The sequence below is a fragment of the Ailuropoda melanoleuca genome, chromosome 3, assembly GCF_002007445.2.
Source record: "Ailuropoda melanoleuca isolate Jingjing chromosome 3, ASM200744v2, whole genome shotgun sequence".
Lineage (NCBI taxonomy): Eukaryota > Metazoa > Chordata > Mammalia > Carnivora > Ursidae > Ailuropoda > Ailuropoda melanoleuca.
The window spans coordinates 139130210-139274055 of record NC_048220.1 but is presented as its reverse complement, the minus strand read 5'-3'; the positions used below and the strand labels follow the sequence as shown (position 1 = coordinate 139274055).

General features: G+C 48.5%; 2 protein-coding genes and 1 pseudogene across 3 annotated transcripts in view; 2 read left to right on the top strand and 1 right to left on the bottom strand.

Moving 5' to 3' along the window:
• ANKRD33B (ankyrin repeat domain 33B) overlaps positions 1–31363 on the top strand; it is an 89683-nt gene extending 58320 nt beyond the window's left edge. The window contains exons 3-5 of one of the 2 annotated variants that reach the window (XR_004624349.1): positions 14154–14294; positions 22817–28719; positions 30622–31362. Coding sequence is in view for 1 of the 2 variants with exons in the window: in XM_034657086.1 (XP_034512977.1) it covers positions 14154–14294; positions 22817–23649 (974 nt within the window). In the remaining variant the exon portion in view is untranslated. Of the gene's footprint in view, positions 1–14153; positions 14295–22816 lie in introns of both variants that reach the window. The other variant, XM_034657086.1, reaches the window with a different exon arrangement.
• On the top strand, positions 9140–9238 carry LOC117801639 (annotated as a pseudogene).
• Positions 31364–45956: 14593 nt separating the features above from the next.
• On the bottom strand, positions 45957–104946 carry DAP (death associated protein). Its single transcript, XM_034655673.1, has 4 exons — positions 104938–104946; positions 102954–103081; positions 49500–49542; positions 45957–47888 (listed from the first exon to the last, which is right to left on the bottom strand). The coding sequence occupies exons 1-4, from the start codon at positions 104944–104946 to the stop codon at positions 47775–47777; spliced, it is 294 nt and encodes a 97-aa protein (XP_034511564.1). The 3' UTR covers positions 45957–47774.
• Between the last annotated feature and the right edge of the window lie 38900 nt (positions 104947–143846).

Here is a 143846-nt window from a genome sequence, read left to right as displayed (position 1 = left end):
CACCCCCCCGGCCTGCTGGTTGAAGACAGGGGATGTGAAGAGGGGGTTTGGGAAAGAGGGGGATGTGAACCGAGTACTGAAGGAGTCAGAGGGAGGCCGTTGCAGCCGAGGCATCCGAGTGCACGGGGCGAAGAGGGAGCCTGGCTGTCCTAGGTGGTATGGTGGGACGGTTGCAGGTGACTAGGAGAGATGAAAGGTGGCCCCCTGAGGAGGAAGGGAATGGATCATTAGGGTCTAGATGCAGCGTGAGGGAATGCATTTGAGTGCCATGAGGCTGGGCTTGTGGTGACGGGGGCTGGCTAATCCTCATGGGCCCAGAAGTGGTTTCCGAGGCAAGAGGGAGCAAGATCTGCCTGGCAGGAGGTGCTGTGGTGTGGGTGGTGGAGGAGAGGCGGCCTCTGGGGTGGCTTCTGGTGTCTGGGCAGGGGATGACGAACTGCCAGGGGGCATATGTGCAGTAACAGGTGGAGAAGCATTGGCTCCATTTGGTGCTCAGGTCTTTGAGTTGTGACACATCTAAGTCAGAGGCCTCTGTGGCAGGTGGAGGGTGGGGAGCTCCAGATTCCAGTGTCCGCTGGGGCACGGAGTGGAGGGTTCGGGGGTAGCTGGAGAGAGGGGCCCGTGGCACAGGCTGGACATGAACACCAGGAGAGCATGCAGTAAGAAGAGCTTTCCTTTCCTATTGATTTGTGAGAACTCTTTGTGTGTTAAGGGTATTGGCGGTGGTTTAATACCCATGAGGTGCCTTCTGAATTCTTGCCCATTTGAAATAATAGGAATAAGGTCTTGTCCTATGCCTTTTTTCCCCCTTCCATCGAGTGTTTCAGGGGAAAAGTCTGAGTCCAGCCTGCTTTTGTGTTTTTTCTTGAGACCCTGACATTGCTGAGACTTGGATATATCTCCCACCTCATCGTTGACATTGAAAACACCCCCCAACCCTGCCCCTATCATATATCTCAGATCCTTTTCTCTGCATTTGTTTTGACTTACATTAGGTATATTTTTAGGAAATCTCTATTAATTTCTTTGAGACACTGTCTGCCTTGTTTCGTTCGTTCTTCCTGACAGTCCCTCTTACACATAGAGTAAGTCACCTGGTCCTTACGCCACAACTTTCTCTCTCATTTTTCCCCCTATCCTTTTACTCTAAGATCTGGGCAAATTCTGCACATTATCTCATTAATTTGTTTCTGTGCCATTCATCGGATTACATTTACTTTATTCTTCTCAAGCATCCTGGGGTCAGTGTGTTCGGGCTTCTGTAACAGAAATCCCACAAACTGTGTTAGCGGACAGTGAGCCCCACCCTCACCTGGCAGCTCTGATACCCAGCACAAGCCGGCAGTGGGGGTGCCAGGGACTCGCTGTGTGGCTTCGTGTGCTGGGGATGGGAAATGGCATCAGTGGGTCTCAGTGCGGCCCCTCAGCCCACCTTTTTTCCTGGCCCTGCCCTGCTCATTTGGGCCACCGCTGAACTTTCCCAAGATCAGATGTCCTGCCTGTGTCCCCCTGCAACCTGCCCCCCATCTCCACCGCCAGCAGGCCTTCTGTGGTTTCGAGCAGCGTGACTGTCTTCTCTCTGCTCCTTTGGTCACCCGTGGGAAGCAGGGAAGGGAAAAGACTCCTGTGTTCATGGCCCCCCCATGCTGACCTCAGTTGAGCTGGTGGTCCCGGCGGAGCGTCTCCTGCAGTGGAAGGGAGACTGTAGCGTGGTTAGACCATTAGGATTGCCGTGGCTGGCACGTATGTCATTCTCTGGGCCCCACAAGGCCTCTGGGGTGTCGTAGGGAAGTGTCTGGGCTGTGACCCAGACGGGGTGGTGCGGGAGGGTGGCTCTCCCAGGCGCTTTCTCTACTTGGCACCACTGATGGTCTCCTAAGTTGATTATAAACTATAATACACAATGTTCCGAGGAAAACCACATAAGCAACCAAAATTAAACACAGAAAGCCAGTCAAGTTCAGGGTGAAAATCACTCAGCTCCTCGCCCCCAGGGCCCTCCAGTTCTACTGTCTGAAGGTAACCATTGTTAATTTGATGGGTTCATGGGTTTTCTTCCATCTTCTTAAAAAAATATGTATGTCATTATAATGTATTCTCCTCTCTTGTTTTTAAGTTTTCTTTTTCTGCTGGGGTCCAGACCCTTAGCTTGCTTACTGATTTGCTCAAGCTGTGTCTGTGGCCCACCCTCTTCTCTGCCTGGCGCCCACTCCCTGCACCTTGGCTCTGACCCCTGGGAGATCCACCCCAGACCTGCTGTAGAACGGAATCGTTTGGGGGAGGAGATGGGTGGAGAGGGGTAAGGGTTTTTTTTGCTACCCTAAAAAAATTTGATTGTAAAGCATTTCCTTGTTTGTCTTAATTGCCTCAACCAGTGGAAGTGTTTTTTCCCTAATTTGTTTTCTGGCGGTGGTGGTGGTGACAGGACCTCCCAGGGCTGCCCCCCTCCCTGTGAGCACCATGACCTTAGAGCAGGGCTCACTTCTCAGCCTGGAGCCCTGTCATCATCAGCGGNGAGTTTCAGATTGAAAAGGTCTGGGGAGGGGCCTGAGAATGTGCGTGCTTCTTTGCAAGTTCCCAGCCGAGCCCGTGCTGCTGCTCTGGGCATCCTGCTTTGAGAACCGGGGCCTCGAAGGCTGTCATACCAAGGGGGGGAGGCTGGGGACGGCTCTCAGTGGGCATTCAAGGCTGGGGAAGTCACGCAGCCCCGTGAGATGTCAGTGGACACAGAGCCCTCAGTAAAGCGAGAATGAAGGAGAGCAGTTGAAGGTCTGTTCGAGCCTCTCCCTACTGTGTGAGGAAGGGGGCTGTTTGGGCTTTTAGCCGAGAGATGGTCGTGTCTCATTTTCATCCAATTCCATAACCAGTTTTAGTTATTGGATGCCTTCTTAATTCCTAAAAGATGTCTAGTGATATGTGCTTACAGTAAGAAAAATCACCGCAGAAATATTCTTTTAACAAAAAGGTCATGGTCCACTCTTCCACGTTCTCCATCTGGCAAATCGTCTGCTGTCCAGCCACTGACACTCCCAGACCTCTCTCCCTTTCAGACACACACGTGTGTACCTGTGCTTTTTATTTTGACCTTAATTATTTTGACCTTAATTTTTTTTCACTTAATAGGTCTAGGAGATTTCTTCGCATCCACCTCTGGATATGAGACTTACTTTGTTCTTCCCGCAGCGCATTCCAGAGTGTGATTGTGTGTTCGTGGCTGTGTCCCGTGTCCAGTAATGGTGGGGCAGTTCAGTGAACTGTGACTCATCCATTCTGTACAAAATCCTCTTTGAAAACAAGTATTTACTTCGCAATAACTTCATGTCCGAGGGCTACCACCGTGAGCCAAAGCACACAGACCCCAGCCTCCCCAGTTTAGAGGGGGTGCACGCAGGGTTTCTGAATGAGCCCGTTCCAGAGAGTGCTGTCGTGAAGTCATTTGCGTCTGGGGGTGCATTTCCGAGGAGGGTGTTTTGAGTGGCAGGTGTTCTCGGAGGGCTGAAGTGAGGAATTGTAAGAGGATTGTCTGTGGAGGCTGGGGCAGAGTGAGGGGCGGGACCCTGAGAGAGTGACCCAGGCCAGAGGGCTGCCCCTCAGTTCACCTGACACTCATAAGCCAGCAACCTGTGGGGCCGGAGGCAGAGAAGGGGAGGGGGCAGAAGGCAGGGGTCAGTACCCCCGTCTCTCCTTCTGCCCCAGCCCCTACTGAGCCACACCAGAGACCTGAGGGCCGAGAATGGGCAGGCGCTGCGTGTCGAGGCCAGCCTCGGGGCCTGAAAGCAAGGGCAGGGAAGGAAGAGGAAGCCGTACATGGAGAGATTCTTAGAACTCAGTTGCTTTGTCAAAGGACACGCATGTTGTCGTAGCTGCTGCCAAGGGGCCTTTAGGAAAAAACATACCCATTTATACTTTCCACCAACTTCCCAAGGGTATTCTTGCCAACCCTGGAAAAGATCAATTTTTAGTGTTTGCCAATCCCTGAATGACGGTTTGCAATTGTGTTTCCGTGATTCTCATTGGAGCCCAGGATCTGTTATGATGTTTCTGGGCGCAGTTTACTGAATACCCAACGAAACAGGGCTTCGACAATGAGGGAACTGCCTTCTTCTGCAACAACGTGTCTGAAGGCCCCCGTTAGGGGGTTGCTTCATTGAGCGGCCCTATGAGGCCAGGACTAAGGGCCAGCTTCTCAGAAGTGCTGCTGACCTTTCCCTCATGATGCCAAGACTGTAGCCCAGGCTCCAGGAGGGAGGAGCAGATCCCTGTCTGTGTGTCCTGTTCTCTAGGGCAGGAAAACATTTCCAGAAGCCTCCAACAGAGTTTCGTTTATATCTCACTGCCAGGGCTGTGTCACATGCCCCATGCCAAAACACATCTCTGGCAAGGGTGATAGAATGACCCCGAATGACTTAGTCTAGTCAACGCTGGCCCCAGCAGGATCCGTGTGGTTAAGGAAAACTGAAAGCAACCATATGTTTATATTATTCAATATTGCAAATGCACTGACCTTCTGCAAGTTAGGGGTCCTGGCTTTCTATGGCACTCACTCAACATTTGTGAGTATACATTAGGGCACAAATGCCTTGCTCTGCCTGTCGGTATTCTCTAAAAAGTCTAACCTCTTCAGATACTTAATGCATAATAGACATTCAGTCGAATCTGTATTAGGTCTTTACAATGGAGAGAATGTATGAAAATAATTCTTCAAGTAATCCCTAGGTCTCATTTAGCCAGCAATTTCAACTTCTGTCCTACCTCCCCCAACTAAAGTAAAATATGAAGTAAGATAACCAAGGAAATAAGTAAGTCTCAGGGATGGAGTTGTGTGTTTACTTCTCAATGTGTCTTTCCTCTTTGACAGGAGGGCAGGAGTGAGGCAAGGTGAGGGAATAGCAAAGTGAGGGAATTTTAAACTGGTGATAAGATAGGGTTGGTTGGGTATCCTTGAAAGTTGTTATTCCTTGAACTTATTTTTACAGTTCTGAAGGAAATGCATGGAGAGGAGCCTGGCATTAGGCATGCTGCTTGCTGCAGGGGACAGAGTGGCAGTGAGGCTGGGGGTGGGGGTGGGGGGGTGCACCTCAGGCTGCCCGTGCATGGCCTGGCTCATGAACCAGATTAGGGAGGGCCGCCTTCAGAGGAGAATGTACCACTTGGCCCGAAGCCTGGAATAAATGTCTTTTTTTTTTTTTTTAAGATTTCATTCATTTATTTATTTGTTTAGGGAACACAGATGGGGGGGCAGAGGGAGAGAGAGAGAAAGAGAGAGAGCGTGAGAATCTCAAACAGACTCCCTCACTGAGTGAGGAGCTGGACATGGGGCTCTGTCTCACCACCTTGAGATCATGACCTGAGCTGAAATCAGGAGTTGGAGGCTTAACCAACTGAGCTACCCAGGCTCCCCTAAATGCCTCTTTATTTTTATTAATTTTGTTACCACCTCACATGATCATGATGTTAGTCTGACTTGGTTCTGATTTTTCTTTTTAGCTTTTTGAAGTGTTTTCCTTTTTCTTGGTTTCTAGTGTTTTCATTAAGAAATTAGAGCTTGGCAAGTCTCTGCGGTTTCCTAGCATTGCCTTGCCTTTTCCTATAAACTCCAGTTTTCCGAGCCCTTCTCACTGGCCACTGCAACACCCCTCCCCGCAGCAGCTCACCCTGCTGTTCAGTCTCACACCTCCCTGCCCCACAGACCAAGAGGAAGTCCGTCTGTACCGCCCTCCCATGCTCCCCTATCCATATCTCCCCCTCCCTACCTCCACCCTTGAGGAGCATCTATTCACTCCTGCCGCTTTGGTCGGATGTGACATTTCCAAAGTCAATGGTTCCCTCTACTGGCCTGGTTTGGAAAAGTACATTTCAAGTACCCAGAGTCAAACCAGTCAGATCTTTAGGCAACTCGAATTCTGTAGCATATTCCCATTTTTAGAGGAACACGGGTTTATTGTCTGATTGCTTCCCTTGAATAAAGGAGTAAATAAGATTCTTAACCCAAGACTGGTATTCAATAAAATGTTGAGTGAGTTAACAATTAATACTTGTAAAAAAAACCCCAATTAATACTTGTTATGTCCATGTAATTCTTAGGTAATGTGGGTGATAGCTTGATAATTAACAACCCTTTTGATAAATGATTTTTTTCCCCCAGGGAATAGTAATCCTTGAATCTTATCATTTACCAAATATGTATTTATTGAGTTTTCAGTCAGCTGGAAGTTTTGGATGTACGAGCATGGTCATAAGGGTTGTAGTGGTGGTGGGAATCCACAGCCACTTGGAAATGTGGACCTGGAATATCATGGTTCAAGTGCCTAATCCAGGCTTGGGGGACCAGGGAAGAGCTTCCATTGGAAGAGATGGCTCACTGAATAGCTGGGTAACAAAAGAAAAACAAGTTTATAGACCTGTATACTTCATGTATACACGGGAGATACCCAGGGAAAAGTTAGTAACTCAAAGAAGTGACTTAGAACTCCAGCTTATGTGGGGATCTTCAACAAAGAGCAAGAAATGGGGAGAAATGACAGGACAGACGAAAGTAGTTTTAGGCTTCCAGAGATGGCATTCTGTGGGAAGGTTAACTAATGGTAGATAAAGACTGGAAGGTTTGTTATGTAGATTTCTCTGGTGCCATCTCCAGGCTGATAAGATCTGCAGTTGCTTTAGTGATTAACTTCTGTCCTTTCTGGTACAGAGGGAAGGAAGTACTCCTTGGAGATTTATGTCTTGCTTTTAGGCAAATGGGGGAGGGCAGGGAGCTTTTCTTGCGTGTGTCTTCAGTTCAAAATAATCCTGTATCAAAGTAGCATATTTTGGGGTGTCATCTTCTGCTACTTTTCAGGAAGTAGGGCCAGATTAAAAGGAGCTAGCTTGGGGCGCCTGAGTGTCTCAATCATTAAGTGTCTGCCTTCAGCTCAGGTCATGATCCCAGCGTTCTGGGATCGAGCCCCACATTGGGCTCCCTGCTTGGTGGGAAGCCTGCTTCTCCCTCTCACACTCCCCCTGCTTGTGTTCCCTGTCTTGCTGCCTCTCTGTCAAATAAATAAACAAAATCTTTAAAAAAAAAAAAAAGGAGCTAGCTTGTTAAAGAGTTGGGACTTCATCTAAGAAGTAGAAACTATTAAATGTTTTAAGTAGTAGTTGTCTTAGTCAGAAGCATTTTTTCTTGGAGTTATCATGTTGGTATTGTGGAGAAGTGATGGGAGGGCAGACATGGGACCAGGGAGGACAGTTAGGAGAGGAGCTGTAGCCCAGTGGGGGTGTGGTGGCCCAGATCAGGGAGTAGATATGGGGATGGAGAAACAAGGAGAGACTTGCAAGACGTTTAAGAGATGGGGGTTGGTAGAATTTCATGATGGTTAGAGTGGGAAAAAGTGAGGGAGGGCTGAAGACGAAGCCTAGATTTCTGGCATGGACACCTATGCCATTTGTGGTATTCATCACTGAATAAGGAACGTGAGAGAGAGGAGCAGGTTTAGAAGAAATATGTTTTGGTTTGATTTGTTTGTGGGACACTCAAGGTGAAATATCCATTAGACAGATATTTAGATAAGAGAGTCAGGAAGAGAGACAGAGCTAAAGAGTTCTAGGATGATAACTGGATCCAGGAGAGCGGATAGGTCACCAAGGAAGAGTGTATGGATAAGAGGAGGGTCAGTCATGCGTCTGAGGCACAGCAGCATTTCAGGAAGGAGAGAACAGAGAAACCCATAAAGGAAATTGAGAAGAAGTGGCCAGAGAGATAGGAGGAAAATCAGAATGGTGAACTATCAGGATATCCATGAAAAGAGAGTGTTTCAAAAAGGATGGAACAGACAAGGGGTAAACACTGGAGAGGTCAAATTAGAGGAAAATTGACTCATAGCTTTTGGGTTTTCTTACAGTATGGTCATTGGGGACAGATGGAAGGGAGTTTCAGGAGGATTTGGGGAGTGTAAGTAGCCAAAGTGAGAGCGGATGACTCTGGAAGTTGAACTGAGAAGTCGGATGACTGAGGGTTGGGGCTAGATTGGGGAGACAAGGTCCACATGATTATTGTTGGTCATTGCAGTGGACTGGACGTTCATGTTCCTTCCAAACTTGTGTTAAATCCTGACCCTCAAGATAATGGTATTAGGATGTGGGCTTTTGGAAGGTGATTAGGTCGTGATGGTGGAGCCCTGATGAACAGAATTAGTGCTCTTACAAAAGAGAGACTCCAGGAAGTTCCCTCCCCCCTTCTGCCATATGGGGACACAGCAAGAAGAACAGCAGCCTGTGAGTCAGGAAGCAGATCTCATCAGACCCTGGCTCTGCTGGCATCTTGATCTTGGACTCCCCAGCCTCCAGAACTGTGAGAAGTAAATATTGTTGGTTAAGCCCCCTGGCCTATGTAGCTTATTAGAGCAGCCTAATTATACATAATTATTTTTTTAAGATGGGAGACCCTTGCACGTGCATATCCAGTTAGGTATTGCTGCATAACAAGCGATGCCAAACTCTAGTTTAAAATATATTTATTGTTCATGCATCACTGAATGGGCTGGGGATCGGATAATCCAGACTGCTTTTGCTCACATATGTGTGAGTGAGCTGGCCCCTGTTCTAGGGTGTGCTGTTCCTCACACTTCTCGTCCTCTTCCTGGGAACATCAGGCTAGTCTGGGCATGTTCTTCTCATGAAGATAGCTAGACTTCCTCTCACACTTCTTATGAGGTCTAGCCAAGCAAGTGCATTTCAAGCTTCTGCTTGCATCATGCCTTTAAGTGTCCCATGGGCCAGCGTGACAAAGGGCAAGGTGAAAAATTGGGCCATCGCTGCAGTCTGATGGGAATGGATTTGCAAGGAGGGAGAGGTCGAAGAGAACGAGGAGGTCATCGGTAGCACAAGTATTCCACGGAAGTGGGCTGAGAGTGTTTTTAAAGCACTGGAAGGGGAAGAGAGATTGGCATCGTTAAAATAGAAGAATCACCCTTCCTTTTTCCTAAGGAGGGAAGGGGGAGAGAGGCTACTTGTGAATGTGGGGAAGTTTGTGGGGTGCTGAGGGAAAGTTGAGGGGGTTCCCTTCTCGTGGTTTCTGTTCCCTCTGTGAGGGAGAAGGTGCATCACCTCCTGAGCGTGGGGTTGGCCGTGAGATAGCTGATGTAAGAGCGGGAAAGTTTGTGCTGGCTTCGGCAGTCATCCACTAAGATTGGGACAATACAGAGATTAGCATGGCCTCTGTGCAAGGATGACATGCAGATTCATGAAGTTCCATATTTAAAAAAGGAAAAAAAAGCAATGGGAAAGTTAAAAATTTCCTGCGTGGGGCTTGGGGGATAGTCATCTGGGAAACAGAAGCATGGGTGGGCCATGTGGAGGAGACAGACAAGCTTGTCCATCCATGGGCACCATGGGTATCATGGATTCCCACCCTCATATAGTCACTCAGAGAACATGCCTTTGGCCAACCATAGTGGAGCCGGAAACTTGGCGGTCGGGGGATACCAGAAGTCATCTTGGGCTTTTTAGTTTCTGCTACTGGCCCAGCCAAACAATCACCAAGTCCTGTCCATTCACTTCTTTAGGAGCCCTCAATGTCTACCACACCTCTCCACCCACCTGCCTTCCTTCCTGGGGTTCATTGCATGCCCAGCACTGAGGCAGGCTTGGGCGCAGCAAGGAGAGGATCTGCGCCCAGCTGCCCACCCAGAATCATTGTCCCTACCTTGTATTCTTGTCGAGTGGCCCCAGGCTAGATCCCCCTTTTTGGTTTTTTTTTTACTTTTAAAATTTTTTAAATTTTATTTTTAAAAAGGATTTTCTTCACTTATTTGAGAGAGAGATAGAGTGAGCACAAGTGGAGGCAAAGGAGCAGAGGGAGAGGGAGAAGCAGACTCCCCAATGAGCAGGGAGCCGACGCAGGGCTCGATCCCAGGACCTTGGGATCATGATCTGAGCCGAAGGCAGACACTTACCGGACTGAACCACCCAGGCACCCCATAGATCCCCCTTTTTAAATAAACACTTTGATTTTAGAATAGTTAGACTCACAGAAGAGCTGCAGAGAGGGTACAGAGTCTCATGCCCGTACCCAGTGTCCCCTGTTGTTGGGATCTTACCGTAGCGGGATACGTTTGACACAATGAATGAACCAGGATTGAAGCTTTATTATTGTTCATTGAAGTCCACTCTTTACTCAGACTTCCTCAGCTTTTCTCTAATGCCCTTCTTCTGTTCCAGGATCCCATGTGGGGGCCTGTATTACATTTAGCTGTCATGTCAGGCTCCTCTTGGCTGTGACAGTTTCTCATGCTTTCTTTGCTTTTATGACCTTGACAGTGAGGGGAGTACTGGTCAGGGAGTTTGTGGAATGTGCATCAATTTAGGTGTGCCTCATGTTTGCTCATAATTAGTCTAGAGTTATAAGTCGGGGGAGGCGGGGAGGACCACGGAGCAGAGTTCCATTCCCATCACATCTTTCAAGAGTACTGTTAAAAAAATGCAGTGATGCTTGCTAAAGATGGTAAGTCAGACTTCATTCAGGACCACTGGGATGGGGGGACCACCACAATGGGATTTTGCAGTGGGGGAGAGATGTTGGCTCAACTCCGAATACGGCATGGGCAAGTGGGAATTTATAGTCAAGGAGCAGGGTGGGAGTCAGAGGGTGGAAAATGACTCAGAGAGGTAAGGGGAGTTGTGGGTACACTGAGCTTATGGGGTTCTTGCTGAAGGCAGGCCAGGGTGATCAGTCATCCCCCGGGGGGTACAGAGTATGAGGACTGTGATCAGATATGGAGGGTGGGGTGCTGGTCAAACTGAGCAGAGTTCTTGCTAAAACTACATTTTCCAAAGAAGTACACAGATGGGCCTGGAAGATTCAGGAGCGTGACTAAAGTTTGGTCAAGCAAAGAGTCTTTGTCAGTATAGCCGTTGACACGACTCATCACTACTGATGTTCACCTTGGTCACCTGGTTGAGATCCTGTTTTGTCAGGTGTCTCCACTGTCCCCTCCCTGCTAGCCATAGTCCCTCTTTGGAAGGAAGCCACAGTGCACAGCCCACGAATTAAGGAGTGGGTTGTTACATTCCACTTCCTTGAGAGTGTGGTACCTGCATGAATTATTTAGAATTTCTCTGCAAGGCACTTTTTACACACCTGTCTTCTGTAAGTTTCACAGTGGTGATTTTTTTTTTAAAGATTTTATTTATTTATTTGACAGAGACAGCCAGTGAGAGAAGGAACACAAGCAGGGGGAGTGGGAGAGGAAGAAGCAGGCTCATAGCGGAGGAGCCTGATGTGGGGCTCGATCCCATAACGCCGGGATCATGCCCGGAGCCGAAGGCAGACGCTTAACCGCTGTGCCACCCAGGCGCCCCACACAATGGTGATGTTGATATTATCTCGCATTTTCCAGAATTAGAAACAGACTCAGTGAAGTTGACTCATCTTCCCAGGGCTATGCAGATTTTCAGTGGCAGGCTGGGACTTGAACTTGGGTGTCCTCACAGTCACCTCTTCTAAGTCCTAAGTTCTCTGTCTACACTGGCATTAAATCATGCCACTGAAGCTTATTTATCTAGAATTCACTTAACCCCTGGGTCACTTGTGCTCTTCCCTTAGGCAGGCTCATGGGGGGCGCTTTGAGGGGTCTCTGGTGAACCCACCCTTTGAAAGCGCTTTGTCAGAGGACTTTAGGAACCAAATCCTATCCCAGAAGATTGGACTGGGCTCAAACTAGATTTCAATATGATGCATGTTCTGGTTCTGTTATGTAAGGAAGTCTGCGTGTGTTAGCCTGTCTATCTACTTTATCTATCTATCTATCTATCTATCTATCTATCTATCTATCTATCACCTGTCTATCTATCTATCTATCTATCTATCTATCTATCATCTATCTATCTATCTATCTATCTCTCTATCTATCTATCTTACTAAAGAAAAGGAAAGCTCTTCTTGGTTGATTGTCATGGTTTTAAAGAAGTGTTAAAAGAGAAACTGTGTCAAATTAAAAGTGTTGAGTTTGAGCAGAGGTTGATTGAAATCGGGCAGCATCCCATCTAACAGAGAGAAAGGTACTCCAAGGAGTTGTACAAAGTAAGAGGTTTTTATAGTCAGAGGAGGAAGGAAGGGGAAGGCAGGAGGAAGGGAGGGAGGAAGAATAAGGAAGCCATACGGGGCCAAAAAGTGGGCGGGCTACTGCAGGGTCCCTTTCCTCTGTCGGGCACATGAGGATCACTAGTGCTGATCAGGCAATTCCGGATTGATTGGTTTAAGGTTCGATCTCTGGGCGAACCTAGACTGTAATTAAGTCTTGGTTTGGTGACTGGGGGCTTAGCATAAGCAACTCCATTTTGGACCTGTTGTCTTGTTTTTAACAGAAGAGGGGTTAATATCTGTATATACATAGAAGCATCTTGTCCACCCTTGATTTCATTGAGCGAGACCGTCTGTGTGATAAGAGCTATTACTCTGCTGTCCTGAGAAGCCAGTGGGGAGGCGGGGTGGATTTCATGGATCTTTGAAAGCTCACGCCTATAGTCAGAACAAGTTAGCCACATGTTGGTTTTTCAGAGCTCAACGTAATAAGCAGAACAGCTCTGTATAATGGGCTGTTTGCTTTGTGGATTTTGAGTATTTCCTCTCCCCACCTGTTCAAAGTGTTCAGGATATAACGGTGCAAAGGACATCCTGCTGCAAATTACGACAGACACGCTTTCACGTTTTAAAAGAAATGGCTCTAAACGAATTGCAATTCATTCCCTCTCAATCTGACTGACAGGTGCTGCCAAGCGTTAGCTGGGGGACGAACCTAACTGAGATCAAAGGACCCTCCTCCCCGCCTCAGTTAAGAGCAATTAGGCTGCTCTGGGCACCTGACAGCTAGCATCATCCCCACCCCGGCATCTTCGATGACAGTGGAGGGCCGAGCGAGTAAATGAGTCAAAAGCACCGGCTGCTGGTTGGAACCCGTGAGTCAGGGCGCTCATGGGCCGCACCCACTGTTGGCAGCTTGTTTCCAGCAAGGTCATGGTAGTCAGTGTTTCTCTCACGGAAAGCTTCATGGCACCTTTTAAATTTTGCCATGAGTTCAGGAGATGGGCTGAGGTCCATGGTAAGCGGGCAACAATGGTTCTAGAAGAATCCGCACCCCAATTTCTGTTGACAGCGGGCAGCCATAAGGCCTCGCCTCCTTGGCCACATCCCAGATCTCATGCGCTGACTGTCCTGGAGTAGCTGGGGAAGGGACTCGTGGCTCTGGCATCTCCATGGCGCAGAGGACTCCCCCCGGGGGAGGGAGGGAGGAGACGATACCCAGTTAACGGCAGAGAACACTGTAGTGTCCCATGCCTGCAGCCTGACAGTGGGGGTTCCCCAGGAACATGTGTGCACTGGGAAGAGTGGGGGGATTTCAAGAGGGCTGGCTCCCAGCATGTAAGGAAGGAGACTGGGCACCCAGCCCCTCCACCGGGGCCCAGGAGAGGGTCTCCTGCGACTGCTTGCACTCTCTGGGCCTGTCAGCCAAGGTCAGTGGGGGCGAGGTTGGGGATGGCTCCTCAGAGAAGGGCCTGGGGGTGCTGGCGCCTGGTGGGTCTGGGTAGCAACATTTCCCACGTTCCCTGCCTCCTGCTCGTGTGTGTGTGTGTGTATGTGTGTGTGTGTGTGTGAGTGACAGAGAGACGGACAGACACATCTGAGTGGTGACAGCGGGTGACAGCATGAATTGGCATAGCCCTTGGTGTGATGATGACCTTCTCCTAGGGAGCACTGAGAATGGCTCTGAGGTTCATTTTGAGTTTTGCATCTGTTTGTGTTGGCGTCTCCTGCGGGGAGCAGCCAGCATCCAGGACCTTACCCCCTGATCAGCCAGTGCCGGGGGAGGCTAGCTCAGCTCAGTTTCCACATGCCACCCCCACCGTGTGCTGGCTCCCCACGTTCCCTCCTCACCAGACAGCTGAGCTCCCCCGTGGGTGGGCTGCAGAGAACCGGAATGAACTGGGGTGGCGCCCCGTGTCTTGCTGTTTCCTGGACGCCCTGAGAATTATTTCTTGTGTCTGAGGGGCAGCCCTACCCACCTGCACAATGGGCTGGTCCTGGAGGCCGACCCTGTGACTTTCTTGCTCTGGGAAGTCTTCCGGGCATGCACACCCTTGGTAGAATGGGCTCCATAAACGTGTGATTCTCTTTGCAGGGCATGCCACCATCACCAACTACTTGCTGAACTATTTTCCTGGCCTTGACCTTGAAAGGAGGAACGTGTTTGGGTTCACAGCCCTGATGAAAGCCGCCATGCAGGGCCGAACAGAGTGCGTCCGAGCCCTGATGCTAGCAGGTTTGTCTCCGCCTGTCCTGGGGGGCGGTCCCAAGGGTCTCGGGAATGCCGGTCTTGGTCCTTTGGAGAACGTGTACTGAGATGAATCGGTTCCGTAGAGACGAAGCCTAGTGGGTGCAATGAATAATCGTTTCTTTGAGGGGTGTGGCTGTCATCAACTGAGCTGCAACAGACAAAAAGGAAAGCAGACCCTTAGGGGTGGGGTGGGAGGTGACCATGCTGGTCCGCCTGTAGGAAAGCTGTCCTTGCTCCCTGTAAGCTCTTCCCTCAGCCATAGGTCCCTTCTGCCCAGATTTGTTCTTCTTTAGAAATGTGTGTTCTAGCCTTGGCTCTGAGCAGCAAGCCTCTCCTACCTACGAGGGGTGGGCACAGAGATGGGGGTGTCTGGGGGGTCTCGGCTCTGAGTGCAAGCCTGTCCCCCTGAGGGTGGGCACAGGGATGGCGGGGTGAGCCTGGCAGCCATCCTAGATCCCTACTTGCTGGTGGTTGGAGTCACATGCTAATGATATGGTTTCCTTTGTCAGTGACATGTCGCGGAATGGAAAGTTCTTAGATGGGAGCTTTGGATCAGAAGGCACCCCCGCCTTGCCCTTTATGACCTGGTCATGTTGGAGGGAGCACTTCCTTCTCTGAGCCTCCCGTTCCCCATCTGTGCCGTGGGAGTCGTGACTTCCTTCCCACCCCCCAGCATGAAACATGACCCTGCTTTGTAAGCTCCCCAGGGCTGTGCAGATTTAAGGAACTGCTGGGCTACATTCAGTCAGCCCCCGAGCCTCTCCTCCCTCTAGAATGCAGTCCTTGATCATCTGGACACAGCCTCGTCGGGTTATTTTGGGAATTAGACGGGAAAATGTGTGTACTGTACACACAAAGGATCAGGTGCACAGTTAGCACCTAATGCTTCGGTCAGTGTGAGATGCTGCTGCCCCCATGACTTCCTTTCGTTATTCGGTTCATTTTGTCTTTGTTCTTGGCACTGGGTTCAGCCCATCCCGCCTGGCCCCAGGAGTTCCAGAGAGGTGGCGTTTGCCCTCCTGCTGCGGTTCTCTGAGGGCACAACAGCGTTCTGCTGGGTGTCAGCCTCGGCGTGTAGTTCTCTTTGGACAACTTGCTGTTGCTTTTCTTAAAGTAAACTTTTATTTTGGAATAATTTAGAAGGGTGGAAAGTGACGGCAATAGTACAGAGAGTCCTGCACGACCCTCGCTGGTCTCCTGCCTGTTACCACCGTACGGAGTGGCCAGCGCTGGTCCATTACTATTAACCGAACTCCAGACTTTATTCGGGTCTCGCCTGTGTATCCATCACTGTCCCCTTGCCGTTCCAGGATCTCATCCAGGCTCACACATGTAATTGTCCTGTGTCCCCAGTGTCCTGTGGCCAGGGACAGTTTCTCAGTCTCGCCTCCTGGTTCATGACCTGACAGCCTCCATACTGGCCCTTATCCAGTGTCCCCAGCCTGTCTGGCATTTTCCTTGTGATTACACTGGGGTTCTAGGGTTCACAGCTTGCTTGGATTTCTTTTCTCCCACTTTAGTCTGAGTGTTTTAGGGGATGCTGGAAGAAAAATAAATTCAGTAAGTGATGACAGGCTTCAAAGATGAAAACTTTCATGGAAATAAAAAAGAGCATAATTAGATGTGATCCCACTGATTGTGCTTTTGTCTCTGACAGTTTCATTTTTAAAAGGCGAGATAACAGTTTCAACGGAGTTTAGGCCTTGCCTGTCCTGTAGCAACAAGAGGTGATTCCCCCTAATTAAACAGTGTTTATGATGCTTTTGTGTTGGGGGAGCTCCATCTGCTCTTATTACTTCTGGAGCTAGCTGTAATTGAGTGTGGGTTGTTAGTAATTTACTCCCCCCCAACCACGATTGATTGAACAATTGATTTTTAATGTTTCAAGTTTTTATTTAAATTCTAGGTAGTTAACATGTAGTGTAATATTAGTCTCAGGAGTAGAATTTAGTGATTCATCACTTCCATACAACACCCAGCGCTCATCACAAGTGCCCTCCTTGATGCCCATCCCCCAGCTAGCCCGTCCTCTGCCCACCTCCCTCCATCAGCACTCATATTGTTCTCTTTGGTTAAGTCTCTCTTACAGTTTACCTTCCTCTCGTTTTTCTTTTTCTAGTAATTTACTTAAAAAAAAAAGATTTTATTTATTTATTTATTTGAGAGAGAGAGAGCACAAGCAGGGGGAGCGGCAGAGGGAGAAGCAGACTCCCCACTGAGCAGGGAGCCCAGGACCCCGGGATCATGACCAGAGCCGAAGCCGGACGCTAACCAGGTGCCCCCAAATTTACTGGTTTAACCAAGAATTTATGGTGTCCATCACATCACTGCATTTTCCCTGATGAGTTCATTTGCATGACAAACCCTTTTGTTTTTAGGTAGGTTGCCTTCCCCTCACTCTGGAAAATGCACAGGTTTGCTGTCATTCTGCTTCTTTCCTGGGTTGGGTGGAGGCATTTGCTAAGCATTTGCAGGATGACTGAAGCATAGTCGGGGTCTCTTGAGAGATAGGCCTGGGTCAGAGCAGTGTGCCCAGTGCCAGCATTGCTTTCTTCCCCCTCAGGTATGGATAATGAATTTGGCATTAGGTTTTATATACTACTCTCCCTTTCCTGTTCCCTCCTCCCAATCCCTGGCGCATCAGAGTCTAGAACAGTCCACATGCGTGCAGACCTCTAGTGCATCCATCCTTGAACTGTTCATTGTCAGAGCAGAATGGTCAATGGAACTAACTTGGAAGCCAGGACCCCTGGGTTCAGAGTCCAGCCCCTTTCGTCTCTCCCCTCTATACCGGGGCCAGTCACCTAATGCTCAGGGCCTCAGTTTCCTCTTCTGTGAAGTGAGGTGACTGCCGGGGGCTGCTGTGGGAGGGCTCGATGGGGACTGAAGGAACTCCCATGTGGGCAGCGCTTGGGAGCACGCCTGGCACGCGGGAGGCCTTTGGTCAGTGCCGGTTGTCATTATTATTATTGGTGAATTTGTGTGCTCGGTAATTATTTGTTACATGAATGAAAAGCAGTGGTATAGTTTTTCCCCTTGACAAATATCCTTGTGATGAAACGCTTCAACTTTCCTGCTGAGGGTGATATGCGTGTAGCTTGTCGTTTCTGAATCTCGGCACCAGTGACATCTGGTGCTGAGTAATTCTTGGTGGTGGGCTGTCCTGGGAATTGTGAGATGTTGAACAGTCCCTGGGCTCTCTCCGCTAGATGACTGCAGCCCTCCCAGTCGTGACAACCAAAAACGTCTCCAGACATTACCAAGTGTCCCCTGAGGTGGTAGTGGGGGATAAAATCCCCTCCTGTTGAGAACCACTGATGTGACTAATTGGGAAAGGATTAAAAAAAATGAAAAGAAAATCTTTTCCCTCTTATATGCATTCCCCCTTCCAGTTTTTTCTATATTCCTCTTAAAGTAAAAATCCGACACCTTTTTTGGGGAGTTTTTGAGCTGCCCTCTAAGATTTTGGTTGTTTAACTTCTAGAGATTTAAATTTTCTGCTGCTTCTAAGGTAGCTCGCGCTTCCCTGTGTTTTCCTTTTACAGTAGGTGTGTGTGTGTGTGTGTGTGTGTGTGTGTGTGTGTGTGTGTGTGTCTCAAAAGAAAAAAAATCCTGTGTGACTGAAGTCCCTCCTGGCTTGGGTGGATAGCAATAAGGATACCTGTTGGGATATTTTAAAAATTTGCACAATTATTTTTATTTTTTTAAAGATTGTATTTATTTATTTGACAGAGATAGAGACAGCCAGCGAGAGAGGGAACACAAGCAGGGGGAGTGGGAGAGGAAGAAGCAGGCTCATAGCAGAAGAGCCTGATATGGGGCTCGATCCCATAACGCCGGGATCACGCCCTGAGCCGAAGGCAGACGCTTAACCGCCATGCCACCCAGGCGCCCCTGCACATTTATTTTTAAGTCTTGTTATTTACGTTTAATATATCAATATTTAGAAAAACGAAAGCCTTTAGATACCAAGGCCTGAGTATTTCTTCGGACTGGCATTTCAACAGAGTGCATCTGTGTGTGGCTGGGGAAGGTTCTTTGAGAACTAACCACGGAATGGCCATCCTGTGATCATTTCAAAAGCAAAAGGCACGGGCACATTATGTGCGAATGGTTGGGGTAGAGATGTGTAGCTCGTCCTCATTCTTTCAGGCACAAGCTTCCTTCTGCACCTGAGTTGAATTTCCGAGTCGCAACTTTGTTATATTCAATAGGAACCATTCCCTCTCAGACATGATGGATCATTGAATTGGATGCCCCCCTAAACTGTTTAGATTTTCCACTAGTTCATAACGTACAGACACATATTAGCTTATCTTACCTTACCTTGTCGGGCAGAACGAAATGACGTTAGAATTATCAAAACTTTGGATTTTCATAAAAATGTAACCAGGTTCTGAAAAGCTGATTTATTGGCTCTTTGGTTTTTGGCTTCCCAAGGAATAATGTCAGCTCTGCTGATAAGCATTGCAAGCGGGGCTGTGGGTTCTTGTTAATTCAATGGAATATTAAAGCCCAGAAGTGACAGGTCTATTTAAATAAGTGGCTCTGAGAAGCCATAACAAGGATGTGATTTTCTCTGAAGAGAAGCAGAGCTCAGTGGAGGTTGGGAGGCTCCAGACTCGCTTAAGGGAGCCGGCTTTATCCCTGAAGTGTGGTGTGATCGCTGCGGCACTGGGAAGCAGACACAGGCAGACAAGGTGCTCGCCCTGTCCCGGGCCACAAAACAGACCTCCAGGGAGGGGCAGGAGGCTTGTTTAATGAGGGAGAGCCACTCCCATGGTTGGGCCTGTTGTCATTCTTGTCCCAGGCAAGCCCTGACTGTATGTATGCTTCTGGAAAGCCAAGTGATATGATATCACTACAGAGGTTTCTTCTGTTTATAGGGAAAACATGGATTTCCTGTGACCTGAGAATTTGCCAAGTTGGAATAGTCTCAAATGATTATGCAGAGAAAGGGCTAGAAGTCAGGCGTTCCATGTCACGAAGGGCAGTGTCTTAGCTTGGGCATTTCACTTGGCACAAATGCAAGCATTGTGACAAGGACTTGGGGGCAACTAGTTTTTCTGGAAGGTGAGCCAAGAAGCCACGTGAAGGATAGGGAGGGGGGACCCTTGGGCAACCAGGCATCAGCTCTGCTGAGACCCCCCGAAAGACCGAGTACAAGATAGCTCCGAAATGCCTTCAGGGGTAGGGCAGGCTGGAAGCAGGTGTTCATCCTTCCCACCCCCCCAGATCAGGTCTCTTTCCTGAGAACCTGCATCCTGATTCATCGTATCGATTATACCCCAAGTACCCAAGGCACAGGCCAGGATGGTACAGGAGGAGACCTGCAGGAACTGGTCTGCAGGGGTCCCGTGTGACCAGAAAGGCCTCTTGGTGGGAGGGACACCACAGCTGGGCTTAGAAGGGTAGATAACGTGGGGGGCTGGCAGAGAAACAGGGACGCACCTTGGGCTCTGCCTGCCTACTGCTAGTCCCATGACCTGGCCCCGATTCTTGAGGAAATCTTCTGCGGATGAATGATGGAAGGTAGCTTGTTTTCCTTTAGCGCCTGTTGAGAACACTTTCTGCTTCCGTCACAGACATCCTGACTTGACATTGAGTGAAGAAAACAAGCATCTAGAAGTCTTCAGGTAGCCAGTCACAGTGCAGAGCTTGCCCGGAACTCCATGAGGACATCACAGAACTAGGTTCTTTTGCTGTTCCCCCCAACACCCTCCCANCCCCCCCACCCCCCCCCCCCCACTGCAACTTGGTCACCAGAACTCTAGGCTTGAGACAGGAAACAGCAGCATCAACGACATAGTCACTTTCATCGGAGCAGAAGCCTGCTTTTTGGGGCTCATTGACCAGCTGTAAGGGAGGCTAAGATAAAGGGGAACAGGATTGCAGTTACTGGGTTAGACCAGTAATTCTCAACTGGGGGTGGGTGTTGGCCTCCCAGGGAACACGTGGTAGTGTCTGGGGACATTTTGGGGTGCCACAACTGTGGAATGCTACTGACATCTACTGGGTAGGGGTGGCGGCTGCTGTTAGGAGTCTTAGTGCACAGGAGAGCCCCCACACCACATAGAGATTTGGCCCAAAACATCAGTAGTCCCGAGGTGGCAAAACCCTGGTTTACACCAGTCATGATGCATTGCCTGGAACTGAGTATGCTGCTGCCTTGAGTAAAATAGAGGACTCTGTGTAGACAGCTCACAGCATTCAACATGGCGGCAAACGGATGCATGGGCAGGAGCCCAACTTTTTTCTGTGTGGCGGGAACTCTGGGCGAAGCAAGCTTGGGTAGGGGGTGAGGGTGGCAGTAGGTCATGGGCAGAAGTTGCAAACACTGGCCTGTCAGAGTTCTCTGTGTTCTCTGAAAGGTTTCTGTGTAGTGTGCTGATCATTGGTCTGGGCTTCCATGATCTAATCACGCCGTCCAGGCCGCTAATACTGCCTTGATTGTTGAAGGAAGTGGATCCCCAGGTTATAGCATGACTCACATCCTTAGGCTGCATTCCTGTCAGCGTGGCCTTGTTCTTCAGAATGTGTGTAGTTTCCCAGATCTTGAAAAGGCACGAGGAAGGCACAGGAAGGAGTGTGCTGCACTTTGGACAGCTGTTCCTTTAGTTTTCCATTAGCTTTTGAAAAATGTCTCTCTCCAGCCATGTTCATTAAGATTTTAATTTTGCAGTTTGTACCTTTTTAAGTGACATGCAATTAATTAAGGTTTAATGTGTCATCTATTTTTTGCGGTGACATTTTTACTGCCCCCTTTTCATTTTTGTCAGTTTATAAATTGTACTCTGGCTAATGAGTTCCATCCCAATTTCCAGTTCCAAATAATTACCACTCTTCTAATATGCCTATTTTTTAAATGTGCCCCAGGATGAAGAACGTTATGAGGCGATGTCAGGTGAGCTGGGCCTGCCCAGGCCGGGGGCCACTGGAGGGGTGCCAGGGCAGGGAGGGCGCTGAGCCTCCTTGCCTCCATTTGGCAGCTCCGTTCAGCCGCTGCCGCGTGTCAGACACCTGGGTCTGCGTGGGATATAAATGCAGGAGCCTCTGCCAGTCCTGGTCCCTGGGGAGCTCACAGACTAGATAATTGCCCTAGTTCTCTGCATTGCTTTGCCAGTGAAAGTATGACTAATGGGACCTGAAATCCTGAATGATTTTTAACTGTGTATGGGGCTGAGATTGGACCAAGATTAATTGAACAGCAATTCCTTATTAATTTCTCTTATAGTACCACGCTGAAATTTATGAACAGTTCATCAAGTTGACTTGAAGTTTAAATTTGCAGTATTAGGAGGGGGCAGTGGGTGGTATGGGGGAGATTTATTAAGGAAGTGACTAGTGTAAGGGAGCCTGAGGATGTAGGAGTCAGGGTTCTCTAGAGACATAGAACCACTAAGAGATATACATTTAAAAATTTCTTTTAAAGAATTGGATCTTGTGATTTTGGGGCTTGGGAGAGCCCAAAATTAGTGGGGGTAGGCCATCGGGCTGGAAACTTGGGACAGGAATTAATGCTACAGTCTTGAGGCTGAATTCTTTTTTCTCCTGAAAACTTTAGCTTTTGTTCTTAAGGCCTTCGACTGATTGTATGAGGCCCACCTGCATTATTGAGGGTAATCTCCCTGACCCAGTCAACTGATTGTGCATGCTAACTGCATCTACAAAATACCTTCACAGTACACCTAGATTGGTGTTTGTTTAAATCCCTGGGTACTATAGTCTGGCCATATTGACACAGACAACTGTCAGAGAGGAAGCTCAGCCCTCCCTGTGGGGTGGCGGGAAGTGTACAGGGCTGAGACCTTCTCTGTTAACCTTTGGCCACTGTGCCTACCATTCGTTCTGTAACAAACCTTTGTTCAATGTATGCCTCCTACCAGCCAGGATGAAAAGTGTTGAGGAAACAAAAACGAGTAAGATGTGGGCTCTCTCCTGGAGAAGCCCACAGTCTGGTAAAGAGGGTAGACCCAGGACCTACTAACCACTCAGGACAAGAAGTGAAGGACCACACATTTCCTGGAAAATAGGGACCCTCATATTCCTCACAAGAGATCCATGAGGAAAACGTGAGATGATAAGTAAATGGGACACCAAATGCTTTGCAAGCGATTATTCCTTTTAGTATTCTAGAACATTCTAGTAACACCACTGCAGTGTTCGCAGAGCACCTTTGCTGTCTAGTCATCTCTCCATTGCTGGAAAGCCATGAAATCTTATTTCTTTAATAATTCCATGATGTAGGTGCTGAGTTCAGGTGGTTGTATTTAGGAAAGGTAAGCCATTAAATGAAGCACTTAAAGGTAGGTTGTGTTGTGATAATAATACACACAGTAGTTCATAGCCAGATTCAGGTTTATCCAGGTGGCACAGCTCCAGGGGGGTCTGACACTAGGTTTGGGAAGTTTTGCCTTTGATCCATTTCACTCTTTCCTTTCCTGCCATTGGCTGGGAAGGTTCTTGTCGCATTGGCCCATGACTGTTTGTGTTTGCGTTTTTTTCAGGAGCAGATGTCCATGCCAGGGACCCCCACCGTGGGATGTCGCCCCAGGAGTGGGCGGCTTACACAGGACGGTTGGAGGCTGTCCGCCTCATCCAGAGGCTGCTGGAGCGACCCTGCCCAGACCAGTTTGGAGAAAAGTACAAACCAGAGCTGCCGCTGCCTCCGGAGGCCATTCTGAAGCCCTCGGGCTCCAAAAACTGCTTGCAGAAGTTCACCGAGCTTGTGCGGTCCACGCTGACCTCCCGCTCACGCCAGGGCCTGGAGGATGGGGGCGTCCTGGACCACATGGTCAGGATGACCACGAGCCTCTACAGCCCTGCCGTGGCCATCGTCTGCCAGACCGTGTGCCCCGAGAACCCCCCCTGTGTGGGGAAAAGGCGGCTGGCCGTGCAGGAAATCCTGGAGGCTCAGGAGAACCGGGACAAGCACGCCCAGGAGAGTGGCAAGATAGAGGGCTCTGAGCAGCCATTCCGGACCTCCCAGGCCGTGGGGGTCTCAAGGGAGGGGGCCCCGAGAGCCAGCCTCCCGTCTCCGCAGCTGCCAGGTGCCCCGCGGAGGGCCAGCCTCCTGCCCCTGCAGCTGCTGAGAAGAAGCAGCGTGCGGCCCGGCGTGGTCATCCCCAGGGTGCGCGTCAGCAAGGCGCCCGCGCCCACCTTCCAGCCCGAGCGGGCGGCCGCCAAGGGCAGCACCAAGGACAGCGCCCACCTGCAGCTCCCCAAGTGGCGGTACAAGGAGGCCAAGGAGGAAAAGAGGAAGGCGGAAGAGGCGGAGAAGCAGAGGGCGGCAGCGGCGCAGAAGGAAAAGCGGGCTCCGTCCTGGAGGAAAAGGACGTGAGGGGTCAGCTGCCTGGAAGCGTGTGCGGTGGGAGAGGAGGCAGCGGGACCCCGCGCGGCGAAGGATGCGGATGCGCCTCCCTCCTGCCCCCGCCCCTCCCGCAGCGCTGCACATCCCCGCGCATCCCCAGCAGGCAGGCTGGAACGGGGCCCCAGAACGCGCTCCGTGTTTGTTCAGGCTGCACCCTTGAGTGAATTGGGTCGGGCACAAATCGATTAGCCTAAAACCAGTTCCCCTAGCGATCAGTACACCTATGGGCAAATTTGCCCCAAAGCCTACCTTTAGAACCTCACTTGAGAAATTTCTAAGACCAGTTAATCAAAGGGTCTGAATAATTTTGTATTTTTAATCATGATCAAATTTGCAGCATTTTACTGGTGGTGGGGCTGTTTGTATTTAAGACGGTTTTAATACATTTGCCCCAAGATCCTTTGTTTAACATACTGTTTCTGGCAATAATTATTGGTGATATCTCAGTGATTTCATACAGAATTTGTGGAAGTCTCCCCTTTCTTGCTGATTGTCTTTCCTTCTCATTTTAGGCATGCATGAACATTGTATGTTCTTATTGATTTGATTAAGTGATTCCGAATATTTGTTTCTTTTTGATGGAGGCATTTCCTTTTCCAGCAAAATGATGATGTGAAACGGGAATCAGATTTCCTTGTATCTTATTTTAAAGCTCTCTTAGGTAGACGGTAATAATAATGAAGAGAAACCTGTTGCTAAAGTAAGAAACCGTGCATAGAGAAGCATGTATTTATTGCTAGAACTAAATATTTTAAGCAAGGGACTTTAGATAAACTGGATGCAAAGCCTTTAACGTATTCAAAAATAGATATGAGAAAAATCTATTATTTAATGAACTGGGAGCAAATGTAATAAATTTTTACTAGAAATACAAAATTAAGTCCTCTGTGCTCTTAGATAAATTGACTTCAGATATCCTTAAAATGTAAAAAAGATGTAAAAGAATAAGGCACCAGGGTGATAGAAAGTGCTGGAAAGGGGGAGAGGGGCTAGAGCAACAGTGATTAGAACTGAATATTAAACAAACTTGTTTTAGGCAAATTCTCCTGGAGTGGGCTGGACGGCTCCCCGCTTCAGATTCAATTTCAAAGAGTCCCTGGTGTGGAATTACTTTTATTTTTCCTCTGATGACTGCCCATGACGTTCCGTTTATCCTCACGCGGACTTTGTAGAATTTCCAAAATGCGGGGACTTGGGCAGAGCATGTCCATGATTTGCCCCGGGCTCTGAGCTTTCAGTGGGAGTTTCTGTCCATACTTTTTTATTGCCGAAGCACTGAGACATTTTAATGAATCTCTGGCCATCTGGGTTGCGGAGTATCTGTCACATATGCACTACTGACAGCACTTTATTTAAAAATTATTGTACTTGGAAGCCATAGATTTAAAATAGTAGGGACCGATTTGGAAGCCCTTTCTTATAACCCTGGATTCGCATGTCCAGTCGTGCTCCCTGGCTGTGTCGTGATGAGCTCCTGTCTCACGATGTGGGCAGGGATGGCACTGGCCTCTCCCTCATCCTTCCCACTTGGCACCCTGAGGCATTGAGCTATCCGGGCTCTCACACTCACCTCTCCAGAAGCCTCTGTCAACAAGGTATTGGGCAACACCACCCTGACGGGTGTGTGTGATGATAATGCAGCTCTTAAAGTCAGATTTTAGGGAGCTCCGCCCTCTTTCCAGAATGGCCTGGAGGTCTGGACCTGCTTTTAGCATCACTGATGCTGGGTGGCTGCAGGTCACCCTAGTGTCCAAGAGTTGAGGTTGGCCCAGTTCCCCTAGATGAGACAAGGGCTGGTCCCCAAGGTGAAGGGAAACACCCCTAGTCTCCCTGCTGGTCTGATCCAGCATCTTTGAGCTCGTTGTCTGGTTTACGTATTTTCATTGCTTTGAATGGCTGGCTGCATTTTCTCACTGAGGGGTCACCTTTTGCCACCTTGCTTCCAGCGTTGGTCAGGGGCAGGGGCGACGAGGGGCAGTGGCCGCCTCCTGCTCTCCGCGTGTCCCCTCTGCTGTGACGCCACCCTGCCTTCCCCTTTGCCGTCTCTCTTCCTTGCTTGCCTCTTCGTCCTTTGCCTGTTTTCTTCTGCAGCTTTGGCTAACTGTCCCGATCCTCACTGGCACCACCACTCTGAGGTCTAAAAAGGGCAGAAGAGCAAGGCGATCATGCGGGGCAGTGTGGTGTCCCTGTAGATTGTGTAGTGACCTCCACCGACCCAGTGAAGGAAGGACAGATTTCCCAGCTTCTGTGCAAATGGTTTAGGATTTCGGCACAGGCCCCATGCCTCTTTTTTTTTTTTTTTTTTAAAGATTGATTTATTTATTTTGAGAGAGAGAGAAGAGGAGGGACAGGGAGAGAATCTTTCAAGCAGACTCCCCGCTGAGCAAGGAGCCCGCCCGCTGGCCGGGCTCAGTCCCACAACCCATGAGATCATGACCTGAGCCCAAACCAAGAATCGGATGCTCAACCGACTGAGCCGCCCAGCCCCCCTTATGCCCATTTAAGGGAGGGAGGCCCCACTCTGCTGTACGGAGGGAGTGGGGGAGCCGGGTTCTGCTTGCACCCTTGATGTTTATTAACTGTAAATAGTGAAATTTAAGTTGACAGGTACCTTCTCAGGGATTTATATATAAATGTAGTTAGAAGAAAAGATGAAGTATATTTTAATACTTACATTAAAATGTTTGAGTGAATTATGATTACACTAGACAAGAAATATTTCCAAGACGATGTCAATGCTGCTGTCTTCCAGGGAGAGGTCTGCCGTCTCCCTCGGTTGAGATTTTCTGGTTATTGGAGACCTGGGACCTCGGCAGCTGAAACGGCTCTGGGGTGGACGCGAGGTCACCTCAGCCCCTCTCAGTTACCTCTTGTGGATGGGAACCCTTGTAGTTAAGAAAATTCAGCCTGTATGTTAAGTAGCGGTGGCTGTGATAACACAGATGGCTATTCACCTGTTTTACCTCTAGAACTGCCCCCCCCCTCGTCTGATACCAGGGTGCGTGGAGTGACAATGACAGTTTCTTGTCCTGGCTTATGTGACTCCAGTGTTCGTAGTCAGCCCGGCACCGGGCTCCCCTCTGGGAAGGAGGAGGGAAAAGCTGGGAGAGATTCGTCTGGAATGACCTCAGCCTTCAGGGCATCAACTCTCCGTGTCTTTGGCCACCTTAGAGAAACATAGCCCGGAGCATCATGGACCTTCCTTACCCTCTCTGAGGCCCCTCCCGGCAGGCTCCTGGCAGCAGCGGGTCCCTTAGCGACGTGAAGGTCAGGAATCGCAGTTCCTTGTCTCAACTTCGGGCCCTCCCGGGACCCCAGTCTCGTTCTGCGGAGAAGGACAGCGAGATTCGTGGAGTCGGCGGGAACACGGGGCTTGTGCGTGCAGGTGGCCCATGCAGACCGGCTCTGCCCACTTCCTGCAGAGTGTGAGCCGGGCCCTGGGGGTCCAGCATGAGTGGGGGCCAGGCGGTTGTGCGGGAAACGGAATCCCGTGAGGTGGGGCCAGCCCCCAGTCTGGAAACGGATGCAAAGCCTGTCATCCTTAGGGAAGAATCCAGGAACCAAGTCATGAAGCAAGGCCTCCCCAAGAGCTCAGTGAAGGAACCAGGACTAAGAAGTGGGCTCGGTTTGTCTCTTGCAGCGTCAGTTCCCACGACAGTCAGAGAGTAGACCGTCTTTTCCTGATCTCCCGCGTTGCTCTGCACGAGGAGTTCCAGGCCTGATGTAAGTCAGCTGTCCCTCTACCCCCGGTTCGCCTGGAGGTCCCTGCTCGCTTGTTTCCCATTCTCGCACCACGCATGGACGCCCCGGGCCCTGGAGAGCCATCATCAATCCCTGTAAAGCTTCTGGTCACAGGCTTTTATGTGGCGAAGTGCTCACACTTGTTCTTTTTTATAGCATTCGGGAACATTCGAACACGCTACCCCGGTATTTGCTCGGGACCCTTTCCGGCCTGTGTGGATAATGAGTCTGCACTGGCCATGGGTTCTCCGCGCACCGAGTCCCCTCAGGGCCGAGTTCCCCGTGTGCGGGGTCGTCGGTTCCCAGACCACCGTCTGGTAGCGGAGGGAAGGTGGGGGTCCAGCACAACTGGCCCTTAGAGAACAATGAGGTCACATGTGTGGCAGCAACTGGAGTTGGGTAGATAATCGTCACAGTGGGGGTGCTGTCACCCCACAAAGAACGTACAGCAAAACAGATCTTCTGGAAAGGCTGATGGCTGTGTTCCCCGTTTTCACACCTCGATGCGTTTAGAACTTGTTTCGTTCGTCTGGATAACTGGAGTCAGCTGCTCCTTTCTGGGACCTTGAATTCACATGTTTCTTCATTAACATTTAAAAGAAGAGGCTAAAAAAATTCCTTCTGGAGGTTGTTTTTGGGAAAAAAAAAGGCAAAAACACAAACCCACCACTACCTGAACTGATCTAGCTAATGTTCGAGAGACCCCGTTGAATGCCAGTGCCATGCACGCCATCTCCTCACTGTGACCCCGCCTGACACAAGACTTCTGTGACAGGCACAGCCCCTGCAGGGCTCCGACGGCCCCTGGCTGCCAGCCGTGCCAAAGTGGACAGTGTGTGCTAAGGCGTGAGTGGGCACACCACGCGGGTGTGCACACTCACATGAACTGAAGGGAGATTGGGCTTTGTGCTCGCAAAGGTGACCTCTGCTGTGGCTCCCAGGGAAGGTCAAGGGTGACCTGCTTCAGTGAGTGTGTTCAGGGGGGTGGGGCAGCCCAGGACTCACGGGAAGCACTCTGTCCGATGGGACACGTAACACAGCCAGTGTGTCATGACCCTACGGGAGCTCCTGGGCAAGGTCCAGTAGCCAAATCTGGGACATCTCTCTGCCTTTGACATTCAACCTTCGCATCGGGAGGCGGAAGCCGGAGACGACTCTGCATGGGGAGCTCCACCAGCCATTCCGTGGTGGCCACGGGGTGGGGACTGAATTTCTTGGAATTTGGTGCCAGGTTAGCCGTAGAATCAATGCCATCTTTCCCTGAGGAAGCACTAGGATTTTCCCAAGTCGGCCTGAATAGTAAGTAGTCTAATGAAAGCTAACCCAGTTGGGGTTTTGAGAGACATGGGTTCATCCTAGTGTTACACCTTTGTCTTTTTTTAAAAGGAATGGTAGGCGAGAAACAATGAAGCTGGTCATTCCAGGGAGAGCAGGGACCTGTCTTGACCTGACGCTTTATCATGTTTTGGGAAGTTGCGTCGAAGCACTTTAATGCCGTTTTTTGAGCAGATGTTCTAGAAGCTGGTTGGAATTGTACAACTCTGGAGAGCCTGTAAACCCTGTGAGCCTTGGGGACATCCTGAGGGATGGGAATGAGATCCCCTGGTCAGATGAACAGAAAAAGCTCTCCTTGGAATTCTCTTCGTTCAGATCATTGTCCTGCCTGGCTTTTTGGGGGGCGTCTGAGGGGGTGTGTTTTTAATCATAAGAGAGTCGAGCAGACCTCAGCACGGGGTGCCAGGTTGCTAGTTAGGCCATCTTGGTAGATAGGCTCTGTTTTCTGAATGTAAAGCTATTTTCATTGTCATTTCTGAAAATGGATATTATAACAATATTGACTCTGGATGGAACTGTATACATTTCATAGGTTTTTATTTTGAGGTGAGTTTTGTTACAGTTTATAAGAGATATTTTCCTATTTAGACCTCAGGGTTACTTCGGGACCTTCAAATCCATGTGACTCCCAGCAGCTTCAAATTCTTTCTCTCCAAAAGGTTAATAATAAGCTTTAAGTTAAATATGGTACCTTACTCAGCAGAAAGAATGTGTCTGTCCCTTTTAACTTCTGACAAATTCTGTATCTCATATTTAAAATGTATAGAAAAAATAATGTAAAAATACGGGGGGATTGTGGCTACAGGATTAAAAATCACTTGTGAAATAAACATTCTCATGGTACAGTGGTGTGGTATTGGAATAAACCAAAGTGTGTATAAATTAGAAAATGAGACAATTAAATATGTCGGTATTTTTAATGTCACTTACTTTGCTCGAAATAGATGGGCACTTGCTTCTTCTGACACACTTTTACTTCACTCTTCAGTGGTGAGGTTTTTAAGTTAACGATTTATCCAGGAATATTTTCACTGATGTTAAAATAATCCCGTGCAGTCCTCCTCTTCTCAGGGGGGCATCTGGTTTTGTTTTTGTGTGTATTCTTTTTTTTTTTTTTTAAGATTTTATTTATTTGACAGAGAGAGAGCACAAGCAGGGGGAGGGGGGAGAGGGAGAAGCAGACTCTTCGGGATTCGGGACTTCATCCCAGGACCCTGCGATCATGACCTGGCCTGAAGGCAGACACTTAACCTACTGAGCCACCCAGGCAGCTCTGTGTATATTCTTATCTAACTGGTACAATGTAAATGTTGTTCTGGACTTATTTATTTAAAACATGTCCTGGAAAAGCTTATCAAAGAACTCTAAAATTAGTTTTATTTTCTCTTAACGGCTAAAAAGTAATGCGCACACTCAGAAAAATAAACCAAACTCTGTAAAAGGGTCTCAGATGAAAAGCGACTGACCTCCCCTTGTGCGGTCCCTCCGACTAATTATTTATGCATCCTTCTAGAAATAGTTTTAGATGTTTTCTTCCCTTTGTGTGTTACACAAATGAGATCACGTTGTACGCACGGTTTGCGTCACTCCTGTTTTGGGGAGAGCGCGTTTGGTCCCATCGTTCATGCGGGTTCCATCCGGTATTCCTCAGTAGAGATGTGCCCCGGTTCACTGAACCAGTTCCTGGTCTCGGGTTATCGCAGTATTTTCAGTTCCTACCACTTACGAGTAACCAAGAGCCTTGCCCTGACCTGCTGGTCTGCACAGGGAATGTTTGTCTAGGATTGGCGTGTAGAGGGGATTGGCCAGGGTGAAGGGAAGGCAGATTTTAATTTCAATGGTCACAGCGGAGTTATTCTTTCCCAGGGCTCCTGAGTGAGTCTTCACCCACCTGCCCGTGAACAAAACAGGCCTCGTCCCGCCCGCGGCAACACCTGCTGTTCGTCTGACTGTCTGACGGTCGCTGGTCTGATGGTTCAAAAGCCGTGTCTCGTTTTAATTTTCAGTTCTGCAACTATCGGTGCGGTAGAGCGTGGTTTCGTGTGTCTTTCGACCATTTTTATCTCCTGTTTGACAGATTCCTTATTTGTATCTGTTTCTCCTTTGTTCTTTATTGTACTTTTTGGTGTCCGTTTTACCGATTTGTCGGATTTGCTATAAATTTCAGATCATAGTCTTTGACATATTGTGGGGTTTTCTCTCTCATTTTATCACATATCTTCAAGGTGTCTTGTATAAAACTGTGAAATTAGGATTTAGTCAAATGTAATTTTTTAAATATTGGCATTTGTGTTTCTTTTCTTTCTTTTTTAAAGATTTTTACTATTTTTTAAAAAAATAATCTCTGCCCCTAGCATGGGGCTGGAACTCATGTCTCAGAGATCGGGAGTCGCGTGCTGCACTGACTGAGCCAGCCAGATGCCCCTAGGTGATTTTTGATGAGACTAAAAACAGCTCCTATTTATTTGGGAAATTCCACTCTGCTAGGAAATCTTGAAGTCTGACCCATTAAAAGATCGTCATTCTACTCCCCGAAAATCATAATTATTAAGGAAGGACCTAAATAGGGAGTCTAATTTTAAATAAAATTTTCTAGGCCATGATTGTGATTGGAGATTTATTTGTATTTGTTGTTTCTGAAAAACGGGTGTATGTGTTGGGTAGACATATTAGTAAATAGGAACACGTACAAGGGATAGTCCTTAAAGCGAAAACTGGGATGTGAAAAGGGAGGGGCCAAGGTGGGGCGCGCAGTCTCGTCCCCTTTATTTCCCTGACTGAGTCTGCTTGGGGCACGGTGAAGCTCCAGGCTCCCACCCACGGCAGCCAAGGGCATGGTGGGATAGGCCTCCGGCAGGTGCGTTTCCTCACTGCCCACCCTGTCCCCCAGCCTCGGGAGCAGTGTCTCCACACCGGGGCGGTCAGGTGGTCGGGTGGTTGAGAACGTCAGCTCCGGAGGACCTCAGGACTCCTGCCTGCATGCAGCCCTGCTTGCTGGCTCCCCACAGTCATGCCTGCCATCTCCCTTGATGACGTCCTTGCCTGTTTGCAGGCGGGGACAAGAAAGGTGGCCCGGGCAGCCCAGGTGGCCTGAAAGCCTCCGGCCTGCTGACGAAACAAAGTCTGATGTGCACCCCAGGGCTCCCCAACCCGGCCGCAGCCCAGCCTGCATCGTTCTGCCATCATCGCGCTCACTTAAACAAAAACCTAACAAAATGTTAGTACATCTTCCTGGCTAAAAATCTATCAATCAATCAATCAGTTAATCAATCAAATAAATGTATAACTCAAACTCTAATTGACCTTGGTATTTCAAAAGCATTATTTAAACAAAATCAAGAAATTAGTTGCGAGGGTAGGATTTCAACTTTTCTTTAGCTCTTATTGAAAAAAGAAGCTTTATTAATAGTGCCATGAGCCTACATGAGAAGCCGGACCGGGCTGCCTCCCTCCGGGCCACCAGGAACAGGAGAGTTCGGGGGTATGGTGGGAGAGTTATCTCGTAGTGGACAAGGTTGCAAAGTGTCATCACTGCCTGGGCAAAGGAGTCCCTTGGCTGGGAGCCCTTAGGTGTCCCACTGCCCCATCACCCCCTGTCCTTGGGCTGCCTCCTGGGGAAGGGGAGACCGGCTTTTACCTATTAACTGTTCTGAGTGGTCATTGCCGGGGGCAGGCTTGGGGTCCTTCCTCACCAAACCCCACTGGGATGGCCCTCCCAGGTGCATGACTTGTTTTCCTCCCTTGGTTGGAGTACATGGTGCCGTCTGTGGGGTTGGATGGGGAAGGTCATGGGTTGGACAGGAACAGCATTTCCTGGCCTTCTTCCTTCCCACTGCTGTGCAGGGCTGGGCACAAGTCCCACCCCATGCTGAACACCCACCTGTGTCTTTTGAACTCTACCCACTCGTGCCGGTCCCCCACTCAGGCCAGGGTGCCTGGGCCCAGCAGAAGCAGCATCACTTGGAAAATTGTCGGAAATACCTCCTCCCAGCTGTATTCGTTTCCTGTGATCTCTGTGACAGTCGGAACTAACTTGGATGGCTTCAAAACCCGGACGTCCGCGATCACAGCGTCAGCATGGCTGTGCCCCCCAGAGGCTGGAGCGGGGACCCCTCCTTACCTCTTCCAGCTTCTGTGGGTTGCCAGCAGCCCTTGGTGTCTCTGGCTTGTGGAGACGCCACCACCACACAGCCGTCTTCCTTTTGCGTGTGTCTGTGTCCACACAGTCCTCTCTTATGAGTCCACGAGTCATTGGATTAGCCCCCACCCTACCCAGTATGACCTCGTCTTCATTGTATGTGCAGTGATCTTATTTCCAGATGAGGTCACATTCACGGGCATCTGAGGCTAGGACTTCAACAAGTCTTGCTGGGGGCCACAATTCAACCCACACCACCCCAGATGATGGAGTCAGAGACGCTGGGAGCCTGGGAATGCTGCCCCCCTAAACTCTGCACGCCCGCGGGACCCCTTCCCAGCACTCACTGTCCAGCGCCCCTGCCTTGCTGGCCTCCGGTGTCACCAGCCCTTTCTCGCTCCACCCCTGAAGGCCACCAGTGTAGAGGCCATGTCTCTGTGGTTCAGCACCGTCTTCCAGCATCTGGAACAGGGTTTGGCTCCAGGCAGTTCCAGTTGTATCTGCGGACTGGTGAGCTGGGCGCTGGCTTCCTGACTTGGGACTGAGGCCCTTGGGTAATAGGCCACGGGCAGAGTCCCGCTCCATCCTCTGGCGGGCGGCAAAGAGGAGCCAGGAAAGCCTGGACCCTGCATCCGCTCTGCCCTCTTCTGGCTGCAGGGCTCTGGGCAAGTACCCTTAACCTCATGCTTCAGTGCCCTTGTTTTTAAAGTGGGGTCACCTGGGTGGCTCAGTTGGTTAAGTGCCTGACTCTTGATTTTGGCTCAGGTCATGATCTCAGGGTTGTGAGATCTAATGCCCCATGCAAAGCCTGCTTGAGTTTCTCTTTCTCCTTCTCCCTCTGTCCCCCCAACCCACTCACTCTTTCTCTCTCTAAAAAAATAAATTAAATTAAATTAAATTAAATTAAATTAAATTAAATTAAATTAAATTAAATTAAAAAGTGGGGATTTTCCTGGTTTGTAGGGCTTTCAGGAAGATTTAATTAAATGGCACAGAAACTGTACCGAGATCTTTAACAAGGTTGACACAGAGTTGGCAGTCACTAAGAAGCTTCCTCCCTTTCTCTGCTGTACTCCAGACTAAAACCTAGGGACAGTCACAGGGACATCTGCTGTCTAACTTTAGACCAGACTCCCAGGTGGGGAGTGGAGGTCTAAACGCTGCTCTCCCCCACACCATCTCCCACTCACACCTCTCTTCCCATTGGCTCTGAAAGCTCCTCGACCGTCCAGAGGCCACATCCATGGCGCCGGACCTTTTTATCCTGACGCCAAAAGAGTGGTCACAGCCAACACCCATACCAAATGCACTCGACTTCCCTCAGACAAAAGTCCCTCCATCCCATGGAAACAAGGAGAAAAGCGAGTCACTTCCTTCTCTGTTCCTGGTCCTGGGACAGCCTCGAAAGCTGAGCTTGAGCCTCCGTCCATGGGTCATTCGGGGTCTGCGGCTCCCCTCCCATCTCAGCTGCCCTCTGTGGGCATCTCCGGGTCATGCATGGGTCTGGGCTGTGCCTGGGGCATCAGCAGGAGCCGGAGGAGGCCCCAAGCACACCTGGGGCAGCCACCAACCTCCTCCCTTCATCTGCCCAGGAGGAGGAGAAGAACGGACTTGCCCCGGCCTCTTGCCCCTGGCCGGGGGGAAGTGGTGGCTGTCCTGCTACCAAATGCCTCTCGGGATACTGCTGATCAGGCCATGTTGATCAGGGGACTGGTGTTCGACAAGGACAATATTAAATGACAGTGGAAACTAGCTAAATCAGCTCAGTAGGAACAGCAATGTGGAAAATACCCTGCTTTATTAGATTCAGCCTGGCTTTTCTCCCAGAAAAGCGTACGGGAAGGAGATGCTTGGCGTGATTAATTAAACAAAATGACGATATACATGTCCTAGGCTGTGTGGGGAAGGGTCTGCGGGGACAGATAGACTGGGGTCCAGTCCTGGCTTTGCTACATGTTTTCCTTGTGACCCTGGCAGTGTTCATCATTTCCTTAAAGAAAGAGTCTCTGAATGAACGCTGCACACCCTGCCTGTTGCCAGTCTGGACAGAGTGCTGGGGGCCACTCTGAACATAGACTCTTTGCTGGTTACTTTGGTTGGCAGTCCTCAGGGGTTCTCCATCTCTTCTCTGCCTCTGTGACCTCCAAGTGATCAGGAACGTCTCTCAAGAACCCTTGTGATTCCCAGTGGAAGGTAGGTCAGCATAATAACGGCTCTCAGTGGGGAGGAGGACAGACATGTTTTAAAGGCCCATTAGGAAGTCTTCTCCCAGACAGAATCCAGCCAGAGCTCTTCAGCCCCAGGCCATGTGTAAGCCCCTGCTCTGGTGAACTGCCTTGGATCGTGCATGGTCTCCGAGCAGGTGGAGACGTGTCCCAGCTTCTCGCTGTTAGGGCTGTGCTGAGATCTTGGCGTAGTAGACTATAACCTGTGCCGGGTTTAGCAGCTGTGGTGGCCTCAGTGCCATGAGCAGTGTCCCAGGCCATCTGGGTCAAGATCTTTCCAACCACAATGTAAAGGAAGAAGGGTGGCCCCCGGAGAAGTGCATCATTTCTCCCCAGAGCCCGCAGTGGAGCCTGGCAAAGAGGCCCATCCTCAGGCCTTCTGGGAGGAGGGGGACCCCTGGGCTAGACGGTTGCTGCTAACCTGTGCTCTCACCATCCAGCCACCTGGAACTGAGAAAAGCAGCCCCGGAGGGAAGTAGGCTTTCCACAAGGCGGTGAGAGCCTTTACTTTGAGCCTTGTCACACTGAGAGCGCCGTCCCTCCACCAGCACCCAGTGGTCCTGACTCTGGCCCGTGCCAGTGTCCTCAGGGTTGGAACACAGGACAGTGGAGCCTGGCGCTGTCCCAAGAGATTGAACAATACAGCCAACAAAGTGTCAAATTACTGTGAGCTTCTCTGTTCTCTACTACTAATAGAGAGAAAACTACGCTGCTTTCTTAAAGAAATTATGCGCACAGGATGCTTCGGAATGGGAAGGCGCGTGGGGAGCCTAGGGGTCTCACTGTAGGGTTCGGGGGGGGGTCAGGCGCATGGAGCATCATCCTGACAACCTTACCAACTCTCCCCGGTTAGGCATCTGCTCCCTCGGGGACCTCATCCTTACCCCGTGGTCTCTGGATGGTCTCTCCTCCCTCCTTCCCTTACACAACCTTGACATCCTTTCTATGCCTAAAACTCGTCTGCCAACTTAGCAAAACTGAACCTGGTAGTTGGCTGAACAAGTCATTTACCGGGGTTCCCAGGGCTGCTTCAGGTGCTCCTTCCTGGAAACTGGCCTGTGGTTTCCTGACCTCATGGCTTCCTGGAGCAGCTGCTGAAGGAGGTGAAGGAACAATGTCTCCTCCTTTGTTCCAGGGAAAACCCACACCTGCTTGGCCACTGCGAGTATTTGTGTCAAATAGGATTCAGTTGAGCTGCATATGAACGAAAACTCAATAACGGTCATTGTCATTGCTGTCATTATAACCATCACCCTCATTATGATTTACATCACTCTAAAAGCTTATCATGCTACCATGTGCCAGGGACATAACAGCCCTGTCACATAGAAACTATTATTCACCTCATTTTACATGTGGGGAAACTGAGATACAGAGAGGTCAAGAAACCTCTGAAAGGTCTCAGTGCTAGTGAGTGGAGGCACTGAGATATAATCAAGGTCCAGCTTCAAAGTCTGTGCTCTAAACTTTTCTGTTATGGCCAAAAAAGAGTGGTTAAAATATGTCAGGGTTTGTTCTTCTCTAGGCAAAGTCTAGAGAGGCAGGCTGGGGCTGGCACAGTGGTGCCACTGTCATCATGGACCCAGCCTCTTTCTGTCCTTCTGTCATCTGTGGCAGGAGCACCCATTCCCACGGTTGCCTCATAATCCAAGATGGCTTCTGGAGTACAAGCCATCACACCTGTTTTCCACGTAAGAGAAAGGGGTCAAGGGCAACAAGAGGCCAATCTTCTGGATGATTCACCTCCCTTTAAGACACCACCCACTTGTATGGCATTCACCAGAACTTTGTCTTGCAGCCACATATACCCATGAGGTTGAAAAATGGAGCCGTGGAACTGGGGACATTGCCTATACATCGAAAACGGGGCTCTATTCCAAGGAGGAAGGGGGAGTGGGCATAGAGGAGAAACTGGCATCCCTGCATCAAAGCTGAAGAAAGTCAATGATTTATTCCTATTTTCTGCTCTCAATCATCTCCTGGGGTGCAAGCAGAAGGAGGCCCTGTCCGCTTCTCCATCTGATTTTGGGGGCTTCTCACCAGCGTAGACCGGCTCTCCTCATAGAACTTTCCCTTCTAGTTTGCTGCTCCAGCCCCACTGGAGGTGAGCACTGGCAGCGTGTGCCTAGGAGGGTCCCATTTACTGCTGGAGAAGACAATGTCTAGAACTTAGACTTGGATTTCCAGACAGTGAAGCAGGACTTAAATCTAGTCTTTCATGATTTCCTCCCTTTAGTGATCTGGCCCAACAAAGACCTTTAAGAGGAACGGAGTTCACATTTCTCCTAGGGCTACTCATCCTGGGAGCGGGACCTAGGCATCTCTCAGGCTTCAATTGAGATGTTTGGCAACTAGAGGACCTTGCTGTTCCTCCAACTTTTGGGACCTACTGCTCCCTGGGATGACTTCCATTGGTTGGCAGGGGAACATCAGAGCTCTCTTCCGTAGGGGACCCCAGAGATGGTCTGGGTTGTCAGTGGGTGGGCGATGGCTCGAGTGTGGAAATGATAGTGGAGTGTTCTGTTCTTTCAAGGTTGGTGGCAGAAAGCCTAGAGCTTGGTGTCAGATCAGTCTCAGCCTTGCTGCTAGCTACATGAACAAGAAAGTTGCTTACCACACTAGGGCTTCAGTTGTCTTGTCTATATAACAGTGACAGTAACGTGTACTGGGTGGAGTTGCTATGAGCCCTGGCGCGTGGTAAGTGCTCAATAAAGGTAAGGAGGAGGAGGAAGATGGCGGCAGTGATGATGAAAATGCTGGTGGTGAGGGTGGGGGTGGGAAATATATCTACTTGGGTGACCTTGGGATTTATGGAAAACAGTGTAACTCTGGGTAAGTTTATATAGTTGAAACAAAGCATTGATTCATAAGTGCCCATTTATCCTTTCCTTATATGTTCAGTTCCCTAATTGTCCTCGAAGAAAATACTTGTGTATCACGCTGATGCAGATTCTTTGGACGTCGCAGTGCTTCGTGGCTGCAAAGTAATTATCTTTTGGTTTTGTTGTTGTTTCCTAGGATAACTTTTTGGGGGGGTCCTTTTAATATACTAAGATCCTCTATGAAGATAGTAAAATAACTTATTAAGTTGAAGACAACCTTCGTTTTAAGGCAGAAAAAAAAGCTTTAGCTATGAAAGCCAAACCATAAATCTATGAAGGAATTCATCAGTTATCTTAGCTGGCAGGATGAGCTTAGCGCCATCCTAGGGCTGGGAAATGTATATGATGTGACATTATACGTCTTTGTGGGGGTTTCCTGATTATGCTCGAAGGACTGACTTATGGTGACTCCGAACCCTGTTGCTTAGGTTGGTTTGTTCTGGTTGTAATTTTTGTTCAGAGGTCCTTTCTACTAAAAAATCTCCTTTCCTCAGGCCCAGCCTACACTAGTCGGAGAGGTGGCACATGCCAGGATGTGGGTTTCTTGCCCTGGTCCCACAAGCGAGGACGGGGACTCATCCGCAGTGCTCTGTTGTTGTGGGCAAGGACATCTGGGGACCGCTTTCCTGGCTCTGGCCTGACATCGCCTCTGCTGTTTGGTAAGTCTGGTGACCAGAACCAGGAGGAGTCTTAACCTCACTGAAAGTGCTACTCCTTTGTACCCAGTGAATCTGCGGTCAATCAGGGCTTCCCTGGTTAGGGGTGACACCCTGACAGTGTTTCTAGAAGTGACTGAACCTGCAAGTTTCTAGCCAACTGACACACAGAGGCCAAGGCATCATTGGCATCGAGGGTGGAGAATTTTGTGATGAAGTACGTGACTTTTGCAAACTTCTGTTCCGTCTTGTGCTCTGAAATGTGGTTTCTATGTACCTTGGAATGTGGTCTAGTTGTACATGCTGCTGCTAAACGGAGAGCCAGCTCATTGGACGTCCTCATCTCGGAGGGGTATAGAGGATGTCACCTTCCCAGTGTGTCACCCTGGTAGGACGGAGTTGTAAGAAGCGACCACCTCCCCCAGGAGGTCACACCTGGCCTTAGTCCTTTGGTGGCCAAAACAAGGGTTTGCGGAGGGGCTGCTGGTGGGTGGCTGGGGACTCTGCCAGGACACGGGGGTACAAGGTGCGGCCAAATCCCTGCCAGAAGGAGATCTGTACCCACACAGCTTTCTCATCCCTCCACATCGTGCTCGGCTGCTCGCTCTGCAGAGGTGCCCATTTTCCAATTTTGCTCTTCACCCCTCTGCCGCGTGCACTAACTCGGAGATTAATCAGCTTGAGATACACACGGTCCCTTTTGGAAAACAGGATGCTGTCATTTGGAAAGAAGTTTCTAGACCTTCTTAGGAGAAGATGCAGTAGCTGAGTCAAAAGCCTGGGTGTCTGTCCTGTCTGTCCTAGTGAGTGTGCTGGGGAGGCCACGGGGGACATTTGTCTCCTCTCTTCCGTGTATCGATGACTGGGGAAGGCCCCCTCATGCTGGAGAAGACTGCATGCTCTCCCTGAAGGGAAGCCTTGCTTTATCTAAAACTTTCCATTGCAACCACACCAGGGCCATTTGCTATTTGCTGCTCCAGGGACTGAAAAGCGTACACAAGCTCAAGCTATTTTATTTTTTTTTAATTTAATTTAATTTAATTTTATTTTTTTAAAGATTTTATTTATTTATGTGACAGAGAGACAGCCAGCGAGAGAGGGAACACAGCAGGGGAGTGGGAGAGGAAAGAAGCAGGCTCATAGCGGAGGAGCCTGATGTGGGGCTCGATCCCATAACGCCGGGATCATGCCCTGAGCCGAAGGCAGACGCTTAACGACTGCGCTACCCAGGCGCCCCTCAAGCTATTTTAGCCGCTTGCACCAAACGTGCGCTTGTCACTGAAACACATACATCATTTTTTTCAAGATTCCAGGATGAGGGAAATTTGCCTCTAACTATGTAATTGCATTGTTAGAAGTCCATTAGGGCTTCTCAACCCTGGTTGTTGACATTTTGGTCTGGGTAATTCTTTGTTGTCGGAGCTGTCCTGTGCATTGTAAGATTTTTGGTTTCATCCCTGGCCTCTACTCACCAGATGCTACCACCAGCACCTCTCTCTTCCTCCCCAATCCCCAGCTGGGACAACTAAAAATGTCTCCACACATTGCCAAAGGTTTTCTGGGGGTAAAATCACCCCCAGGTGAAAACCACTGCCCCAGAATAACGAGACTTCGTTAGTGCTCCAGATACATTCCATGTTCTCGATACATCTCTATTGAAAGAATGACGCAAACAGGTTTCTGGTAACTTGCATGGAAACTGAGCCCTTGTGCGACAACATGCTAGACTCTCTTTTAGGTGACCCTCGGCAGCACAGAACGACAGTGCTGAAAGGCAATCAAAAAGCTGATTCAGGGCTTCTGGGGTGAAGTCCCGAATCTCCCTCATTTTATCAGTTCATTAGATCAGATCATGTTGGGTCTTTTTTAGTTGACAAATTGGAAATTTTTTTTTTAAAGCATAGCAGTTGAATTTATAATATTTAGCACTAAAGGGTAGGGTGAGGGAGAAATTATTTTCTCTTGTCCTGAATGCCCTTAATTGCATTTTAGACAGTCTGTTCGGAAGGGCCGCTTAGATGTTCGACAGAAGAGAGGCAGATGCTTCAGCGTGGCCAAGGTGAAAACAGGAACCCGAGAAAATGAGCAGCAAGGAAAAGTCAGGATGGCTCGCTTTATGTGTCCTCTTGGCTGGGCCACGGGGCCTCGCCATTTGGTTGAATGTGATTCTGGATGGTTCTGGGAGGCTATGGTTGAGATTTACATAGAAGTCGGTGGACTTTGAGGGCAGCAGGCGCCCTCCCTGCTGTGGGTGGGCCTCATTCAGTCATGCGAAGGCCTGAAAAGAACAAAAGACTGACCTCCCCCAGCTCCCACGGGGAGTTCAGCCAGCAGACGGCCTTTGGGCTTGAACTTGGACTCTTCTCTGGGTCTCGCACCTGCTGGCCCACCCTGCAGATTTCTTTATTTCTCTAGCTAGCGATCATCGATCTATACCAATCATCACCCACCATCATCTCCTGTCGGTTCTGTTTCTCTGGAGAACTCTGGCTGATGCAACTACGGAAGAAATTTCAAATACTCTGAGTTTCACGGTTAACCGGCACCACCTACTCAGCCCCCTCCACTCCAGGAGCAGATGGCTGTAGACGTCCCCTGGGATGGTTACGAAATGCCTGGGTTTTTTTTGGTTTTGCTTTGTTTTTGTTTTTATACTGCATAGGCCAGCAGGATACCAAGTCTTGGGGAAAAAAGTTGACTTTGGGGTTTGCAAAAAAGAAGGATTTAACCAGCATGGCAGCTGGGAAGTTAGAAAAAGTTGCAAAGCAGCAGAAGAGTGCCACGGCCACTGAGGCCGGAGACAAGTGTTTTAAAAATAATTAATTCATTAATTGAAAACCTGCTGGGTTTGGCAGTATCTTTCCTCTCCCTCCAGGTCCTTCCTCCAGCCTTGCCCCTTTATGGGGCACCTGAGCGTGGTGACCCCACCTGGGCCGGGCAGTGCCCTCCACTTTGCTGGTGGTCATTCCGTGGTCTCCAGGGGTTCCCACCATTTCCGGCGGGTTTCAGTGAAGCTATGGGCCCGTTGCACCCTAACGCTTTGCTCCCGGCGCACACACCGGCTCTCTGCGTCCCTACCTAGCTTGTGAAAGCACCAGGAGCAAGGATGGGGGGCAGTTTTGTCTGGGTTTGGGCGTGTGCTTGCGTGTACTGGAGTTAGCCTTTGAGAACGTCATGCCTGAGGGTGCTCAAAAGGCCCATTGCAGGCCCCCCACTGCCTTTGCCCTGTTCCCCAGCCTCTTCTGGTGTTTGCTTGAATCAGGCAGAATCTCACGGTGTCTCTGGTCTTGTGTCATAAATTAACCACCAACACGATAATGATGACCAAATAGGATCGACTGAGTGCTCACCGCGGCAATACGCACACAGCCCCCATCCCTGGAAGTTCAGGATGGTTCCTTTCGGCAGTGATAAAGCTGAGGCCTGCAGAAGAAAAGCCAGGCCCTGCAGGTTCTAACTGGGAGAAGGGAAGCGTGAGCTCGCCGGGCCAGCCCTGGTTCTGAGCTCCGATGGCGTTCGGCAGAGCTCCATCAGGGGCTGACCCTAGACTGAAGAGTGGAGCCGAGGTGGCCCCTGAGGGGCATGGGTGTTGTGGTCGTAAGTGTGGACCTGAGGACCAGCAGGGGTTGACATGTGGCCCCTGTCCTTCTCCCTGGACCCAGGGGAGGGGATGGCACAGGAGGAGCGGTGTTGAGAGTGCGGAGCCGGTCTCCCCAGACCCGGCCAGGGTGGCAGTGGGCCTCACAGCTGATCCAGCTTGGAGAGGGGGTCTGCTTCTCGGTCTATCCCAGGGCAGGGCACAGGCTCTGGCTCCTTGGGCAGCCCCTGGATGAGGGGGCAGCCCAGGAGCACCACCATGTGTGCCTCCCCATAACCTCTCAAGTCTCCATCAACCCAGTAACACCTGTAAACGTTACCAGGGGATTTCTTGCCGAAACCAGTCAAGGGGCTGAGCTTCGTGCTGGGGTGACAGAAGCCCAGTGCACAGCAGGCAGAAGCCAGGGCAAATGCAAGCCTTGTTGACCTCTGGGTCACATCTGTCCTATGGGGTCCTTGGGGTCCTAAGGATCTGCTCATCCCTGCTCTGCTGATCATTATCTCTGGCCTCCTCTCCAATCCCACACTGTTGTTCCTGGACACAGCCTGGACTGGCATTGATCCAGCCATCCATCTGCAATCTTCTGTCCCTGCTATCCCAAATCTCTGCACCCTACCAGTGCCACCTGCCCACGTTGGGAGCGCTGTCCTTTTGAAACTGGTATCTGTATTAACCCAGAAGTTAATATCCGTGATTGTTTTTCATCCTTGCAAAACCCCTTTCTCTGCATACATAATGGCCCAGTCAGACAGGTGGAGAATTGAGGACCAGAGATGCTGATTGAAGAACTGGCCTCAGCAGGGGCAAGGCTGGAACCAGCAGGGGTAAGCTGGTACCCCCCCCCNTGGCCCCCTGCCCCACCCTTTGCCCCAAGTTCCCCTCCCCACCTCACCTTCGTCGTGGGCAGGCCTGGGCATGTCTGCTCAAGACCCCGCCTCGGTTAAGGCTCAGCTCAGCGAAGGACAGCCCAGCCCGCGCCTGCCCTGCCCCCCTCCCGTCAAAGGGCGGCCGCTAAGCAGAGCTTTTCGTCCCTGTGGGATTTTTAGATCGGCATTTGTCCTCATCACAGAATTTTTCTCTGTGGTTTGTGCCTTCTGCTTACACTCACCTGTGCTTACCCAAACTGCTAGCATCCGGTCACCCCTGTGATTCCCTGTCGCCCCGGGGACTTCAGCATCCAAGTCATAATCCTTGGGGTCTCAGTATCCAGACTGCCCTTTCCAGGCTGTCTCATCTCCTTGCCTCCTCTCACTTGATCTTTGCCATCCTGCTGCCCAGCTCCCCCAAATTCCTCTGCCTGCCAGTCCCCCAGGCCATCCCCTGGCCCCCAAGGGTCCCCTCCATGCATCTGCCCTTCTGGGCTAGCAGGTGGGGGGTGTCTTATTGAACGTGCACTCTAGCCTATGATCTGGATCCCCACCTCAGCTCTGCCCCTCACTCACACTGACTTAAACAACTCTTTGTTGAGGTAGGATTTCCACACCACACAATGTGCCCATTTAAAGTGCACAAATGGGTTTGGCATATTCACAGGCATGTGCGAGCATCCTTTCAGGGGGTTTTTGAATATTTACATCACTGCAGAAAGAAACCCGGTTCCTATCCTCCCGGCTCCCCACCAGCCCTAGCAGCCACTGTCTCCGGTTAGCCTCTGTTCTGGACAGTTCCTAGGAACGGAATCCTGTACTGCACGGTCTGAAGTACCCGGCATTGTTCACCGAGAACAACGTGCTCGAGGACCGTCCGTCCTGCGCCTTCTCTCGGTGCCTCACTCCTCTTTGTGGCCACGGAAGGCTCCACTGTACAGACAGACTACACGTTGCTCATCTGTCCTCCAGCTGAGGGGCGTTCAGATTGTTTGCACCTTCGGACCGCTGTGAATGCTGCCGCTACAAATGTGTGTGTGTGTGTGTGTGTGTGTGTGTCGACATGCGTTTTCACTGCTCTCAGAGGCTGTCACCATTTTACGCTCCCAATAGCACGGTGTGGGGTTCTGATTTCTCTGCATCTTTGCTGACACTTGTTATTATTTGACTTTTGATTTTAGCCATCTCCGTGGCCGTGAAGTGATTGTGATTCGCATTTCTCTGGTGACTCATGATACTGAGCATCTTTTCATGTGCTTATGGGCTATCGGCAGATCTCCCTTAGACAAACGTTTGCTGACAGCAACTTTTGCCACTGGGCACTGTGCTTCACTCTTCCCATCTGTAAAATGGGACAGTCATCCCACAGAGAAGATGTGGGATCTAGAAACATGCGACCCTGGGTGAGGACAGGTAAAGCCGAGAGCTGCAGACTCACAGGCTGCTGGGACCTGGGGACAGACAGACACCCGACTGGAGGCCCCAAGCATGCACCTGCCTCTCTCACCGTCTCCTGCAGGCAGGCTGTGACTGTTCCAATAATTTGCATCTGGGAAAGCATTCTTACAGCTAAGTTTACTCAGAAAAGCGATTTATGAAATGAACACCGAGTCCAACAGTGTGATCAGGGAAGGAGGTTCCTGACTTTTCAGCACACGGTAGATGCTCTGGGTTGAATTATGTGTCCCCAAATGACACATCAAGTCCTAATCCCCACTATCTGTGAATGTGGCTTTATTTGGAATTAGGGTCTTTGCAGGTCTAATTCCTTAGCGTGAGGTCACACGGGATTAGGTGAGCACTAATCCGTTGATGGTGTCCTTAGAAGAAGGGGATGTGGACACAGATGCACACAGAGAAGATGTCCATTGGATTTACACTGAAGCCAGCAATAAATACCAAGGAATTCCAGCAGCCATCAGAAGAAGGCCATAAGCATCACCTAGAGCCTTCCTAGGGAGGAGAGTCCTGCTGATATCTTGAGTCCAAGCCTCTAGACTCCAGTACCATGAAATAATACATTTCCACCATTTCAAGCCAGTCAGTTTGTGGAACTTTGTTACGGCAACAATGGGGGAGCAATGCAGGTGACAATGCTGTTGGTAATAAAACACTCGGGGTGATTCTTTTCCATGCCGGTCATGTGTTTGGCGTTTCTGGCCACCAACATTTATTTATGGAGACCGACTCTCCCCCCAGGGATACTAAATACAAAGACCCTCTTTTAGGTCTCAATCGAGTAAGGCCGATGCACTCATACCCCAGAGGGGACAGCAGGGCTGAGGGACGGCCAGGCTTGTTGGGAGATGCTGATGCTGGCTTGTCACTGCCCCCCCCGCCCCGTGACACCCAGGCCCTCAGCTGACCAGGGAGTCCCTGTGGGGGAAACGTCAAGGGACCCTCCCAGTCCAAGTCCGTGATTGGTCTGGATCTTGAGGTTGGACAGCTGTGCTCACCTTCTCCTCCCACCCACAGTGTTCCTGGAGAGCTTTGGATAAAGGCAAATGTGTTTTTCATCAAATCTGCTCACAGCTACCCCTGCGCTTACTACTAATTCCTTCTTAAGTCTGTCCTGAAGGGCCTACCTAGCGCAGGGCCAGCTGCTGGGCACAAGGAATATGTTTTAATCAGCTGCATTAAGCTCTTCCATTTTAAGACATTTTAAAGTAGCTGATGAGACTTAAGGTGTCAGGTGTCCAACAGTTCGACTTTGTGTCTGGGCAACAATTTGTGAAAATATCCATCACACAGGCATGTTGGTGATTCTACTGAAACCACCTGGGAACCCCTATAAAATGTAAAAGAAAAATCTCTGAAATATAAGAAAATACACACATGAGAAGAAATGCAAGAGTTTTATTACAATCATTATTATTCTCGAGGTTCGCAACTGATGAACACATTCAGGAAAATATTTTGCATGTCATGATTTAGAGCCCAGGGATAGGTGCCAGAAGTAACTAAAAGGACATGAACGATGTACCTTGGGCAACAGCGCGGCGCTCTGGGCTGCAAAACTAAAAAGTATCAAGGATGCGTCTGAATTTCGTAGTGGAGGGTGTGGTGGTCCGCACAGGCCTGACCCAGCTCCAGGAGGCTGCTGGGGGCGGCTGCTGGCTCGCTGCACTCCGGAGCATGCCCTCCCACCCCACCCCGCCGCTGTCTGCATCTCTGCAAGCCAGTTATACCAACATCTCAGCTTAAGAAATACCAGATGTGACAAAAGAATGCCTTGAGGGTTGACCCTGCCTCCCAGCAAATCAATGAGAAGGAAAGCCAAACGTTGCCTTTAGAATGTGAAGCAGGGCTGCTTCTCCCTTGAGGAAGAGCAAGAGGTGGCTCTGATGAGGTGTGCATCATTCTTACCGGTTGGCAGACACGGGTTTGCTAAGGACATCAACCAAGCTGGCGGCGTGCGCGCCTGCCGACGCACGACAGGTACGGCTGTCGGGCGAGAGGGGTGTCGGCGCCGTACCCACTCCAAAAGCATCTGGTGCAGGAGACTGCGACGTCTGAGTAGGCCAGCCCTCTGGCTTTGCAGAAGAACAAGGCACTCTATAGCCGGGAGCCGGGGAGCCGGCTGGGGCAGCTCCGGGCGGGAAAGATGGGCTGAAAGCGTAGGACAATCGGACTCGCCCAGGTGAACACGGGCCCGGGCAGACCTGCACTTGCGCAGAAGGAATTCAGGGCAGTTGCATGGACAGGTTCTTCCTGGCTCAAAGGGAACGCGGTGTTTCTACCTTTCTCTGGGGAGACAATGGGCACGTTTTCGTCTGGTCTTTCCGTGCACGCAGTGCGCCTGCTCGAGTGTTCCAGAGCTAGTTTTACGTCTGTCCCTCCACTGGTCGGTGGGCACTTCTAGAACTTCAAAGCAGCTCTGGAGGGGATTCTGAAACACGCAGCCTTGCCCAGTTGCCCCGGTGGAGGTGGAGGCTGGCTGGATCAGGAGGCAGTGCGGACTTGGGAGGCGCTCCCTCCGGGCAGACTGCCTAGATTCTAATTTTCCAGGATGCGGCTCCTGAGATTAAAGAGCCATTTCAATGATGGGAGCTTCTCTTTGGCTTCTCCCGGGAGCACCTGCTGTCCCCCCGTGCAGTGACCCCATCACACAGGGAGGGGAATTCAGGGGCCCTGGTGCCACTTTCACCAAAAACCTACCCTGCCCCGCCTTCCTGACACCCGCCCCGTAATTAACGCCCGTTCTCCCCCAGCTGTTAAGACGCAGGGTCCTGTTACTAAAAAGCATGAAGCGGGCGACTTTTCCTCTCGCCTCCATCTATCTTGTCTTCCCAAATGTGCGCCCTCTTGTTTTTAAGACCACAGGCAGGGCCTTCGATGACTGCTGACACAGAAGTAAAGCTGAGCTCTGGAAACTTCCCTTGGCTTGGGTCTGGGCAAGTTCGGCTTATGGCACTTGCAGGGACACCAAGATCCTCAAAGGCCACCAACCAGGGACTCCCTGGACACAAGGTTGAGGGTCAAATTCTTTCTAGTTTCAGATATGGAAATTTAAGGCAAAGGCAGGGGCACTTGACTTTGTCTTAGATTTCCCATAGGGACAGTGTCTTGAAGAAAATGCCAGTTCTCTTTGCCGGGGAAATACAAAAGATCGGGAAATTGAGGCACGGCTGGTGGAGGCGCTGGGTCCTCCCCGTTACTTGCGAGGCTGCTGGATGTGCTGGGTTCTCGGCGAAGGATGCTTGTCTATGGAGGCGTGCGGCTTCTGGTGAGCCACCTGCGCGGCCGCCGGGGGGAAGTCTTTGTCGCCCTGTCATGAGACAGAATGCACTGGCTCACTCACAGTGGACAGCGGGGACATGCGACAGCGAGGCCCCCAGCACCACGTCTACTGGCTTCCCTGCATGGTAGGGGAGGGCATGGGGAACCAGCTGGCAGGGAACGGGCTGTCCCCTGGGACTCTGGGGCTCCTGAAGCCACTCTCTGGGGTGCGGAAGGGGGCACCGAGGCCCAGGAACCATCCTGGGGGTAAGAATGCTCACAGTCTCTGCCGCCCCCCTTACCCCCCCCCCCCCCCCGCCATGAGCTCGGGTCACCATGGGACTCCCTCGGCACTAAGCTGGTGTTGGGTGGCCTTCCTCTGCCAGAACTGTTCTTGTGACCAACTCGGACAAGACCGAACCAAATCCAGTGTCTTCAATTCTGATCTGCTGCCACGGCCGAGTCAGGGCACTGGCTGGGAAGCAGACACATGGCGTGGGGCTGAAAGCTGCGAGGTGAAGCCAGAGTCAACCTGCTGAGTCTCAGAGAAGGTACCTGGCTATCTGTCAGGAGGACTTGCCTTCTTGTGCCAACAGTGCAAGTGTGGAGGTGGCTGGGGCCCAGGCACCGAGAGCAGGCTAGAGCCACGGCGTGCTCCGGCAGAGCCAAGCGACCGTGGGCTGACTCTGGACTCGGGTCAGCAGTTAGTTTTCTCTCATGCAGTAGGTGTGCCTCCCGTCTGTCCCAGAGGCCTTGGGGCGCTGGGGGGAGCCACTCTGAGCAACCGCATGGTCTCCATTCATCACATGCTAAGGGCTCGAATGTACTGCGAGCCACAGGGCTGTGGATGGTATCACTGCCCTCAAACGCGAGTTTGCTGGTGGCTCATTAAAAAAAATGTTGGGGGGGGCGCCTGGGTGGTACAGTCAGTTAAGCATCCGAATTTTGGTTTTGGCTCAGGTCATGATCTCAGGGTGGTGAGATCGAGCCCCACCTCGGGCTCCGCACTCAGCACGGCGTCTGCTTGAGATTCTCTCTCCCTCTCCCTGCCCCTCCCGCTTCCGCTCACTCTCTCTCTAAAATAAATAAGTAAATCTTTAAAAAAAAGGAAGTTGGGTCTCGCCAGAAGAAAGGTAAAGGGTAGGACAAACATCTGTGAGTTCAGTCCAGGGGTCGGCAAGCATTTTCTGTAACGGGCCAGAGAGTAAATACTTCAGGCTCTGTGGTCACACACTCTGCCACTGTGGCATGAGAGCAGCTACAGACGCACATGCGTGACCGGCCACTGAGCCTTCATCCGTGGACACCGGGATATGAATTTCATGTGATTTCCAGGTGTCACAACATATACTTCTTGTTTTGAGTTTTTCAACCATTTAAAGATGAAAAAACATGCTCAGCTCAGGGGTGGCCGGCCGAGCCCTGGTTGAGTCTAAAGACAAGAGGGAGCATGAGGAAGCAGGGGGAGGCAGGCCGCGTTCCTGGGTGCGCGCCGTGCGGTTACGCGCCGTGCGGTTACCGTTCCACACAGTGCTCACGACAGAAGCACACCACGGACACGACACAGCCCAGGGGCCCTGAACCCTGACAGATGGGTGGGGTTTAACAAGGACAGGAGGAGTCTGACCCCATGCCAAGGATTTGACGGAGTGGCTCTTACCCGGGCGATCACACCAGAGATGAACACGGTCGGCTTGGGCGGGCTGCAAGACAAGAAGGGGAGAGGTGATTTCAGGGAACAGAAGTGGAAGGAGGCAGGTTTGGGGGAGAGTAACAGACAGTGATGGAGGAGGGAGGAAGGGGGGGCCAACCTCCTTGTTGGTATGATTTCATCTCCCCAGGACCAGCGGGGGCCCTTCTGCTGAGGCGAGCTCAGGCAGAGCCAGAGACTAGCAAACAGCGGGTGAGTTGTGCGCTTTTTTGTGTTTTTTTTGTTCTTGGTGGGGGGGGGTCATCCTCAAACGGCAGCTGTGGGCAAGCCCTGTAGTTTTTGTTTCATGAGATTATGGACATGGGTGCTTCCCGAAGCAGGGAAGAAGGAGGGTCACGCTGGGTTGAACGTGGAGACTCCCACCAAGGAGGGATTCTCTTCCCGGCCCTGGTCACAGCTTCTGGCAGCTTCTAACGGGGGAGATCCCAGGGCCAGTGCAAAGCTCCTGGCCCTTAGGAGACCCAGGTATTAAAAACGTAGGGTCCTTGTGAAGCTATTGTCAATTCTTAACATCTGAAATCCTACTGAGCTCCCCCACCTGTCAACACTCCTGGGGAGGTGGGAGAGAGGACCCAAGTAACACATGTCCATTGTTGAAAAGCAGGCAGTGCAAACATGCTAACATCAGTTGTCATTCTACCATGTGGAAATGGTCACAGTTGATACGTGGCTCTTTGTCCAATCTTTCTCGCTATGGATAGACAGACACACTTGTTTTCATATTAAACTTCTTTTTTCTAAACGAAGAGTCATACTGTTTTCTGCATTGAGGATATGCTGAGCATACTTCCATGTTAGTACACCCTCCCCCGTGTCTGTGCACGCGCCCCTGTGTCCGTGCACGCGCTCCTGCGTCATGCACGCTCTCTCGTGTCAGCGCATATGCCCATGTCCGCACACACCCCGTGTCCACGCACGCTCCCCTGTATTAGTACATGCTCTCCCCAGTTAGTACACGCTCTCCTATGCATGTTTTAAATGTCCGCACACGCACAGCTGAAGAACATCAGAACACCGTTCCAGGGAGTACACAGGGGCACACCCCTCTGAAACGCCTCCTGCGGAGGTAAGGGGACCTGGGAGCAACAGGTGACTACAAGGCCAGCCTGGCGGAGAAAGAGCAGCAGGGGGCAGCTCCAGGAGGTAGACAGTCTTGCTCAAGGCCAGTCTTGCTGGGCGGACAGGGGAGAATCCATCCTGGGAGCTGCCCAGCCCACCTCCCACCGGTGCTGTGCTCTATTTTGCTGCTGGGCATGCTGGGAAGGAAACCATTTGTCTTAGCTTTGTTTTGCTGCAGGCAAAAGTTCCTGTATTCAGTAAGTTCACTGTTTATATCCCAAACAGTTTAGCTAAAACACCCGAAATCCCCCCCGAGTGACTTCTGTTACTCCACGAGATTAAGAAATTTCAAGTCCTACTAAGCAGCAGAGAGATGTCCCTACATGACTGGTTTTATTTTTGTTTTTGTTGAGTGATTAACTGGGTTGGCTTCTTTTTTCTTTGACTATAAATATGATTTGGCTACAAGATCAAGAGCCAGCCAGAGCTGAGTAAGTTCAGCTCGAGTGTAAGTACCTCACGGTGTAGATTTGGATGCCTCTGCCATCCAGACACTTCCGGCTTTGAGGCTCCTGACCATCTGCAGGCTGGGCCCCCAGGATGTTCACGGCCAAGGGCTTCGCATCTAAAGCCGGGGAGCCATGTTCTGGATTCTAACACTTCATAAACGTTTTACAGAGGAGTATGGAAATGGTACCACGAAATTTCTTACATTTTGAATGTTCCTTTAAGAATCCAGGAAAAGCCTCAAGTAGGGATTGCTTTGCTTTGTCAACTGATCATGTGGCATCTGCTTCCAGGCCATCGTTTTACACCCAGAGTGCATGACTGCTTGGATCATCTCCACTGTTTTTGTAACCTGAGTCAAGGCGTTTAAAGGCAGTCAAGACAGCCCCCCGCCCCGAGCAAGGACTTGATGAGAAAGTCACCCACAGAGAGTGAATCTAGTCAAAATAAATACACAGTAGAGTGGCTCCCGGCCCAAAGTGAACCCCAAAAGTTGGCTGAGGAAGCTTGAGCCATCATATATGTAAAACACACAAGCTCTCTCTCCCTCCATCTCTCCATATACATGTACGTGTACATTCATTGTTGAAAAGCAGAAAAGCAAAAAAAAAAAAAGTTAAAATTGTTATATAACTGTGCGTAGAAAGTATACAAACGCACGTTTATGCAGAGAACTGGACTATAAGAAAACTGCAGCCCAATCAGCAGATGATGCTCCTTGGAGAGCTAGCACCTGGTTCCGGAGAAAGGAGGTGGCCCATAGCAGGCAGGGTGTAGCAGAGCTCCAGCCTGTCATGGGTCCCTGTGTCCTGAACCCCTCGGGCCCCCAGAGCCTTTCCTGCTGCTCCCTGGAACACCCAGCCCCCGCTGGACCGCAGCCCCTGCCCCCGATCCTGGGAACCCGGTTATCAGGAGACTGTTGGCAGCATCCACTCCGTTCTGTGTGCAGGGGGGAAGGGTCTCCAGACTCTTGGAGCCCCATCATGGATCCCATGCTTCCGCCCATGGTCTCCTTCTCCTCCTCAGAGGTGACCCTTCAAAGTCTGGCTATTTCCATCCAAGTTAGGTCCCGGACATCTCCCATGTTAAATACAAGTGTGGGTTTCAGACCTTGCTTTGAGAATGTCTTGGGAAATGTGTGTAAATGATCGTGATTAGAGGTCATTAATGACCTGGGTCCAGCCCCAGCGTCAGAAAATGCATGTGGAGGGGATGGCCACTCCACTGGACTCCGACTCCCAGAGCCTCCACTCCAGGTGAGCCTCTCAAGAAGACCTCACCACACAACCACTGGGTGGCCATGGAGACTCCGGCGACTCAAGGAGACCCTAACATAAGACTGCTCCCTCCCAGCCTAGCTCATTCCCTACGGGGTGTCCAGGGACTCTGGGTGCAGAACGTAAGGATCCCCCCAAGGGTAGTGCTGCAAAATGGCAGCTCTCCTCGCTGACCCCGTCTTCCCGAGGCACCTACGCTTTGACACACGTTACTTAAGCTTTCGGGTTTTAACGGCTCGTTGGATTCTGCTCATAATGGAAGAGTGTGTCAGTGAAAAGCAAGTTGGGCTCAGAGTAAAGACATACGCTCTGATAACCTTGGCGTGTTGGGTGGAGGGGAGCTGGGCGCTGGTGGCTCCGTAAACCGGATGTTTTATGGCATGTGTGTTCTGTCCAAAGTGGTTGCTTAGGCTTGCGATGGGGAATTTCTGAAACATTCTACTGGAATTCATGAGCCATTTCTTGGGTAGGGGTGAGAAGAGGGAACAGATCACAAGGCTCCTGGAGCATATCCTGCAGATATACGCATGGGGGACACATATCCCATGGTCCCTTTAAAAAGGAACACAGAAGCAGTAAACAATACAAATGATAGAAGTCAATATTAACATTTCATATGAATGTAACTATTAAAAAATAAGTAAATACTAAATAATTAAGGAGTAAAAGTTCAGATAACCTCTTATCAAACCTTTGTTTCTGGCGTTGTCTTAAAATATAGTGCCTTCTCACTGTCTACCCATATTGCACGTTCACTGATGGGCCTACAGCCAGACCCCTCACGTACATTCTAAGACAGTGGGCCCACTGGGGTATTGAGGGAGCTGTGCAGGAATGGGGGTTGAGGCCCAGGAAGCCACTGAGGCCACACCAACCCCATGTCTTGGCCATGGCAGGCCCCGTTCCTGCTGTCAGGTGTGGTGTTTGTGACTCATCCCTGGTCAAAGGGACACAAAGTCACCCTTTGGGCACAGCAGGGGGCTAATTCCAGGCCAAGGAGCAGGGGCAGTAAGCTGGCTTCAAGTCAGAGCAGACTTTTGGGACCCAATCAAAACAATGTATATACCGTCCAATTACGCCGGGGGATGGGAGCCACGGTAAAGACCTCGAAGACTTGACCCCACACCCCTGTATTCCAGGCCTTCATCTGTTGGTGCTGGCAAGAAATATGACAGTGAAAGGAATGTGGAAAAAGCCCTGTAGATCCAACATGTTCTGGGGGAGGTCCTTGCTTTAAGATTGCACTTCTAATTTTTTTTTTTTTTTGGCCCATGCATGTTGCACTTCTAATTTAAAAAAACATTCAAATCAAGTGGATTTATCCTGGGATGCCAGGGTAGTTCAATATTCACAAATCAATCAATGTGATATACCACATTAATAAAGGAAAGGATAAGAACCGTAGATCCTTTCAAGAGATGCAGAAAAAGCATTTGACAAAATACAGCACCCAATCTTGATAAAACCCTCAGCAAAGTAGGGATAGAGGGAACATACCTGAGCATCTTAAAGGTCATATATGGAAGACCCACCGCTGATATCATCCTCAATGAGGAAAAACTGAGAGCCTCCCCCCACGGTCAGGAACAAGACAAGGATGTCCACTCTCACCATTACTATTTAACATAGTACTGGAAGTCCTAGCCTCAGTAACCAGGCAACAAAAAGAAATAAAAGGCATCCACAGCAGCAAGGAAGAAGTCAAACTTTCATTGTTTGCAGATGACATGATACTCTATGTAGAAAACCTGAAAGACTCCACTAAAAAATTGCTAGAATACATGAATTCAGCAAAGTCTCAGGATTTAAAATCAGTGCACAGAAATCTGTTGCATTTGTATATACCAATAATGAAGCAGCAGAAAAAGAAATCAAGGAGTCAATCCCACTTACTCTTGTACCCAAACCAATAAGATACCTAGAAATAAACCTAAACAAAGAATTAAAAGATCTGTACTCTGAAAACTACAAGACACTGATGAAAGACATTCAAGAGGACACAAAGAAATGGGAAAACATTCCATGCTCATGGATTGGAAGAACAAACACTGTTAAAATGTCTATACTACCCAAAGCAATCTACGCATTTAATGAAATCCCTATCAAAATACTACCAGCATTTTTCACAGAGCTAGAACAAACAATCCCAAAATTTGTATGGAACCACAAAAGACCCAGAAAAGCCAAAACAATCCTGAAAAAGAAAAGCAAAGCTGGAGGCATCACGATTCCGGATTTTAAGCTCTATTACAAAGTTGTGATCATCAAGACAGTATGGTACTGGCACAAAAACAGACACATAGATCAATGGAACAGAATAGGAAACCCAGAAATGGACCCACAACTATATGGGCAAGTAATCTTCAACAAAGCAGGAAAGAATATCCAATGGAAAAAAGACAGTCTCTTCAACAAATGTTGCTGGGAAAACTGGGCAGCAACACGCAGAAGAATGAAACAGGACCACTTCCTTACACCATACACAAAAATAAATTGAAAATGGATAAAGGACCTCAATGTGAGATAGGAAACCATCAAAATCATGGAGAAAAACACGGACAGCAACCTCTCTGACCTTGGCCACAGCAACTTCTTACTGGACATGTTGCCTGGGGCAAGGGAAACAAAAGCAAAAATGAACTATGGGGACTTCGTCAAGATAAAAAAAAAAGCTTCTGCAGAGCGAAGGAAACAATCGACAAAATTAAAAGGCAGCCTATGGAATGGAAGAAGATATTTGCAAATGACATGTCTGATAAAGGGTTAGTATCCAAAATCTGTAAAGAACTTACCAAGCTCAACACCCAAAACCCAAATAATCCAGTTAAGAAATGGGCAGAAGACATGAATAGCCATTTTCCCAAAGAAGACATCCAGATGGCTAACAGACACATGAAAAGATACTGAACATGACTCATCATCAGGGAAATGCAAATCAAAACCACAATAAGATACCATCTCACACCTGTCAGAATGGCTAAAATTAACAACACAGGAACCAACAGATGTTGGCGAGAATGTGGAGAAAGGGGAACCCTCTGGAAATGCAAGCTGGTACAGCCACTCTGGAGAACAGTATGGAGGTTCCACAAAAAGTTAAAAATAGAACTACCTATGATCCAGCAATTCCACTAGGTATTTACCCAAAGGATACAAAAATACAGACTTTTGAATGCGTGCATACACTGCAATGTTTATAGCAATATCATCAACAATAGCCAAACTATGGGAAAAGCCCAAGTGTCCATCAACTGAAGAAGATGTGGTATGTATACACACACACACACACACACACACACACACACACACACAATGGAATATTACTCAGCCATAAGAAAGAATGGAATCTTGCCATTCAAAATAACGTGGATAGAGCTAGCGGGTATTATGCTAAGCGAAGTAAATTCGTCAAAGACAAATATCGTATGATTTCACTCATATGTGGAATTTTGGAAACAAAACAGATGAACATATAGGAAAGGGGAAAAAAAGAGAGAAGGAATCGAACCATAAGAGACTTAACTATAGGGAACAAACTGAGGGCTGCTGGTGGGGAGGTCGGTGGGGGAGGGGCTAGATGGGGGATGGGCATTAAGGAGGGCACTTGTGATGAGCACTGGGTGTTACGTGGAAGTGACGAATCACTGAATTCTACCTCTGAAACCAATATAACTCTATATGTTAACCAGAATTTAAATAAAAATTTGGAGGAAAAAATGTTAAAGTAAAAGAAAAAGAAAACATTCAAACGTTGCGAGGTACGGGCAAGCTCTTTCCTAGTCTGGAGAGAACTGGACTCTGTTAGCTCCCGTCAGCTCCAGGTACCGATGCTCCTAAAACTGGAGTGCCTTCTCCCCTCCCTGCCAGGTGTGCTTTAACACCCGAGCTAGCGCAGCAACTAATTCAAGTAATTCTTTACCATTTTACCCATTCTTCTTATTTATTTTTTAAAAAAAGATTTTTATCTATTTGAGAGAGAGAGAGCACCAGCAGGAGGGGAGGAGGGAGAAGGAGAGAGAATCTCAAGTGGACTCTGCACTGAGCACGGAGCCCAATGTGGGGCTCGATCTCATGACCCTGAGATGGGGATGTGAGCTGAAACCGAGAGTCGGGGGCCTAACTGCACCGCCCAGGCGCCCCAGCATGTTAGCCATTTTAACTGTACAGTCGTACACCTGAGTGACAGTAAGCACACGCGCAGTGTGATGCAGCCGTCGCCGCCATCCATTTGCGAGCGTTTTCAGCCTCCTTAGGAGAAACTTACACAGCAACCCCAGCCCCTCCCCCAGGCCCCGCCGCAGCTCCTCCATGGCCCCTCCCTCAGCCCCCCTCCCAGCCCCTGGCAGCCGCTGTTCTACCTTCTGTCCTAAGAACTGAACTACTTGGCACCTCCGATGAGTGGAATCACACAACATTCGTCCTTTAATGTCTTGCTTATTTCCCGTAGCATAAGGTCCACCTGGGTTGCAGCGCTGTCAGAATTTCCTTCTTTTTCAGGCTGAACTCTATGCCATTATGTGCGTGGGCTGTATGCCGTTTACCGCTGATGGTTACTTGGGTTCTTTCCACCTTTTGGCCGTTGTGATTAATGACGCGGGGAACACTGGTGTAACAGGATCGCTTGAGGCCTGCTTTCGAGTCTTTCGTGTAACACAGTGGAACTCCTGGGTCCTACGGTCGGTATTCGATGTTCAACTTTGAGGAACCACCGAGCGGTTTTCTGCAGAAGCTCCACTATTTGAGATTCCCACCAGCAAAACACAGAGTTCCAATTTATGCACATCGCCATTACTTACTACTTTCTGGAATTTTTGGGGGAGTAGGCAACTTAATGTGTGAAACATGGTATCTTGTTGTTGTTTAGACTTAGCAACTAATTTTAAGAATAAGCTTCCTTGGGGCGTCTGGGCAGCTCATTCGGTGGGGCGTCTGGGCAGCTCACTCGGTGAAGCGTCTGCCTTCGGCTCAGGTCATGATCCCAGGGTCCTGGGATCGAGCCCGCATGGGACTCCGGGAAGTCTGCTTCTCCCTCTGCCCCTCGCTCCACTCGTGCTCTCTCTCTCAAATAAATAAATAAATAAAATCTTAAAAAAAAAAGAATAAACTGCCTTGCAATAAAACATATCAATGTGCATCGATCATCATCCAAGGTCTTTATGACACCACATTCCCCCCACAAGTGTTCTTCTCCCCTCTGGAACTAAAAAGGCTATAATCAACTGTAAGGACACACGGCAGCCGCCACTGACAAGACGATACAAGGCTGACGTCTTGCGTGCCACCTCACTGAAACGTGGGTTTTCACATAGCTCTTCTTTGGCACAGGCTACGGGGTGGTGTGGGTTTTTATCAGGCTTGGTCAAAGGGCCCCTCGCTCTTTGTCTTTCACCACCTACAACGAATAGCATCTCACTCTGTGAAATGATTGCTTATTACATTTATCTAGTCAAAACCCTTCCTAAACTCCTTGAGATATGGTAGCTGCAACAAAAACTCACAAACGAGAAACCCCGGGAAAGAGTCTGCTTACAAAGCTCTGTTTGCACAAACACGCGTATTTGAAACTCCATTAGGGCTCCATGCAAAGCATAACCTACATTTTCAAGATTCTATAAACTGTGATCGCGGCTTTGAGGATTTATTTAATCTGATGAAAATCATTCTGACAGATGTTGTTTTGAAGATGCAACATTACTTTTCTCTTAGGAAACAGAGACAGTGAAAAATACCGTCCTGGCCCTCCCCACATCCTCAGGCTTTTCCAGTTTCTAAAAACCACATTTAGCTAAACTTAAAGGAACTGCAAGCGAGGCAGAATTAGGGGGGATTAGAGCCCCAGTAACGGCTTCTTCCGTGTCAGCAGAACAGCCCCTTCTCACACCTGCGCTGGGCAGCTGCCGAGTATCTGATGTGTGGAGTTTTCCAGGGCTCACCTGTTCAGGACCTCACAGTCTTAGCAGGGTCCCCTGTCCCTAACTAAATTTTCTTAGTATTTATCTTATAAGTTTCCTGGATGGATAAGGTTTATGCCTTCTTGGCATTCCAGACAGGCAGGATAAAATGCCCCGAATACTTAAGGAATGAGTGGCCCTGTGGAATGCAGATGGCCCTCGGGACTGGGTTTGTTGGTCTCAATCTGTATTTATTTTTTAAAGATTTATTTATTTTAGAGAGGCAGACAGAGAGAGGAACAGAGAGGACACACGCACACGCGCGCCGGGAGTAGGGGCAGAGGGAAAGAATCTCAAGCAGATTCCCCACTGAGTGTGGAGCCCAACTTGGGACTTGAGCCCATGACCCCAAGATCATGACCTGAGCTGGAACCGAGTCGAACGCCCAATGGACTGAGCCACCCAGGTGCCCCACTGGTCTCATCTTTAAATAAAAGTCCTCAGGGCTGAGAAAACAATTCATGTTTTTAAAACTCTCCCAAAATAGAAAACAGCAATTATGGAAATACATGTCAATGTATTTAATTTAACTCAACATATCCAAACGACTGCTAGGCCAACATGGGATCAACAGAAAAAATATCGAAATGGCTTTAGGTCCTAAGACCTCACAACCTGGACAGTCAGGGCAGGTCCCAGGTGATGGGACGTTTTCTGCCCAGCTCTGGGAGGTGACACTTGGCCGTTAGGCCTGCAAAGGAGACTAATCACGACCTAGTCCAGCTTCCCTCCATGTGGACCGTCGCCCTGGCCTGTGCGGTGGTTCCTCAGCAGACGAGGACCTCCAGGGCCCTCAGGGCGGCCTCTGCGCTGTCTCGGCCCCTGGCATTTTGCCCAGGGGCTCCATCCCAAGACAAAGGCCTCTTCTAAGTCCCTCTTGTGGGACAGGCCTTCAATGTTTGAGGAAGGCTACCACAGGCCTCCAGGGCACCCCCTTTCCAGGCTATGGGACATGATTACGAATTCCTTCACTTTCTGGGCCCTCCGTCCCACCTCGATTCCAGTGTAATTTCTAGAGTTTGGCCCAGAATGGCACCCACACTCCACACGTGCGCCAGCAGCCCAGGCCTCTGCAGGATGCCGACCGGGTCCAGGAACGTAGATACTACTCTTGCTCAAAGCTACAGAGAGCAGGGCAGCCTGGGATATGATTCTGGGCTCCCTGGCAAGGACCAGAATGCCAGCCTCCCAGGACTGCTATTGATAGCCACACGGTCAGCGTGTGTGTGCACCAACCCTGCTTTCCCAGCTAGCTTTATGAGGTCCTTTCTCTTCCTCCCGTTAACTCCGGGGGAGAGCTGTTCCACCCTCATCCAAAAATAGGCTTCTATGAATGGGAGGCAGTGTTCAATGCCTGCAGGAGTGGTTGGCCTATGCCTTCCCCCGCATTCTGACAGATTAGGGTTGCTTAGTTGCTGCCCCAGAGCATTTTGGGATGGGGACACACCCACACACACCCACACACACCCACACCCACAGTGATCAGCAGGACTGGAAATCCAGTCAAGTCAAGGATCCCACTGCAAGTAGTCAAAATAGCAGCAAAGGCATTACTGGAGAGTTCTATTGAACAGAATCATTTTCATGTGAGTGCTTTTGATCTGAGTTTAAGAAAGTCCACTAAGTTATCCTCTGCAAATACTTAGTCCTCTTCATGTAAATGCATTGGGAAAATAGCAGATGGAGGTGTTCATACAGAAATGGGGTCATGCAGCCTTTAATGCATTGTTTCTTAATTCCTCTAAAGGACGGGAATGATCTCAGATGATAATAGCTCCTATTTACGGACCACTTACCACGGGCCAGGCACTGAGTTAAGTGCTTTATAGAATTATTGTATCTAACCCCCTCAAACTTGTGAAGAAGGGATTATTATGTCCACTTTATAAGTGAAGGAATGGTAAATCAGAGAGGTTAAGTAATTTGCCTGAAGGCTGCACAGTAGAGAAGTGCTCAGAGCCAGACTTGGAACAAGGGCAGGCCAGGGCACTAGCTTAATGCCCTCATTTTAGGGCTGAGAAGAGGGTCACTTAGTGGCCTCTATTTTCAGATTGTGTCTTCTATATACAATTTAGAGATGCAGATTTTTAAAGTAATCTAAGTGTAGTCATAGAGTACCTTATTTAACCAGGCANCACGCACACGCGCGCGGGAGTAGGGGCAGAGGGAAAGAATCTCAAGCAGATTCCCCACTGAGTGTGGAGCCCAACTTGGGACTTGAGCCCATGACCCCAAGATCATGACCTGAGCTGGAACCAAGAGTCGAACGCCCAATGGACTGAGCCACCCAGGTGCCCCACTGGTCTCATCTTTAAATAAAAGTCCTCAGGGCTGAGAAAACAATTCATGTTTTTAAAACTCTCCCAAAATAGAAAACAGCAATTATGGAAATACATGTCAATGTATTTAATTTAACTCAACATATCCAAACGACTGCTAGGCCAACATGGGATCAACAGAAAAAATATCGAAATGGCTTTAGGTCCTAAGACCTCACAACCTGGACAGTCAGGGCAGGTCCCAGGTGATGGGACGTTTTCTGCCCAGCTCTGGGAGGTGACACTTGGCCGTTAGGCCTGCAAAGGAGACTAATCACGACCTAGTCCAGCTTCCCTCCATGTGGACCGTCGCCCTGGCCTGTGCGGTGGTTCCTCAGCAGACGAGGACCTCCAGGGCCCTCAGGGCGGCCTCTGCGCTGTCTCGGCCCCTGGCATTTTGCCCAGGGGCTCCATCCCAAGACAAAGGCCTCTTCTAAGTCCCTCTTGTGGGACAGGCCTTCAATGTTTGAGGAAGGCTACCACAGGCCTCCAGGGCACCCCCTTTCCAGGCTATGGGACATGATTACGAATTCCTTCACTTTCTGGGCCCTCCGTCCCACCTCGATTCCAGTGTAATTTCTAGAGTTTGGCCCAGAATGGCACCCACACTCCACACGTGCGCCAGCAGCCCAGGCCTCTGCAGGATGCCGACCGGGTCCAGGAACGTAGATACTACTCTTGCTCAAAGCTACAGAGAGCAGGGCAGCCTGGGATATGATTCTGGGCTCCCTGGCAAGGACCAGAATGCCAGCCTCCCAGGACTGCTATTGATAGCCACACGGTCAGCGTGTGTGTGCACCAACCCTGCTTTCCCAGCTAGCTTTATGAGGTCCTTTCTCTTCCTCCCGTTAACTCCGGGGGAGAGCTGTTCCACCCTCATCCAAAAATAGGCTTCTATGAATGGGAGGCAGTGTTCAATGCCTGCAGGAGTGGTTGGCCTATGCCTTCCCCCGCATTCTGACAGATTAGGGTTGCTTAGTTGCTGCCCCAGAGCATTTTGGGATGGGGACACACCCACACACACCCACACACACCCACACCCACAGTGATCAGCAGGACTGGAAATCCAGTCAAGTCAAGGATCCCACTGCAAGTAGTCAAAATAGCAGCAAAGGCATTACTGGAGAGTTCTATTGAACAGAATCATTTTCATGTGAGTGCTTTTGATCTGAGTTTAAGAAAGTCCACTAAGTTATCCTCTGCAAATACTTAGTCCTCTTCATGTAAATGCATTGGGAAAATAGCAGATGGAGGTGTTCATACAGAAATGGGGTCATGCAGCCTTTAATGCATTGTTTCTTAATTCCTCTAAAGGACGGGAATGATCTCAGATGATAATAGCTCCTATTTACGGACCACTTACCACGGGCCAGGCACTGAGTTAAGTGCTTTATAGAATTATTGTATCTAACCCCCTCAAACTTGTGAAGAAGGGATTATTATGTCCACTTTATAAGTGAAGGAATGGTAAATCAGAGAGGTTAAGTAATTTGCCTGAAGGCTGCACAGTAGAGAAGTGCTCAGAGCCAGACTTGGAACAAGGGCAGGCCAGGGCACTAGCTTAATGCCCTCATTTTAGGGCTGAGAAGAGGGTCACTTAGTGGCCTCTATTTTCAGATTGTGTCTTCTATATACAATTTAGAGATGCAGATTTTTAAAGTAATCTAAGTGTAGTCATAGAGTACCTTATTTAACCAGGCAGATTTGATGAAATCTGCTTCAACATTTACTTTCTGAGTCGTTAATGGATTTTTTTTTTTTTGGAAAACTATCATTTAGTTTTTGGAAAACTATCATGTCTATAGCCCTTCACTGGGGTACAGAGGACTTCCATCTAAATTAATCATCTGCTTCTCTTCCGTACGGGTCATCTTTATTTTATGGATGAAGCAATGACAGACACGAGAGGCTGAAATTTGTTCCAGTCCCAGAGGCAGAGCCGGGAGGGTGTGGGCCCCTGAGTTCTCACCTCGCTGCTCTTTGCTGGGTCACTGCTGTCTCTACCCTCGTGCACACCTCGGCTCCCAAGCTTCAGGAGCAAAGCCCAGTGAAGGTTTCAAACTATCTATCAAGCCAGAATGCAGTTGACGTGGTCCAAGAAGGCGGCCAGGAGGAAAAGTGGCAGCTGGGCCCAGCCAAGCACAGGTTCTAAACCCAGACGTCCGTGTTCGAGTCCTGGCTCTGCCAATAACTGGTTGGTGGAATGGCGTCTGACGGTTCTGAGGCTGTTTCCTCCTCTGTAACATGGGATGGTCACGGACCCCACCCCATCAGGTGACGGTACATATGCCGCTCAAACTCTCCACAAATGTCAGGTGTTGAGATGATGACACATCCTTACCCCCTCCCTATGCATCCCCTCCCTATGTACTCTGCCTTTCATTTCTATTGCCAAGTCACCCTCGGTTCAGTTCAATTTCATCTCCAGATCCCCCAGGCACATAGACTAATATCCCACTTGTCTGGACAGAAGGGCTTCCGAAGCAAACAAAATGGTCCGTGATAAATCAGACATCACAAAACCCATAGACTTGACTTGGAGAAAAACTCTCTAAGCCTTCAGTCTATTCGGTTTCTATGTTGACACGATTCAGACGGCTTGTTTAGTTTCTCAGCCTACTGAAGACAGGAAGAAACGAACGGTCATGATGAGTCAGCCAAGGACTGTGATGGGGCCACCCAAGCTTACAGCGGAGGCTGGTGTGCTCTGAGGGACAAGGCTGGGTAGGAAGGGGTTCCAAGTGCTCAGCCCCTCCTGCACCCACAGCTTCTAGTCACAGCACAGGGGGCAAGGATGGAAGGAGGCCTGGCTGGGGTGCTGGCAGGGGTCACTGGAAGCAGGCCACCATCCAGAAAAGGTGACATCAGGACCTGGGAGAGTGCCATTGGGTGACACTCCCTTCCTTCCTGATAAGAAAGCAAGTGTGTTCTCGGGAGGGGACTTCCTCCCCAAAATCTCCCTAACCATCAGAGTTGCCTAGTGAGTCAGTGAGCGGTGCTCACATAAACACTTGGGCCCAGAAAGCTGTGTCAGAGTCTCAATTTCGTTTTCAAATAAGGAGCTAACAGTTCCATGAGGCCTCCCCTGAGGCCACAGGACTGAAGCACCTCCATTTAACCTGAAGCCCGCTCACCTGGGGCACCGAGCTGCTCCCAGACCACAAAGCCTTTCAAGGGTGTTGTGCATGGTCAGAGGGGGAGGAAGAGGCAGGATCCCCCCAAACGCAGCCCTGCAAATGGAAACACAGTGCACCCTCGCTGCAGACGGGCTGATGGACAGTGGGCTTCACTGTGCCCCCTGAGGCCAGAGAGCATGGCTGCCCCCTCAGGGGGTGACCCAGCAGAGGAGGCCGGGTACAAGCCCGGAATTAGACATGGTGACCAGTGCCAGGAGAGCATAAATAGGGTGTTCTTCAAAGGGCGGGGGAGTCAACACAGACCCTGACAAGGTGACATCTAAGCTGAGGCCCTCAAGTGTGACAGGAAGGCCATGATGCTGGGCTGCAGTGAGCAGAAGGAAGGGGTGTGATTCGATTTGCTTTTGTCAGCACAAAGTGGGTGAGGTCAAAGGGGGCTATCTTCTTGCTCTTCTCCTGCAACAATGGAGGTGGGGTGATGTGGGGTGCGGCCCAGCTCATGTGACGGGCCCTCCTTGGGAAAGGGTAGAGCTCTTCAGGCAAACTAGAAGCAGATTCTGCCACTGTCTTTTGACTTTGCTCTAAACCCGTCGATTCGTGTTTTCATGGAGTTCACGGAAAAATACATTCCCACCTGGGGTGATATGTATATATCTGTCCTAGTAAATAGATGGAAAACAAATCCTTCCTAGCCATTTTTTCTTGACATATCTTCCTGGCTTGGTGTTAATTTATTTGGGTTATTAATTTTCTAGACACCAAAATAATCATTAGCATGGCTGGTGACCGGAGGGAAACAGCTCACTTGACTGCACGCAGACATTTCTTTGTAAAGTGGTTCTTCACAGTCTTGTTTCCTACTTGCAGCCCGAGCTCAGGGGCCCAGAGGATTCCCACAAGATGGCGCTGCTGGTCCTCTCAGCGGCTGGCAGTCGTGGCAAAGCTCTGGCCAGCACCCTGCACACAGGACAGCTGGAGGCTGGATGTCCCTGGTGGGCTGGGGCCACTGGCATCTCAGGACAGGTGTGTCCCCCTTGTCCCAAGGAACAGGCGGTTGTCCCATGAGCCTTCTTGGGACAGGTAAATAAAACACGACTCCATTGTTTAAGTAAAATTCTAAATCTGAGAGAAAATAATCTGAAATACAGTTCCTTCTGGATTTGGTATATGGAGTTTGTAAAATCTTTTTTAAAGGGCCTGAGCCAAGGTCCTCTTCTGGAAGAGATGTCTGAGCTCGTGTTCAAACAGGTCTCCTTATTTTCAAGGAGAGGACAGAGGCTCAGGGACAGCAATGGGGTGCTCTCCCCCCCTTGTTCAGACGTTGGGACAGAACCTTTGCCTGGCCTGTTCTTCAGAGTCTGTCCTGGAGACGAGTGGGGGTCCAGGTCTCCATGTGGGAGGGCTTCTCAAAAGGCTTTTCCAGCTGGCATCCCACCTGCACACACCTGGCTGATTGCTGACCCAGATGCCCCCCACCATTACCCCCCACTATTAGTGGGAGGCGGCAGACCCTCCAAATCCCGAGTGTGCAGGGAGAGTGTGGCTTACACGTGAACAATGCGTTCCACAGACACTCAGGACCCACGGCGACAGCTGCTAGTTGTTTAACCAGAGTCTGGAAATGTCACTTTCCCCCAAGACTCGTATTTCCAGAAAGCTCCTCTAAGCTTAGTGCTCCTTCCGCACAGAGATCCCATCGTGTGACTAAGGACCTTCCCTTTTTCTTCCCTTTGTCCTTACCCCCTTTTCCCTCTTCACTGGATGCAGAGAAGAAGAGAGAAATGTAGCAAGTACTCTAATCGTGAGCTCGCATCTTATGGATTTAATACATAGGGGTCGTCCCAGCCAGAGACCATCTCTGCATTCGTCACGAACGAGGGGGGACCCCATCGGATGAGAGAAACCCCGGCCATGCTTCCTGCTGGGTGTGGACGGGCACTGCGCAGCTGCACGGGTTCGAAAACCCACCTGACGCTGCCATGCGTCTGTGCAGAGCTCGGGGAAGACCCAGAAGCAGGGAGAAAAGGGTGTACTGGAGCATCTAAGGACCCGGGCCGTGGAGACAAACAGCTCTGGGTGCAAATCTCACCTGAGATGAGTAGCCTCTCTGAGCCTCAGTGTCCATCTCTATAATGGGAACGACACCTACTGTCTCCACTGACAAAATCACATTTACTAGTAACAGGTAGTGAATTCATTTCCTATATAAAGACGGCCCCCAAGTTGCTATTTTGTCTTCTAAAATTGTAATTTAAAAATCCTTTTCTTCTCCCTCCCTCCCTCCCTCTGTAATAGAGACTATCCCAGGGCTTCTCAGAGCTTCTTTGAACCTTGTGTCCTCACTCCTTGTTCTGAGCCCATACGGTGCCCTAGGAGTGGGACTGGAGGGTTTTTACAGAGAGAAAAGTTCCTGTGCCGAAGAATTTGAGCCCCTGCCCACCTCATTCCCAGCATCCTGTCGTATTCAAACAGCATACGGAAGGAAAAAAAAGAAGACTGCCTTCTCTATGTCGCTAAATGTTCCAGGGAAGATACCTTTTAGGAAGAACGCAGATTATCATTAAAGGCAAGGGCTAAGTTTTAAATTAAAAAAAAAAAAATCTGTTTTACCATGTGGTAATGTAGGAGATGCTGGGAAAAAAGGCTTGGTAGCTCCAAAGCTACGCTGTTGGAAGATGGTTGCTGGAGGTGGGTCGCCCCTACATACGCTAAATCAATGGTAGGGAATGCCGGAGAATAGTCCGCACTGAGCTGGTGGCCGCTGAAACTGAAACACTTATTGTCTGTAGTTTGAAATCAGATCTAGTTGGCTGTTGTAGGGTCATGGGTCATGTGTACAATGATATGAGTTGGGGAGAAGGGTGTCCATGGTTCAAAGTACGAAGTATGTATTTTCTAGAGCTGTTATGGCTTTAAAAAGGAAAATGACTATGCAGGCGGAAAAAGTCTGGACAACTGTTAACAGGATTTCTATCACGATGAAGTACACACAGACGTTAAATCAAATACAGACACCAACAACTCATCCGGCCTGCGTCTCCTACCATCTTCAGATGTACAGGTGGCTGACCTGACACAGGGCCAGCCAGTGCTAGGATGTTTTGTGTGGCGAACCCAACAATAAAAGAGGAGAGATGCCAGATTTCACTTGCTCTCAGGAGACTTTTGGCCACGGAAGCTTTGCACCGAGCAAAAGTCAAAACACGCCGTGGGAGGACTGAACACGGCTTAGGTTAAAGTCAAGTACACGGCATGATGGACAAGAGCTTTTGGATTTCTCTGTTGCTGGATTCGCCTGTAATTATATCCTTAATCCACCCTCCAAACTCCTGGCAGGGAAGGATGTGGTGAGCTGATAGCGGCAGTCCCAGCCCCGCCAGCCGGTGGACGCGATAAGCTGCTGCCTTCAGAGGTCTCCGGATTTGCAAATGCAGCTTCTGTGTGACTGAAAAGCCTAGCTCTTGGACCCTCCCCAGGTCACTGCACACCCTCACGTGATTTCAGGAATCAACAGAAAAAGAGGAGCAAGGTCAAGTGCACAGAAATCTAGACCCACCTCCAATTTGGCTTTACTCCTACAAACCTGCTTGTGAGTTAGGATGACGTACGTTCAGTCCAGAACCCCGCCCTCATGCACCTGCTTAGAGCAGATGCTGCCGAATATCCAAACAGCATGGGAGCACGCCAGGGACAGACTACAGGAGCACGCCAGGGACGCACCTGGTAGGGACGAACATCAAAGGCCCTTACGGGTGTGAGAAAAGCACTCCAGGCAGGGACTGGAGTCTTCATTCACTCGCTGACATTGAATAGTCATGATGCTCTGGTCTTGGCCACCAGCTCACTCCCTGGGAAATTCATGTACTTGGGGCCCTAAGGTTTATTTGTGGTTTGTTCATCGGTTGGTATCACTTGTTTACTCATGCAACAGATAGGTGTCTGAAAGTACAAAACTAGACAGTGTTGAGCTGCATCTGGCGTGCTTCCTGCTTCCTGCTGTTCGGTACCCGGAGAGACACAGGGCTCGCTCCCCGCTGCCCACCACTGTCTCTTCTCCACCAACGAGTGTTTGTGGCTCATCCGTTGTCCAGAACTCTGCACTGGGGGGCTGGCTAGGGACGAAAGACAACAGAGCGCTGAACCCAGAGGGCCTCCAAATGTCATCGAGAGGCCAATGGGGCACTCCTGTGAGGTTTGCCAGAAGCTAAAGGGGAACACAGGTCATCGTGATTTTCCAGAAGCGACTTACCCCTGTTTAAATGTGGCCAGTCTCTGTGGCAACCAGAAGAAAACAGAGTACGTCCTTGTCCTTATCGACAGGAAGAACTTCCATGGACTCCATCAAGGATCACTCCATCAAGGATGCAGTGTCCCCAGGACTGCTCCTGGGGACACGTGGGGAATCAGAGAAGCTCCCTGAACTTGGCGAATAAGGACTTCAGGTGGTGAAGGGAAGAGCAGGGGCACGAGACAAAGCCAGCTTCCAACGCATGCCGCCCTGGTTCCCATGCCCAAAGCTCCTATTACCTCGTCCTCCTTCCAAATATGCTCCCTCGGGGCCCCTGCTTCCTTTCCTTCCACGGAGACAGCCAGATAACCTGCCTTCCCCACCAATGAAGCATCCACTGTGCCTCGTATTAAAAAGTGAAGCCGGTAACTGGATGGCAAGGTGGCTCTAAGGGGCTGAAAGAGAACCGGGCCGGCAGACAGAAAGCACGCATTCGAACTGACAGCCAGGTGGCAGCAGGCACCTAAGACTCAGTTTCCTTATCTAAAATAAGGAGCCAACTACCCCCTCCGGAGCTCATTGGAATCTGGGGACGATCAAGTGAGCTTCACATGGTAAGGACGCTGCACATACAAGGTGTGACTCAAAGAGAGAACTGTTACTGGGTTAGTGTATACTGAAGCAGATCTTTCTAGGCCACGTTATGGGGGGAGAGAGGACAGGGTGACGGAAATCCTATGTGTAAAAGGAAGAGCGGAGAAGCACTAGTGCCTGGAGGACGGCTCCCAGAAACCCGGGGCGATGCTCAAGGACCATGATGTGGATGTGGCCAGGTGGGGTCAGGACGGAGACCAAGGAGAGACCGTCCCGTGGCCACGGTCACAAACAGGGAGGCCCACGCTGAGACACCCTGGTTGACCTCTTGGCAGGCTGGATGTGACATGCTTCGAGGGGGAAGGGCTAAGTGTATGGGAATCAAAGGAGAACTTAGATTTTATAATCCTCGCTTTGAGATGGCATGCACGAATGGAGCCTCATACCAGAGCCTGCCTTCCCCCACCACGGTTGGGGAAATAAGGCCCACCTATTCTGAGCAAGTGAGGCAAAGTGTAGGAACAGTGTGGTTACAGTTCAGAGGAGTGTAAGCAGTTCCAGGTCATGGACAGTGGGGGTCACTGACAGTGGTGAATCACAACAAATGTAAATGATCTAGAATGCAACGCAAACGGGGCTTGGGAAAGGAAGATGGGGCCCTTTTCTCTTTTTCCTTTAACCCTACTGGCCCTGCAGGAGGGGGGGTTTGTTGGGGTTGGGAGAGGCAGACATTTCAGCTGAAAAGTAGGTTCTGGCTGGGGAGCTCGACCTGACACAGCTGAGGTCCAAGGCAGTGCAGAGGCCAGGGGCATGGCAGGTCTGCGTATGCGATCTCTGCAAGCCACCGCCGTGCCTGGGCCCCTGCATTGACTAAACATTGTCTGAGCAGCCGCTGGTGCCAACCACAGGGCTGGGTACTGCTCTCCACAGTGGACTGCAATGCAAGACAGACTTGACCTTCTTGCCAATGAAGCCAGGGCCCTTGGTTCTCTAGGTCACATGCTCTAGGTAAGACAACTCGACTGCTTTATATTTTGTTATCCAAAAACAGAACACACTGCCTGACCAATGGGAATCCTCGTGTGGACAGTGGGAGGGAATATTTGAAAGTAGGACTATTCCAGAAACTCTGTGGCCCCTGGAGTGGCAGGTGGAAATCCCGTTTGCACTGTTCCATAGCCTCAGGGAAGCATCTGACGATCAAGCTGCCACCTTGGAAACCAGAGAGAGGGACCCCAAGGAAAGGTGACACCCATGTGGAGCAGGGCGCCTGCCTGGGATAAGTGGAGGCACAGCAGGGACCTAAAGCAGCCCCTCACCTGGAGGCTTCCCCAAGGAAACATAGGGGCGCTATTTCAGTGAGATACGTGAGCGTGAACCAAGCAGCCGATCAAAATCACCGTGCACCGATGCTCCTGTTCCACGAAGGTGGGTGTGGAGGGAACAGGAGCACTAATATGGAACACCATTGTAAAGAAGCAAGTTCTATCAGGTACAAAGAGCCGTGAAGGGGACTTCTTCTCAAGCTCAAGATGCAGTTTGCGGCTTTTCCTCGGCATTTGCCTCAAAAGAGTGCCGATCTAAGTGGAAAGGAAAAGACAGCCTCTTTATGGTGCAGTAGTGCGGCTGTGTGAGTGTCCTAAACCACTCTTGGTGACATAAGTACAAACATCGTCTGCAATGCAGTCTTCAAAAATGATACAAAGGCAGATGGCATGATGTTTGCCTTCCTGTCCTTTTCTAGGGAAAAAAAAGCAGCTATCCTCCTGCTGCCTCCTCCTTGACCAGTAGAGGAGAGGTGGAACCAGCCTCAGTCAATCCTGGAATGGTCATGTCCCTGACCCCAGGGGCTCGCTGTCTGGCTAGGCCTCTGTCCTGGCGTGATTACAAGAAGTGCCAACCTCGCACTCTCCGAAACATTCCAGCCTAAACATGTCGCATGGTCACTTGAAGCTGAGACACAGAATTCTAGAGAGATCCTCGAAGTTCCTGGGGCTCTTAGGAGTTTCATTGTGTGTGGAAGAAATGCTGGTGTCCTGTCTGCCTGTACGGAATTTTTTTTTTTTAGAGATTTTATTTATTTATTTGACAGACAGAAAGAGCGTGCACAAGCAGGGGGAGCGGCAAACAGAGGGAGAAGGAGAAGCAGGCTCCCGGCTGAGCAGGGAGCCTGATGCGGGGCTTGATCCCGCGACCCTGGGGTCGTGACCTGAACCGAAGGCAGTCACCCAACCCACTGAGCCACCCAGGCGTCCCTGCCTGTATGACCTTAACACCCAGCCAGCTGGTAAACACTGCCTCAAAGTCTCCCATGTTATCATTCCACTGCCTTCCCCAACCTGCTGGCTAAAGCAGGTTCTCAGCTGTTTCCCTACAAAAACTCCCCACTTCTCTGTGCAGCAGAGGCTCTGACACACCGAGCTCCTCTTCAAGGTCAAGGATGATGGCTGACTCTGTCGTTCTGCAGCACCTGCAGTGTCTGGTGCACACAGAGCCCCAGGCGATGCTGTTAATGCCACACGCATGGCCGGCCCTGTTGCAGTCCTGGCAGGAGCAAATTAACCTGGGGGATTAACTGGGGCTGTTTGTTGCTCCCATCTTGGAAATGCATGTCACTCCTCATGCATAGAGAGCCTCAAAGGCTCGCAAGGGAGCAATTAGAGATCAGGTGGATTTATTTTTGCTAACTACCCATCTAGCTGCACCAAGCCGGCTGCTGATCGGTAGGGACCCTGGGGTTCCCGAGGAAGTGGGCTGTCCCTTGGGTGACTGCCAGACTAATCTCAAACTTGCACATGGTTTTCTTCCTGTTCAGAAAGAGCCCAGGCCAAGAGGTGCTTCTTCAGACCACCTCACGTCAAACCTGAGACTGGTGATGGAACCATCCGCTGAATCTTAAATGATCAGCGTGCTGGGGGCAGAAAAAGGAGAAGGAAGGGTACGTCGTCCTTAAAATTGTTTTCGGGAGTCTGAATTAAGAAATTTAACAGAACCCCCCCCCCCTTCTCTATGACGATTCCTGGCAGCTGCCAACAAAGGCTGCGTTTCTTTGCAGGACTCTTGCCAAACTTCCCTAAAAGTCTGGAATGGTTTAAAGCATACAGGTGACCAGATTGAGGCCCAGGCTCCAAAGCAGCCAACCTTGGAAAGAAAGCAGCGTCTTTATGGAGTGTGACTTCACGCAGACAAAAGCTCAACTCCACGCAAAAGGGACTAACTATAACGTTAAAGGCATCTTCTCAGGAGCTTGGAGAAGATAAAGATGGGCAGCCCCCACCCCTGCCCTCAACACGGACGGTCTAGCAGGCTTTGCCTCCTCCGCTGGATTCCTGAATGCCTGAAGGACCCAGGCCTTCATTTTGAAACTTCTCCCTTACCTACAGCCATCCCGATGACCGGGTTTGCTCATCTGCGCGCCCGTGTTAGGACACACGGCCTGCTTCCGTTGACTTCCTGTCATCACCAAGCACTGACGAGCAAGAGGGAAATACAGGGCTCTGAGAGGAATGACCCACGTTAGGGTAGCAGCTCGCACCTCACAAAGGAGAGGGCTCCCAACAGTCCTTCTTTGCACGTGGAAAGATTTTTTCCCCCTTAGAAACAATATTAATGATCTCAGGTCCCTTTATGGTCTCATGATCCATGTAACCCAAGTGTCGGACACCGAATGCCAGTGACCTGAGTCTCGGGGCTGGGATGGGACCAGCTGGCTGGCTTCGCAGCAAGACAGCCCCGGGGCACACGCAAAGGGAGGTAAGTGTCGGCCTCCAGGTGGACAGGTCAGTTGTCAGGTACTTCACGTTTAGGAACAGTTGTGTGGGATTCTGTTTTAGAATTCGGGAAGCATCACCGAGGCAGGAGCCCAGGGAAGTCAGCTCTAAAAGGACTCTTTTCCCCAACAATTAAAAGAAATATACCGAAGGATCCATAAGGGATGAGTAAATTATTAAACTATTAAGCAGTTGCTATAAATACGCAGTGTTAATTCAATAATTTACAACGGATGGGTACAAAGAGATTTCTAAGGCTTGTGAAATACTGCTGGCTTTTGGTGGTAGCCAGCTTCCCGGGGTGTGTGCCAACTGCTTCTTTACTGAAGAGCCTGGGTGAGGGGGTCCCAGGGAGCCTTCTTCCTGGCGGCCTCCCAAAGAGCCCTGATGGAGGAGAGAGCTGGGTCCCCACCCCCGGGCCAGGGCCTGGCGCTGCCTCGTCTATGGCTTCAAGAGGGAAGCAACAGCAGGGAGGGGGGAAGCATCTCACCAGCTGCCACAAGTGCCTCAGTTTCCATGATGGCCCCTGATCTCTTATCCGGAACACTTGGAGCCAGACAGGTTTCAGAATTCAGATTTTTTCCCCCATTTATGAAGACAACATGTTACAGAAATCATATAGTGACCACTCCCAGAGCGGCCTGAGGCAACGCCCCATATTTAAACCCATCACTATCTTCTACAGCAAAATGTACGGGTATTACACTAAGTAGGATAAATAAGGACTATCAGTAGCCTTGCATCACTTCAACATTTGCCACCGTAGGAGTTTTAGCATGAAGACAGAAAACCTTTGCAGTTTTCCGAGGCCTCTGGCCTGTGCATTTTGCTTGTCTTGGGGATACCTGGCCACTTTCCGATGACAACTTCCCACCAAGCTCTGGCTACCACTCCCTCTAGCACCGAGAACGAGAAATGGATTTGGCAGAAACAAGACAGCGTAGCTGTCAAGGGGTAGAAAGTATCACAGGCATCACTGGACACGGAGAAGCCGTGGGCAGCTCTATACATTCATTTCCACAGAGGACATATGACTCACGCACAGAAGCAAAACCTTCGGCAAGGCAGAAGGAAACAGACGCAGCAGAGAATTTCTCCCCAGTGGACAGCTCCCTGCAAGCCCTTCCTGGCGGAGAGAACAGTGTACGGACACTCTGTCTTCCACCTGCAGGCCTTCTGCTACTCGCACAGCCCGTTTCGCCCACGTTCCAGTGTTTTCACTGCAGGGTCGCAGGGTGGCCGGCACAAGGGAAGCACTGGCCTCCTTTCACATGAGGAAGCAGTGCAGCGGCGGAGACGGCCACGTCCCCCTGTGGTCAGGGGGCTGGGAGGAGATGGATCTGGGACAAGAACCTGGGTCCTCAAATTCTCTGGCAAACTGTTCTCCTGACACCCACCACATGCACAGCCCTCAGGACGGCGGCCCCACGTCTGATCAGCCCGTCTCCAGTCCTGCAACGTGATTTGCGTGACCTTGGTCAAACCAGGTTCTGGCACCACTGTTCCTGAATCCTCTTCCCGGGAATTTAAATGCCCTTCAGATACTAGGGCCCAGAGACAACTTAGGGAAATCGGATTAACTTCACTGAACCCATGATTCCTAGATGCATTTGAATCTGGAATCCTTTAGGGCCAGATTAGCATCAACACACTCTGGGACACTGATTAAAGGCCAGTTCCACTGCTGAATTTATGATTTTACGAAGAGTTGAGAGCAGCTTATCCATTTGGAGAAGTGTTTTACCTCGAAGGCTGAAAGAGAACCCACCAAGATGATTGGGAGACCCCATCTAAGGAATTCATTTCTCCCTTGTCCTCCGTTTCCTCCGCCACCATGCCGTGGGTTCCCTGGATGGACGAGCCTGAGCGCACACTGTTGCTGTCTGAGAGCAGGGCTGTGTGTCCAGCTCTAACACCCGATGCCTCGTCATGTGTGCTGGGACAGGAGCGCCCCCTTCAGGGCCAATGCCCTCACCGGCCAGCACTGTCAGTGCAAAACCTGGTGGACAGAGGGCATTCTTAAGGAAGTAAGGGGAACTCAACTTCTGTCTAAAATGCCTTCTGTTCTCCTCCGATTTTCCTTTCCAACTCAGTACAACTTTTTACGAGCAAGGTGATAGGAAGGCAGATTTAAAAGTAAGGTGAAGTCATACCTTTGCTCTCTGATTTCCCTCTGCAATTCTTTAAGAGACGTATGTGTTAGGAAATTCTAGAAGTTCTGAAATCCTTGGTCAGGTGGGAGAGCGGGACCAAGAGCCCTTGGTGTAAGATTAGTTCATGAGCCAGCCCAAAGCGACATTCGTTTGGGCAATTACTGCCCTTGAAATCACATGAGCTCCCAGGAAACAAAGCATTTCTCGAACATGCATTGTTAGGTGGGACCAGGAAGTAGCCACAGTCATCTCCAAATGCTGCACTGGGAGTCTGAGCTTAGCTCAGCATCAGCATTTCTAAGAAACAGCGCAATGCTGGAAAGATGCCCTAAAACCCAACCGGGCTGCAGCACCTGGGAGCAGCACCGACCACCTGCCTCCCGTCGCATCCTCCATGCGGAACGCATGACACAGCGACAACAGGCAAAGGTGTCCTTCTGAACACACTGGGCCTTCAATATTCCAGCCACTTACAGAGGGTTAGGATTACTTTTAGTTCCAGGGTTTTGACTATAAAATAAGAGAGATAGAGTCATAATGGAATATACTAATAAGAGCTAATATTTCTCTCTTACGCTACACCAGGAGTGCTTCCAAGTGCTGTCGACACGTCGACTCACGTAATCTGAGCCTGCTCAGGTAAGTGCTATCATCACTCACAATTTGCAGATGAGGACACCAAGGCACAGGGAAGGTTAGTAAACTGTCCAAGATGACAAAGCCAGTAAGAGGGGGAGCCAGGATCCCAGCTCATGAGCCTGGGCCCCTAACGGCCTCCAATGCTTTTCAGAGTCCAAACCTTAAACTCTTTTAAGGCCTTTTACGGCTAAGGCACAATTGTGTGAATTCACCCAAGTGTTGCTGGGTTTATAAGAAAATCAGACAGGCTGGTTAAGGCTAACTTTCCCAATCAATGACTAGGCAGATAAGAAACATTTTTTCTAGGAGGAATTTCTTTTACTAGTTTGTGAGACAAAACTATAATGGCATTTTATCAGGAACACACTTTTACTAACTTGAGAACAGCATCTAGGGGCATGAAATTCTTATCCGAATTTAATACATTAAATTGCATCTAAGAGGAGGCCTCCAGCTGTGTGCAAGTCAATCCCACACTGTAGGTCACAGACAGGTGTGGGGAAAAGCACTGAGAGGTCAGGAACCCCGATGCACGTATAGTATGCTGGTCCTTCTTCGGGAACAGTGCAAACCACCCCATCTTCCCCTAACCACGGAACTTTGGCCAACTGATTTCACCTTTCCTGATCGGGATTCCCACAACTGTAAGACGCAAAGAGGGAGACTAAGTCCAAAACCTACATGGAGAAGTCATGGGGGCTTTAAAGGGAAGCCAGCGATCTGCCTCTGAGGCAGTTGGGGGGGCATCGGTCAGCTGAGCACCACACACAAGGTGGGCTGGGGGTCAGGGAGAGAGGATTGGGGGCAGCTCTGTCTTCTTGGGTCCTAAGAGCTGGACGCTACCCCGAAGCACGAATCAACCTTAAACAGTGCGAAGGAATTCCACCGACGGTACAAACTCGGGGTTCCTGGAGCTCATTTAGCAGGTGGGTCACAGGGCATGGCACCGCCAAAGCCCAGAGAGGATGTGGGGCGCAGGGGGCCAAAGTATGACACTAAGGAGGACAAGTTTCACCTTAAGTTAGTCATTCTCCTTTATCTGGAATTGCTTGAGCTATGTTCTTTCAAATGGCTGTCCCATATTTTGACCATGACCCACAATAAAAACTTGGCTCTTTCCACGCTGTGACCCAGTGCACAGACAGACACACATACATAAACACAGTCTGACTCTTAGAGCCTAGAATGCACTCTGATATTTACTGCTCGATCCCAGTCCATTAAAAAAGAAATGCTGGTCTCCACCCACTGAACTGACTTCATGACCCACCCGTGGGCCACAACCCACAGTTTGGAAAACAGTTTTCTCTGATGAAATGCATTAAAAGATAAACCTTCCCATGCTTCCATTTTTCCCGGAACCATAACCAATGCACGAAAGCCAGGTGGGGTCATGCAGGCAACCTTTGCCTTATAGGTCAGCTGCAGGAACAGAGTTTAGAGACAAACAGCTAAGGCTCTGACCACAGTCAAATGTCCTCAGAACAGATATGCAGGGCGGCAGCTGGGCAGGGGGCAGGGGAAGCTGCTCGTGTGTGTTCACATGAGTGGTTTTTCCTATAGAGTGAAACCTTACTTAGTTGGGCTTCACTGATTTGACGTTTGTGTTCATTAGAAGAAAGGGGGGGGGGACCCACAGGCAACATAGACAAGACGGTAGGAAGAATATGAACCCCTTAAGTAAATAAGGTTTTGGGAAGAAACCCAAAACACCCTAAATGAAAATTTATATACAAACAAGTGATATGTTTATATACAAACAATTGATATGTTTGTTACAAATAAGTCTTGTGCATTAAGTCATGTCTCTTCCATGAGAATTTACCGGCAGCAGTAATTAGACGAGTCCAAGTTACAGGATGTTCACAAAAGTAACAATTCCCTATTTTTAATGACTATTTTATAATTTGGAAATTAAAAAAGTCTATCATACTACCACTCACTAGAATTAATACAGACTGGTGAAGTTCTACCGCACGAGCTTATCAGTTTTCTTAGGGTTGCTGTTCAGATGTGTACACACATTCCCATGAAAAGTCAGGCAGATCACGTGGGAGGGCAGCTGAGACAAGACCGGTTTCATGAGTTCCCACAACAGTCTGGTTAAGACAGCGTAGTAACGAAATGGAACTTTACATCAAAAACTAGGGATGTACTGTATGGTGACTAACATAATATAATAAAAAATATTATAAAATTGAAAAAAAAAAAAAAGACAGCGTAACTGTTGCTCAAGGTTCAAGACCCAAACAGAATGTACTCCCAGAGAAGAAGGGGTAGACAGGTAACGTGTTCAAGAAATCCCACCATTGGAGAGGTTTCCTCTCTCACTCCATTGTCCCGCTGTCTTCACAGACTTCCCACGGCATCGCGCACAGGGTTGTACATGGGGTCGTGTGGCTCTCTCTGGCCAGGTCAGGGGTACAGGTGCACTGGGAGTTCCCAGCTGGGGACCACGGGAGGACAACTGCCTGACTTCTCTGACCACGGGACTCGTTATCAGAGTACTTCATAGGACCGGCATGCTAGGAAGCAGGCTTTGAACAATGCTACACCAGAAACACTCCCACAGCTCACTGGCACTGACAATGTGGGGAATGCAAAATAAGCTGACATTTAGCTACTTGTAACATGTCCCAGGTGAGGCCCTCATAAGGGAAGAGTGGCTGTCTCTAAACAATATATAGATGTGTTGCTTGTCTTCTTGAGGGCGTGGTTCCAAGTGTGGTCCCTACACAGCAGTACCAATTCGTCTGGGAGCTGACTGAAGATGCATTCTCAGGTCCTACCCGGACCTACTCAGTCAGAACCTCAGGGTTCTCAACCATACAGGCGATCTGTGTCTCACCCCCCCCCCGCCCCCCATGAGATGCTGGCGGGACTCCAGGCTGAGACCAGGCTGTGCTGGGCGGTGGGCGGGGCAGCCTTGGAGTCCTGCTCACTTCCACCTTCAGAAACAACTTAGGGAAAATTCATGACCATATGCTGAGGCAATTCAGACAGACAAGGAAACAGTTTTTAATCTGCATTCACACACACACACACTGCAAAAACTAACACCCCCCCCCCATCTAGAACAATTCAGTCAGAGGTCTTAGGTGGAGCAAAGCACGTTGGTGTTTCCTGAGTGCTGCTAGTGGCCAGCGCCTTGTGGAAACCTTACCCAGCCTCTGTGACATGAAGTCCTCTGAAAAATCCTCTGAACAAGGTACCGCTGCCCCATCTCCAAGATGGGAAACCGAGGCTCAGGACATCACAGGTATGTGGCCAAAGCCACAGGGCAACCCTGGCAGAACCAGGTTTAAACTCCCCCCCCCCAATCCTGAACTCAGCTCCTGGCACCAAGGTGCTTCCGGGAAACCTGTCCCCACAGCCACCACACAGAACCCTGAATCACGGGTGTCTGCTAAGGGGTTCAAGGTGACAGAGGGTTCCCGGTGAGATGAGATCAAGGGACTTTCACATCAGGTCTTAAAGCCTAGTGGGGGTGGGGATGCTCGGGGGAGAGCGAGGAGGGGGAGGGAAGCAAGACCATGACCTAGCAGTCAGGTGCAGTGGGAAGTGCAGGCGTAGGAAACATGGCTGGGGAAGGTGACATCTGGGGACACCCTGACTGAGGAAAGTGCACTGTTTTCTGGAGGTGACGGGGAGCCTTCACAGCTATAGAACTCTGCCCCTGGCCCGTTAGAGACACGGGCAGACCTTCCCCTGCCACTCAGCCTGTGGTGGCCCCAGGGAAAATGCCCGGGGCTCAGCTTAGCCCCAGGCTTAGAACCCAGACTTGGCTACCTTTCTGCACCCACTCAACCTGTCCCAGCCTGAGTGCGTTCCCCGGGCACTGGCTGCTTGCCGCACATCCCAGCCTCTCAGGGCTTCACTCCACAGCCCAGCATGCACTGAGTATTCGAAGGAGGGGAGAGAGAGATTTTAAAAACACAACTTCAACACTTTATGGCTTTAAAGAGTAGAAGCAAGGGTGCCTCACCCCAGGCGCAAGGGTGAGTGGGAGTCAGCCTGCTGAAGAGGGAGGGGCGGTCCGCGGAGCGCCCCTCCACACCAGTGCCCAGGATGGAGGAACACACAGGTGGCAGAGGCCTGGATCTCCTTGGGGGGCTCTCACCCTCTGGGGGCTCAGAGAGTGAATGTGGGGCAGAGAGGGCTGAGGAAGACCGTCATCTCAGGAAGTGGAAAGTGAACCGCACAGAGCTGTGTCATGAAATCTGGAGTGAGGCAAGTCGGTTGGGTTGTGTGATTTTTCTCTAGAAACACCCAGGCTCTTGTTGCTGGGCACAGAGAGTGCCGTGGGCACAGGACTGGAGCTGTGCCCTGCGTACTGTGTGTTCATGCTGGGGGCGCAGTGGCTGCCAGAAAGCCACCATCTCGGGCTTTAAGGTGTGAGGTGGGGCGAAAGAGAAGCAGGTAGGAAGGGGAGGGGCAAATGGAATTTAGTTTGTCCTGGACATCCAAACGGAGGCCGAGCACGCAGCTGGCAATACCGGCGTGAACCAGGGGAGAGCTGGATACGGGCTTAGCTGTGGATGCATGGTCAGAATATCTGTGAGCGGCCATGAGCTCACCCTGGGAGCACGTCGAATGAGAAAAGAAGGGACAGAGAAACAACGTAACGCAGCTAATAAAATAATAATTACGAGCCTTCATTTAAACATGAGTGAATGTAAAACGTGACCTCTTGAAGTATCTGGAATTGTCAAATGTGACACAACCGTGTTGGGGATACACACTTCCAGGTTTTGGAATGAGGGAGCGCGAAGGTTTATACTCTGTTTGCTGTAAGGGGAAGGTGAGGGCAGGCAGGCCTAGGGATCAGCATGGCCAACAACACCAGCGGCCTGCCTCCCACCCAGCTGGGGCCTGAAGCTTTTTGCTTTAGAAACTAGTGTTCTGGGAGATGGGCTTGGCCTTCTCGAGTGTGGAGTGTCATTCGTGCTCGTGTGGAGTGTCATTCGTGCTCGGGGAGCTAAGCTGGCCACGTTTTCCTACCCTTTGGCATTTAAAATCCTCAGAACCCCTACAGCGCTTTCTCTTCTGCTTTACTCTCGGTGCTTCTCCCTGCCCCACCCTCCAGGTGTTACGCCCTGTCTTCCGATTAATCCATAAGTAGGTGATTTAGGGTGAGGTCGCTGTTTACAATCTTCTCACGCTGTCCTCTGAGTGAGGCCTCAAGCCCTGCAGGGGTGCGTGAGTGATCTAGGGCACAGTGCTCCCTCAACGAGAAGACAGCCTCCAGGAAACACAGAGCACGGGCAGCCAGGAAGGACTCAGCAGGTGAAGACAGCATGCTAAGGGAGGAGCTATTACAGGCTGCACGGTGTCCTCTAGTCCCAACCCCAGGACCTCAGATTATGACCGGTGTTCACTAGTCCTAACCCCAGGACCTCAGAATATAACCAGTGTCCGCCAGCCCTACCCCAGGACCTCAGAATATGACCAATGTCACCCAGTCCTAACCCCAGGACCTCTAGAATATGACCGGTGCCCTCCAGTCCTAACCCCAGGACCTCAGAATACGACTGGTGTCCCCCAGTCCTAACCCCAGGACCTCAGAATATGACCGTACTTGGAGACAGGGTCTTTCAAGAGACCCTTTGGTTAAAATGAGGTCATTAGGGTGGGTGACTTTATAAGAAGCGAGAATCTGGACACAGACACGCACAGAGGGAAAACCATGCAGAGACACAGGGGGAAGACAGCTGTCCACAAGCCAAGGAGAGGAGCCTCAGGAGAAACCAACCCTGTTGCCACCCTGACCTCGGACTTCCAGCCTCTGGAACTGACATGATCCATGTCTGTTGTTTGAGCCCCAGTCTGTGGCACTGTGTCGGCGCAAGCAGACTGATGAAGAGGCACACAGAGCTCAAGCGTCAAGAAGTCAGGCGGGGGCCATCCCCGGGGGCTGCGGCAGTGAGGGAAAGCTTTGTGGAAAAGGAGCTTGCGTGGGTCTTCAAGGCCCAGTACAGTTCTGGTGAGTGAGCAGACATGGCCTGCTCAGGCCCCGGATTCAGGGAAACATGTGGGCAAGAGGTCTGTAAGGAGGGTTGGATGCAGTGAGATGGGGTGGGGCTACTCGGAATAGGGGCCCACAAGACCACCAGCGGCCCTCGGACAGGACCAGGCAAGCGTGAGGGTCTATAAACGAGCCCTGAAGTCTTGGCTGAAAAAGCCCTTGGCTTTCCTAATGATCCATCCATAGCCATCATTCATAAAGTGCCTTAGGGTTGGTGTCTTTTCACCCTGTACGGGGTCATCATTTTTACCCCCATTTTATACCCAAGGAGCCCAGGCTCCAAGAATTTACGTACCATCCCCACAATCACACAGGCAGCAAGTCACAAAGCTGGGAGTAAACCCAAGGTTTCTGCCCCAAACGGAGTTGCCTGTGCTCCACCCCACTGCAGAGGTGAGCTGAAGCCTGCCACCCTGTGGGGCGGGCCCTCCAGCCAGTGAGCAGCCAAGCTGGGGTGAGCCATTCAGCGGGGAGCCATCATTGAGGCGAGGACTGGGGCGGGAGGACATGCATGTTCTCCAATGGGGAACAGAAAACAGCACTGAGGTCTGAGGGCTGAGCGTCCGGGAACGTTTCTCGAAGGAGGTGAAATTTCATTGGTCTGCTCATGCGTGTCCTCACTGCGCGTGAGAATGAAAAGGGTAATCGGGGCTGGCAGCGATGCAGACGCAGCCGAATCACTCCCAACAGAGCGTGGGTTCTTTCACAGTGAAGCCACCTCTGGGGTTTGGAACTGTGAGCATCACGCCGACATCAGATCCTTGAAGAGCTGTCCGATGTAAGCCTGACATAGGAGTTTAGACGTATGTGTGTTGATGTGACGCGGCTCTAAGAGGCACAGGATGAGGTTCTTAACCCAAGGGACTCTGAAACAGAAATCAAGGCTCCCACGAACGGGGTGAGGGGAAAAGCAACCAACCCACCCCATACCTTGTTCTCATCGGCACCTGACTGTATTTCACACCCCCTTTCCTTTCGAATTCAGGCAATGAGCACCGTGGTGTTGGCAGCACCTGTGACTTTGACCCCACATCACTGTCGCTGCGGGTATCATAAAATATCGTCCCATGCATTACTACCTCAAAGGGACGTCGGCCACTCACATTTCACATCATGAAATCTTGTTATTAAATTTCTAAAGAAATAAGTGTATCATAATTTAAAATGATATTTTGATAACTGAATCTCCTTATGGCAAGGAAATCTGTAATAAGAGTAAACAAAAAAAAAGTCGGGAAAAATGTAAAGAAGGGAATTCAAAAGGGTCTGGAGAATGACGGAACAGACTTGCAGACACGCAGACTATGGGGTCTCCCATCAGGGGCCATGGGGCCCCCCGCTGTGGGGACTTTCTGAAGTCCAGCCTTAGCCTGAGCCACTAGTGAAGGGAATGGCAAGCATGAGTGCTGAGCGGCTGTTAGAGAGACAGGGGACACCTCAATGGCAAAGGCTGCAGAGGGTGCAGACGCCGTAGCCTGCCTGGTGTCCCCGGTTGGCTCCGATGAAGGATGCTGCTGCGTCCAACAGGACAGAGCTTTCACGAAGGAACAGGAATGGCTCTAGATAACGCCAGGAGCAACTTCCCCGCCCATGTGCTGCTAATGCCTCCATCCGCCTGCAGGTGGCGCTCGGGCAGCCGATTCCGTGCCCCACCTGTTTGGGGGTTCCCACGGCAACAGCTTCTGACTCTGAGAAACTCAGGCGGCTGGCAGATGTTTGCCAGACTTGTGGGCTGTTTAATATGCAGTTCTTGAGGACCGGGCACGTGGGCTTATAAAATAGGTGCTGGGGGAAGAGCACCCCCGGAAAGCAACCCCCCACAGTTCACCTGGGGAGGGAGCAGAAGAAAAATGCTAAGAATTTACACAACTGCCAGGAACCAAATGGGTTAATGAAGGTTTCTAGGTAAACAGGGCAGGGAAAGGAACAGGGCAGGCTGCCCAGGAAGGGAGCTCTCCTGCCCTGTCCATCATCCGAGCCCCCTGGCCATGAAAACTCACCGTGGAATTTTAACAGGGAGGCTGCACCGAGGTATTTATCACTTTACACGTCAGTTTGTCACATGTAACAATTAATTCGATGATCCCAAATTGGACTTGACAGGAATCCTCTTGATGATATAGCATGCCTGGATTCAGCGGAGATGAATACTGTTGTTAATTTCTCCAGCAGAGGATGCAAGGATCGACCAGGGTCGCTCTCAGTAATTTCCATACCACTCGACTCAGAGCCCACCCCACAGTGACCGTGTCCCTTTGGCTGACAGCTGTGACCAATTTTCGGAAGCGTGGCATCCCAGCATGCTTACTGGTTGTTCACAGTTTTCAGAGCCAACAGGATGTAGGGGAACAGCAGAAATAAGAATGCCATCAACAGAGAGTCGGGGAAAATGGGGCTGAAAAAGCTCTGAAGTCATGTCAATAGGGAAATAAAGTTTGATTAAGAGAAATTGTGATTTATGATGAACTTTTCAGGAACACACCAATCGTGCCAAGTAAACTCCCTTTGAAGTCTGTATGTCCCTGGATAGCGAGAAGAAATCTTTTCTCCTCCCTCCACCATCTCTCTCACAAGCAGCTGCTAACTCAAAACCTGGTCCCTGCTGCAGGCGATCAGCGGCTGGCTGCCACAACCCCCGCCCCGCCCCCCGCAGGTCCAGTGCCAGGAGACATGCCAGTTACCCTAAGGAAACCCACTGGGAAGATGTCAACATCTCCATGACGACGCTTAGCCCCCACCAGCCTGCTCACACTCATCACCCAACAGCTAATGCTCGTGGCAATTCTTTCTTGCAATTACTATTCTCCACCACTCTTCTGACTGCGGTTAGGAAGGAGACCACAGAACTGAGTATGTATCACAGAGGCTGCGTGGCAAGACATGCAGTGATCAATGTACTGAAAAACCCTCTTTAAAGGTCTTTATGCATCTGGCCATTGGGGCTATGGCCCATCCTTCAAGGCATGGCCATCCTTCAGAGCCATGTTCCTTGATAAAACGTCAATGCTGGAGAAACACAGACAGATACACTGAACATACCTGCTGTCTCGCCGGCCTCCGCTTCCACGGTCCCCTTGAAAGAGTAAGCAGTTTACGAAAGAAAGAAAGCTAAACATTTAGTCCCTCGAAAACAGCACTGTATGGTCACAAACTCTTAAGCTGAGAGGCGAGGGAAGATACGGTGTTAACAGCCCATTGGATTAAACCAGAAGACAAAAATGTTAGAAACCACGGAAAAGAATTCAATCGCCCGTCTACATATGTAGGTATCTCCTCTCCTAGAGATACAATTTGAGTTGAAAAGCTCGCTCAGCTAGTGTGCAGCTGGCCCAGCTCAGGTCTCCTAACTGGGTCCTTCTCGCGTACCCTGGCGTTTCGTAAGAACAATTCAGTGGCTATGGAACGTTGGAAGTGATACTCGGCGCCTCTGGGTCATCCCAATGCGGGTCCTGTGAAGCCCATGTCCTGGGGACTCTTGGGAAGAACTAACAGATGACGAACGGAGGCACATATAGGAGTGGTCGTTAAGAACACCCAGGCAAGAAATAAAACAAAGCAGCTCCTGAGCAATTTTAGTAAAAGAAAAAGACAGCCTGCTACAGTCCCTAATTAACACACAGCACTTCCCAAGGAGAGCTTATATGGCAGGCTCTGGGCCTGACACTAGAGCTAAAGAAGAAACATGAGAACCCAGGCTCCTGCCTCATTAAAAATCTTGGTCAGAGTTGGCTATACATTTTATTATCTGTCATTATCTTCATCCTCATTACCCTGGGACACCTTTCGGCGGCGACAGAGCTCCCAAGGTTGTATGAAAAGGAGACTCGTCCCTCTTGCTCTGCAGCCGAGTCGGGACTGTGTGTTATCTGAGTGCGTTTTCAGGGTGTTCATTTGGACGATTACTGAAGCAAACACTGAAATACAAAGGATGCATTGTTTGGGTGCAGCAAAAAACCATAGAGCACAAAAGAAAACCCGAGAGATCTGTTCCGTGAACCGTAGTGCACAGACAGTCCATTTCCTTGTGCCGTCTTAAAAATGTCATACGATAATTCTTAGTAAAAACTTTAAAAAGACTTACAGGAGCAGCATCTTTCATCCCGTTTAAGTCTGCTACCACCAACAGAATGCAGATGGCCTCACTGAGGACTGATCCACCTGCCCATGTGTCTCGAGGACTGACTTGTGTTTTCTTGTGCCCTCCAGAGTCCAGCGAAGTCCCAGCCACATAATAGGAACTCCATAAATGAGTGACTATTATTAATTCATGTGTGCTTTTCGCTATCTTCAAAGCCTCCAGATATTCATTTCCCCTCATTCTGTTTTCATCATCAAAGTCCTATTAGAGAAAATACTCATCTACAAATGTCACGTATGGATGAAGAGCCAGGCCCCGAAGGTCACTGCTGTACCTGGGACCACCCAGGAGCCACAGGCCGGGACTCAGGGAGTCCCGGCTCCACCCCCAGCACGAGACCTTTCCAGGCCAACTGCTTCATGTACATTTCACGCGGACAGTGGAAGGCTGACCCTAGAGGACTCCATGTCCCTACACTGCTTGGTGTCATAGTCCTAAATATGGTCTAGGATTAAAAAAGAAAGCTATGAAGACCAACAGAGAAACTAACAGATAAAAAGCCCAGCCTGAGTTGGATCAAACTCAACCTTCAAGTGGAAACATTTTTCTTTCCTGGTTCTGCTGTCCCCTAAGGGATGCCGGCTCAGTGACTCAGAGGGAGGAGTCCTCACCCTCACCCCCAGGCGCGGGTTTCCAACCCCTCCCATCCAGGGACCACAGCCATACAGGCGCAGAGTCTTGAGCTCTGAGTGCCCAGAAGATGCAGGAAGGTCAATGGACTCTTGCTGCCCTGGGACTCCTTCCCCCTCCTCTCTTCGGCTTCAGGCTCCCCTCGGACCCAACAGAGGCAACAAAAGGATTTCACGTGGAAATCCACCCCACAGGCTCAGCCCTGCCCGAACTGGAAAGGGTTTGCCTTCGCTTCTATCTGTAATCGCGTCTGGAACGGCTGGCAAAATGGAAACAGACCCTTCCATTCTTCAGCAGTATTTGTTTAGGGCCCACACAGCACCACCCTTCCCATTTAAGGCTTTTTATTTCTTTCCACTTAAAGTCACGGTGAATTTAGTAGCCATGAGTCATCGGTTTTACCTTGACGCCAACTTCCTCTGATTTGTGCTGTTCTGGTCTGATTTCCTCTCTCTGCCGACTTTAGGAATCTCCAATCTATGGCCTCTGACATCGAGACGGACCCAGTCCTTGCACTCTGTGTCTCCCACACGCTGGGCTGGGCGGTTCCAACGCGGGTGGTCATTTCCTAGCTCTGCGCTCCTGTCGCAGAGATCTCAGCACTTGCTGGAGCAGGAGTTACCATTCCTTACAAGGGCCGAGGGAGTGGGGGATGCCCTCGTGGGAGCCCGAGCCACCCCAGCACTGGGCTTGGACAAGAGCAAACACTGAGTTGACAATCGGAGTGGAAGTAAAAAACGACAGAAACTCTTCCATCTTAAAGGAGCTTGCGTGGAAACCAGTATCTAGCAAGATAATCCTCCTGCTACAATTACCTCTCTGAACTTTAAAATTCAAAGTAAAATTTTAGGCTCTCGTTTTCAATAATTTTTCCCAAACTCTTTGGGAAAAGAGAGCTGGTTGCCAGAATATAAGCGGTGGGCTGCAGAGTGGCCAGTCTTTGGAATCAGATTTGGATTCAAATCTTCCTGCGTCACTTCCTATGGGAATGACCCCAGGCATGTCATCAGCCTTTCTCAGCAGATTTCTTCATCCATAAAAAAGGGGCCACTGCCTCCCTTTGAAGGTGGTGAGGACAAAGTAAGACTAAGTATATAGAGCACCTGGTCTAACGGTGGCTTCTATTTGTCATTATTTGGCTGTCAGACTTTCTGAATGATGCTGATCATTGTTTGATAGCAGGGACCATCTTCTGAACTTCTTACTCCCCAAGCCCAATTAGGACGAGACAGATCATGATCTCAACAGGTGGCGTGACAGACACATTCTGACTAGATTAAAGTCCCACAAAAAAGCCCTATAGACCGGTCTCATGTAGACTGTCTCCCTTCTCCTCTCTGGAGTACTTATAAATATGGTGGTCAATTAGGAAATTATAATTATTTATAGATAGCTAAAGGGTAAATTATTCCTATAGCATTTTCTACATCTTTTTTTTTTTTAAAGATTTTATTTATTTATTTATTTATTTGAGAGAGACAGGCAGTGAGAGAGGGAACACAAGCAAGGGGAGTGGGAGAGGAAGAAGCAGGCTCTTAGCGGAGGAGCCTGATGTGGGGCTCGATCCCATAACGCCGGGATCACGCCATGAGCCGAAGGCAGATGCTTAACAACTGCGCCACCCAGGCGCCCCAGCATTTTCTACATCTTATATAGTGTTGACACATTTCTGAAAAGCAGATAGATTTTATTAGCATTACAGAGCCTGGGATGCAGTCTCCCGACTCAAAGTGTGGTAGGGGTGGGCAGCGCCACACCCCCTGGGAGCCTGTGAGAAACCGAGTCTCAGTTTCACCCCAGCCCCGCTGACGCAGAGTTTGCATTCCCAGGTGATCTGCAAGCACACTGAAAGTCGACAGGCTCTGCCCATTCCGTGGTCACTCAGAGGACAGGCTGTGGGGCAGGACAGGCACTGGATGGGGACTTGGGAGACCAGGATTCTCTTGATTGCTACTCAGCTCCTGCCACTTCTGCTTAGCTGAGCACCACTGGGCAATCACATCCCTTTACATGCTTCTTCCTTCCATCCGCCTGTTAAATCAGGAACTGTGACGGGTCAGAGGTTTTATCTTACCTGTCAGGTAACCAGTTAGTTTGCCACAGTGTGGGGGTGTGTGTGTGTGTGTGTGCACACGCCCCCCCCCGCCCTGCACAAGACATAGACCTCTGGGATAATTCCACAGCTAACATAATACTCAACAGCGAAAGATTGAAAGCTTTCCCACTAAGATCAGAAGCAAGACAAGGATGTCCACTCTCAAAACTCCTATTCAACAATACTAGAAGTTCTAGCCACAGCAATTAGTCACGAATCAGAAGTAACAGGCAGATAAGTCAGCAAGGAAGAAGTAAAACTGTCTGTTAATAGATGATATGATCTTAGGAAACCCTAAAGGCTCCACCAGAAACTGTTAGAACTGATCAACAAATTCAGCAAAGCTGCAGGATACAAAATCAATACGCAGGAATTGATTACCTTTCCAGACACAAACAGTAAACGAGCTGAAAAAAAATTTTTTTTTAAAATCCTATTTACTAAACATCAAAAAAAATAAAATACTTAGGAATAAATTTAACGAAGGAGATTAAAGATCTATACACTGAAAACTATAAAAAGTTGATGAAAGAAATTGAAGACGAGGCAAATAAACGGAAAGATAGCCCATGTTCATGGATCGGAAGAATTACTACCGCTAAAATGTCCAGACTACTCGGAGCAACCCACAGATTCAGTGCAAACCTTATCAGAATTCCCGTGACATTTTCTGCAGAAATAGAAAATATAATTCTAAACTTGGTATGGACCCACAAAGACCCCAAATAGCCAAAGTCATCCTGAGAAAGAAACACAAAGCTGGAGACATCACACTTCCTGACTTCAAACTATATTACAAAGCTATTGTAATCAAAACAGTATGGTACTGACATAAAAACATACACAGACCAATGGGACAGAATCACGAGTCCAGAAACCCGCCCCCTCCCACACATGTAAAATGCTGGAGAGAAAATTTAGACTTAGCCCAAGGGATAGGCAACAAAGACAACGAAGAGCTATGATGGACTGACACTCTATTTGTGTTGCCTTATTTTTCAGAGCTTCAGGGAAATGAGACATAGAGAGATGATGTACAGAGTGGTGGATTCTGTAAAACAGTGATACTGGTGTATAATCTTACTGATCTATGAATGTTCTTTAGAAACCTGACCTTCCAGTAAGTCCAGGTAAATGGGTATCATCACCACACTCCTAGGTTCAAATTACTGGCAACTCAGGAGGAACATATCTTGCCCGAAGATAGGAGTTTTGGGCCATGACCCAAGCACTGGACATGCGTGCCCCAGCACGTCCTGACGTTGCCTTGGAGAGATGCACTTCCACATGGAACCCTCATTCCGAAGTGCGTGAAGAGAGGGAAGCGAAGCAGGGAGGAAGAGGCAGGGGAGAGACAGCCAGCCCAGCCATCCCTCCAGCATCAGCAATCTCATCACTTCCTTTACCTTTTTCAAAATGCTCATTTATACCAGTCCCCCTGATTCAGACTTCCCATATTTCTGCTTATCACATTTCTGTACGTGCATCTAGGTTCAAAGAATATCACCTCTTCCATGTTAATTGAACAGCATGTTAATTAACAGCATTCATGTTGTTAATTGGCCTAGTTTTTCACTCAACTTGTAGAATTATCCAGTATTGCAGGAGAGCAATCACCCTTTCCCCGCAAAGAGGGGAGGTTTCAAAGCTCAGAAATATTTCATCATGTCCACTTCCTATGGAATCCATGTGTGCCGAAAGCTAATCTCAGCTGCAGAGGTCAAGCTATTCTGGAGGTAGGGATGTTGTTAAATCAACAGAATGAATTAGTACTTCTAGAACCAAACTTCAACTTTACTCAACTGCCATCTTAGAAAGTAGGCGCCCACATCAGAACTTTGTATTTCTACTCTGTCATCTTAGCTGTCCTTCCCTTCATTTCCCACCTCCCACAACATCCCCCCAAAAAAGAAAACAGCAATTACTTCTCTAAATTTAGTTAGACTGGCCGAAGACGCCTAGATCCCATTGGCATTGCGCTGCGAGAACCGGCTCTACAAAGGAACACTTAACAGATGTCATTTATTATCTTCGCTCACCCAGTTTTCAGCTTTCATCTTGACATACGTATTCAAAATTATCTAGAACAAAATGTTAGTGGTGGCAGTCCAGCTTATGGCCAAATTCTTGGACTACCACAGACACACTCTTTTCTCCAGTGCTGTGCAGTCGTCCCAGGGAAGGCTGTACCTTGCAGAAAGCCAGGGAGGCCACAGCCAGCCACCTTTCAGGCAGCACACCAAACAACCCACCATTGTGCCTTATTTGCAAAATCTTTCCTCTCAGGCTTGGCCATAATTCTTGATGCAATTTCCATGAAGACCCTATTCTGGCTTCCTCTTAGCAGAAAACCCATCTTTCCAGTGATGCCATGTCAACAGTGCCTGGTATCGAGGTGACCAGCAGGGGACTGAGTGAGCTCAGACCCACTCGTGGGCTCACGGGAACAGTCTGAGCTGCCATGTCCTGTGACAGTGACGCAGTGTTGATCTCCACGTCCTCTCTCCTCCCTGTGAACACCTCATGCTCATTCATTCTGAGAGGGCTGTGGCTGCCATTCATGGTGGCCGAGAACATTCCCCTGAGCTGTCCTCCATGTACAGTTTTCCTAGGGGATGAAGAACCCTTGGGTCCCTCCTCCTCCTTTGTTTTTCTTCCCAGCCTTGATGACTCCACCTGCTGTAGTTCCTGCCCAACTGTGTGTGTGCAAATCGTCTGGTGCCCCCACTTGAATGTGAGCTCTTCGAGAAGAGGGGTTTGTCTTGTTCACTAACATGTCCCAACCATGGGGAAGGACACCTGGAGCAGAGTAGGTACTTACAGGTATTGAGTGAATAAATGAATGGCCCCCAGTCAGAAAGTGGACGACTTGGATGCGTGTGCACTGGGAAATCAGCTCACGGCTGCCATTTTGAAAAATGACTGGGGCATAAAAACTCCCATAGAAATCTACTAGAAGAATGGGGGACGGTGCAATTCCAGTAATTTAGCCAGTGTCCTTTGGTTAGTCTGGATGGTGCCTGTAGGGATTAACCTTTCAGATTTGGTCTTACTCACAAATCCCTCAGGTTTTATTCTTAACGGATATGGCCACGACTTGTGCCAACTTCCGGGTTCAAAGACACAAGCTCTCGGGACTGGATGTGGCTTTAAGAGGGGGCTCTATGGACAGCCCTTGGGACTGGCTGGGTGCTCGTCCTCACTCAGACCCTGGGCCTAGGTTCTGACCTCCTGCCACCAGCCTTGTTGGCCTAGGACCCTGCTGCCTGTGCTCTGGTCCCTGAACCTTGTTCTCCAGGCTCTAGGCTGAGGTTCTGACCTCAGGCTCTGCTGGCCTCCCTGGACTTCCCTCCTCTTCTGTGTAGACCTGGGGCACCTGTTTGTCCTCGTGGCTCTAGGGGGCTTCCTGGACCAGCCTCCACCTGGCCCACACGGCCTCAGGTACTGTCTTCTCAAAATCCACACTGCAGCAAACCCTCTGTCTGAGACCATCTCAGCAATGTTTGAGTTAGGGAGAGTAGCGTGACCCCGTTCTGGCCAATGAGTTTGCTAGAGGGCTCCTGGCGAAGCTTTTCTTGCTCCTAAAAAGAGACTCAAGAAGAGATGCCCATTTATCCTCTGGATAGCACATGTCTGGATGTGAAGGCTGGACCTGCTCTGGCCAACCCACCGCCCACCTGCAGGGTTTGCTACTCCAGGAGGAAGGCAGAGCAATGAGATGGGGCATAGAAGAGCCCGGGGGACCCCCCCTCACTTGCTGCCAACCCTACCCGGGCCCTCTTCACAAGAGATCACGTGTGCCCTTGCTACCTGATCCAGTCTGAGCTGGATTTGCTGCTGCCTGCAGCGGAAATCATCCCACGAATGCCTCTCTCCCCAGCTCCCCCAGAAGCATCCTGGTGTCCCCCAAGTATCGCAGGCATGGCCCTCCTGAGGGCCCCTTGACTTGTCACTTCACCACGTTCCCAGCTAAGAAAATGTGGGAGTTAGATTACAGTCCCAGTTCCCAACCTTTCACGCACGGAACTTTTTTTTAAGTGAGACAACATTCACACATTACAAAATTCACCATTTTAACCATTTTGAAGTACAATTCAGTGGTTCATTGACTATGTCATGCCATTACTTCTTCCTAACTTCAGACCACGTTCACTTAGCATTATGTCCTCAAGGTTCATCCACGTTGTAGCATGTGACAGGAGTTCCATCCTTTTTTAAGGTTGCATAGTATTCCGCTGCATGCATATACCGCATTTTGCTTATCCATTCATCTGTCGACAGACATTTGGGTTGCTTTCACTTGTTGGATATTGCAAATAGTGCTGTTGGGAACGTGGGTGTGCAAATACTTCTTCGAGACCCTGTTTTCAATTCTTTTGGAGATGTACCCAGAAGTTGCCAGGGGCTTCTTTTTAACATTAACAACTTTGTGGGTCTCTAGCCTACTGATGTTTTGCTTTTGGCATCTAGGCCCTTGTAGGTCTTTAGTAAAAGCTGACCTCTTCCCTGGACTAGGTGACCTACCAGGTCACGGCCAGCTCCAACTCTGACGATTCTGAGAATGTCCTGATTAGAACACCATTGCCAGGACTCCAGTCCACATTCATTTTACATAAATGCCTTAGAGGCTGTACACAGCCCAAAACCAAAGTAAACATCCTGCCTAGAGGGAGCTAAGGGTCCAACAGAAGATGTCCCCAAGAATAAAGACTTTTCTTCCTCCACACTGACTTTACCTCACTGACCTCTTTCTCTAGCTGGGAAGCATGAAGTGATTAGGTTAATAAAGTTGATGAACTATTTTGCCTTTAAAGAATCAAAGTCCAAGCTGTTTATTACTGATTCACCAAAGTACTTTCTGAGTGCTACGGATTTGAGACAGTTGAAGTCAACAGAGTTTATTTAAATAGAAGGTTTAAAAATTTTAGGCATAATAATTGTAATAAACTCAATTAACAGGCTCTTCGTTCTATGTAGTTATTCTTCTATGTAGCCTTATTCTATGAAGTCATTATTACATCTTTCATTCTATAAAATCCAAGCACTGGAGAGTTGATTTAAATTCAGTTCATATGTTTATATAATAAGAAAACACTTCTGATAAATAGTGCAACCCTTTGAGTAACGCCATAAAAACAAAAGAGTCATCCGTTCCAAGAGGCTGATTCCACTGCAGACGCACAGAGCAGTGTCTGGAGGGGAAAATTGATAGCTCCATTTCCCTGCTTCCCTCCTTCCATCTGATAAAAAGAGCTCTCCCAGCGTGGAGGGGAGCGTGACAGTCTTGTAAGGAGCTGGAGGCCTGTGGCGGGAGAGGGAGCAGGAGCGGGGCGCTCGGGAGCTAATCCATCACACCTGGTTTCTGCATCCGCCGGAGAACCAGATGCCGTGGAAGCATCGCATACAAGCCGATCGCCAGCAGCACCAGGTGCTGGAGAAAAGCAGGGCCTTCGGCACTTTCCTTCTCATCCCCAAACTGTAGGAGTCCAGCCAAGCTCCCGGGACATATGGATGCCCATATGCTCCATCCCTCGGCGGAGCAGGGAGCCTTTGATTTACTACCTGCCAGACTCAAGTGTCCCACTGGTGCCCATCTACGTGAAAAGAGGACTTATGGACTGAGTTCCTGGTGATGCTAATGCCCGTGAGTGCTAGGATACAAAGTGTCTGGGTCACACCAAGCTCTGCGTTCGTCAGGTGATTCTGGGAGAAACTTCCTAATGTACATAGCTGCCTTCCTATCATTCACCGTAACATACACAGAGCTGCAGCTTTTGGAGGGAATGTTTCATTTATACCACACAGAACAGGAAAACTGGTACGGGGGTCACCCCTAATCCATCAGCAACAAAGGCCGTCCTTTGTGTTTAACAGGGCCTCAGGGTTGTCAGGAAAATGAGATAAGCATGCATTATCTATTCTATTTATGTTTATTTTTTTTATCTGAAAAAAACCCCAAGCAAAATGAATTAAGCTTCAGCACTATTTATTTCGTGGCCCTTCTGCTTATCTGCAGGCACACTGTCTGTCATGGGGCCTCACAGTCCTCAGGGCTCCGGAGGAAGGAGCAGGGCACCTCCCACGTGCCCTGTGCCTATTCACCTGCTTCTAACGTCTTCCAATATAGGGGACACCGGTTAACGGGGTAACTAATTCAATTCTTTAGTTTCATCCTCGATACATCCACACACCCAGAACTGTGCTCAAATGTATTAGGAATGAATTTAACCTAACTTTTACAAACTGGACTTAATATGATAGCTTAAAAAGAGCCCCACATCTTTCCCACACAAGCCCAAGTGGACAGTGATAACAGAGAAGGGCTCACCCTTCTCCTCCTAGTGCAAGTGCCTCATGAGCCATGTTACAAACACCAACGATCTAATCAGATGTGACAAGATGCGGCCCTCCCCCATAAAACCCAAAATCACCAAGAAGGCGATTAGAAATTTAGATTTACATCCTGACACTAATGAGAAAGCTCACCTCAAGGGTATTTGGACCTTAAGATATTAGCTAATGTTAATACAAAGTCACAGTGGTTAGCAGGACATTGAAAATACTGCTTATTTATCTAATGATAAGGATATTTATTTTGGATCCAGTTTATAATTTATATAACAGTAACATACTACCCATGTATAATTTAAAAATGAATATACATATACTGCGGGTGCAGGCCCAAAACAGTTTTTAAATTGATGGGCTGTGTGATCAATATTTGGGGCCCACATCCCTGATATAGAGCATCTGCCGGGTTGGGCAGGCACACTGCTGCAGTGCTCAACCTGGGTAACAGTGCATGCTGGCATGGAGAAAAGAGACATTTGCCCTGTAATCGTCATGCTTAATATATTATTATGCTGTCATTATTGTTGGCATGTCAGTGGAGTTGGGCACTGCCAACCAAGGCCTAGTGGCATGAGGTGCTGCCTGCTTATCAGGGGTTGAATTGTGTCCCCCTCAAATTTCTAAGTTCAAGTCCTGACCCTCAGCATCTCAAAATGTGACCTTAAATGGAAATGGGGTTATTGCAGGTGTAATTAGTTAACATGAGGTCATACTGGAGTAGGAAGGGTCCCTAATCCAATAGGACTGGTGTCTTTACAAAAGAGGGAACGCAGGGGAATGTCACATAAAGATCACGGTCATGCTGCCACCAGCGAAGGAACTACCAGGCACTGGGAGAGAGGCCTGCAACACATCCTTCCCTACGCTTCAGAGGGGGCATGGCCCTGCTGACACCTTCCTCTGAACGTCTGGCCTCTAGAACTGTGAGACAATGTTTCTGTTTGCAGGACTTCGTTCTGGCAGCCCTAGGAAATGAATACATGGCTTCCTGCCGGAGGCAGCCAGCCCATAGGCGTTCTGCCTGCTCTAAGCTGGGGGACGTGAGCATGGGCTCTTCTGAGACTTCATGGAAGGAGGGAGGGAAGAGGGCAGACATCAGGACAGGCTGCAGATTCTGAATACAGACAGCTCCCCTCCCCTCCCCTCCCCTGGCAGCCTCTCACGGAGTCCATCTTCCACGCTGCCAGCTGACCTGGGTGGCCATGCAGGGATGTGGGGACCGGCCCCCATCCTGCCAGCTTTCTGCTGCCCAAGCTGCCTCTGGCAGGACGATCACTTTCATCGCTCCCTTGCTGGTGCTCACACGTGAACCCTTCGTCGATGCTGCATGCTGCCTGCAGACCAAGAACACTGATCTACGAATCTCATGTGGGCAAACCTGATGGTGAGAGGTGGCTGATGGCGCCTAGAGTCTCCCCCATTTTCCTTACCAAGGCAGTCAGGACCGCTCCCTGCCATGATGTCGTGCCTCTCAGGCTTTCTATTCTAGGCTCTCATGGTGCCTTCAGAACTGCCTCTCCCTGGAGGAGGCATTTGTCCATAAGCAGGTGACAACCTCTTAGCCTCTTCCCAAGGACATTCCATGTCATTTGATGCCCCACCACATCGACACTTGGCCTTGGGCCCAGGGCTGCACCCCAGCATCGGGGCCAGCTGTGGCTGCCGGGTCATGGGCCCTGCCCACCGACACAGGGCACCCGCACTGGAACAGGCGTTGGGAGCTAGTGGGTACTCAGCACCCCTAGCCCACTGGCATCTCCACACATGTCAGGGAAAAGGATACATCTCTTCTACAAGGCAGGTGGCAACTGGATAGAAAGATAGATAGAAAAGATAGAAAAGATGATCTTGGAAAGTAAGAGTGATGTTGAAACTGGTTCATCACACGGTTTAACTAAAGTTCAAGCATATAGATAATGGCTCACAGAAAAAAATTCCCGGGTATATAGATTGTGCCATCTCTTAACTTCAGAGTTTTAAATTTTATTTGTTTTTTTTTAAAGACTGTATTTATTTATTTGACAGAGAGAGAGAGAGCACAAGCAGGGGGAGCAGGAGAGGGAGAAGCAGACTCCCGCTGAGCAGGAAGCCTGATGTGGGGCTCGATCCCAGGACCCCAGGATCATGACCTGAGCCAAAGGCAGACACCCAACCGACTGAGCCACCCAGGTGCCCCTTAAATTTTTATTTCTTAAGAATTCACTTCAAGTGAGAGAACCATTAAACATGGCCACAGGTGGCCATTTGGCGTCTGTTAGGACTGAACTGCCTTCCCCCAAAAGGATAAGTAAAATCCTCACCCCAAGCATCTCAGAATTGACCTTTCTAGGAAACAGGGTCTTTTTAGAAGTAATTGAGTTAAAATGAAGTCCACAGGGTGAGCTCTAATCCAATGACTGATATCCCCACAAAAAGTGGAATCTTGGACCCAGAGCCAGACATACACAGAGAGAAGATGATGTGAACAGACACAGGGACAGCACCAAAGAGACAGATCGAGGGGAGGCATCAATGCCAAAGATCGCCAGCAAATCACCAGAAGCCAGAAGGGAGCACGGAATAGATCCTCCCTCACAACCTCAGAGGGAACCAACCCTGGAGGCACATCGATCTTGGACGCTGAGCCTCCCAGGCCGTGAGGCGCTACATTGGAGTTATTTTACCACCCAGTGTGTGCTGTTTGTTACGGCAGCCCTGGAATAACACAGCACCCATACAGCTGTTTCAGGCAAGGGTCATCGGTGAATGCTGAAAGTAGCAGGTGCAATCCTGATGAGAAGCAGGTGCTCACAGGGGTGCCTGGGTGGCTCAGTCGTTAAGTGTCTGCCTTCGGCTCAGGGTGTGATCCCAGAGTCCTAGGATCGAGCCCCACATCGGGCTCCTCCTCTGGAAGCCTGCTTCTTCCTCTCCCACTCCCCCTGCTTGTGTTCCCTCTCTCGCTTGCTGTCTCTCTCTCTCTGTCAAATAAATAATAAAATCTTAAAAAAAAAAAAAAGCAGGTGCTCACAGTGGTCCACAGACATGCGCAGAGCAGCGAGGAACTGGTACTGAAGTGCAGGTTCCCACAGGAGGTTGAACAAGATGGCGCTCTGCTTTCTTATTTTAGCTTCTATTCTGCAAGCAAGTGTCCTTTTCATGGTCTCCACTGTAAAGATACTCCTTGTTTAATTATAAAGATACTGGGGGAGAAACTTGGAGACCATGCAAATATGCTGTTTCTCCTAGACTTTCACCCACTCTTCACAGCATCCATCAGTGGATCTTGTCTGCAATAGTTACTGAGCTGTTTGCCTGTTGGTGATAATCTATTTCTCTCTCTCTCCCCCCCCCTTTTTTTTTTTTGAAGATTTTATTTATTTGAGAGAGAATGGGGGGGGAAGGGCAGAAGGAAAGAGAGAAGCAGGCTCCCTGCTGAGCAGGGAGCCCGACATGGGACTCAATCTCAGGACCCCAGGATCATGACCCGAGCCGAAGGCAGACACTTAAACAACTGAGCCACTCAGGTGCCCCTATTAATTAAAATTCTTTTGCAAAGAGCTGTCCCTTCTCCTCATTCATACGTTCAATTACTTGTATCAGGATGCACTCATGAATGTTTGTTTTACTCTATAGGTTACAATCCAATACTATCATTTTGTTGCAAATTGCTCCAGCTTTGGCCATTAGGCGCTCCTTCGGGTTGGTTTCTGTGTCGTTCTGACAAGCCACATCCTTCATAGCACACTTCCTCATGTTCGGCACTACAAGCTGTTCCAGGCTCATCTAGGATTTTTTCTACCCCAGTGCTCTGGAATTCTCACTTCTCCAAGGAACTCTGGTTCCCTCGAAGCGGGGGGGGGGTTGTTTAGAAACAAAGATCTGGGCTCTAGGGATGCTCACGGTTACATGGGTGTCGGTCCCCACGGGAGTTCAGGCTCTCTCAGTGAACACAGCAAGGAAGTGCGGGTAGGTGCGCCAGCCCACCTCATCGACCTTTATCTCCGCACCTACGTACACGTCTGTAGGTACCTACCACCCATCCAGCCGCCATTTAACACTGAGTTCACACAAATACGTCCGATTCTGATTCAATACCACAAAGCTCGTTTCAGTCTTCCTCCTTGCTAGCTGTAACCTCCCTCTGACAGCGAGAAACTCGGCTCTCATTATCCACCACCCACTTACATATTTGTTCAGCCCTAGTATACACACACAGCACCTTCAGAACTGCTAGCCCAAACCCCTGTAAGAAACACATCTACTAATTGGAGCACAGCATTTTTGGACAGTTTCTTGTGTTTTCTGTCTTTAGAGTATCTGGTCAACATACTGCTTTCCAAAATTATTTGGGTAAGGTGTTTTCTCCCCCAGTCCTTGCAATGGGTTAATCATTTGTATTACAATTAAGTTCATCTGTAACTGTTCGGAGTCCATTTCGGGTCTCCTCCACATGCTGGATAATTTGAATCGCTTGCTTATTTTCTGGGTACGTGAGCTTCTGAGTCAGAGCTGAAAAGAAAGCCACGTTCCAGAAGGGCTGCACGCTCTGCGTCCTTGTCACTCCATCCCTATCTCCCCCTTCCTCCCACCGCTTTCCCACCAGCCCCAGTCCAAACCCAGACACTTGCATTTCTAGTTTACTCTCCTTGTCACGTACCCTTTTAAATAGATGCGAGCTGGCACCAAGCTCGAGTCAAGGTAGGACCCTAGCCCATGTGCCACACTGAACTGTTCAGGGAATCCTACTGGCTCTTGAAATCCACCCTGAAGTCTGCAATTTCTCCTTCACGTAATGAACATGAGCACTTCATCTCAATACATCCGGCATAAGGCTTTGAGGAAAACCATGGCTTTCCTTAACTGGGTCACTTCTGAGAGGGAATCTAGCAGCCACTCAGAAAGTACTGGCTAATAATAAGGAAGCCTACTCCTCTTCTTGGAGACGAAGACCCACACGTAACTGGCACTCAGCTTGACAAGAACTCTTGAGTAACATTTTCAAATTTCTTCTACTTTCTTTTCTTCCTCCTTTTTAAAATGTAGCCTCTCAAAACAACTTGGCAGCCCAGGAAATTATCTGTCCATCTCTGGAAAATTAAGTAGCACAAATATTTGCAGGAAAAAATAATTCTGAGTAAAAGTTGTGTTTTTTTTGTTTTGTCATATAATAACGCTCTAGTTGTTCATTTTCTCTGTAAGCAGGATTTGATTTTCAGACTAATGAGGAAGGAAGCCACCAGAGATGAATCAGTCAACGTAAAGCCAGTTATAAAAGTCTGGGAAGGAAAGCAAGAGTTTTGCAAATGCGGACCTAAGGAGGAAATTGGCATCTGAGACTCTATACTTATTTTCATATCCAGAGGACACTTGGATCAAAACATGAAAAATAATAAAACTTTAGGATTAGGGTAATGTGGATGGTGAAGTCACATGCGATGACATTTCCAAGAGAGTAATTAAATGTGTGGCAAATTCTGCAAATAAACAGGCCTTTTTCTAGGTAAAGTAAAGACAGCCCAGTCCTCCGAAGCCTTGTAAATTGATCCTCATAGCATCTACTCACAGCAAAGCCGCACAGGTGAGCCACAGGTGGACTCCCTGGCTTGAGGATACGGAAAAGGTTATGCGCAATCCAGAATCAACAAGTTTATTTGATAAAGGGGTCTGGATTTACATTCTACGTCTGTCAGTATATTCTGTGTATTTTGTGTCACATAAGGGGATTCTATAGCCTATTATGGGCATGAGTGTCCAAGTCAAGACAGAATCAGGGCTGAATCCTGGCCTGGTCACTACCTGGCTATGTATCATCAGGCCAGATAACCTCCCTGAGCTTTGGTTTCTTCACCTCTATAATGGGCACACTGATACCAGCCTATAGGTGTTGTGAGCTTTGAACGCGACGTGAAGCATTTAGTAAGTGCCCGGTACAAACCAAGTGCTCCCTTGGTAAGCACGGCCTCGGGGTTAATAGTGAGGACTCTGGGCTCTGCTGGAATGCTGGCTCTGCCACTTATTTGCTGTGTAACCTTGGAAAAGTCACTGAATCTTTCTGAGCTGCTGAAGAGGGAGCAGTAATCTGGAATGGGGATAATAATCAATAACCACTCTGAAATAGCGATGACAAAAAGAGCAGGTGGGTACGAGGGTCCAGTGGATTAACACGGACAGAGCCCAGGGAACGGGCCCAGATGTACGGCACTCAAGAATCCTGGCGAGGACGGCTAGCTAGGATTATTCAGTCGGCCTACCAGACGGACGAGGAAGCCATCGTGGTGGAAGTAATCTCTTACACAGGGTACCAGGCCTGGTGCAGAGGTTTGGAAGGAGACGTGCTGGCAACATTTGTCAACAGCGTCGGAGTCCTCAGAGGCTTGCCCCATCTGTCAATGGTGTGTCAAGTGGTCTAACCCACAGCGGTCAAGAGCAAAGCTGAAGTCAGGAGCACAGGGGCCGACACACTCATAAGGAACACATTACAGCCATCTGGCTGCAGGGGAAAAAAACCACCCTTGCTCGTGTGTTATGCAAACCCTACTCTGCAGTGAGCCTGCTTCAAAATTCTTGGTTCCACAGAGAACAAATCTTTGAGGTGAGTAAGATGCTAAGATCTAGAGCGCTGGGGTGCTTGCTCCTTTGTCTTGCAATCATTCATCCTCTGGCATATTTATTCAAATTGCACGTCTTCGATAAAGGTGGTATTTCACCTCACAGAAAAAAATCAATAGAAAGAAAACGAGTGGGCTGTTTTGTCTTTATTTCTAAACATGCTAATAAATTATCTACTCTCACTGTATTGACACCACGTTTCACAGGGGAATAGCTCTTTGTACCTCACTCCACTGAAATTCACACCGAAGGGTGTGTTCCATTAACTCCCCAGGCAAGGCTTTCTCTCTCACTCTTTCTCCCTACAGACAGCGGGATCCACAGACGGGACCTCCCAGGTTCTCTAGTCAAGGGAACGACACAGGCCCACACATTCTTATACTTGATGCTGAGTTCGAGAATTTTCTAAAAACTTTCCTTACAACTTGTACAGAGGCAAAAGTTAACCTGAACTGACTGACGCCTGTAGATGTAAAGACCTACCTACCTGCCTTGGTGTGAACACCATACACAGATTCAAGTAAGATGCCTGAGAACCCGTTACGGGTGCTGTATGGAATGTGTGCTGTTTTAATTCTCATAAAACCCTCCAAAATGTCTCCATTCTGAAATAAACTGGGCCCCAAGGTTTTCAGATACGGGACTGTGGACGTCTAGAAGGGTGACAGATGCTGTTCTGTTCCAAACACAGCTGTGTGAAAACAGCCAGTGAGAAAGGTAGTTCTAGAATTTTCTCTCAACTGCCGCCTTCTTTTAAAACCAGAACTTAGGCCGAACAACCACGTAGCTGATCTCATGATTTTAAATGGGCAATAATCACTCAGGAAGACTTTGCCACCAATTTTGTTTGCCCCTCAGGTGACCACACTATAACTTACACCCTACAAGATGCTACGGAAAACACTTGGTGGTACAGCACATACATACAGGGAGACGTGGGGTTACCAAAAACACACATGTCCTTTTGGGGGACGCATGCTCTCAGGAGGTACTCTTTCGGAAGCCTGGCCTCTTTGGACCCTGTTAGACCCAGGTTTAAACTCCTGATCCATTAACTCGCATTAATGCACACGCACGAGCAAGCTTATGGCCTCCGTGGACTTCAGTTTTCCATGCGAAAATTGGGGCAGACCGCCACCTACTACTCAGGACTATTGGACTGAAACAAAAGAAAGCACCCGGCCCACAGAAACACGGGTTAGTTGCTTTCCACACCCTTTCCGCACTTAGCTCCCTCCTCCGGCGGAGACGCTCTCTGGGGACGGGGTACAAGGCAGAAAGCTCGGGGTTTGCTTTCTCCTCCGTGGGCAAGCTGACAGAAGGGTGTGCATTTGTAAGCTGTCTGCATTTGTGGCACGTGTTTACCTTTGACGGGGTGGAAGGAAATGGATTCGTACGGAGGTTCTGGACCCAAACCTGGCCTCAGAAGCTCCGAGCAAAACAGGTGGTAAACACAGCAGGGGACACCGCAGACAGAGGTGCTGTCAGGGACCAGGGGAGGTGGGGGCAGAGATGTCATTTAAGGACACCTGGGCACTCATAAGCGTGTGGCCTCGCCGGTTTGGATGTGGCTGCGGAATGGGACAGTCCAGATGTGTGCGGACAGTTTTCGGATGCCAGATGCCAGGCCCACCCCAGAGATTCAAACAGAATGGCATGTTTGAAGGTCTCCAGGTGATTTCAATATTGTCGTGGAAGTCGAGGCCACTGCACACAGATGGACAGCAGGTGTGCAGACTGAGTGGGGACAGAGGGGTGCTCCGGCTGCCCCGCTTCTCCCCTCCGGTGGGGACACAGCCTCACTGATTAGGCAAGGAAAAACACACAGCATAGGGCCCACATGGCGAGGGGTTATCAGATGCCCGGAGCAGAGAACAAACGTTAATGCTTAACCAAGTCATGGTTGTGCGCAGAACAACCTGGAAAGCAGCCCGCATTCTCACCTGGGGCTTTCCCATTCCTGGTCGTCCTTGTCTTTTTCTTCTTTGGTGTCTCCTGAATGCGGGTGTTTCTGCACGATGCGCATTCCGCCAGCTTTCACTACAATGAAAACAGAGGGGGGTGTGATCAGCTTGGCAGTGGACCAGGGGAACTAGCTCGAAAGCTTTCGGTGGCCCCACAGCCACGAGCTAGTCCAGATAACCTGGCAGCGACCAGGATGAACCACAGAGGTTCCTGCTGTTGCGGGACATTCAGTAGGACGTGGCAGTCAATGGGATCTTTTACTCCAAACCCATTTAGAAACCTTCCAAGGCTCTTGTTGGCTCCGTTTGCTTCTTACAAGGACTTCTTAAGAGCAGTCGTGTAACCAGAGTACCAACCATGTGGAGAAAGTGGCTGCTTGCTTTAGGTTCTTAATGCAACGGGATCCCCTTTAATCCCTGCCCCGTGACATTTTCTCAAACACCGATGATGCTTTTGATAGGGTGATACAGCCCTGGGGGACACGGGACAGTCCCAGAGCCCACTCAGGCGGGAGCCAGTGACATCTGTGGCAGACTTTCCCAGAATGTGTTGCGAACCCTCAGTGTTGGCACGCATTAACTTTTAAAGATGCCCTTATTGACATGTAATTCACCTATGATACGAGTCGCCCGTTTGAGAGTGCAATGCAATGGCTTTGAATGTGCTCAGGGCTGTGCAACCGTCGCCGCAACCAGTTCGAGCCCACCGTTGTGACCCCAGACAGAAACCCCATCCCTGTGGTCACTCCCCAGTCCCCTCCCCCAGCGCATGGCAACCACTCCTCTGCACCTGCCTGTTCTGCATATTTGACCCCTTCTTTCACTCAGCATGTTTCCAAGGTTTACCCATGTGACAGCCTGGCTCAGGCCTTCGTTCCTTTTTATGGCTGAATGATATTCTACTGCACAGACAGACCGCGTTTTATTTTCCCTTCATCTGTGGATGGACATCTAGACTGCTTCCACTTTTCGACTATTATGCATAACGCAGCTGTGAACAACTTGTGTCCAAGTTTTTGTGTAGATACATGCACGTATACCTTCATTTCCTTGGGTGTACACCGAGGAGTGGAAGAGCTGGGTTATACGGTAACTCTCTGCATATCCTTTTGAGGAGCTGCCAAATGGCTTTCCAAAGCCACGGCACCATTTTACATTCCAACCAATCCGAGCCTTCCAATTTCTCCACATGCTTGTCAACGCTTGCTATTGTCTAACTTTTAAATTATGGCCATCGTAGTCGGAGTGACATGTTATCTTATTGTGGTTTGATTTGTGTTTCCTCCATGGCTAATATGTTAACACTGCTTCGCAAGAAAACAAACCAACTCCCCACCCCCACGGGGATTGTAAGATCTCTTAGTGTGGGAAATGCCGGGTTGAACGAATTAAATGGGCTTCCTCAAGGCAGATTTCCTTAGCCTTTAGCATGCATTGTAAGCCTTATGAGGGGCACAGAGTGTACCATCTTTCCCAAATTCACTTGACCCTACAACTCACCCCCCACCCCAGTAATGCTGGTTATCATCCTTTAGGACTATAGTGTTCCAAAGAATAGAGTTTGGAAATGCTTCATGTGGCTGTCACCAGCACGGGCTTTGGGGTTGGTAAGTGACAACACGTCCTCAGCTATAGGGTTTCAGAACTATTTAGCCCCTCAGAGACTTGCTGCTTCATCCACAGAAAGGGGATAAGAGCTGCATCCTAAGATCTTTAAATAAGAGCAGCTGTTGAAACCTTTCACCTGTACGATGGTGTTTGAAGATGGGGCCTTTGGAAGGTGATTGGATCATGGGGATAGAGCTGTGAGAAATTTCTGTTGTTACGAACCACCAGTCTGTGGTACTCTGTTACACTGTTATAGGGACTAAGACAGAGGTGTTGATAGCTTCCAGGCACAGGTGAGAAAGCAGAGCCACGTGAACTGTGTTCATTGCCCCCAGGTTCGTGGCACGGGGCTCACCTGCTGCATCCCCCCTCCTCGGGTCAGCTACCCCCCAGGTGCCACGGCACAGCTCCGATCACACAGACCGCCAACCTGTCAGGCCATGTCCTCTGCTGTGACAAATCTGGTCGGACCCTGCTGCATTAAGAAAAGTCCAGGACAAATCTCCTTCTGATGCTAAAGGAGGGAGAATGTGAAAAACACCCTCAGGCTCGCACACTTCGAGGTAATTAGTGTTCAGTTTCCCAGGGAGAGTTTGCGGGCCCTGCCTTCAGGAAGCCGACAGAATCCGCTGCGTGGCCAACATTCCCCACTGCTGGAACAATCCAAGGCAGAGGGCAGGTGAGATAAAGGACTCTGTGTGACAATCCATCTGCTGCCACCACTAATTCTTACCAACGGAACGTTCTGCTTTGGAAAGAAGGAACTATAATCCTGTTTGGTAATTCTTCCAAAAATCTGCTTTTCATCCCATCTATTGATTTTTATTTCAATCATTTTATTTTCCATTTCTAGAGCTTTTATTTCCCTGTCAAATTCACCCAGTCTTTATTGAATCGGATCTTATTCATTCCTCATGGTTTTCATTCTTTTCTATATTTAATCATTTTCGGCAGATGTGTTTTGTAGTTGTACATTCGATGATTTTATGATCTGAGGTCCTTGGGAGTCTAACCCCACTGCTTGCTGTTGTCTGCTGAGCCTGCCTCTCGTTATGGCGACTGAAGATTATGAGCTTTTCTTCAGTAAGGCTTTGTCTCTGGGGATCCTCTGGGGCCTGGGATGCAGGCAGCCTCCCTTTGGAAAGATGCTGGACACACTTCTGTCAAACCAGGAGTACAGGCACCTGGAAATCCTTTTTACGTCCGATTTCTCAGAACAGGAATTGCCGAACAGGATAAATATGAACTCACAGCCCACATAAAGGGTAGTCCCGCGTGGACAAATTCTAGGGAGACTTTCTTCTCCCCCGACCCGAGCCCAGGCTGAAAGAGATCAGTGCCCCACCATCCCACTGTGCTGCTGGGTACACATGCTCCACCCCCGCTCCACAGGTCTGGCCTCAGAGCCCCTAGCTGCACGCTGGGTCTTGGGTTAAATGAGGCCAGTGGGGGTGGGCTCTAACCCAATCTACTGGTGTCTTTATATGAGGAGGAAGAGAAACCAGGTCACTCCCTGCCTCACGTGGGCCCAAGGCTCGTGCTAACAGTTCTGAATTTCAGTTTCTTCGGGTGTGGTTCCTAGGTGTTTCCCTCCCTTTGGGCTCAGATTTGTTCAAAAAGAAAGAAAACAAAAACACCACTGCAGGTGGCTTTTCAAGATATCCCAGGGTGGGTAGTTGGTCAAACCTTAAGAAACAGAAACAGAAATAAAATTCTGTAGTTATGTTAAGATAATTTTCTATTCTATTGAAATGTAAGAGTGTTTTTGGCCAAAGGAGGCTGGAAGACTTGTCCCCCTAAGTGTTTGTTTTTAATTCATTTCCTCTCCATCCATCCCACCCTTAGCGCACACCCAATAGATACTGGTTAGAGGCATGGCTATGGGCCAAGTTGTGTCCCCCAAGCCCATGGATTGAAGCCCTCACCCCTATAACCTCAGACTGTGACTGTATTTGCAGACAGGGCCTTTAAAGATGGGATGAAGTTAAAATGTGGCTGTCTTGAGCCAACAGGGCTGGTGTCCTTGTAAGAAGAGGAAGAGACTCTAGGGATGGGGCCACGGAGAAGTGGCAGGAGGACGCAACAAGGAGGCAGCAGGTCCGCAAGCCAAGGAGAGAGGCCTCAGGAAAAACCAGACCTGCAGGCACCCTGATCTTAGACCTCCAGCCTCTAGAACTGCAAATTTCTGTGGTTTAAGGTGCCAGGCTGGGGGATTTGGTTACAGCAGTCCAAGCAGACGTATACCCACACCGGTTGAAGAGAGGCTGTCTGAATCATTTCAACTTGGCAGACATCAAACTTTAAAACGATAATTCACAGACACGCTCTGTCAAGTGACTGAAGGGAAAAGGGCTGTGTAACTAACTACAAAGAATGACCGATGATGAAGGTCAAGGTGACATTTGAAATAATCAAGCCCGAAGCCCCGCCACCCCTCCACTGAAGTACACACGTCAGGGCTCAGTCACCGCTCCCCTCCCATTAGCGCTTCATTTAATTCGGTTTATAAAAACAATTAACTTCATCAATCCCTCACAGTGTGTGTGGTGATTAATGCAGCAATAAAAAGTGGCAATAATAGTAATAACTCAACGCCGAGACAGGTTCATTTGAACTTGCAGTACTGCCAAAATGTATGACGGCACAAATTAATTGTGATTGTTTTACCACAGTCACAAGGACCCTTCGTTTGTGAAAAATACAAAGGTAGGGTTATTTCTGCAGAAATCTTTGCAAATGGAAGTATTTTTATGAGACATTAGAAAAAAAAAGAACTCGTATTGTTGGCGTAGTGGTTTGTTACTCAAGGGAGAGCTTCGAACTGAGAAGGATACCAAATACCATGAGCAGAAAAGCAGACGACAGGGACATGGGTCTTGGCGCCAGATCCCTGGGCTCAAACCCTAGCTCTGCCCGCACGTGTGTGTGTGTGTGTGTGTGTGTGTGTGTGTGTGTCTTTGCGCATGCATGTCTGTGTGTGTGTACGCCTGGGCATGTTGCTGGCACCCTCGTGCCTCAGGGTGCTCCGTCTGTGAAGAAAGGGTGACAGTGCTCTCCCTGCCAGGGGTTCGCTGAGCACTAAATGACTTAGCACATGTGAAACGCCTCCCACTGGTCCCGGCGCATGGCAAGTGCTTGCCTGTTCACTACTCTTATTAAATGGGTTTTAACAATTAGCATCTAGTACTTAGACGATCCCCCCTGTCTGTGTCCTTGGTGCTTGAATGTCCCTCTTGATGGTTTCCTCACATGTGAAACAGGGATGACAACATGGACTGTGGGGGCAGAGGGGAGTCCGTGGGACACCTGTAGAGTGCCCCCACTGCAGCTCTCCACTGATGTGTCAACTAAGCATCCCTAGGACTGTCGTTAGTACATGGCCATCTAAGTATGGAAGCTTCTGGAGAATCACAGGTCCTGGATAAGGCTTTGACTTTGCTCTTCTCACCATTGCTACATGCAGGCCCTTTTCTCACCACCGGGCACGGGACACCCCACCTTACAGTAACTCTATGGAGGGGATCCCAAGGGTTGGAGAGGGGGAGGCCAGCAGGTCCGAGCCACACAGCCAGCAAATCTGGAGCTGGATCTGACCCTGGCAGCCCGTACCCTTAATCACACCCTGCAGGCCTTTCTTTGCTTGGACCGTCCAGGAAACAGAGAGCATCATCGCTCCTCAGAGAAACACAAAGTGATGGCCCAGGGCAGGCTCTGGTTACTATGCCACCCCGGAGAGGGAGAAAATGACTTTGACATTCAAAGCCCTTTGCACAGCGGCTTCCTGCCTACGGGGTAAAGGGAGGGGAGGAAGCCTCCTCTGTGGTCAGACTTTGCCACGGTTAAGAAGTACTGGGGAGGCAGTCGACGACATCTCCTGTGGCTGGGGCAGCCCCTCAGGAGTCAGGGTGCCCGGCTGTAAGGGGGTCACTGACAGCTTTGTCTGCTTGCACTCAAGAGCAGGATGGAAAGAGCCACAGCTGGAAGCCGGGCAGGGGGATGAGAAGGCTCCCCGTAGGGCTGCTCACGACTCAGCCCCGGCTTCCCCCAACTCTCCCCAAAGCACCACAGCTCGTGTTACAGCATGAATGGCGGCTGTATGTCCTCTTTGTTCTTACCCGAGAAGAGAGACCGAAATGTTACTGGCAGGAAAGCCTATCGGCCGACAAGAAAGAGAAATATGAGTGTCTGAGAACCATTCAGGTCATGAACAAAAGAAGCCACACCAAGAAACCAACCAGAGCTGTAGGTGAGGAGTCAACCCAATCATCTCAGGCAGAGCAGGCCGTGGCAGGTGAGCAAGGTGGAGTGTGGAGCAGCTCCCCGGCCCCCTCCAACCCCCCCNTAGGTGGGGACAGGGCTAAGGAACACGGTCCGGTCCATGGCAGCTAGGAGAGACAGCTCTCCAGGAGAGGGGAGGAAGAACCCGCTGGCCGGTAAAGAAGACACTCGTGGCCGTGTGCTTGTGCTCGTGGGGCTGCGTTAAGGGGAAAGTGGGGCATGAAAGCCTGGAGAGGAGCTGTCAGCTGATCTAGCACCACCCCTCCCCCCAGGAGAACCTGCCCCCCGAGACATGTGCAGTCCTGACAGGGGCTTTCAGGTCCACAGGCAGCATGGGGAACAATGGCTGGCGCTAAAACCTGAGCTCTGATCAGTTCCAGAACTTGTGCCCCCGACGGTTTTCTCTCTACGAAGCTGAGGAAGAATAACGGCGAACAGCTATTCTGCCCTTAGAATCACAGACTAAGGTGGGAAGGCCCTTAAGTGACAAAGGGCAATCCAGTCACTCTCCAGGGTTGGAGATGAGGTTCAGACACGTGGCATGATGGCTGGGGCCATGGAGCCCAAGGTCAGAACTAGACAGGCCAAGCGCAGCTTCCACAACGTCCATTCTGCCACCTGGCTGTGACCCAAAGCACCATGTGCGTGGTGACCTGATCGGGACGGGGACCTTGCTGGACAGACTGGGCCAAAGCCGAGGAGGGGGTTCAGGCAGCTGCATGGGGATCCTTTGGTTTAGGGAAGCTGATTGCAGAAAGTGTGCCGAGGAGAATCCACGCCTGGAGGCGCAGCAGAGAAACCTGGCGCTAGGGCTTCACCCCTCCCAACCCCAGCCTCCCCTGCAGCTGGGTGGGGCCATTGACCTGGGGCCTGGCCAAGAATGGGGAGAAGAGACTGAGGGGGCAGCATAACCCATCCCTGTCCCCCCGACAAAGATGTCCACGCCCTAGTTCCCTGAAACCTATGAATGTGTTGGGTTAGCTGGCAAGGGGGAATTAAGGTTGCTATCAGCTGACCTTAAAATAAGGAGATTCTTCTGGAAAAGGCCAAAACAAAACAAAACAAAAACCCAGAACTCTCCCCAGAACGCTCCCAGAAGAAACCAGCCACACAGACACTCTGATTTCAGCCTGGTGGGACCCATCTCAGACTTCTCACCTCCCAAAAGATAAAATAGTAAAGTTGTGTTATTTTAATGTACGTTTCTTGTGCTTCGCCTACAGAGACGGCAGGAAAGTGATGCAGTGACAGATGTAAGTCACAGGTGTCACATAAGCCCCCATTCACACTGTCCCCTGTGCACAGGCCATACGATGGGGGGCCTTGGCCTCTGCACTGTTCCTTGTAGGACGGCTCCCCGGGAAGGCAAACAAGCCTGCACTAGTTCAGCCCAGCTGCTGAGATTCTGGGCTGCCTGTTACAAGAGCGGGCACGACTGGACTCAACTAAGCTAACTGTAACTAGTACTTTATACTTTTGATGTAACTGTAACTAATACAGTACTTGATACAATAGTGAGTGCTCCCTATATAAATGAAAAGATTTCCGAAGTTGGGAAGGGGAAAGCAAGAGGATGAAACAAAGTACGGAAGAATGAAGTGAAATCTAAACTATGTTTCAAAAATACCATGTTCCACCCTGACTGGGAGTTTTTGAAAAAAAAAAAATGCAGTGACTAGAAGGGTCTTTTTTTTCTTGGCATGTCAAGAGCAAAAGCAGACTTCCCTATACTCTTCAAGCATTAGTCAGCAACTGGATTGAGGGCACCGGGGATGTGCTTAGCAAATCCGTGACTGAACAGTTAATACAATAAAAGACAAACCACTCGTCCATTGCTGGCAAGAGAGTGCCCTAGATAATCTGAAAACCTTCCTGCAGGAGATGATTTAGGGAGAATTATCACCCACAACCTATTAAATACATCCTTAACTCATGTTTGAATGATTACTGTAAAAGAGACTTGAATGATCCTGAAGTTACTAAAAAAAGTAGTCTGTTTTCCGTTTCACTTTAAATAAATACATTTGTGTTTATATTTCCATTTGACTCAGTTCTAGAAGGGATGGAAAGTCTGCTTTTCAAAGAAAACCATATGCAAAATTAGTAACGCTCAGAGCTATCACATGTTAGATTTACGAGAACTTTACTGACATACGGTTTTGGCTACCCTGGGAAATGGAGAGGAACGGGGCCAGCAAAATGTATTTAACAGAGAGATTTTATCCACATCACTGCCACGAACTCCCGAGACAGGCAGAAACGAGTAATGGTGTGGCTCGTAATGACATTCTCCGTGCTGCCGTGGATTCCTGGTCCTGCTATTTGATGGAACAGACCCTCGCTCTCTAATTCTAACTTCGCTAATCTGCATTTGCAATAACGCTCATAAAACAAGCCGTCTTGGCCCATTTCTCCACGGATACTTTGTAGTTGAGAGCAGTGGAGAGGTCTCAAGTCATTAAGACCTCATTACTTTTCCAGAGGGCCCGGATGACAGCGCACTGCAGGGCAAGGTGGCGTCTCCAGAGCCTTTAGCTCGAGCTGGTATTCGAGGTGGTGGCTCGTGCCACGTCAGGGAGTTACTCCATTTCCCTCCATCTGTCCCACGAATACAGGAGAACTACATGTTACTAAACTTCTGTTTGCTTTTCTCTTGTTAGTCTGCCATGACTCTAGAAGGGTAGAGGGGCCACTCAGCCGTGACGCTCAGCACACCTTAGTTACTATTCCCACTACTAAGATGCTGCCTGAACTGGTTGAGAGCCCCCTTGCATCACCAGTACACACTGGAGGCGGCTCAGAAGTAGGGGGACGTTGCAGATCCCGCATGGTCTGGGGGATGGGAGAGGTGATGAGAGTCTCGGGAGAAACTCACTCAGGAGCTAGTTATTATTTTGTGCCTGGCACTGTGCCAGCCCCCGGTAATAATGCTATCAGTAAGACTCAGTCCAGAAATGGGTGGCTTTGTCGGGTGGCTGTCGGTTGAGCATCCAACTCCTGGTTTTGGCTCAGGTCATGATCTCAGGGTTGTGAGATCGAGCCCTGTATTGGGCTCCGCGCTGAGCGCAGTGTCTGCTTGTCCCTCTCCCTCTGCTCCTACCACCTGCTCCCACCCCCTACCTGTGAGCGTGTGCTCTCTCTCTCAAATAAATAAAATCTTAAAAAAAAAAAAAACCTCAGCCCAGAAGCAAGGAGAAGAGAGACAGATAGGTGGAGATTAAGTGGGATAATAAGGAAATGGGATGCTGCAGGAATGCACAGGAGGGTACCTGGCTCAGACAGCAGTAATGAGAAAACACAAAAGAACGTGAAGATAGTTATGGGAGAGAATTTTATTGTTTCCAATTGAGGATTTAAGCACAAGTCTTTGTTACCCAACTTAAGCACTTAATGAAAGGGTTCCCAAAGTTTTTAAGGCTGTTATTTTGATTTATGAACTGTGCTCTCGGCTACCTTTGATGATTATTCTTTATTATAGTGGGCTGCTGTTTTTTGGTTTATTTTTTAATAACATCTACTCCGCAGAACTGCCTACTCTCTGGCCATGCCAGAGGAAGCACGGACACCCTGAGCTTTCCTGCTGGAACCTCTGTAATACAGGGGAATGCACTGAGGGGCACTGCTGGGAAGCAAAATACTTCAAGCAGCAAAAGGCCCCTTTCTAGCCTATACCCCTGGGCCAGGATGCCAGGCCCTTCCTCCAACTCCAGCCAAGTGTGACTGGTCTTGGAAAATGCAGAGTCACAGTGACAGATCCCTAAGTAGCTCCTGTTTGACTGGGGCCCCAAAGGCTAAAGGACCTGTCCTGAAGTCACTTGAGGAGTTTACCTGTGGGATTAAATGCCCTTTGGTGCTGGTCCTGATGGATGGAAGGAACAGAGCTGAAGAAGTACTAAAGACAGCCCTGTCTTGCACCTTTCCCAGAGGAAGGTCAGCTGGCCCAAACCTCCCATTCGAAAGAATAGGAAACCTTAGCCCTAGAGAAGTGATGGGCCTCAAAACTTAGCACCCAAGTTCATTCCTCACCAACACAAGTAAGTTGGTTCCTTGCTCCTCAGGGCATAAATAAGCTATTTAATTTGTAATTCACAAAGCCTAGCTGTTTACAAATCAAAGAAAATCAGAGTCCTTTATGAAGTTTCTCCCAGGGAATTAGTATGTACAGTTTATATCTCTGATCTTAAAAATCTCCATATGGGTATGTCTCTCCATGCAATTTAATTACGGCAACTTTGATTTGGTATCTTTCCAACAGATACACTTTAATGCCACTCAATAGCCAGGGACAGGGGAGTCATGGGCAGACTGCCATATAGTCCATATAGTCCAAGGCCGTGAGTGTAACTGGAGGTGTTCCTTCCTGCAGAACTGCCCAGGTCAGCAGGGAGCTGGACATGGATCCATAGCAGTAGGAACTAAAGGTCAGAGTTATCTTTAAAAGAAATCCCTTTGAGGTACTCTCTTTTTTGTAACTAAACCAATGCAAAGGGCCCCGAAGCCTATTCTCCGTGATAGCAGAGCTGTTTTGTGAAATCCCAAGCCTCTTCAGTCCCTACACACCAGTTAGCCATTATTCTTTCCTAGTGCCAGGTACTTTTCTTGTTGTTGAGTTTTCACAGGTGAAAAATAACACTTACTCTGGAATGCAACTTATTTAAAAACTGCCTTGTAGCCCCTGTTGAAGCAGAGAATTACTGTCCTATCCAGGGGACGTCAGAGGGAGATCACGGGGCTCTCCTGTAACAGGAATGGGCACACACGGGCCACAAAAAGCAGCCATGTTTCGATCAGGCTTCTGTTATTGAAGACTGACTTCGACAATAACGTGTGCAATTAAGACCCTGAAAGAAGCCCACGCGCTGAAGTGACTCAATGTTTGCGACGGGTGGCCTTTGCTTCTCTCCCAGGGTCCTTCCACATGGATCGACTGTCATTCCAAAGGAGAGGAGACCCAGACATCGACCGGGTTCGTACAGAGTCGAAAGGACAAACGGGAACTATGACCAGAAAGGAGGAGGTCTGAACATAAAGCCTGCTTAGATTCAGTTTTTGTTGTTGTCGTTGTTTTGGTTTTTTTTTTTTTTTTAAAGAAAGATGACTCTTTCCTGGATTTAACTTCCTTGGCTCAGAAGTTTAGGATTTGAGGGGAAAAAAAGCTCACGGAAAAAACACAAGAAAAAGCTGGATGCGAAAGAAAGTCGAGCAAGAGGAGAACGTCATAGTGAGTGATTAATGATAAAAATTATTTCCGTTCCTTTGGTTCTTTTGTCGGTATAAAATGCTGTTAGCCCACAATTAATCATCATCACGACACTAAAAACATGGACTTCTAATCGTTCCGGCTACCCGTTTTCCCAAGACATCTGCACAGTCTAAGAGTACTGGGTGCAAACTTTTCTGGGGAAGTTGTGCAAGCAGGCTTCTTCAAGTCATTCTGATTTGCATGCAACTGCCACGGGCTTGAGAGGGTGCGGACCCTGCACGCCTAGGGTCTCGGCAGCGCGGGCCGAGTCGGTCTGCAGAGCCCCTGAGCGGCCGCCAGCGCCGGCGCCCTGCGCCCCGCCGCCCTCTCCGCGCCCCGCGCCCGCGGGTTCGAGCCCGCCCTCCGCGCCCCGCGGGAGGACAGAAAGTGGGAACGAGTCAGTACNCGTCACTGCGCTTGGCCCCGCCCCGCCGGTCCCCGCGTGCCCAGCGTGCTGAGCCTGCGCAGTCGGCAGCGCCACGTTGGAAGCGGTGCCGCGGGGCGTGGGAGGAGGAAGGAGGGATAGGGCTCGGTGTCGTGGGGAGAGGAGGCGGGGCTGATGCTGGAAGGATTGCTGGCGGAGGTTGAAACGGCCCAGCAGGAGGGTGGCACCTTCCCGGGCCGCGCTCTACCAACCCGCCAGATGGACGGTGACGGCGGTGGCGCGCCCCCGGGGGCTGATGTAGGTGGTCTGGGGACCGGCCTGTCTGCCAGATGCCCTCGTCCAGCTGACTCTTGGAGCGACTAATCATGTGCGGAAATGAGACTCCAGGTGGGACCGATTGGGAGCCCAAGGATTGCAGGAATTTGTTAAAAGGTGCTGCAAATGGGAGTACCCCACCGTGAGAAAGACAGTGCTGTGAAGCCGGGGACGTGGATAGAGTTCTTGGACTGTGGCGTCTGTGCCCCTGGTGCTGTCTTCTTTTTGCGATGGATCTCATTCTGTGCAAAGCTGATCCTTCGCTCTTGAGCCCTGGTTTGCATCCTTCCCGCCTTCTCAGGCGCTTTGCAATTACAGATATCCCCTCCTGCACCATCAATCCCGCCTTGCTGAATTAGAGTTCAAACATGCCCAGCTGCTTTAAAAAAGGAAACGCCGCCATCCCTTGGCTCTACGTCTACTTTTGACGATACAGCTGATCAAAGAGGTTGAGCGCCTCACTCCCTCTTATCCCTCAGCCCAATCCAATCCATCTAGTGATCCTCCAGCTGCACGGAGGCTGCCCCCAAACAGGGAAGGTTCTTTTGCCAAGGTTGCTTATGACCTCCATGCTGCCCGATCCAGTGGTCGCTCGTCCACTCCCATCCTGTTTGACCTCTCAGTAGCACTTGACCTAGATGACCATCCCCCTCCTTAGCTTCAGGGACGCCATAACACTGCCTTGACTTTCAGTGTTGTGGCTGGATGCTTGGCTGCTGTTAGGCATGTTGGCTTCTCTCCTACATTTGTAAACATTTGAGTATTCTAGGGCTCAGTACCGCCCTCCTTCTCTATCTGGACTTTGTTTCAGTGGTCACGTGCAGGCCCATGGTTATGACTGTCATCCGAACGCCTATGGATACCAAATCTGCAAAGCCATTTCTCCACCCCTGCACCTTCACTAAGCTTCAGACTGCCTCCTTGACCTGTGGGTGTCTAATGCAGCACTGCCCAACTCTACATCACAGCACGTGTAGAAATTCACATTCTACCCATTGATCCCGGGCTCTCTCCCCACATTTCAACAGCATTAATAGCAAGATATCTGTTGGCCAGGCGGCAGTCATGATACAGTTGTCATTCCCTTACATTCATTCACATCAAAACTCACAGACAGGTGTCAGCAGCTTAGAAGAAAATCCGAAATAAATAGCAGAGCGCTCTTTTTAAGAGATGGAACAGAGTGAGAAAATCCGAGGACACTGTTGATTTGGATTCTGGATGCAAAGAATCTTTAAGGATACTTTACCAATTAATTGTATGAATATTTTCTTTTTTGTGTATGTAATGAATGCTATATGGCTAAAAACTCATGTCTTAAGTCTAAACCATTTATTTCTAAGAAGTATAAAATTTCTAGGTTAGAAAACATTGTGTTACAGTTTAGTCAGAATTTTTGCCTTCAGTGGTATTAACGTTGCATGGTAAGAGTGATGACATTTTCTATCCTATGACATGTGGCATTCCTAGGGAATCCTAGGGTAAAAAAAAAAAAGGGAGGCTTCTGGGAGGGAGGCAAGCTACCCAAGGGCCTTGGTGGCCCCACTGGACTGCTCTGAGGCCTCAGAGGGTCCAAATCTTTGCCTAAGCCCTGTTCTGGGACTATACTGGGACACTCTGGTGTGATAGTCATGTCTAATTTTACTTGTTCAAAGCAGAATTCCTGATTCATCCACCTAGAATAGCATCCAAACTACAGTGTGGATACTTGTCTAATCATTAGCATTGCTACTGAAGAAGATGTGGTTGTATAAGCAACTTGGCTTGGAAAAACCACCCGTGTTTCCCAGGCTCCATTGCAGCTGGGGGTGGGGGGCAAGTTCTGCCACTGGAATGTAAGTGGGAATTTGTTGGGAGGTTTCTGGCAAAATTTTGCAGGCTTGAGGGTTGCCTGGGTGGCTGAGTTGGTTGCATGTCTGACTCTTGATTTTGGCTCAGGTCATGATCTCCGGTCATGGGATTGAGCCCCGGGTTGGGCTACGTGCTCAATACAGAGTCTGCTTGAGATTCTTTCTCTCCTGTCCCGCCCCTCAAATAAAATCTTCAAAAAATTCTTTTGCATGCTTGATATGAAGGCTGCCCTTCCTCTCGTTGACTTCACTGTTCATACTGCCTTGAATTCAGACAGAAGGTGGAAGGCAGAGCAATCACATTGCAACCATGAGGCAAGTACAGGTATGCATGCCAAATGCTAAGGGTGCAGGGCACAAAGATCAGAGGCACGTGGAGTTTGAGGTTCTGTGGAGGCTCTGCAGAGCAATGGACCCCACTTTTAGACTATTTTCTTGTGTGGAAAACAAACCCCTATTAGATCAAGTCCCCGTGGTTTGTGTCTTTTCATATAGTCAAATGCAGCCCTCAACACACATGGCCTCCCAGGCCCTGCATGATGGGGGCCATGCCCACCTCTAGGAACCCATGTCTCAGGGTCTCTCTGGCCACCCTGGCCTTTCTGATACTCCTTTAGTATGCCAAGCCAGTTCTTCCCTTTGGGCCTTACCATTAGCTGTTCCCTCCACCCAGAACCAGCTCCCCCAGATTCTTGCACAACTCACTCCTTCTTACTCCGAGTCAGCTTTTCCGTAGGGCCTATCTGCCCTCCAGACCTGAAGAAGCCAGCACAGGTACCCGACTCTCATCCCTTTGTGTTCACAGCACTTCATCCTCATCCAGAATTCCTCAACCATCTTCTTGGCATTAACTGTCTGTCTCCTCTGACTCTAACACTGGTCAAATGTCAGTCCCACAAGGGGAAGGACCTTGTCCAGTTTGCCCACTGCATGGGCAGCCTCCAAAACCAAAGTGGGCACATAAAATGCATTCTGTGGATATTCTCCCCCATAATTCCAGAGCATGGATACTTTTAATTTCTCATAACTGTTACCAAAATGAAGAGCAGCAAGTAAGGACTACACAGAGAATGAAAATATCCTAATTTGTAGGTGCCATCGGTCCAGATGGCCACGTAGCCTTTCTAACATTTACTTCCACCATGCACACATTTGTGTATGCATGTGTGTATGCGCACATGTGTGTGTTTATGTACGTGTGTGTGTGTACGCGCGGATGTGTCAAGCCTCACCAGTCCCAGAGGCTGAGGATAAATGCCAGGCACTGCCCATTGGAAGGTTTCTATGTGGCCAAGCACACCCAGATATTATTAGAATTGCTGAGCGACTCATCTTATTTGAAGCTCACTATAATTCTGAGAGCAAGGCAGTTTCACTTATTTCATCAAGAAAAAGAAAAATAAGGGAGAAGGAAGGATTGTTGGGCTGATATGGGACACAACTCTTGAATGCACGCTGGGACCAGAAGCTGGTTTTTTGAAGTCCCAATCCCATTTTCTCCCACTGTTGGGTGCCTTCTAAATAGAGATTTGTGAGCTGTATCCCCTTCTTCTCTAAGTAGACTTGTCCGATCCCAAAGGGTGCTGGAAAAAATGGTGCCGAATGTAAGATACTTCTGAATGTGAATACTGTAAGCACTGGAAAGAGTATTTGGAGAAGGAACAGAAAGTGCAGATCCTCTCCTGCACGTGAGTATGTTGCACCCTGGGCCACAGCATGGAAACTCTCTGAGCCTGTCTCCTTACCTGCATGATACATCGAGGGTGTGAACACTCACCTCCCCAGGGCTGGTGGGAATTCAGGATTGAGTGCTGCCTACATGCTGTGTAGCCCTTCGTGGTCACGTTAACTGTCCACAAGATCCTGAGACCCAAGGGATTCTCCATCCTCACTGATGGAGAAACCCAGCCTGTGAAAGGCCAATCGCAGGGATTGGTGGCTGGTATGGGAGACCCGAGAGGACCCCGTGCTTGTCACCATCCTACTCTGGAAACTGGTGTTGCTGCTGTGAAGGGAGTTTTCATTCGCACTCAGGAAATACATGAATTGGCCTACGCTGTATTAAAGAACCCCACTATCAGTCAGTTCGATGAATGTTGCTTCCTTATTCCAGACCGGCCCATATGATCTGTCTTCTTGTGCTGTTTGTCTGACGCCTGAGGATTTTTATATTCTGACTCACTACACGGAATTTCTCTTCCGTTGTTGATATTGCTCCGAAAGGGAGGACAGCCTTCTTGACTTCGTAACATCCAAGAGATTTCTTATTATATTATGGATGTTTTAAAGAATATTAACTTAAAGATAATTTATGTGACACCCACACATGCATGTACAGTACTTGACGAGAATATACATACGCTAGAGTCAAATAAAAATAATAGAATATCACGTGCCTTACACACACACACACACACACACACACACACACACACACGAGGAATCCTTTGGGATTTCACTGGGCTTCGACTTGTCAGTCAGTCACAGGATAACCTAGAAGCACTTTGGGGCATTTTTCAAAAGTAATTCAACAGCTAATAAAGGACATGGAGGTCAATTTTGGTCAGATAGGAGGTTACCCTTTAGCTAAGGATATTGGAGAAAAAATAACCAGACTGAATCTTGCAACACAACCTTCTTACCTGTCTTTGGAAGTGAGAGACAGAAACTGAAGAAGATGAGCGGGGCCCTAGCCGTGGATGCTGATTTCCCACGGACTTGCACACGCCGTGGAGGCTGTTTATGGAGAATGTGTTCTAGCGGAGAGACTTGCGGTGGGGGCACGGGTAATTTTGTTTCTGGCTCTTTCAGGGAGTCATGTTTTGACCTTGCGCAAAGCTGCTTCCACATTCTGGGGTTCTGGTTCCACAGTGGAGGCAATAATAGGAATCTTGCTCAGGGATTCAAATAGTTATTCAATATTAGTCTTAGCATTTATCTCCTTATATAAAATTCTTACAAGGGTATATGAATTGCTCTACGTATAAAAAATAAACATGACAAAGATATCAAGAATAAAGAGGCTTTCAGCAAGATAAAACCATCCCAAGGGAGTCTGAAATTGAAGAACAACATATATTGCTTAGCTTTTATTTTTTTTTTTTCTTAATCTATCCAGGATTCAGTGGTACTAGGACATTATTTTACCCTTTTCCCATTAAAAAAATTCAAAAGATTCTTCAGGGGTGAGTGTGTCATTTTTAGAGAGCTAAAGTGAAAGACAAACAGGACGTTGAGGGGCTGCTTCTGCCTTTCAGCTGTGAGCCTCTGCTCACACTTTCCACGTGGGATCGGCCTGCAAAGGAGAATCTACAAATGACTGAGCACTGGTCTCGGGGTCTCCAGACCAAGGTTCGAGACCCAGCCTGATCACACGGATAAGTGACATTGGGGAAATGCCATCCTCGATATGCTATCACATACGCTTCTTGTGAACATTCTAGAAGGGTCCATTATTACTCCCATTTTTTAAGGGGTGGGAGACATTGAGACTCAGAGAGGATGGCATTTTTTCCCCTTAAAAAATGGAAGTAATAATGGACCCTTCTAGAATGTTTACAAGAAGCGTATGTGGTAGCGTGTTGAGGATGCTGGGTAGACTTTAAGGAACTAAATACAAGTCTACCCAAAGCACATTACTTGTTAGAGATTTTAGAGAAACAGCAAAGTAAACATGACAGAACATGATGAATATTCAAGATATACATGTGCAAGACAGAACAATTGTCTGTCTTGTATATAATACACAAGACAGAACGTGATGAATATTCTGGAATAATATGAGGTTCCTATTGGTTCATGGATGGGTAGGAATGGTGATAATGAACTGGTTTCAAGGCAAAGGGGACATGGAGTCGAGCTTTGCCTTTCCAGTCAACAGGAGGCAGAAGGAGGACATACCATATGGAGGAATAGCAGAGGAGAATGTTGGCAGTGAGAGACAGTGGTCGGTGTGCCAAAAACACTGATTCCTCCAGTCTGACTTGAGGGCGGGTTGAGCAGGGAAAGGTAATGGAGGACCAGGAAGTCCCGGATTAAGGTCTGGCCTAAGAGAAGACGGTGGGATTCTTATCTCTGCTTCTTGCTTTCAGTCTCCTGCAATATCACATCTTGTAGCCCCTGGAATGCTTTCTTGTACACTCAAGAGGGAATGAAAGCGGAAAAAAGCAAAAAGCATTTCAGTATCATAAAAAAAATAGTTTTGACCTCACAGTTCCTCTGAATGGGTATAGGGAGCCTCCAGAAGCCCCTGGACCATATTTTAAAGGTTGCTGTTCAAGATCATTGTTTAGGCACATACTGATTTAAAATCAAGAATAAAAAAGAATTGGGGTTAAAAACAAACAACCACCACACTGTCGTCAGTGGGGATGTCAGCCCTACAGTAGGCTTGGACTGCGTGCCCTCTGGCATCCCCCCCACCCTGCCCCCCACGGTAGTCCTGCTCAGGTGGGCACACAGGGGCTCCCTCTTCTGGGCTGATTCGCAGGTGCTGGGCCGGCCAGGTCAGATGGGAGGGTGGCGGGGGATCATCTTCCTGAATGACAGCCGCAGCCCCCACTGTCTGGGCTTCCCTGCTTCCTGCAGCTGTTTCCAGATCCACAGAGCCCTCCTGCTGTGCTGCCTGCCTTCAAAAAGGCAGTTTGAGTAATCTTAGAGTTTTGATAGTCTTACAGACACCAGTTTTCAAAAAAGCTGTTTTCACAGTCTTTTCAAAAAAGGGAGACAGATAACATTGTACAAGTACAATGCTGATTTGATACATTTATATATTGCAATATGATCTGACCTTAGCATTAGCTAACATCTCTGTCAGGTCACATAATTGTCATATTTTGTGTGCGGTGGGAACAATTAAGACCTAGTCCCTTAGCAGCTTTGATATTTATAATATGAACTTTATAGACTATAATCACCAAGCTGTGCATTACATCTCCAGAACTTATTTATCTACTAGTTGCAAGTTTGTATTCTTAAGCATCTCCCCACTTCCTCCAACCCCTTAGCTGCTAGTAACCTCCAACCTACTCTCTGTTTCTATGATCAGTGTTTTTTTAATTCCACATGTAAATGATACCATACAGTATTTGTCTTTCTCTGTCTGACTTATTTCACATAGCATAGTGCCCTCAAGAACCATCCCATTCACAATAGCATCAAAAACAATAAAAGACTTTGTAATAAACCTGACTTAGGAAGTAACAGTTCTGTACAATGAAAACTACAAGACTGATTAGAGAAATTAAAGATACAAACAAATGAAAAGATAGCCCATATTTATGAATTGAAGGAATTAATATAGTTAAAATATCCCTCTACCACCCAAAGCAATCTACAGATTCCATGCAATCCCTGTCAAAATTCGAATGGCATTTCTCACAGAAATAGAAAAAACAATTCACACGTTTTTAAATGAGGAATGGCAAAAGATCTCAAAGAGGCTGTTGGCCATTTCTTTCCCTTCCAAAGCTGCGTGTTTTGACTTATCTCAATAAGCATAGATGTTTTGACTGCTACATAGTAGATATTTGGATTACTTTCATGTAAGAAGCACTTTTTATGAATACATTTTAAAAAATAAAATTAATATACTTTGGAAAAACTAAATAACGCAATGTCCACAGGAGAAAGCATGTTACCACTTCTCAGTAATCCTGTCAGCATTAGTTACCACATATGACATCTGGCTTCCAGAAAAAAATAGATAAAGATTCTTTTTAACTACCTGATTTAGTGCACTGTCCCTCAATTTATGCTTGTCTAGTGTTTCCCTCATTGTTAAATAGGGGTTATGGGTTTTTAGAGGGAAGACCACAGAAGTGAAATGCCATTTTCTTTACATAATTTCAAGGGCACACGTTATCAATATGACTTATCACGGGTGATGTTAACCTGGATTACCTTGCAGATAGAAAGGGCTTTAAGTATGATTATTTTATGGATTTAAGTTAATTTATTGGTGATTTCAGCTCTTAGGGATCAGTGTGAACAGGGGCTAAGTTATTTGCGTCATAACCTTCAAGGGATGAGCCTGTATCAATAAGCAAATACGTGTCCATGATTCTGGAAGATACCTTTGGGCACTTCTCTCTCTCTCTCTCTCTCTCACTAGTGAAAGGGAGTGAGTTTTATTCTGTCTCGCTATTCAGAGGTTAGAGATGGCAGATAATTTCCCTAACAAACTTAAAGCCTGTTTCCCTGCTGAAATTACCCGGGTTTCTTTTTAAACCATTTTTCTTCTCAGTGAAGTGATTTAAGAAAATTCATTAATTCTTTCATTCGGGCTGGAGTATCTGTGTGTGACTTTGCAGGCTGGAGAAGGCTGTAAATAAGGACTTCGGTGGGCGGCCTGGTTCTTGCCATGTTTGCAGAAAAGCCAGTTTTGCTTGCTCAATTTTCAGGAAAGGGTCTGAGCTTGGGAAATACAATTGTGATTAATCCAGATAAGAACGAATCCCAAGTCCATCCTTCAGGCTTGGAGGGACCCTCTGGGGCACCATTCAGAGCTTTTTACTGACACAAATTAATAAACTGCCTTTGGCCATGGAAAAGATAAAAGAAAATACACAAGCCTCAGTAGCTCGCTGGAGACTTACAACGTGGCCATTCATCTTAACAAAGAACCACAGAGTGTTCGGGTAAAGAAACATTACACTTAAGCTATTCCTTGCAGTGTCTGTGGAAAAGGTGAAGTTTGATGTAACGTCACACCCACAAATACCAGAGAGTGACATGCTGGGCCGGGCTCGGGTGGGTTTTTGGCTTATTTATTGCTCCTCGTCATCTAAGGATGTTATTCTCCCTTCCACCCCTCTGCTCTCTTCTCTTTTTTCTTTCAGAAAGAGAAATCTAGTCTGAATAGTTATTGGAACATTTGGGGAATATGGCGGAGCTCATGGGATTAAGGAAAGGGCGCCAATGGCCTCAGGAAGGAAGGCAGAGGGGCGCCTGGGTGGCACAGCGGTTAAGCATCTGCCTTCGGGTCAGGGCGTGATCCCGTCGTTATGGGATCGAGCCCCACATCAGGCTCTTCTGCTATGAGCCTGCTTCTTCCTCTCCCACTCCCCCTGCTTGTGTTCCCTCTCTCGCTGGCTGTCTCTATCTCTGTCAAATAAATAAATAAAATCNAAAAAAAAAAAAAAAAAGGAAGGAAGGCAGAGCAGGGAATCTCTGGACCCACCAGGGTCTGACCTGCTTGGGCTTCTGGGGGAGGGTGACTCCGTGCAATGGTACATTTTGTGTGTTGACTTGGCTAGGGCGCAGTTCCCAGATATTTGGTTAAACATGATTCTAGATGTTTCTGTGAAGCTGTGGTTCACTTTATTTTATTTTTTTAAAAGACTTTATTTATTTATTTGAGAGAGAGAGGGAGAGAACAGAGTGAGAGAGAGAGCACACGAGTGGGGAGGTGGGGGAAGGGCAAAGTGAGAGGGAGAAGCAGACTCCCCAGTAAGCAGGGAGCCCGACACGGGGCTCGATCCCAGGACCTGGGATCATAACCTGAGCTGAAGGCAGACACTTAACCAACTGAGCCACCCAGGCACCCCTGAAGGTGTTTTTTAGGTAAGACTAACATTTAACTCAGTAAACTGTGAGTAAAGCAGATCACCCTTCGTAATGTAGATGGGCCTCATCCAACCAGTTGAAGGCTTTAACAGAAAAAAGGCTGACCTCCCAGGAGGAAGAGAGAATTTTGCCAACAGACCACCTTCAAACTCAAACTGCAACTTATCCCTGGGTCTCTAGCCTGCTGGCCTACCCTGCAGATTTTGGACTCGCCAGACCCCATAATTGTACGTGCCAGTTCTTAAAATAAATCTCTGTCTCACTCTCTTTCTGTTTCTCTCAGTCCCTATCTATCATCTATCTATCCATCCATCTATCTATCATCTATCTGTGGAGAGACGGGGAGACATCCTATGGGTTCTGTTTCTCTGGAGAACCTTGACTAATACACTCAGCTACAACTGTTTCATTCTCGATCTCCATTCGAGATCTGATTCAGAGAACATGACACATCCTTAGGTCTCAAACTGCTTCAATTCAGGTGCTATGTTTTTAAAAGAACGCTCTGGGTGTTGTTAAATAAGGTGGAGGGGATAGAACATTTCCAACCCAGCGAGCTAAAATGAGAAGCCCTGTTAACTGACAGATCAGGCTGAGAAGACCTTAAGTAACATTAAGTTTGACTATGCCCTGTTATCTTTCATAAAAAGTTACTGATCTTCTCTGACAGGTTTTTCTGGAATTTTATGTCAAGGGAAAGGAGCACTCCTGTTACCCATTGTTTATTCACTGTAACTGTAACTCTTTAATCCCATACCTCCTGTAACAGCAAGCATTGTATCAGGTTCTGAACCTACCGGTTGCTGGGAATAGCATTATTATGCCTACTGTTAATGACTCAAGCTGCAAAATGACCTCACTGGCCTTGTACCAGTTTAACTCACCACCACAGAATATATATATCTTACATAAATTCTCTTCCTTGTCAGAAGATTCTCAGACCATGGGGTCTAGTGTTTCCTTGCACACTTACAACTTGCACAGAAATAAAAAGCACTGCCTCTAATGGATTATTTACATAACAGGAAGTTTTGTTCTCCACCCCTTTCTCCCTCCCCCGCCCCCTCCTCCCCCTACTCTACCTTGCCCTTTACCTCGGATACTAAAGTCTGTCCCATCTCATCAGACCCAATGTTCACTGCAGCTCTCTCCATCCACGTCCCTAGGCTCTCTGCTTTTACCTCAGGCTTCCTGGGGTTCATTTCCAACTGCTCCAACTTTCACTGAGGTGGCTGGAGGACTGAGGGTTCCATGAGACTCTAAGTAGCAAGCTGTGTCTGCTATGGTAGCTGAGAGAACGAAAGGAGCCCTGTCCTTATCATCAACTCATGTGGTGATCCTGGGAGACATATTCCTCCTGGGCCCCTGTCCTGTTCCTACCATCCCAGGAGAAGCACAGTTGACTACCAGGCTCTGAGGGTCAATCTAGAAGTCTCAAAACTAGGAAGGGGTTTATTGATTTCAAAGACTTTATTTCATTTAACAACTATTTTTGAGGACCTACCCGATGCCAGGCACTTTTAGAAATTGAAGATAAGGTCTCTGCTTTCTCAGAGTTTACACTAGTCTATTGGAGGCTGAAATTGTGCATAGTGACAAGCAACAGATATAGGGTTCTGATATTCTCCACTAAAACAGTCTGAAATGCTGAAAAACTCCTTGGTTTCTGAAGCTTTGCAATGTTAATATCCTGGGTTGTTTCTGAACAAATACTTCATAGAGTTCCTTGGAACACATTTTAAAAGACAAAATTCAGGTGTCGTATCATTCCTGCTTCTCTGTTCCTCTGCAAGTAAGATTCTTTAGAAAGAAATGTGGGGTGGGAGAGATTGTCTTTGTATCCCCCTTTCCCCTTTCCAGCATTGCTTATGCCCTGGGAGCTAGGGCAAGTCTGGTGGTGGGAGTCCTTCATCCTCTGGAGCAGGGATGGGCCAACGGTGGTGAACAGACCAACTCCAGCCCACCAGCTGTTTTTGTAAATAAAGTTTTATTGAAACAAAGCCACCTGCATTCATCTGTGTATCGTCTATGGCTGTTTTCCTGCTACGATGGCAGAGTTTAGTAGCTGTGACAGGTATGGTCTGGCCTGCAAAGCCTAAATATTCATTATTTGGCCCTTCCAGAAAGTTCGCAGACTCCTTCTCTAGAGCATTGGTTCCCAAAGTGTGGGCCCCGTTCCAGAGGCATCAGCATCACCTGAAACCTTGTAAAAAAGTGCAAGTTCTAAAAAAAAAAAAAAAAGTGCAAGTTCTCACCTCACCCTAAATCTGCCCAATCGGAAAGTCAGATGGGGCCCAGTAACCTGTGCTTTGGTGAGAATAATTGCCCCCTTCCAAGGGGATTCTGATACGAGCTAAAGTTTAAGAATCACCAAACATATAGGGGCGCCTGGGTGGCACAGTGGTTGGGCGTCTGCCTTCGGCTCAGGGCGTGATCCTGGCGTTGTGGGATCGAGCCCCACATCAGGCTCCTCCGCTATGAGCCTGCCTCTTCCTCTCCCACTCCCCCTGCTTGTGTTCCCTCTCTCGCTGGCTGTCTCTGTCTCTGTCAAATAAATAAATAAAATCTTTAAAAAAAAAAAAAAGAATCACCAAACATATAATTTCCCCCTATAATTTTAGGGAACCATATACATAGCTTACCAGGAAGTCAAAGCCAGGCAGTAGTTTTCAAATTCCTGATCTCTCCTTGTTTTCCCATGTGATTGCCTAGAAAAGGAGCACTGCATGTGGAGATGCGTTGGCTGAGACATTTTAAGAGAAGCCATAGCTAATGGCATTGATGATTAAGAATGATGTTCATCGCACAAAGGAGCATTAACTGATTTTATAAGACTTCGGAGGGCTGATATTTAGCTTATTGATTAAGGAACATCACATCAATGTTCCTTTTAAAATTAAATCTCTTTAAATTAATTTTTGACCACTGTTGAGGACAAGATGCTGACTGATTATATGTGGCAGTGGATGGTGATTACAAACAACTCTCTGTACCTTCCCAGGGGGCCCCGCATGCGTCGGACTTACAGACTGCCACACAAGGCACACGAAGGACGTGCTCGTGGCTGCCCATCTTCCCTGGGGCACCGGTACCTGATGGTACTGCTGACTTTTGCCCGCTCTTGCCCTCCTCTAAAGAGAAAAAAACCCTGACCAGGGGGCACATGAAGTTTTAATGTTTGGGATCTCTGAAACACTGACAATGATGAAATAGAAGGTAAGTGTTTGGAGCCCTCAACCCATTGTTTGGAATTTCTTCCGGAACGTGGATCAGTTACGGGCGAAAAAAATTTCATCCAATTCCCTTGAACTCGTGGCTGGTCTGGCTCTGGTTTCCAGATCCTCAGACTTGAAAAATCGTCATGAGGAAGCCTCTTCTTCCATTTCTCTTCAGGTTCAGAAATTATGTTTATGAGCGTTTCCTTTCATATAGATTATCTGTATCCACCCAACAGATGGGATTTTCACGGTTTCACGGTCAGCCGTTCTTTTGTTGTGTCATTAAACAAAAGAAATGAATGCAAATGCTGTTCTAGGTGGTTAGATAGAAGTTCCTCCTTAGGACAGCAAAAGAAACATTTCAGTTCATTTCAGACCTTCCACTCTCACCCCATGGACTCAATAGTCGCACAACTGCTAATACTCTAGACGACAGGAGACTTCGCAGATCATATGTTCTCTATTTGGATGGTGATTGCCAACATGGACTCAATATTATTCGCATGTGCTTATGATGAAGCATTTTATACATGTGTCACCTGAATGCCTTTGTCAGAACTAGTAACATACTAGTTCTAGTGTATTTTTATTGCTAATTTCTGTTTTATTCTCAAAGAGACCACAGGCTATTTTCTACCACGCACTTGGCAAGCTACGAGCTGTGAGTAAAATTTTGCCTGGTGTCTGTTGTGTAAATAAAGTTTTATTGGAACACAGCCATGCCTGTTTGCTTACATATTGCTGAATGCTACCTTTGTGCTACAATGACAAGGTTGGGTAGTTGTGACAAAAAAATACTCACTGTCTGATCCTTTGCAGTAAGTTTGCCAACCCTGACAGACTGCAGGAAAAAAAAGTGGAAACAAAGAGATTTGCCACCCAGTAAATTTCCATGATTTATTTTTAAGCCTTTATTTCTTATGTGTATAGAAACATGACATAGGTAAGATCCTTCCAGGGAGTGCCATCTTTCCTACCTGTGACGTGGTGATAGGAGCTGTAAAGAACAGTTTATGGTAGAATGTAGGAAGACATTGTCCTAGGGGCCATGTCGAAACTCTTCTTTGAGTCAGAATATGGGAGGCAGCCTCCCAGACAACGCCCCCCATCCCCTCCTCCTTGCGCTCATGTCTTTGTATAAACACACTTCCCTTGACTGTGGGCTGGATCTGGTGACTGGCTTCTACCGGACAAACATGGCAGAAGTGATAGATGTTGTTTCTGAGATTATATCATAAAAAGACCGTGACTTCTGTCTCTCATTCTCTCTTGCTCCCCGGGTTTGCTTACCTTCGGGAGAGCCAGCCCATGAAGCAGTCCTGTGAGGAGACCTGTGGATAAGAGACTAGGCCCTGCCAACAACCACATGAGTGAATGGGAAGCTGATCCATGGCCCCCACCGCAGATGAGAGCCCAGCCCTGCCTGGCAGATTCCCTGTAACCTCCTGAGAGACTCTGAGCCCCAGGCACCCAGCTAAGCTCCTTTGGATTCCTACCCAGCTAGATCTAAGATAACAAATGTTTGTTGTTTTAAGCCACTACATTTTGGGGTAACTTGGTAAGCACCTATAGGTAACTATTCCTCAGGGAATAAACCACCAGAACTGAATTAAGAAATGATAAAACCTTCAGGCGGATAGAGCTTTTTCAGTCTGCTTTATTTAACTTAAACAAAATTGGAAAATATTACACAGGTGTTCTGAAGACAAGATTCACAGCAGCCATACTCTCAGTTTCAAAGGGGAAAAACACTTCACTGACGTTATAAAAATCTAATGGAAACAGAAGAAAAGGGAAATCTGCGCATAGATGAGGGCCACCGTAAGCAATAAGGAATAAGACAGAGTCACATCAGATCAGATGCTTACAACATCCAATATTATCAGCTGGGGAAGCTCCCCTCCCCCCCAAGCCCCCCTCCCCCATGGAGATAGCCTGGCTGGAGCGTCCTCCCCTCAAGTGAGACTTCTAACTGACCATCTCCATATGGGTCTTTTTATAGGGTGAATGATGGGATCTGAAGTTAATTGTTTGCTGACGTGCAGTTTGGAGCGAGCTGCATTCCTATGCTATCATGTCTTGACATCTTCAAGGAGCCTGGGTAGGTGTGCTTGCCTTCCTAGAGTCCACTCCGGAAGGCCAGTCCAGCCTGGAGCTGGAGGGGATGGAAGGCGAGATTTGCAGCTCTCGGCGTCCAGACCAGAAGGGCCATTTCTGACCTGGAGGCCAGCTAATGTCAACTAACCAGGCTCCCGAGGTCACTCATGCAGCACCAGTTCCACAAACAACAGGCTTTAGCCTGCCTGCCTCCGTGTGGGTCGGGGCGGCGGGTTATGCGGGCCACATCACAGAAACCGCCTTCCATACAACACAACAGGTAAATTAGTGCTCTTTCCAAGCGTACTGGTATTTTCCATGAGTTCAGATGTCCTCCCCCATTAGCCTATGTGTCCTCGCGGAGGTTAGCCTACTGCTCTGGGCGGGCAGGACGTGGCAGCTGGATCTCTACCCATCTTTATGCACAGAGCTGATACCATAGCTCATGTGGGAAAATGGTCTCAATATATCCGAACTGGCCAATATTAACATAAACCAAGATGCCAGAAAATGCTCACTTTGTATTGAGCAGCTAGTTCTTTCCTTGAAAATGAAACTATGGCATATCACAAGTACAATCTGGACTTACTAAGAATCTACACTTTGATCTGTACGCGCGCCGTGGAACAGCCCCATTGCTCTGGCTGCTCCCAGAACCGGCCCCAGTCCGGCGAGGTACGGTGAGCAGCGGACGCTGACCTGCTGTGGCTGCCCCGGCTGGTCCTGCTCGGCAGCTGCCCTGGGGCAGGACCACTGCATGGGCTACTTGGGTCTGATTGGAAGCCAATTTGGGCAAAGACAAATCCACTTGACTTGTATTCTTTACCTTTTCTCATTTACATTTGTGGACTCTTGAAATGAGGCTCCTTTCTGAATACAGACATATGCTTAGAGGGACACAGGCATGGACACACGGACACACACAGACACACTCATGTGGGTACACACACCTTTCCTTCTCGTGTTTTGCTTCATGTGGATGGCAAACGGAGCTGAAGAATACTTTGAGGCTTGTCCAGCCAGAGGCTCTAAACCAAGCGTCCGCTTGCTGTACCTTGGGGCTGTTTTTCAACATGCAGATCTGGGGTCCTGACCGGACCCAACTGAATCAGGGTCTCTGGAGGTGGGGCCCCGGGAGTCTATTTATAACATGCTAATCTGGTCACTCCCCATCCCCCACCCAGGGTGCCTCTGGAGACCTGTTTCAGTTTGCTAGGGCCGCGGTATCAAAGAAACACAGAGCGGGGGGCTTAAACCAGAGACATGTATCGTCTCCCTGGTCCGGAGGCTGGAAGTCCAAGATCAAGCTGTCAGCACAGTCGGTCCCTTCTGCGGCTGGGAGGGAGAGTCTGCTCCAGGCTGCGCTCCGTGGCAGGACAAAGGCCATCTTCTCCCTGGGTCTCTGCACCCCCCATCTTCCATTTTTGTGTGTCTTTGAACAAGTTTCCCTTTTGATAAGGGCACCAATCATATTGGATTGGGGCCCACCCTCATGATCTTAGTTTAATTGGATTACTTCTGTAAAGACCCTGTCTCCAAATAAAGTCCTCGCCGGAGATTCTGGAGGTTAGAGCACCAACATATCCTTTTCCGGGAGACACAATTCGACCCGTAACAGTATTCTTTTCCGTAAGAGATGACGATGTCATGAGCATCCCATGATAATAACATGATCAGAGCTAATGTTTTGGCGTACTTACTACCTGTGCTAAGTGTTTTACATATACTATTTAATTTATTTTATTATATTTTATTTTTTATATGAATTCAATTAGCCAACGTCTTCATTAGCCACCAATAGTTTCAGATGTAGTGTTCACTAATTTATCAGTTGCGTGTATAACACCCAGTGTTTAATTTTTTTAATTTATCTTTATTTTTTTTAATGTTTTTTATTATGTTAGTCACCATACAGTACATCCCTGGTTTCTGATGTAAAGTTCGATGATTCATTAGTTGCGTATAACACCCAGTGCACCATGCAATACGTGCCCTCCTTACTACCCATCACCAGTCTATCCCATTCCCCCACCCCCCTCCCCTCTGAAGCCCTCCGTTTGTTTCTCAGAGTCCATAGTCTCTCATGCTTCATTCATGACAAACTTTGAAGATGTTGTTACATTTCCCAATTTGGAGACAATGAAACTGAGGCTTACAGAGACTAGCTAACTTGCCCAAGGCCCCACCACGAGCNTAGTCCATAGTCTCTCATGCTTCATTCATGACAAACTTTGAAGATGTTGTTACATTTCCCAATTTGGAGACAATGAAACTGAGGCTTACAGAGACTAGCTAACTTGCCCAAGGCCCCACCACGAGCAGATGGCAGTGGAGGAATGACACTAAACCCCATGCTCTTTTCTGCTGTACATTCAGTTGTCAGAGGCTCTAACTGTCACACAAGGCCCTTTGCTTTGAGCCGGCATTTGCTCCCCTATGCCCTTGGTCTAATTCCTTTGTCCTTTTTTGGGGGGCAGAGTGACTGTATTCCTCCTCTTTGTCAGAAGCTTGTAGAAGATTTCCAGGCCCCTCCAAGCATTCACTTTTCTGAGGTGCACACCTTTGTTCTTTTCTGGGTGACACACCCCGAGTCCTCTGACCATGGTGGCCGCCTCTCCTCCGAACTCTCCAGTTTGCCGGTGAGCACCTTCAAGTGGTGTCCCCAGTGTAGACTGGGACTGGGTTTGGACACAGTCCTGCTCCAGGTGTTGGCTTATGCTCTCCCAGCTACATGGGTACAGTGTCTCATCAAGGCAGATGACACACAGTTTCTGTCCTTTCTGTGTAAGTGCATCAGAATAGAGGCTAAGCACACATCGTAAGCCAGAACTCTATGCCCATTTGGTCACAACAGAAAGAGCGTGTCCCACTCTCTAGACCAGGACAAAGTTATAAACCGAGGCATGTAAGCCCTGGTGTTCCAGACAGAGTGAGGCCCTACTGTTGGGACCCCTCTGCACATTTCCAGCTCACGGGACTGTGCCAACATCAAACTCCCCCCTTAGGTAGGCCTCTCACGGCAAGAAGCCAGCAGCGAGGCTCTGTCAATGGTCTGTTGGTTTTCTCCCTCCCCTTAGTGACTGCAAGTCTCCTGTGTATCTGAAATCAGGAAGGACTTTCCTTTTCTCCGTCTTATTGTCTTACTGTAGCTTATGGAGTTGCCCTTTAGATAACTTTAGAATTCGACAGATGGTTATTGTCCCAGACCCGTGGGTTCCTACTCGGCTTCCTGAACGACTGAAGAGATTGACATCACCACGTTGAGTGTGGCCATACAGCCCGGCTGGGCTCAGCATTTACTATGGGACAGGTCCCCGGCTGCTAAGCCCTCCCTCCCTCCGTCACCAACAGTGATGGGCTCTGGTTCTAGGCATCCTTCTAGATCCTGGGGATCCTGGGGTTGAACAAGACAAGATTCCTGCTCTCAGGGACATTTTAATGGTGGGTCGATGGTGACAAACAAGTAAGCCAACGAAGTACGTTCAGATTGTGACAACAGCAGTGTTCAAAGTAGACAGGACAACGGGGCATGTGTGCACGTGTGTGTGTGCACGTGTGTGTGCGCACACGTGTGTGTGTGCATGTGTGCCCGTGAGCTGCCTCCTCTCAGCTTCCTCCAGTGCTGATCTTTCCAGTTTCTGGCTTAGGCACCATTAGCAGAGCTACGTTCTCTTGACACAGCTTGATGTCAGCACCAGGTCCCCTGTGTCACCTCCCGTCATTTGCCAGGTGAGGATCATGCAAAGTAAACTTGGAATTTACCCCAGTTGTGGAATTAGAATTATGAAATATGTGCTCAACCAACTGACAATTGTGAGTGGTTCTTGCGTGCTCTTGTGGAGTCTGCGTGACTGTGGATACTGGGTGTGAAATGACCTGTTTGAAAGCACCTATCATGTGAGTGGCAGTGGGAGCAAAATGGAGCCAGGAGAAGCTGTGGAGTTGAGCAAGGGTTTTTTTTTTCCTGTTTCCCTGCCATTTGTCTCCTCAGTGAGACCCACTTTCCCCTTCCAGCCCTCTTCGTCCTTGGTCTCTTCCACTTACCCAAATAAGAAGAAAAGGTCATCACTGGTCAGATGGAAAATTGGGGTCAGGGGTACTAGGCCTGGGACTCTCTATGCAGAAATGCAAGATGGTACATTTTCCTGGAGCCTCTATAGTTCTCATTCCTGGGGACTCTGAGTGGGCCCACTGAGTCAGGGGCTCCAATATGCCACTGCATGAGAAGAGAGGAGCCATGAGTGAGGCTTGGAGACAGGCAGGAATGGAATCCGTGTCAGAATGAACGCTGTCATCACAAGGGGCAAGAGGCCCTCAGACCCTGGGAGGAAAGATGGCTCTTACCTGGTCCCTGGCTTCCTGAGGCTCAGAAGGAAGGGGCTGACGGCCACATTCAATATCCCAACTTCTTGGATGGAACCCTAACTGAGGTAGAAAATCTTGCAGGCTCTCTTTTCCTTATTCCTATTTCCTTCCTTCCTTCCTTCCTTCCTTCCTTCCTTCCTTCCTTCCCTCCTTCCTTCCTTCCTTCCCCCTTCCTTCCATATTTTAGGTAAACAATCTCATTTGTGAAGTGGAAGGTCCTGGCCTCTTTAAACAGGCATTAGCAGACTGAATGGCCTCTCTCCTGGGCAGTGGGGTGAGGGTATGGGTGCTGCTCTGAGCACAGCCTCAGTTCCCTCTGAAATCTTACCCTGGGTTGGAGCAGTCCTCAAAGGAACCTCCCGGCCTGCTCCTGAGTGGCCCCTGGATGCAGGTCAGGTTCACCTGTGCTGCGTCCAAGCTTCTGTGCACATGTCCCCAAGCACGAGCTGGGGGCAGCTGGGCTCCCTCTGCTGCAGCCCAGGACTGGAGCCCACCATTTCCTTGGAGCTCTGCCCTGGGAGCTGGCCGCCTCCTTCCAGGCTTTCCCCATTGGCTCCCTCCCTTTGTTGCCATCACAGAAGCTGGGGCTCCCCTTATTAACCTTTCTTTAGCCCCTATTCTTTCCTCCCTCTGGGTAAAGCTCTGCAGAGCTCCTCGCCTGTGAACCTTCTGTGCATCTTCTGTCCAAGCGTCCGCCTGGGTTTCCCATCTACTCTAAGACAGAAGTGCCAGGAGTCCATCATTCCTGCTACTTTGGACTTTTGGCCAAAACCGAAGCAGGAAGCAGGAAGTGGCAAGCAGGAAGTGGAAGCAGAAAGCAGTTATTTGTGTTGCTTCAAGTGTCCTTTCTCTGAGGTCCAGGAAACTTCAGCCTGCTCAGGGGCAAGGAGAGGAGCAATGCAGAGAATCCTGCCCTTGGGGCTAACCTGTAGAGAATATTCAGGAAGGTTGTTGACCAGGATGCTGATTTCAGCTACTAGAGAAATAGCAGTATGAGATAAGAAAAAAAAAATACTGAGAGCTCTTGTAGAAATAATTACACTAACTGTTACTTGAACGAACTACTTATCACCCATGCCTATTTGTCATGGGGCAGATAAACATTCGTGCACATTTTAAAAAGTCTACTTAGAGGCAAGTTTTCCTCAATTATAAAGTCAAATCTGGCTCATACGGGTGCCACCTTCCTGGTGTGTTTGGGTAACCTGGTCTAAAACACAGCTAGAGAGACACTGTTCTGTAATGATCGTGGAGTAGGCACCCCACTGTGGACATTTTCTCAAACAGGCTACTTGTGTTTCCTCCTTTCCATAGCTGACACATCATGGAAAAATTGAGTGCAAATAAAAATTTCCCATCATACAGTATTTCAAATGTCCTTTAAGATCTGTCTCTAAAGCATGAATTCTCAAAGGGATAATATTGTACTCAAGAGAGCATAAAAATCATACTCCTTTTTATACAGCTTTTTATGTGTAAAGCATAGATATACATACAATACATGAATAGCTATACAGTATGTCTTTAATATTAAGATTTCGTTGGGAGAGGGATTTGGACAAAAATGTCTTAAAACGTCTTAAAAGGCTCACTGCGGGGGGATGGAAAAAAAGGTTGAGAAACACCGCCCAAGTGGGTACTTTTCATATTCTTCTATTTTATAGTATTACCTTTTAATTAGTTTTTCAATAGAAAGGTGGATTTTCGTATCTTGAGCTTGCTTCAAGTCGGACAGATCTGTTGAAAGTCTGTTACTGCTAGAAGGCAACACTCATCCGTCTCAGCCATTGTACAGCAGCCCCCAGGAGAGTCTTCTAGCTGGGAAATCTGCCGTGCTGTTATAAAATAATAAGGCTGCTTATTGTCCACAGCTCGTGGAAGCAGTCTCATTATTATTTTATGGTCAAATCTCTGGTGATAATAGTACTGATAATTACAACGCCGTATTTCATCAAAGCAAGACTCCATTGATTGTAAGATGTGCCATTAAAATTTGACACAATGCTAGGATGCTGTAGACGGTCAGATGCACTAAAGAAATGTTAAAATGTGGAGAAATGTGCATCTTAGGATCAATGAAGAGCAGAAATGATATCTGAAAACCTCTGAGTCTTTACCACATGCCCAGCTTATCTCACCGAGCACTTTCAATGGGGTGATGCCTATTACATGCAATGATACATATTATTATCCCCATTTTTTAGATGAGGACAGCTGAGATTCAGAGGTTAAGTAACTTGGCCAGGATTGCAGAGCTCCAAAATGTTGGAGGAAAGAATCAACTCCAGGGCCTTCACGCCTCAGCCTTCTGGTGAATACTGCACTATACCTCCCTCTCCCTCTCTTCTACTCCCTGTTACCTCCCCAAACAGGTGCACCTCAGTTCACTCAGCACACAGGTTTCTAGAGAGCGCACAAAATGGGATGCTTGTAGTTTTCAAATTCACAAAGGAAATTTTATTTTTTAAAGGGGTGCTATGGAAAGAATGCCTCGGTTGTGTGGTCTCCCCATGCCTTCCTGATCTGGTAGAAAGAGAATTTATCTTGAAGCCAGAAGGACGAAGGTTTGGTCCTCACTCTTGCACATACCTGCAGTGGTAACGTGGCTGAAAGTTCACTTGTCTGAGTCCTGGTGTCCAGGTATGAGTCTTGAAGCCTCATAAATCCAGGCTCTCATAATCACACAGATTCATTAATAAACTCCTGAGGAAGAGATGTTAAACCCACACTCCTAATAGGTTTATAGCTTTCTGCTTGGGGGCTGCTGTCAGGGGGAGATGTTTTACTTTTATCTCTCGTTTGCCTTTGTCTGATTGTTATTCTGTAAAGGATCTCGGCCGTCGAGAGTGTATTTAGCTCATTCGGTTGGGACACTTCCTTAATGGTATAGAGATAACCAATTGTACAGTTTATATTGGCATTGAGAATTTTGCCTCCCTCCAGAATATTATAATCCTAACTTATTGTTTGAGGCGCCATTGCTTTTGGATAAACACGAAAATGTGTTTTCTCTTTCTCTATTCCAGCGGGCAGTTTTTCAAATGGACTGTAACAGAAGCTTCTCTGTTTGCATTGGGAGTCATCTCAGGTTTACATTCAGAAAAACTAATAAAAATGTGGGCAGCAAACAACTGAGCTAAAGCAGAGGAACGAAAAGAAGTTGTTTGATGAGGATTTTGCAGAATAACGGCACACAGCCGTCCCTGCAGAAGGACTTGGCAGCTTCCTGGGAAGGTGGGCATTGTGTCTGCTCACCCCAGGTAGTCATTCCCGAAGATTCTGGACGACGTTTCATCCCTCAAGGGGGATAAGGCAGAGGATCCTCTCACACTGGCTTCACGTAGATTGGGGTGCATTTCCAGTAAGTTCTCCTTCTTTTCTGACTTCATTGGCTATTTGACGTTATATAAACCAAACCCAAATAGACAAAACAAAAATTTCATGAAAGGCGATGGCTGCTGGAGCTTGCCCAGTAATATTTTTTCTGCCAGTTTCTGGACAGAAAAATGTTCTGCATTTGTTAACTATACATTTCTCCAAAAGTCAAAAGGAAATTTTGACTAATATTTCTCTGTAGTTTTAGTTTGCTTGAGTAAATATTGTCAAATGAACAAATAAACTTTGGCCTGTAATTGGGAANCTTCTTTTCTGACTTCATTGGCTATTTGACGTTATATAAACCAAACCCAAATAGACAAAACAAAAATTTCATGAAAGGCGATGGCTGCTGGAGCTTGCCCAGTAATATTTTTTCTGCCAGTTTCTGGACAGAAAAATGTTCTGCATTTGTTAACTATACATTTCTCCAAAAGTCAAAAGGAAATTTTGACTAATATTTCTCTGTAGTTTTAGTTTGCTTGAGTAAATATTGTCAAATGAACAAATAAACTTTGGCCTGTAATTGGGAAGGTGTTTTGGTTCTGTTTCTTCTTGGGAAAGTAAGCTGCTCCTGTGATTCGCACTGTTGCTTCCCTAGCTGCTGAGAGGCTGATGGGACTCACCGGAGCTGACCGTGCTGCTGTCTCTCCCAACCTGCCTTTCAGCAATGCCATGTTGGTAGCTTGAAACCGGCCTTGAGGGAGTATTTACACCACAGAAATTGACAAATCCTACAAACCAAGGCCTTCTCCCTGCCCCTTTTCCACCCTGATATCCCATTGTTAAATATTTCTGGTTCTCCAGTGTCTATGGCTATTGAATCTTGGTGACAAACCCTAGAAGCCACATTATAAATGTTGGACAGAAAGTCACCATCCAGGCCTGCAAGAGACTCATTTTAGATCTAAAGGCACCTGTAGATTGAAAGTGAGGGGATGGAGAACCACCTACCACACTAATGGACGTCAAAAGAAAGCCAGAGGAGCCATACTTATATCAGATGAACTAGATTTTAAACCAAAGACAGTAACAAGAGATGAAGAAGGGCACCCTATCCTAATAAAGGGGACTATCCAACCAGAAGATCTAACAACTGTAAATATTTATGCCCCTAACTTGGGAGCACCCAAATATATAAAACAATTAATAGCAAACATAAAGGAACTCATTGATAATAATACAATAATAGTAGGGGACTTTAACACCTCACTCACTGCAATGGACAGACTATCTAAGCAGATAATCAACAAGAAACAATGGCTTTGAATGACACACAGGACCAGATGGACTTCACAGATATATTCAGAACATTTCATCCTAAAGCAGCAGAATACACATTCTTTTCAAGTGTGCATGGGAAATTCTCCAGAATAGATCGCATACTGGGTCACCAGTCAGGTCTCTATAAGTGTAAAAAGATTGAGATCATACCATGCATATTTTCCAACCACAATGCTATGAAATGTGAAATCAACCACAAGAAAAAATTTGGAAAGACCACAAATACATGGAGCTTGAAGAACATCCTACTAAAGAATGAGTTGGGGGGGCGGGGGGTTTCCTGGGTGACTCAGTCGGGTAAGTGTCTGACTTTGGCTCAGGTCATGGGATGGAACCCCACATCAAGCTCCATGCTCAGCAGGGCATCTGTTTCTCCTTCTCCCTCTGCCCCTCCCACTCGTGCTCTCTCTCTCTTTCTCAAATAAATAAATAAAATCTTAAAAAAGCATAATGGATGGGTTAACAAGGAAATTGAAGAAATAAAAAAAGTACATGGAAACAAATGAGAATGAAAACACAATGGTCCAAAACCTTTGGGATGCAGCAAAAACTGTCAAAAGAGGGAAGTATATAACAATACAGGCCTACCTCAAGAAGCAAGAAAAATCTCAAATATACAACCTAAACTTACACCTGAAGAAACTAGAAAAGGAAAAGCAAATGAAGCCTGAAGTCAGAAGATGGGAAATAATAAAGATTAGAGTAGAAATAAATGATGTAAAAACCCTCTAGCAGAACAGATCAATGAAACTAGGAGCTAGTTCTTTGAAAGAACTAATAAAATTGATAAATCCCTAGCCAGATTCATCAAAAAGGAAAGAGAAAGGACCCAAATAAATGAAATCACAAATGAGAGAGGAGAGATCACAACCAACACCACAGAAATGCAAATAATTATGAGAGAATATTATGGAAAAATATATGCCAACAAATTGGGCAATCTGGAAGAGATGGATAAATCCCTAGAAACATATGAACTACCAAAACTGAAACAGGAAGAAATAGAAAATTTGAACAGACCCATAATCAGCAAAGAAATTGAATCAGTAATCAAAAATCTCCCAACAAACAAAAGTCCAGAGCCTGATGGCTTCTCAGGGGAATTCTACCAAACATTTAAAAAAGACTTAATATCTATTCTCAAACTATTCCAAAAAATAGAAATGGAAGGAAAACTTCCAAACTCATTCTAGAAGGCCAGCATTATCTTGATTCCAAAACCAGATAAAGACCTCACTAAAAAGGAGAATTACAGGCCAATATCCCTGATGAACACGGATGCAAAAATTCTCAACAAAACACTAGCAAATAGAATCCAACAATAAATTAAAAGAATCACTCACCACGATCAAGTGGAATTTATTCCTGGGCTGCAAGTGTAGTTTAATATTTGCAAATCAAATAATGTGATATACCACATTAATAAAAGAAAGGATAAGAACCATGATCCTCTCAAGAGATGCAGAAAAAGCACTTGGCAAAGTACAGCATCGTTTTTTGATAAAAACCTTTAACAAAATAGGGATAGAGGGAACATCCCTCAATATCATAAAAGTCATATATGAAAGACACACATCTAATATCATCCTCAAAGGGCAAAACCTGAGAGCTTTTTGTCTATGGTTAGGAACAAGGCAGGGATGTCCACTCTCGCCATTACTATTTAACATAGTACTGGAAGTCCTAGCCTTCACAATCAGACAACAAAAAAATTAAAAGACATCCAAACTGGTAAGGAAGAAGTCAAACTTTCACTATTCACAGACGACGTGACACTCGATGTAGAAAACCTGAAAGACTCCATCAAAAAATTGCTAGAACTGATACACGAATTCCGTAAGGTCACAGGATACAAAATCAATGTAAGAAATCGGTTGCATTTCTTTTTTTTTTTTAAAGATTTTATTTATTTATTTGACAGAGATAGAGACAGCCAGCGAGAGAGGGAACACAAGCAGGGGGAGTGGGAGAGGAAGAAGCAGGTTCATAGCAGAAGAGCCTGATGTGGGGCTCGATCCCGTAACGCTGGGATCACGCCCTGAGCTGAAGGCAGACGCTTAACCGCTGTGCCACCCAGGTGCCCCAAATCTGTTGCATTTCTATACACAAATAATGAAGCAACAGAAAGAGAAATCAAGGAATTGATCCCATTCACAATTGCACCAAAAACCATAAGATACCTAGGAATAAAGCTAACCAGTGAGGTAAAAAATCTATACTGTAGATAGAAATTTCTACTGAAAACTGTAGAATGCTGATGAAAGAGATTGAAAATGACATAAAGAAATAGAAACACATTCCATGCTCATGGATTGGAAGAACAAATATTGTTACAATGTCTATATTATCCAAAGCAATCTACACATTGAATGCAATCCCTATCAAATTATCACCAACATTTTTCACAGAGGTAGAACAAACAATCCTAAAATTTGTGTGGAACCACAAAAGACCCAAATAACCAAAGCAATCCTGAAAAAGCAAAGCAAAGCTGGAGGCACCACAATTCCAGATTTTAAGCTCTATTACAAAGCTGTGATCATCAAGACAGTCTGGCACTGGTACAAAAACAGACGCATAGGTTAGTGGAAAAGAATAGAGAACCCAGAAATAGACCCAGAACTATATGGCCCACTAATCTTCAACAAAGCAGAGAAGAATATCCAATGGAAAAGACAGTCTCTTCAACAAATGGTGCTGGGAAAACTGGACAGCAACGTGCAGAAGAATGAAACAGTACCACTTCCTTACACCATACACAAAAATAAAATCAAAATAGATGAAAGACCTAAATGTGAGAGAGGAAACCATCAAAATCCTAGAGGACATCAGAGGCAGCAACCTCTTTGACCTTGGCTGTAGCAATTTCTTACTAGACACGTCAACAGGGGCAAGAGAAATAAAAACAAAAATGAACTATGGGGACTTCATCGGGATAAAAAGTTTCTGCACAGCAAAGGAAACAATCCACAGAACTAAAAGACAACCCATTCTGTCTTAAATATTTGCAAATGAGATATCTGATAAAGGGTTAGTATCCAAAATCTATGAAGAACTTATCAATACCCAAAACCCAAATAATCCAGTTAAGAAATGGGCAGAAGGCATGAACAGACATTTTCCCAAAGAAGACATCCAGATGGCTAACAGACACATGAAGAGATACTCAACATCACTCATCACCAAAACCACAATGAGATATATCACCTCACACCTGTCACAATGGCTAAAATTAACAACACAGGGAATGACAGATGTTGGCAGGATGTGAGGAAAGGGGAACCCTCTTAACTGTTGGTGGAAATGCAAATTGGTATAGCTACTCTGGAGAACAGTATGGAGGTTCCTCAAAAAGTTAAAAATAGAGCTACCCTACCACGCAGCAATTGCACTACTGGGTATTTACCCAAAGGACACAAAAATACAGATTTAAATAGGGTACATCACTCTGATATTTATAGCAGCATTATCAACAGTAGCCAAATTATGGAAAGAGCTCAAATGTCCATCAACAGATGAATGGATAAAGAAGATGTGGTACATATATACAATGGAATATTACTTAGTCATAAAAAAGAACAAAATCTTGCCATTTGCAACACTGCGGATGGAGTAGAGAGTATTATGCTAAGGGCATAAGTCAGTCAGAGAATGACAAATACCATATGATTTCATTCATATGTGGAATTAAAACAGATGAACACAGGGAAGGGAAGGGAAAATAAAAAAAACAGAGAGGGAGACAAATCATCTTAACTATAGAGAACAAACTGAGGGTTGCTGGAGGGGGCTGTGGGGGATGGGCTAGGCGGGTGATGGGCATTAAAGAAGGCACGTGTTATGATGAGCACTGGGTGTTGCATGGAAGTGATAAATCACTGAATTCTATTCCTGAAACTAATATTCCACTAGATGTTAACTTACTGGAATGTAAATAAAAACTTGAAACAGAAAAATAAAAATAAAAAGGTATTTTTTAGTTGTTACACGGATGAATATTGCTTAAATTTAGTAGCTGTAGGCTTAGATTGGAATATTTGGTTTTCATCAGAAATATTTTGGTCAAAAGGATACTAATTATAAATGAGTTATATTTTTAAAAAAACAAGAAAGAAAGTCACTGTCCGGGAACCTGGTCTGGGGTTTTACCAGCAGACGAGTAAGCCGGGCACTCCTATTGTCACCATCTCCTCCATCACTCACCTGGAGGTTGTTGCTGTGCCTGTGTGTGTGAGCCTGTGTGGGTGTGAGAACGTGCGTGTGTCCCTATGTGTGAGTCCGTGTGATTGAGCCTGTGTGTGTGCATGAGGGTGTGCATTCATGCATGTGTGTGCATGCGTGTGTGTGTGTGTGTGTGTGTGTCCTTCCAGGCACTGGTATTTGGCATCAATTTGACTTCTTTCCCTGTCTTTGAAGCAGAGCATAAATGTAGTCCTCATCCTCACAGTTGTCCCAGGCAAGCCCCAATGTGCCAAGCACAAAGGGAAGACTGAGTAAATACCTGTGGAACAGAGCTGAATTAGATGGAGAGACGCTTAGTCTAACTGGATTTGGATCCTACCCGTGCCAGCTATCTGCCAGTTGACCTTGGCCCAACTGGTCATCCTCTCTAAATGTGTTTCTCCTTCCATAAACTAGGAATAATTCCATCTGCTGCACTTCCCTCATACCCCATTGCAAGGATTAAATTAGATGGCGTGTGTGGAAATGCTTTGTAAACTATTGAGAACTGTGTCGTGCGATGTAAGGCACTGTTATGATGGCTACTATTTCAGGTCCAGCAGGGAGCTTGGATCTGGGGAACATGGGAGAAAGCCCAGGGCTGCAGGGTGAAGAGGCTGAATTGTTTCTTTATCAGCAGATAAAGTAGGGAAAGCATTGTGACTCATATCAGAAAAGAAGCCTGGCAAGCACTGAGAACATAGTCTGGAGAAAGCTGATGAGCCCACAGTTGGAATTCTGCATTGGGGTTTAGAAACACGAGCACCAGGATGCCGAAATCATTGGAAGGAGTCCAGGGAAAATCAATGTGAGTCACTCCAGAACAGAAGGCCCAACTTAGGAGGGAGTCAGCATGAAATGTGTGAGCTTTGACTACCAGGAATTTGCACTTGTTTCCCCAGATTCTTCCAAGAGGGAGCTGTTTCAGGGATAGGTCAGCTGCTCTAGCATGAGTGCTGGTGTCCAGAGCCCGGCCAAGGGACCTCCAGACTGCGCTCCTAGTCTGGGTGAAGGAAACAGAGATGTGCCAGATGAAGGGGAGCCAAACCCTTCCACGTGGACCAAAGG

What these genes read in the sequence shown, in the direction of transcription:
- DAP (XM_034655673.1), bottom strand. An exon ending in CAGGAATGGGAAAGCCCCAG is followed by an intron (nt 49,543 to 102,953) that starts GTGAGAATGCGG and finishes CTTGTCTTGCAG; the next exon opens with CCCGCCCAAGCCGACCGTGT. An exon ending in TCTCTGGTGTGATCGCCCGG is followed by an intron (nt 47,889 to 49,499) that starts GTAAGAGCCACT and finishes GTCTCATGACAG; the next exon opens with GGCGACAAAGACTTCCCCCC.